Below are 121,451 nucleotides of genomic sequence, written 5' to 3'. Positions count from 1 at the left end.
ACGTCGACCTCCTAGAGGAGCAAAGGGAAACTGCTGCAATATCCCTAGCTCGATATCACCAAACCATCCAACGATCTTACAACAAGTAGGTCGTCCCAAGATCTTTCCAAGCTAGCGACCTAGTCCTCAAAAATACCGTAGCACCAGCCAAGCTTGACCCAACATGGGAAGGACCATACATAGTGCATAGAGTCGTTGGAAATGGAGCTTACTAGATTAAAACTCAGCTCGGTGATGTGCTTCCCCGTCCTTGGAATATAGCTCTACTCAAGCATTTTTACCAATAATTTGTCTCCAGATGTATCAATCAATATGAATAAAATTTCATCAACATTTCGCGGATAAATGTTCTCCTTGCATTACATGAGTACCACGCATCTTGTACTCACTGGCCGATCTTGGATATCAAAGTAATCGACCAAGCACCAACGCCACGGTTAAGCATGACTCAACTATAATTATCACGCAAATGTTAATTATCAATCAAATTCAATCCACGATCCCCCAAAAAGACAGCAAATCAACTTAACACCAACGCCAGGGTTAAGAATGATTCAACTATAATTGCCACGCAAAGGCTAATTATCAGTCAAATATAATCCAAGGTACCCCCAAAGGACCACAAGTCAACTTAAGGCCTTTGAAAAGGTTAAGTTTGACTCAACTATAATTACCACTCAAAGGCTAATTATTAGTCAACAATCAATAAGAAGTTCCCCCAAAAGAAACCACTCAATCAATACATACACCTAAGGACACGAAGATACCTAGGTGCCAACTACACGCATCTATCAGGTCATACACAAATACTTATGACCTACGAGCATCAGACGATCTACCAAAGTACGACAAGTCGTCAAGTCTACTACTATGCAGCACAGGTTGTCAAATAACAAAACAAAAAATAGGAGAAGCAATCACATTCATACAAAATTCACAGACAATCTCATTTCAAAACAAGTAAGTAATTTAAATATTTTTACTTATTACAAATTCGGTTAGATACTAGAGGCCCCCAGGTTATCCTGGAAAAACGACCTCAACATCCCCATAAAAAAAATATAAGTTATCAGTATCAACACCAAAAGAAAATATAGTTCAAAAACTTCATCCATCATCAATCAAATTACAAGAAAAACACAATCAGTTGACACGAGGCAGATTCTCCACATTCAAGGGATCCAGTTGGCATCCCTCTTCACCAACAGAGCCACTAGCCGAATCACCACTTATATTAAGCACTTTAGTGGCAAAGCATCTTCAGTGGGCTGAGCAGCTGGAGCAGCACTGATAAAGGCCTAAAATTGTAGTTTTAACCACTTAACAATATTGCTTTTAGACCAATTATGTAATTAATAAGTAAGAGTTAGTATTGTTATCGTGTTCTTGTATATTTCAGGCATCAGAGTCGAATATGTGAAGAAATGCGTCCCTTTTGCAAGATAAAGGAGCAAAAGTTGGTTGCTAAGAAGTTCCATGATTAAAAGCCAAGGTTCAAGGAGAAAAAAAGCCTTTTTAAAGACCGGTCAAAGTTGAAAAGTCAAAGTCAACGCGGGCAGAAATAGCACATAAAGTCAGCAGAATTTTCGAAGGCCATATCTTTGGGCTCAGACCTCAGAATTGGTCCTACCATATGTCAAAACGATCGGCTCGGAATGAGCTTTCTAATGGTCCAAGACTTGACCAAATTGGAGGAGCAAAAGTAGACGAAGAAGCTGTTGAAGTCATTTCCAGTTGAAAACCCTTTGTGGACTAAAGTAATAAGGTTTTGGGCTCGATTTTCCGGCCCAAAACATGGCTCCTAAGCCCATGTACGAAATTGTGGATCTAGCCTCTTCTATATAAAGAGGACTAAGACTTAACTCTTAAGTAATTAGTTTTTAGATAAAGAAATTAGTTTTATATCCAAGTAATTAGTTTTTTAGAACAAGGAATGAGTTTTTAAAATCAGAATTAGTTTTATATTTCAACTTAGTTTCTAATTCATAAACTTAGTTTATAATTCAATACTTAGTTAGCTTTAGTTTGTCTTAAATTGATAATTAGTTATTCATAAACTCAGTTTTAATTAGTTTTAATTCAGTTTTAATCCATTTTGAATCATTAAACTATTGTTCAATTAGATTAATAAAGTAATTATTACTTCTTCCATAATGTCTTGTTTTTATTGTTCTTATTCTAGAAATGATAGTTTAATGACTCAAGGCTAAACCTCCATTAGAGAGGTTTGATGAAGCCTTGATGAAAACTTGATTTTTGTTCACATAGATGTAGTTGTAATGTTTTATTCTACTCTAGAAAGTAATTAGTTCACCATGAGAATGGGTTTGATTGCTTCACAAACTAGTTATTAGTTGGTAGAGATTACTATGAATAATTAGGGATTAGAAATACCCAACATTTACGTGAAAACATAAAGATTAGGATTACAACGTATTCTATGCTAGTTTATTAAGTCGAATCAAAGTGGAATCAAATTCCCTAATTCCTCTCATATTGTCAATTTAGTAGTGAATTGTCGTAGTTGATTTATAATATCTTGATTAGTTAATTCACCATCGTAGTTAAATTTCAAATCCATTACTCTCATGATTTTGTTAGAATACATAAACTAGGAAGATGTTCACATCTAAATGAGCTAAGAGTGGAATGAATTCTCTACTCCAAATATTGCATTGCTAACGAGAGTAGAATCTTTGATAAATTAGAGTAAGAAATTCATTTAGTTTTACTTACATTTGAGTTTAATTACTTATTCATAGGTAAAACTATCGTTTTTCCTTTTATCAAATGGCGTCGCTACCATCTTAGTTGTGTTTAGTTTCATTTCCTTTAGTAGTGTTAATCCTACCAAAATCCCATTAAACCCACCCACCCACCCTTGTTTGGTTCTAACTGTGGTTGTTTGCTTCAGAACTGATTTTTTTTCGCAGAAATACACTAAGCGTGCCCCACGCCTCATTGGCCTATTTTTACAGCGTGCCCCGCGCTAAAGTGCCTGGACATCATCCAAGGCAAGAGCGCGCCCCACGCCCTTGTTAGGCAAATTTGAAGCGCACCTCGTGCTAAAGTGCCAGGACTTCGAGTCAGGCAAGAGCACGACACGTTCCCTTGTAAGGCAAATTCCGAGCACACCTCGTGCCCTTTTCTGAACAGCCCAATTTTTATAGGTTAGTACAAACTTCCATTTCTTCAAGTTATTTACTGTTTCTAACTTGTTAAATACACTAAGCTCGCGTATACAAGACGTTATTCATAAGCGAAGCAAGGACGCATTCAGGTACTTCTTTCTTCCACGCCTCGCATCTCCTATTAGAGGATTTATACTAGCATATCAGGGTTGTTTTGACTATTGTCGTGTTTCTTTAATATTGGACTTAGCCTTGTATGAGATTAAGGTCAGGTAGAAAAAAAACGACTAACATAATCTATCGTGAACCTCAACACACACACATCTCTAGTATACCACGCACTACACCTGAAATAATGGCTGAAGAAAGAGAGACTCCTCTCTCTGACTTTTACAAAGCCCTGAACGATAGCCCAAAATCTTGCATCGTTTTTGCAAACCCAGTAGGGGATTTCCGAATCCCCCCGAATGTATTTAATTTGTTACCAGTTTTTCATGGGTTAGACCATGAAAAACCTTATCAGCATATGCGTAGGATTGAACAAGTTCTTACCATATTCCATCATCCTACGATAAGTGCGGAACAAATTAAACTGAGGGTGTTTCCTTTCACCCTAGCCGATAAGGCGGCGTCTTGGTTAACTGCCTAAGAGCCTAATTCTGTGGACTCATGGGCCAAACTTGTTCAATTGTTTATGGAACATTTTTACCCACCACTGAAGACAGATGAAATGCTTTCCAAGATTCATTTTTTCCGTCAGAATCCTCATGAATCCTTTTCAGAGGCCTGGAATCATTTCACTGATCTTCTTATAAAGTGTCCACACCATAACCTTATGAAAGACACGTTAGTTCGTGCCTTTTTCAAGGGGCTTTTACACCATCACAAAGTGGTCCTTGATATAATGAATGGGGGCAGTTTCCTCAGTAAAGGAGCCTCAGAGGCTTATAGGTTTTTAGAAGATCAAACAAAGCGTAATAATAACTAGGGGGTAGTGATGATATCCCCGCTCCGCTAGTTCTTCTTCAACAGTTAAGGCTGCCGGTATGTTTGAGATTAAACCCGATCCTGAGCTTAAAACTTTAATCGAATCTCTCACTAAAAAGGTAGAAGATATTTCTGTTCAACAAAAGCCTACCCCCATCATGAATGTCAACTCTATTCCATGTAATTTCTGTTTGCGTCCTGAGCATCCTGACTCCTATTGTCCTCTCACCTATGACAACAACCATGACAACTAGATAATGTTTGCTCTATTAATAGCTATCCTATTCCTAACGCCCCTTGGAGACAAAATTCCAACTTCAGTTGGAGAAATAATCAACAAGTTACACCTCCAGGGTATAATAATCAAAATATTAGGCCAGCAAACAATTACAGCCAAGCTCCACCACGACAAGGACAAGGACAAGGTAATTATAATAATTATAATGCTAATAGAGGTATCGTTCTGGTAAATAATAACTATCACAACCCACGTACCCATTAATAATCAACGTGACATAGTTCCTGTCACACAACTTGTAACAAACACTCCTCCACAACCGGATCGTTTCGATGCCTTTATGCAAACCCAACAACAGATTTTACAGTCCATCCAACTTTCCTTACAGTAGTTAACACAAGAGAAAGTACAACCAAAAGGTGTGTTTCCAGGTCAAGCGATACCTAATCCAAAGACAACAAACACAGCATTTGAGATAAATGGTAATACTAGTAATGAAAATGGAAACGTAGGTGAGCTAAATGCCATTACCACTCTCTGTTCTGGCAAAGTGGCTGATAACGCCATAACTATGCCTGTAGTTACCTCACCAATAGTCCCTACACCTAATATTTTACTAGATACCGAAGTAGTAACTGAAGATCCTACCCCTGTAGAGGTGCCAGTTAAACCACAACCTAAGAAACAAAAGACCAAGGTTAAACATTCAGTTGATCTATATGCTCAATATAGAGAGAAACCACTGTTTCCCCAGAGGCCAGCCATGTTAAATAAAGATACAAATTTTGACGAGATTAGGAAAGTTTTTAAAAATCTAACGATAAACTTACCTTTTCTTGAAGCAATTAAAAAGTTACCACAACATGCTAAGTTTCTCAAAGAGTTGTGCACTACTAAGCATAAGACAAGTATTCCCAAAGACGCCTTTTTAACTAAACAGTTTCCAATTTTAACTGAACATAATGGAATCGTTAAGTACAAGGACCCTAGTCGTCCTACTGTACAATGCACCTTAGGAGATTCCCACACGACGACCGCGCTATTAGACATGGGAGCGAGTGTTAACTTACTCCCTTATTATTTATATAAACAAATAGGTCTACAAGAGATGCAACCTACTAAAATGACGTTGTAATTAGCTGATCGGTCTATTAAGTATCCTAAGGGTGTGGTTGAGAACGTGCTTGTTAAGGTTCAGGATTTCTACTATCCTGCTGATTTTGTTATCCTCGATACAGAAGTCGCTAACGACTCTGTGCCAATCATTTTAGAAGCGCCCTTTCGGAGAACTGCCTTATGCGGCTTATAAATTCCCGCAATGGTTCGATGTCCATGTCTTTTGGCCATCTTTCTGTTGAGGTAAATGTTTTTAAAATGATGAAATAGTTACCAGATTCGTCTATAGATAGGGAGGTTAGCATGATCGAGAGCTTAGCTCAAGACTATTTTAATAACACGTTTCTAGAAAACCAGATGCATAAATTCCTTTCTTTCGAAAGTTCAGATTTTGAGGATGACTCCTACGTAGAGGAAGTCAACGCCCTTTTCGAGTCTACACCTACCTTAGATCCTTCTATAGCTCCATCTACCGAGTATGAAGACTTGATACCTAAACATGTCTTCATTATTCATAATGAGGAACCTCCATAAGCCTTTATCGACATTCCTCCCACCCCTGTGCTTAAACCTCTTCTTTTTGAGTTGAAGTATATTCAACTTGATCCGGATGGTAGTCATCCGATAATTATATCTTCTCTGTTGTTTGCGGATGAAGAGGCACATTTGATTAGCGTGATTAGGGAACATCGTTCCACGATTGGTTGGTCCCTAGACGACATTAAGGGGATTGACCCTAATGTATGCACACATCGTATCCATTTGGAGGATAATGCAAAGACTTCTAGTGAACCTCAGCGTCGCTTGAACCCTGCCATAAAAGAGGTGGTCAGGGAAGAAGTCTTACGATTACTCAATACAGGTATCATATATCCCATTTCTGATAGCGAATGGGTAAGTCTCATTCATGTAGTTCTTAAGAAATCGGGGGTTACTATGGTATGTAATGCTAAGGGTGAATATGTTTCCAAATGAGTCCTTATAAAATGGAGAATCTGTATTGATTACAGACATTTAAATGCCATGATATGAAAGGATCATTTTCCTTTATGCTCGAACGTCAAGCTGGTCATGCTTATTATTATTTTTTAGATGGCTACTCTGGCTATTTTCAGATTATTATTGATAATGATGACCAAGAAAAGACTACTTTCACATGTCCTTTTGGAATGTATGCCTATAAACGAATGCCTTTTGGCCTTTGTAATGCTTCTGGTACCTTCCAGCGGTGTATGCTTCATATATTTAGTGACATGGTAGAGCGCTTCATGGAAGTTTTTATGAATGATTTTTCTATCTATAGACACTCTTTCACTGATTGTCTGTCTAACCTGTCTAAGGTTTTGACATGGTGTGAGGAGAAGAGTCTAGTTTTAAATTAGGAAAAATGTCATTTCATAGTTAAAAAAGGAATAGTGCTAGGGCATATTGTATCTAGTGATGGCGTCGAAGTAGATAAGGCCAAATTAGATAAGATAGCATCTCTACCTATACCACGGCCTATCCGTGACATTAAAGCATTTTTAGGCCATGCAGATTTTTATAGATGTTTTATCAAAGATTTTTCAAAAATAGATAGGACTTTAACTAATCTGCTTTTAAAGGATGCCATTTTTTATTTCAATTATAACTGTAAACAGGCTTTTGAAACTTTAAAATCCGCTTTAACATCTGCACCGATTATACAGCCTCCTGATTGGTCTAAACCTTTCGAACTAATGTGTGATGCTAGTGATTATGATATTGGTGCTGTGTTGGGACAGAAACTAGATAATAAGTCCAATGTTATTTATTATATTAGTAAAACTTTAAACGATGCTCAACGAAATTATACAACAATGGAAAAAGAATTTTTAGCTATTGTTTATGCTTTAAATAAGTTTCGTCCTTATTTGGTTGGTACTAAGACTTTAATTTACACAGACCATGCAGCCCTTAGGTACCTTCTTGCGAAGAAAGATGCTAAACATAGATTGATCCGATGGATTCTTCTCCTACAATAGTTCACCTTAGAAATTAAGGACAAAGAGGGGTCAAAAATGTAGTTGCCGACCACTTATCTAGAATAACAAATGACGATGATAGTGATTCTGAGTCCATACCTGACTCTTTTCCTAATGAGCATCTTTATGCTATTTTTTCTGCACCATGGTATGCTGACATTGTGAATTATTTAGCTTCTGATATTATTCCTGATGTTTAGTCAAGAAATGACCGTAAAAAGTTCTTGGCCAGAGTTAAGCTATACTACTAGGATGAGCCCTACCTTTTTAAGTATTGTGTGGATCAGATTATTCATTGTCGTATTCCCCAGTGGGAATATAATGAGGTTCTATCGTTCAGCCATGACAAAGAGTGTGGTGGCCATTTTAGTGGTATGAAAATAGCTGCTAAAGTTCTTCAATGTGGGTTTTATTGGCCTACCATTTTTAAAGATGCCCAAGTGCATTGCAAGACGTGTGTTCATTGCCAACAACTGGGGCGAATCACAAAACGTAATATGATGCCTCTAAATCCCATTATGGTAGTAGAAATTTTTGATGTATGGGGCATTAATTTCATGGGTCCTTTCCTGTTTCCCACGGTTTTATTTATATTCTTGTTGCCATGGACTACGTGTTTAAATGGATAGAGGCCATGGCTTGCCATAGCAATGACCATAAGACAGTTGTATTTTTTGTTAAGGAATACATTTTCTGTCGGTTTGGCATTCCTAAAGCCATCATTAGTGATGGTGGAACACATTTTTGCAACAGAGTTATTGTGTCTCTAGTTAAAAAGTATAAAGTTACACATAAGGTGGCAACTCCTTATCATCCACAAACTAGCGGCCAAGTAGAAGTTTCTAATAAGAAAATCAAAAAAATCTTAGAAACAACTGTAAATCCTGATAGGAAAGATTGGTCTAAGCGTCTAATTGATGCCTTATGGGCATATAGGACTACTTTTAAAACTCCTATAGGTATGTCTCCCTTCAAACTTGTATTTGGAAAACCTTATCATTTTCCCGTTGAATTGGAGCACCGTCCTATGTGGGCTATAAAAAGCCTTAACTTCAATTTTGATGAGGCGGGTGTCAGGCGCAAATTGCAATTAAATGAGCTTGAAGAAATCCATAGCGATTCTTATGATCTCGCAAAGGATTATAAAGCTAACATGAAACGTGTTCATGATAAGCAAATCTTGCACAAAAAGTTTGTAGTTGGTCAAAAGGTCTTGCTTTACAACTCCCGTTTGCATATTTTCCCAGGGAAATTAAAAACCCGTTAGTCTGGTCCTTTTCTGGTTACTGAAGTCACCCCTTACGGGGCAATCACCTTGGTAAATCCCAAAGACAACAGTACCTTTTAAGTCAATGGCCAACGGTTAAAACATTTTCACAAGTTAATGTCCCCTGATGTGGAGGAAGTCCTTTTACAGGACCCTGTCTATGAGGACTGACCTTTGTTGCTTGGTGTACTTCCTTTCACTTCCATATATTGGTAAGTGCACCATTCAGGTAACCGGGCCCTCCTATTAGAGTGTGTGGCTGTAAGTACCGGATCCTAAGTTCACATTTAATGTAATTCACTCTTTTCACTCTCTCATGTTTTCTCAGTTTTTGAGTCATGTTTCTCTATGGTGTGAATTATGTCTTTATTGCTTTATTGTTTTCCCTTAGATTAATCTGTATTCATAAAAAAGTAAAAAAATATTAAAACCATAAAAATAGTAATCTAGAAGTCTCAGGAATCTGACTTTAAAAGACCCATGTTTTAAAACAAATTTTCAAACTTCGTTGTCAAAAATTTGTTTGGGGATGGAGTGTTTAGTCTTTCCTTTTCTTGATCTCTCAACTTCCTATTCTTGTTATTTATGCCGTTTAATAGTATTTTGATTCGGGTTGACACCATCTATAACTTTAGATTTCATTTGTTCACATAACTTATGTCATGCACGCACTTTAAGGCGTTTTCCATCTTGTTATACATCAAGCATGGTTAGAATAGAGTGTTTTATGTATCATTGGATTGGAAATTCTCTCCTGATCACTCTCATAGCTCATTTGCAAAAATCGGACAGGTAACGAGTTGAGAATTTCAGTTTTAAGGTTGCGCACATAGGGACAGAATGGGCATTTTCTGAAATTATTTGGGCTTGGGCCCAAAATATCGTAGTCACGTGCCTCGCACGTGAGTCCACAGTAAAACCCAAAAATGCATTGCGTTCTTCTCCACTCCACCTCCAGGTCTCCATTAACGAACCAAGAAAAAAAAAACCCCCCACTCTAATTTAAAAGTCACCACCGATTCTTCCACTCAATTCTAACAACACCCACTCCAATTTCGCCCCATCCAATTCATCTTCTCCACTCCACCTCCATTAAACCACCGAACTTTTTAATTTTTTAGCGAGTTTCCATCCAAAATCCATTGCGCCCAACTCCAAATTTTTGAGTGAGTTTCAATTCAAACTCGTTCCCCACCTTACCCTAAACCCAATTTTCGATTTTAAACATCAATGGCCCAAAAATGCAAAATCCTCCCTAAACAAGTTTTCAAATCGGAGCATTTTGCACTGTTTTACAATGATGAGATGAAACATAGGAATTGGCAAAAGTTGTGGTATACGGAAGATGATTTTTACCATTCGAATTTGGTTTTGAATTTTTACAAGAAGCGGGAAATCGAGGGTAGGAAGATTTTTGTGAAGGTGAATGGTGCGAAGAGAGAAGTGAGTGCTTCGATGCTAACTCATGTTCTGGCCATTCAGCCAAACCGCCACCTTGTAGCCACAGCGTAGGAATCCCAGTATGGTGGGATCGAGGCGTTGATAAGAGAGACTGTGTTGGAGGGACAGTACAATACGAAATCGCATTGCGTCCAACAGTCGTCTCTGAGAACCAACCAGCTGGCTGTAGCTCAGTAGGTTGGTAAGAATGTCATTGGGAAAGAGAAGTTTAGTGACATCAGTATGAACTATCTGCACGTACTCTAGATATTACAGCAAAAGAGGTATGATTTTTGCATCATTGACTTCTTGTTAACTATGATTATAGGAGTTGGAGTAAGTACCGCACCCTTTCCTGTTTTAATTACTAAGATGATGTTGTCTTTTGGTGAGAAACCAAAAACTGAGCGGATTATGTTGAAGTTGCATGCAAATGCAATTGCTTATACAGAATATATCCAGAAGACGTGGAGATTGCCTAGAGATAGGGTTGTGGAAGATGTTAATTCGGATGATGAGGAGGAGGACATGGCATGTTTTGATGTTAACGCCTTAGAGAAGTGTAATTCTGATATAGAACGCATGGCATTGATTCATCGTGGCCAGCGTTCTATTAACACCATTTGTGAAGACATCCGGACATGGCAGACTACCATGCATCAAAATTATGAAGAACTCAGGACTACCGTGGAGACCCTAGTCCAGCGTGATAAGGAGCGCGAGAAATCCATTAACGCATATCTCGAGAGTCAGCGGAAGTTCCAAGTGGAAGTGCTACGATGCTTGCCACCCTATCAGAGTTCTACTTCTGACGAGTCTAAGAGGCATGAGCGTCGTCGATGCAGGATTGATGACTTGGAACCATCCTCGTCTCGTGGCTCGTAGTCTAGTTGTGATGTGTTTAGGAAATTTCCCTATTTTCGTAGAATTTTATTTCGAGTTGTTTAGTTTATTAGTTAGATTTGGATTATGTAATCGTTTTCGACTATTTGATTGTTAGTTGAATTTTTAATTTAATTTGGTTTTTGTCCAAGCATGCGATGATTTTTTCCATGAATCCCACCTTCCCGAATTGTTTGGGGATGGTATTAGTATTTTTTTGCATTGCTTTTATCTTATCCACCATTTTAGAAGTTAAATTTTGCAAACTGTGAAAATATGAGTTGTTGAAAATGTTGCCAATATTGGTGTGGCTAAGATTATATATTGTTGTGGTGATGGAATTTCAATGAATAGAATTAGGAAGTTGCTATTTTAAATTCAACCAAAAAGCTATTGGTTTATATTTGGAATATGCACCTAACTTGTTTCCATTCTGGTTTTAGAAATTTATGTTTCCATCATCCTGCCTTAACAATTTTGGCAACTTGTGGATGTTGGTTTTAGAAACTAAACCTCTATAAATACTTGATTCACTCTACACTTACAAACCACACCTCTCACCTTTCACTTCTCATTTTTCTTAGTTTTTCCTGTAGAGCACTCAAGGTATACGAAGCGCACCTTGCGCCCTTCACTGCCCAATTGTGAGCGCACCATGCACTGTAGTGCATGGACCTCGAGCAAGACAGGAGTGCACCCCATGCCATTGATAGCCCAATTGTGGCACCTCGTGCTATGGCGCTGGACCTCGAAGCAAGACAGAGGGCGCACCCCACCCCCTTCACAGCCCAATTGTGAGCGATCCTACTGCTGTAGTGCCTGGACCTCGAAAAGACAGGAGTGCACCCCATGCCCTTGATAGCCCAATTGTGAGCGCACCTTATGTTGTAGTGCCTGGACCTCGAGCAAGACAGGAGCGCACCCCGCGCCTTGACCTTCGTAGTCACTTAAATTTTTGATTTTTTGTGAGTTTTTCCTAGGTTGTTTACAGCACTTCTAGAGTGTAATTGTTGTGATGCCATCCCCTCATATCATACTGGAACAGTCTTTTAAAAATTTGTTCCAAAGTGACACCTATGGAGGATGGTTCCGTGATAGAATCGTGCAGTCAAAATGGACACATCTACTGGTAAGTCCTGATGACTCATATTCACCTTAACTTACTGAATATTTCTATAATAATTCAAGGTTCTTTTGTCGACCAGATGGAGAACAAATGTTCTCTGTCGTAGTTAATGATACGACTATGGATTTCAGTAAGTTTTTGGTTGCTTTTGTTGTGGGACTACCTGATAAGCACCCAAAAGTGTATTATGAAACCCCGTTGAGACATATAAATTGGGTTAACTATGTGTTTAATAATCATGAAATAAATATGTTTTCATACTTTTGCAGGTATTCGCAGTAAACATGGAAATATGGTTTAAACCTGCAATAAAGCACGAGGAACGACATGTATATGAATTCTTCCAAATCCCATACGTAAGCATCAAACTTCCGAAGCTCCTACCTCTTGAACCAAGACTCGAATCGCGACAAGTGAGCTGCTTTCGGACAATCGTATGCGATGAACTCTACGATAGGCGGGAAGTTGTAAAATTGCCCAAAGACCGGACCGCCATCGACTGCACATAGGACCACTATACGGGCCCGCCTAAGATTGAATGAGTCATCAATCATGGAGCATGTCAAGACAAAATGACAAATTATTGGTGCAAAGTTGACACCTTGCATGTAATTAATTAGATTAGGTGTTAATAGTGAAAAAAAAATGCAAGGTGTCACTTTGTTTTAATGTGGTGGATAAAAATGAAGTAAATGTGGTTTGATGTTTCATATGGGAGGAAATGAGATGTCTCTCAAATGAAGAAGAAAACAAAATAAGGGGGGGACACTCCATTTATTCCCTTGACTTCTTTTCCTTACCTTGTATTATTTTAATTCCTTAGTCATTCTTATTATTTAGTTTTTAGTTTTAGGAAAAAAAAGCTTGTAATAGTTTTAATGGAGGAAACCTTGGTTTTCTTCTAGAAAATAAATAAAAAGCAAGTGAGTTTAGTTAGTTTTTCTTCTTCCTCTTTCTCTCTCTCTTTTGTTCTTCTAGTTTGTAATCCTTTATCCCAAGGATCATGAGTTAACTTCCCTTTTGGGGAGTTAATCCAACTCATGTGAGGGAAAATAATTGTTGTTGGTTTGGTAGATTGTTAGGAAGAACAACTAGACCTACATCCTATCCCAAAATGATAGTTGGTGTAGTGTCTAGTTAGGAATCAAGAAATGGGCTTAGAGATAAGTCATTGCTTGATTCCAATTGCTAACATGTATGAGTTTAGAAATGAGCCATACATGTTAGGGATCAAGTTTTCTTCCATTAGGGCTTGTCTATGAGTCTAGGAAGAATCAAATGAACCTTTTCAAATCAACAACTAAATGTTATTTTCACATGAGGAGGATTAGCTCTCCACCTTTTCTTTAGTAAATTGTATTTTGTCTTAGTTGCATATTTCGAATCTTAATGTTTTTCTTTAATGTTTGTGTAGGAAAGAAACCTAGTATTAATATAAACTTATTCACTAGTTCCCTAAGAGTAACAACCAAGTTGTAGTTGTCCTAACCTTTAGGTTGGTTCGATCCTTACTTAAACTTTACGAACGCGAAGATCGTGAGTAAGGAACTTTGAGTTCGCTTTTGCATCAAATTAGAGAGTCAAATCTCTAACGTAGTAAAAAAAAGCTAATATCACTACCTATGCTTGTTCCTACAAACTCGTGGGGATATCTAACTAATAATGCATACCTTTATAACTATGAGTACTTTCACGAGACCTATGGGGGAGGAGTTTTTCGTGTAATGGACCGAGGGCAGTATAATATAGCCCTTGGTAGCATGTCTCTGAATGTAAGCCTTACCATGTTTTTCATTATGATGAATATTTTAGGGGATTGGCAGTTTACTTCTGCGTATAGTACCACTGGTGACATTTTCCTTGCTTTAGCTGAGGGTCGTCTCCTATATGACATTCCCAAGGTCTTAATGGCTAGTCTAGCTAGAGGTCATAGTATGAGGCATAAGTACCTTCTGATGCCTATTTTGGTGTCGTATCATGTGCTGTTTTTTCCCTGATTTCTGTACCCGCTACACGGATTGGGTTGGGGTTGAAATTATGAGACCCACCAATTGCGTTGTTCGTTTGTTTCGTGTTATAACTTGGCCGGGATGGAGAGTGCAACCTCAATGGGTTGCGCCTTACACTCGATCAGACCGAGTAACACTTAACAGGTTAGCACAGGTTGATGATACATGGAGAGAGGCTTGGCAAGTTATCATGGCGTGGCAAGACGCAAAAGGACCTAGCTTCTATGTAGACGAGGATGATGCCGCCTAAATGCTGGATAGGAGGTAAGTTTTATTTTTGTTCGTGTCTGCTCATGTCCCAAGCAATTTACCTTTTTGTAACTCCATAACGGGTGGAACTCATATAGAGTTGCGTCTGTTTTTATTTATCTATATTAGTATGTTTTAACTTTGTTTTGCTGATGTTCCAAAATCTCACGCGTTTCCATGGTATTTTTCTACCCTTTTTATTTCAATACTTTGAGGACAAAGCATGTTTTTGTTTGGGGGTGGCATAGAAACACGCGTAATTTAAAGCACCTGTTAGGATATAGATATGTACAATATGCATTTGTTTTCTAGTAAAAAATTAAAAAAAATTAAAAAATATAAATAAAAAGTTTATGCTATGCACTTAGGAATATGGGTGTTGTTTCTTTCTCTATGTTCTTAATAATCTAGAAGTTTCACATTAGCTTTTGCATTAGAATAGTCTTTAGAAACTTAGGTTAATATGTAGGTACTAATCTTTGCATCTTTCTATAAATATATTGCATGAGCATCTATGTTTGTATTGACAGTAAGTTTCTGAAATCTAGGCTAGTATACTTATTCTACAAATCTTGTGAGAATATAGCCTAAAGCCTTATATGAGTGAAATATTTGAGAAATGACATAAGGGATAAGTAAATTCCGAATAGAGAAATCACACATCCACTTGCTTGATCATTATACCATATCCTAAGCGAGAATTTAGGCCCTATTTGGATCGATATAGCCAAAAATTCAAACCTATATGAAATTATTTTTCGTTAGTCGCCCCTCTGAGCCTTTCCGTAGCCTTTCATAAACCGCAAATCCTTTACCTTTTTACAAAACAAAATAAAAATAAAAATCAGCCTACCCATCTTTGAATGAGTTTGAGAATAGAGATGAAATAAAGAATAAAGAGAAAGACCTTTGAAACCAAGAATTTGTTAATTGCTTCAAATAAGAAAAGAAAAGAAAGTTTCCATCCAAAGAAAAGAAAAGAAAAATAATAATAATAATAATAAATAAATAAAATAAAATAAAAAGTTAAACTCCAAAAACATAATCAAAGGAGTCAAAAGCCAAAAGAAAAGAAAAAAATGGCTAAGGATGGAAACAAAGTGTAGAAGCAAAGTAAGAACAAGGTTTTCTCTCGATATATAATATGAAGACTCTATTATCTCAGACTGGTTCTTTTTGAATATCCATTTTCTTCATTCTTAAACCATCACCTAATCCCCGCAACACCTAATAAAAACCTCTAGCTCAATTAGGAATAGGTTAGTATGATAGTAAGTGGCAGATGTGTTTGATCGACTTCGACTTCGACTTCCTTGTGTGTCATTAAGATTGTAAGGTAAAGTGTGCCCACTGCACACTGGAGTAGTGAAACTTGAGCAGAAAAATCAAAGTGTTTTGTCTTGACATTTATGTGAGGACCTACTTAAAGACGCTATTCCAAAGCTTCAAAAACGAACCTGTTATTGCATTTCATAGCATAGTTCATTATTTGTAGATGATTGATTATTATGCATATAATAGCTTAGGTTTCGACTTGACTATTCTGTATTCATTGGCAGTGAGATGGATAAGATATCTGAGAATAGGTAAAGGAAACAATAGTTTTATTTCTTAGTCGTTGTAGTATAGATAAAGTCTGTGAGTACCTTCACTAAAAAACTCTCACGAGGCTATAACTCGTCTACAAGGGAATTCCTAGTGGTTTAAGGACTTGTTGCATATGGTCAATGCAATCACACTCGGTGAAACGAGATTAGTTAAAACTCCATTTTTGGTCACTTATTCTAATTTCTCATATTTGTTTAAGGATAAGCAAAATGCTATTTGGGGGAGGTTTGATAAAAGCCCAAAACTGTAACAATATTGCTTTTAGACCAATTATATGATTAATAAGTAAGAGTTAGTACTATTATCGTGTTCTTGTGTATTTCAGGTATTGGAGTTGAATATGTGAAGAAATATGTCCCTTTTGCGAGATGAAGGAGCAAAAGTTGGTTGCTAAGAAGTTCTATGATTAAAGGCCAAGGTTCAAGGAGAAAAAAAACCTTTTTAAAGCCCGGTCAAAGTTGAAAAGTCAAAGTCAATGCAGGCAGAAATAGCGCATAAAAGTTAGTAGAACTTTCGAAGGTCGTATCTTTGGGCTCAGACCTCAGAATTGGGCCTACCATATGTCAAAACAACCGGCTCGAAACGAGCTTTCTAATGGTCTAAGCCTTGACCCATTCAGAGGAGCAAAAGTGGATAAAAAGGCTGTTGAAGTCATTTCCAGCTGAAAACCCCTTGTGGACTGAAGTAATGAGGTTTTGGGCTCGATTTTCCGGCCCAAAACATGGCTCCTAAGCCCATGCACGAAATTGTAGATCTAGCATCTTCTATATAAAGAGGACTAAGACTTAACTCTTAAGTAATTAGTTTTTAGATAAAGAAATTAGTTTTATATCCAAGTAATTAGTTTTTTAGATCAAGGAATGAGTTTTTAGAATCAGAATTAGTTTTATATTTCAACTTAGTTTCTAATTCATAGACTTAGTTTATAATTCAATACTTAGTTAGCTTTAGTTTGTCTTAAATTGATAATTAGTTATTCATAAACTCAGTTTTAATTCAGTTTTAATCCATTTTGAATCATTAGACTATTGTTCAATTAGATTAATAAAGTAATTATTATTTCTTCCATAATGTCTTGTTTTTATTGTTCTTATTCCATAAATGATAGTTTAATGACTCAAGGCTAAACCTCCATTAGAGGGGTTTGAGGTAGCCTTGATGAAAACTTGATTTTTGTTCGCATAGATATAGTCGTAATGTTCTATTCTACTCTAGAAAGTAATTAGTTCACCATGAGAATATGTTTGATTGCTTGACATGCTAGTTATTAGTTGGTAAAGATTACCATGGATAATTAGGGATTAGAAATACCCAATATTTACGTGAAAATGTAAAGATTAGGATTACAACGTATTCTATGCTAGTTTATTAAGTCGAATCAAGGTGGAATCAAATTCCCCTAATTCCTTCTCATATTGTCAATTTAGTAGTGAATTGTTGTAGTTGATTTATAACATCTTGATTAGTTAATTCACCATCGTAGTTAAATTTCAAATTCAGTACTCTCACGATTTTGTTAGAATACATAAACTAGGAAATGTTCACATCTAAACGAGCTAGGAGTGGAACGAATTCTCTACTCCAAATATTGCATTGATAATGGGAGTAGAATCTTTGATAAATTAGAGTAAGAAATTCATTTAGTTTTACTTACATTTGAGTTTAATTACTTATTCGTAGGTAAAACTATCGTTTTTCCTTTTATCAAGCACCCAGGTCGGTTGGTAGATCTGATCGTCTACTAGCATCTACAACAGTACTTTATATAGTTACTGTTGCAACCCCACTTTCAACAGACCTTTTGAGGGTTTTGTACTTACGTTCTAGTTCCATATAATCATCCACCAGAACATAGGCATCACCACTCTTTACCAGATCGACCAGGTCGTTATATTCAGTCTGAGCTCGTTCAACAACGGCCTGCGATTGTTTGCTCTCAGCAATCCAATGCGCTACCTCCACCCTCAAAGCATCAAGAGATGGCTGCAATAAGACCACCTTCCCAGCCAAATCCCTAACCTGAGCCTTCAGCCCGTTCAACCTCTTGCATAGCCAACAACTTGTCATAAGCCTCCTTGGCAGCCTCCTACTCCTTCTTGTACAGGTCCGAGATAGTTAACATCTCTCTCAACTTCCTATACATAGCCAGAACCTGACAAACCAACAAAATAAGTCAAAAAGCAATAACTCAAAGCATAAATAAAAACTCAGATCGAAAGGACACTTACAAAACAGATCGAGTGATCCATGTCTTTCAGATTCACCTCCAGATCCTTCCTAGTCTCCAGCTGATGCCTATCTCCATCTAGGGCAATACTCTCCAGCATCCCATTTACAACCAGTGAAGACTTGAAACTACAGTCCATATTCTTCACCAACCGCATCAACCCACTCACTGGGTCATAGTAGATGACCGTTCTATCCAGAACATCAGACTCACCAGCCTTATCACCTTGGCTCGCACTCTCAGACCCTTTACATTTTTGGGCAGTTGGCTCAGTGTCACTAGCCTTCTTCTTGCCCCTAGCATCAGCCACCCCAACATCCACCGCCAGCTCTTTCAGGTTCATCCTCTTCAAAGGAGCCCGACCTGATGAAGTACGACCTTCCACCATAACAGGTCGTTCCTCATACTCATTTCGGGTCCTCTTTGCCCCTTCAGGCTCGCCGACCTCAACTTCGCCTTTTCAACTGAAGCCTACGAAAGGGAGCGGGAGCATCACCAACTTCCCCAGCACTACCACCTTTTGAACTCCTCCCCCTAGCACTTGACCCTTCATCTTTCCCCATTTCAGTAGATGAATCTGAATCAAAGTCAACACAATTCAGTCGATGAGCCCTTTTCTTCTACTCAGCCTTCTTCAAGTTTATCTTCACACCACCTTGTCTTTTGAAATAATGTGCAACCTCCTCCAATACGGACGTTTTTTCTTCCTAACTTAACCTCGCAAACTCTTCAATAGCCGCCGTAGAAGTAAGACCACGAATTACGATCTTTGCAAAACAAACAAATGCCAGAACGTAATCATATCAACTCGTAACCAAAACAAACGACCTACACATGAAAACGACCCACAAAGATAACGACCTACCATCAGTCCTCACACAACGATTCTCCACAACACATCCAGGAGGACAATAACTCCCCACAATCAACAGAGGCCTACGCCATCATTCCTCCTTACTCACATCAATAATCACTAATGATTTACCCCTCATCACTTGTAAATCAAAGTTCATAGCAGAAGATAATTTCACAGTAAAATACTCTAGCACATCAGACAAACAAATATTGTAACCCCTCTGTCTCAACAAATCCAGAACATGAAACATCCTCTAACTATTACCCACAAATTGCAAAGGTGCCTTCCCACAAAAGTTCAGAACGTCCAAGGTCAGATGTGAGAATGGCAACCTTAACCCCGCCTTCAGTTGGCCATATGTAATTACAACCCCACCATCTCGAGGAACATAGTTTGAACTAAAAACATTCTTCTCATCACTCATGTCGTATATCATCAGGTCGAGACTTTCAATCTCAAACTCCCTTCTCAAATCCCCAAAATTATCAAACACCGATGATAAGAGCCCAAAACTATAGTTTTAACCCTTTAACAATATTGTTGTTAGACTAATTATGTTATTAATAATATAGGTTTATCACTAATTACGTACTTTTGAGTATTTCAGACTTTGGAGTTGAATAAATGTAAATTCGTTACTAATTAGGCGCTAAAAGGAGCTAAAGGGATTGCTATGAAAGTTCTATGAAGAAAGCCCAAGTTTCATGGAGAAAAAGCCCTTAAAAAGCCCAAGTCAAAGCTATTAAGTGAAAGTCAAACCTGATTAGAAAGCTGAAGAAAAGTCAACGGAACTTCAAAAGGCCATATCTTTGAACTCAGACCTCGGATTTGGGCCCATTCTATATCAAAATGACCGGCTCAGAAAGCTCTTCCCAATGGTCTAGACCTTGACTCAATCAGAGTAGTATAAGTAGGTGAAAACTCATATTACATTAACACGACCAGAATTGAAAGTCTTGGATTCAACAAATTGGGTTTTGGGCTCGATTTTTTGGCCCAAAACATGACTCCTCAGCCCATGCACGAATTTGGGGATCTAGCTCTTCTATATCAAGAGACAAAAGCTTAGTTCTTAAGCTATCTAGATCTAAACCTAGTTCTAGTCCATAAAAATTAGCTTTGTAATATATAATTAGTTTTAATTGATTAAATTTGTTTATATAGATTAATATAGTTAGTTGTAAATTTTATTAATTGTGAGAACAAGTTTAATTTTGAATTTTAGAATAAATTACTTAGTTATATTTCAATATTTAAATTCGAATTCAACCTTTCATTCATAGATTTAGTTTTTTTAAATTGATAATTAGTATTCGTAATCTTAGTTCTAAATTAGTTTAAATTTCAATTGTAATCCATGTTTGAATCTTAGACTATTGTTAATTTAGATTAAGAAAGTTTAATTAGTTATTCAATAATGACTTATTTTTACTGTTCTTATGTTAGAAATGATAGTCTAATGAATTCTAGCTGAATCTCCATTAGAGGGGTTTGATGAAGCTTGGATGAAGACTTGATGTGTTAGTTAGAATTATTGCATTTAAGAGTTCACTCTAGTAGGTTAGTTGATTCGCCATGAGAATGGGTTGAACTTCCTCACATGCTAATTATTAGTTGGCAGAGATTGCCATGAATAATTAGGGATCACAATTAATCTTAATTGGTTATAATTGCAATAATCTACACTAGCATATTATGAATTTATTTAAGTGAAATCAAATCCCCCTAATCTCTTCTCCATATTCTTCTCTATATTTTATTCAATTCATATTCAATTGCTTAGTTAAATTAGTATAAGTTAAATTCATATATTTAGTTTCATAGTATAAATTCACCTCTATAAATATTACTCTCACCATTGTTCCCTTGTGTTGATTAATTGATTTCTTTATGTCTTGGTAGTTTAGGAGTGGAACGATTCCGTACTATATATATTGCATAAATCTATATGTGAGAGTAGGAAATAAATAATTGATACCGTAAGAATAAGGTTAGGTCAATCTAGTCATGTTTTACGAAGTTATCAACCGACATAGATACCGCCTCCTCACCATCAGTCTCAATGAGGAGGACGATGACGCTTCACCTCCACTACGCCCTAGCATCACCATCTCCATCACTACAGTTCTCTCTCTCCACTGATCCAAGGCAACTTCCCCACTCAAACTATCACTAATAATCGACATGACAAAAGCAAGAAGGAAAACAAAAAGATCAAATTTTTGAGTTCAAAAGAGATGCACCTGAAGATGAAAAGTTGGAAAGTTTTTGGTTTTTTCTCTGCTTTTTTCTTCCTCTGTGTTGATTGAATGAAGAAATGAAAGACCGCTAAACCCTAAACCTTTCAACTGCACAAACCTCAAAAAAGCCAAAACATTTCGTATTCCCTAACAAAACACAATCATAACCAACTTACCTCGCCCACAAATCCGCCGCAACTTGGGCCTACGAATCAGAAATCCCTTTTTCCCGCATAATTTCCAAAATTTTCAATTTTCAAAAGCCCACCAGCTATGCGACACGTGTTCACTGTTTAAACTTTATTCTTTTCAAACTGTCTCATCTTAACGAGTCAAACAGCCTGTAAAGAATAAAAGGGGTTGTGTAAGTACCCTCCATTCTCAAACATATCACTACAGCACATGTGTCCACACACCAGGTTGTATCTTTATAGCTCGTACATCACCAGGTCGTACCACGCCATCAGGACTCAGGACGTCCCAAACTCAGGTCGTCTCAAATATCAAACACAACCATATATGGAAGCAAATGATCTACCGCGATCCTGAAGCTCAGTCAATGCACCAATGAAGGAGACATTTACTTTTTAACAACATAAGTAATGATTTAATCATCAAGATAACACAAAATATGGATCTACACTTGATAACGGCCTTGAGCAAATAAGGAAGGTCAGTTTTAAACATCTATAAGTAGAGAGAGATGAACTACATAAGGCTTGATTCAAGTTCATCCAAGAAACTTGATCGTAGAGGCAACTTTTATCCCAAGAAAGAATGCAGTCATTCCCTATCAACATCAACATCAAGTCAGATATACAAATCCACACCTCTACAACATTTAATAAATTGCTTAATTAAATGGCTAATTAAATGCATTTATGGTGGAGTACAATTGAAATGATGGGGTGGTTTTGGTTTTTTTAATTCACCCACACATGAAATGACCAATTACTCCTAATTAAATAACTAAGCAATAGTTTCATTTAAGGACAATATGGGTACCATATATTTACAAAAGCAGAAAAAGATAAAATTATCCTTGTAAATTGTATTTGGGTGTTTTGATTTAATTATTCATTCAGGGACATTATGATTAAGAAAAATACCCAAATTTAAGAGATCAAGAATTGATATATATAAAGGGGGTGGCCAGCTCTTTCACCAAATTTGGGGTGTCTCTTTTTGCCGAATTTCCGATTTTGCCGAATTCCAACCCGAAATTGGTCCAACTTTGGGTCTATTTTTCACGGTCCGATTTCCGAAAATTCGAAAAAATAATCGGATCGGATTCGGATATAACTCTCAAATCCAATCCGATACAATATCCGATCCGAAAGTTCCAAAATGTAGCCAATTCGAAATTTCCGACATTCTTTCCATTTTTTGTGAAACCATGTATTTATAATATAACAAAACTCCATTGTCCATTTGATAAGATCATGACCATTCATTCATATGCTAGTTTTCTACACTAGCAAAGCAAAACAAACAACTAAACAAATCTTAGTAGCTACTTCACTCCCTCTCTTTCCCACTCCACTCAAACACTTCTCTCCCTCACCATGGTAAGTAGATTAGCTTTTCATAAGAACATTTCCTATAATCTTTCTTTTTTGAGTTTCTGATATTGATATATAAAGTTTTGGTTTTTTGAAGTTCCAAATTAGTTTAGTCAAATTTTCTTTTCCAAAAATAGTGGAAAGTAAAGAAATCTGTGAAATTTACTAAGAATTCCAAAATTTTCGAATTATTCCGAAATTTCCAAAGTTTTGGGAATTTGGACAAATATTTTTATTTTGATTCCGAAAAAAAATTGGATCGGATTTGGCTCTGTCATGTCCTATTAGGACAGACTTGGAGATCTCTTTAGTTTATGGGTACTTTAGTATTTTACTTATATTAGGTATGGAGTGGCCAAGAGTTGTTAGTAAGAGCCATGTAGGTAGTATAGAGCACCATAAATCTTTTGGATCCGATGTAGAAACCGTATAAAAGCAAAGAGAGGGATAGAAAATGTAAGAAGAAGAAAAATATCAAAAAGAAAAGACGCTCAGATCTCGTTAATCGAGAGGTTGTTTGATTAAGGTAGTCTATTTGGATTAGGTTTCTATTGTTTGCAGTCCTTGTGGGGGGACAATTGGTATCGAAGCATTCTTTCCGGGAAAATAACTTTGTTAGAAGTGGAGAAATGGGCTAAGGGGAACCCGTAAACTGTGTCACCGAGATGCAAAGTTTAGTTAGTCAAATAAATGACAGATTAATCGGGGAAGTCCAAGCAAGGGAAGTTTCGAAAAAAGAAAATGGAAGCTAGATTTGAGCTCTCGAGAAGAAGATGGACAACAAAGATTCGACCAAATTTTCAAGTTGTTAAATGACAAGGGAAAGAGTCACAAGAGTAAATGGGGTTGCCTTCTCGGGTCACAGACTCAATAATAGCAACAACAACCATCGATGTTGAACACTCCACTAATGGCTTGCGACAAAGGACCAAATGAAAATTAGATCGACATGGACGACTTTGGTAAGTTTCTAAAAAAAAACCCAAGGTTAGACTTTCCGCGTTTTGATGGAGTTAATCCAAGAGCTTGGGTTTGCAAGGGTAATCAGTTTTTCTACATTCACCCCATGAAAGAGAGTACAAAGGTTAAGGTAGCTTCTCAGATTTAGAGGGAAAGGCTGATTCATGGTTCCTTGAGTATCAAGAGGGTAAAGAAATTATTGAATGGAATAGAGTGAAGTTAACAGATCCGGAAAACGATTTGAAGAAGTGGGGCAAGATAACTATGTAGGAAATTTTAATAAACTGGTTCAAACCCGACACAATAGAGAGGAGTATTATGAACGTTTTGAGACATTGAAAGCTATCATGGCGAAAGCAAGAATAAAGAGCTAACCGAAGAGTATTTTGTACTCAATTTTTGAGTGGGTTAAAGGATGAAATTAGAACTTCAGTTCAGATGTTTAAACCTACCAATCTACACCACGCTCTTTGGTATTTCGCAAGAATGCGTGGAGTCCATTAAGAGGCTCAATTCAAGAAAACCAAACCAAAGAGTCTTGAAAAACTTTTCCCAAGCTTTATTACTTCTTCATACTTTTCAAGTAATAACAACCCAAATAAACAAATCTCCTCTCCAACCATCACACCCAAGTCACCATCCACATCAAAGCTTACACTTCACACCAATACACCAACAACACAAACTCCTTGCTTACCTCCTATTAAGAGACTCACATCAACTCAAATGAAAATTAGAAGAGAGAAAGGACTTTGCTACAACTGTCAAGAAGAACAATACAGGCATGGACACATATGCAAAAGACACAATCCTTATACATGTTGATGGGTACATAAGAAAAGGACGGGGAAGAGGATCAACATACGAAAACCAAGGACGAAAGCAATCATTGTAAAGCAAATAGAAAACTAATATGGAGATATCCCTCCATGCATTGACTCGGGAATCTAAATTGGGGGCATTTTTTTTTCACGATTAGAATTCAAGGCATGATCAAGAAGTGACCGATTACTATTTTGGTTTCGACAAAACCGTAGTACACATATGGCTTTCTAGACCCGGTTGCTAAATTGTGTCATTTCTCAAAGTGGGTTGGCCCATAGAACCAACCGCTTATATGTTGGTGACAAGAAACCAATTAATAAACATAAAATTGATAGTTTACCTACATTAAATGAACGATGAACTCAAATGCATGAACTTATTTATTTATAAGAATTTTTTAAATTTAAGAAAAAAACTATCTTATCCTTCCGGATGCCTTAATTATGTTTATCCCCTAACAACTTTTTTTCATGTTTCAATCCTCATAAGCATTTAAATAAAGAGGGTAAGGAAAAATACCAAACTTTTTCTATAAGAACATCTGCAAAACAAAGGATTTGTGGAGTAAGAAATTCGTTTTTAACTCTAACGAGAGATTATGGGGTTAAAAGAATCAAATTGCTTGGGACATAAGCGGACACTAACTAAATTAAAACTTACCTTATTTTAAAACTTTACTTAACTTTTTCTATAAAAAGGTTCTAATGCCAGATAATTTTTCTTATCAAATGGCAACTAGAATACGTTGAATGCAACTATGAAACAATGATTAATTTAAGTTATTTAAATTCCATTAATGCTATGGAAATCAACCTCGATTGTTTGATTCTAGATAAAGAAATGGTAGGGAAATCATTAAAAACATTAAATTAAAATGGAAAACATAAACGCAAAAGAATCCGAACTAAATTCAAACTTAAATTTAATAAACCTAGTATAGATTGAAATTATCGATTCTTGAACTATTTTTTATTTTTCAAAAATGAAAGATTAATCGTATGTAAACTCTAATCCCTAATTGTTCATGGCATTCCTAGGGATACTAACTAGCATGTGAATAATCCATGTTCCTCCCAGGCATTCTCATGGTTGAAACACGACCTTCTCCCAGAGTGGAATAGATTCTACTACCAATTCTATACTAACCTTTAAGTTTTCATCAAGGCTTCATCAACCCTCTAATTGAGAAAGGTTTAGCCTTGAGTCATCAACCTAACAATTCCCATTGAATCTAAACTAAACATAATGTAAGAAATTGAGATTTACTTAATTAAACAATAATGAATCTAATTTAAAATGTTTTGGAATGGAATAAGAACTAAAAGAAAATTTAAATGAGATCTAGAATGGAAATGACAAAATTCAAAATTGACAACTAACTATTTTATTTATCTAATCAATCAAGAACAATCATATTCATTCAAAGATTTAATCTAAAACGAGAATTGAAATGGAACTAAAACTTAATTAATTAATAAAACTAGATCTAGAATTCTATATATTACTTTAGGTCTAACTAGCTACCATTAACAAAGAGCTAAGCTTTTGTTTTATACATTCAGATCAAAAATCGTGCATGGGCTTGGAGCCATGTTTTGGGCGAAGAGAATCGGAGGCCCAAAACCCAGTCTTTTTCGATCTTTTTCCAAAAGGCCTCTTCAGCTGCAGTTGTCTTCCACATACTTTTCGTCCACTTCTGCTCCTCTGATTGGGTCAAGGCTTAGACCATTGGAAAGCTCTTTCCGAGCCGGTCGTTTTGACATAAGGTAGGCCCAATTCGAGGTCTGAGTCCAAAGATATGGCATTCGGAAGTTCTCATTTGCTTTTCCTTTATCTCGCTAAAGTGGCACATTTCTCTACCCACATAATGGACTTTGAAGCACGTTTCTAAAAATGCATAAAACACGTAATCAATGTATTAACTCTTACTTATTATTCACATAATTGGTCTAACAGTATGATTCTTAAGGGGTTAAAACTACAGTTTTTGGGCTCTTATCATTCGCCACCATAACAAAAATTCTAGTCCCCTCCACCTCCTTAATGTTTTCATCAAGTTTGTTGTAAAACCGTCGGACTAAGTCTTCATGGTAAAAGGCTTCGGTCGAAGTACCACAAGCTATTCAGTCTCTACTGATCATTTTGTCACCATTTAGAAAAACGTTTAATAAAGTGGTCGCCTTTGGTCTAATAAAAGCTTGCTCCGGCAAAATTCGGCGTTGTTGAGCCATTTTAGTGTTTGGAATGTAGTGGGGTTTAAATGGGATGTGGTGTTGGAATTTGAATCGACCCGACCTGAAGCAAAAAGTGGTGGTGGTGGTGTGGTGGCTGATAGCTTGAATTTGTAAATTTTCGTGGATTTTTGGTGATGTAAGTTGGTGGATTTGGTGGTGGTTTGGTTTTAGAGGAGATTTGAATTGGATTTTTGATGGTTGGCGTGGGTTAATTTGGTTTCTTTTTAATTTTTTTTTTTTTTTTAGGTTTGGAGCTTTGGTGGTCGTTAATGGCGATTTGGAAAGATGAACGCGACTGTTGGGGGAAAGGTAAGGACGCGAGTGCGCTGCTGGTGCGTGCGGGTTGGGCCCAAGGCCAATTCGAAATTTTTAAATTTTTCGATTTTTCGCGAAACTTCAAACTAAAATTGCCGTTCCGTTGGGTCCGATTTTTTTGAATGAGATATGGAAATGATCAGGAGAGAATTTCCAATCCAATGATCCATAAAACACTCTATTCCGACCGTGGATGACATATAAGATAGTGGAAAATGCCTCGAAGTGCGTGCATGACGTACGTTATGCGAACGACTGAACTCTAAATTCATAGATTATGTCAACCTGGATCGAAATACAATTAAACGGCCTAAGCAACTCTAATGGAACATAAAACATTCTAGGATGGAAACACGAACACCCCACCCCCAAACAAATTTTTTACAACAAAGTTTAGAAAATTTGTTTTTTAACAGTGGGTCTTTTAAAGTCAGAATCCGAGACTTCCTAGATTACTATGTTTATTATTTAATATTTTTTCTTTTTTTTTTTTTTCTCTTTTTATAAGGAAAAACAATAAGCAATAAAGACATAATTCACCCCATATAGAGAAACATGAATCAAAAATCCGAGAAAACATGCAAGAGTGGAAAACGTGAATTATGTTAAATGTGGACTTAGGATCCGGTACTTACAGCCACACACTCCATAGGGAGGGCCCGGTTACCTTAATGGTGCATTCACCAATATCTGGAAATGAAAGGAATGCACAAATCGCAAAAAAAAAATTGAGTCATTTATAGTCAGATACTCGAGACTTTATCTAAACATATGTATGAACATGCAGTTTATCATATATCAACAACCGAAATAGTTGTGGATCATTCCATAAAAAAATATCACAGAAAACATATCTAAACACAATCAAGCACCAAGATTTCCTATGACGCAACCTAGTGAAATGAAAGCAAAATTGGATAACCCTATAACGTAACCTAGCATGCACCTTCTTTTCATTTTTTGAGCGAGAGGGTGTTCTAGTGAATAAGTGTGGAAAAGTGAATGGTTGTGGAGAATATGGTGGATATGGATAAGTTGTAGAAGGAAAGCATGTAAACAATGAGGATGTGGGTTTAGCACAAAACTCATTCATGGTGTAGGTAGGGACTGTCTCAAGTCTGAAAATGAAGGTGTCAAATGGTTTGTCCTTCTAAAGTATTTGTTTACTAGGTGGATTTAAAAAGTTATGAAGCACAGGAGAAACAAAATGATCGAGTGCAAACTCGAGATTCCTTTGAAAGGGTGGAAGGAGGGGAGTCGAGGTGGATGTTGTGCAAAGTAGTTCTTGATAAGGTGAATCATCACCTGCTCTAAGAAACTCATCGAATTTCTCATCTAGATTGGTCATATCCACGTTACTATGATAGTCCTCTATATCTTTGAGAAAGTCATCTATGTCATCATCATCCGTAATATGTGTATCGACTAGTGTAGGGATGAAAATGTTGGAGTCTGAACTTCCAAAGGAAAGAAATTTGGGCATATGATTATGAGGGAACGTGTTATTGAAATAATCTCGAGCAAAGCTCTCCATCATGCTAACCTCTCCATCCATAGACGAATCGGGTAAATGTGTCTTTGTTTTAAAAACATTTACTTCAACAGCAAGATGGCCAAAAGACATGGACATTGAACCATCACGGCAATTAATGAGCGCATTGGCAGTTTTAGGGAAAGGGGCGCCCCTAAGATGATCGGGACGAGTCGTTAGCGACTTCGTATCGAGGATTACAAAATCAATTTGGATAGTAGAAATCCTGAACTTTTACCAACACATTTTCGACCACACCCTTGGGATACTTAATAGACCGATCAGCTAATTTCAACGTCATTTTAGTGGGTTGCATCTCGTCTAGACCTATTTGTTTATACAAATAAAACGGGAGTAAGTTAACACTAGCCCCCATGTCTAATAACGCGGTCGTCGTATAGGAATCTCTTAATGTGCATTGTACAGTAGGACGACCATGGTCCTTGTACTTAACAATTCCATTATGTTCAGATAAAGTTAGGAATTGTTCTGTTAAAAAGGCGTCTTTTGGTATATTGGCCTTACGCCTAGTAGTACACAACTCCTTAAGAAACTTAGCATGGTGTGATAGCTTTTTAATAGCTTCGAGGAAGGGAAGGTTTATAGTTAGATTCTTGAAAACGTCCCTAATCTCCTCATAATTTGTATCCCTAGTTAACATGGCTATTTTTTGTGGAAGCGGTGGTTTCGTCTATATTTAGCAATGGTATCACCGGATGTTTAACCGTGGCTTTTACGTTTCTTAGGTTGTGTTGTAACCGGTACCTCTACAAATTGGTAGGCTCTTGGGTTTCTATTTCGGTATCTAGTAAAATAGCGGTGTAGGGGGCTCTTGGTGGGGGTAACTATAGGCATAGTTACTTTGTTATCAACCATTCGCGAAGCGGAGAGTGGTGATGGCATTTAGCTCACCTACATTTTCATATTCATTACTAGTATTATCGGTTACACCTCAAGGTGTGTTTGTTGTTTTAGGATTAGGTATTGCATGACACGGAAACACACCTTTGGGTTGGGCTTTATCTTGAGCCAACTGTTGGGTTAAATTATTAACGGATTGTAGAAGCTGTTGGTTAGATTGAGCCATGGTTTGGAAAAGTTTTTGGCTCACTTGTACGAAGGTGTCAAGACGATCCGGTTGTGTGGGTGTAGTAGTCACGGGTGGTGTGACTAGAACTATTTCACGTGAATTATTTATGGGTGGATTTTGATAATTATTATTTACTGGAACGATACCTCTATTAGCATTATAATTATTATAACTACCTTGACCTTGTGCTTGTCCTTGTCGAGGTTGCACTTGGTTGTTATAATTATTAAAATTACCCGACCACAATCGCCCTTGTCGTGGTGGAGCTTGGTTAAAAACCGTCGTTGGCCTAACATATTGATTATTGTACCTGGAGGTGTGGCGTGTTGGTTATTTCTCCCCGAAGTTGGGATTTTGTCTCCAAGGGCGTTAGGTTCACTATTAATGGAACAAGCTGCATTCATAGGCTATAGGACGATGGAAGTCGGGGATGCTCGTGGCTCCAATGAAACTACATGGATTTGAATTTACATTCATGACGGGATAGGCTTTTGTTGAACGAAATGGCCTCTACCTTTTTAGTGAGTGATTCGATTAGAGTTTTAAGCTCGGGATCGTGTTTAATTTCAAACATACCGGGCGGCCTTAACGTATTTGATGAACTAGCGGAGCGGTGGATATCGTCACTACCCCCAGTTGTTATTTCGCTTTAGTTTGATCCTCTAAAATTTATAAGCCTCCGAGGCTCCTTTACTTAAGAAACTACCCCCATTCATTATGTCTAGGACTTCTTTATGGTGGTGTAGAAGTCCTTTGAAAAAGACACGAACTAACGCGTGTCTTTCGCTAAGTTATGATGTGGACACTCTATAAGGAGATCGGTGAAACGATTCCAAGCCTCGAAAATGATTTATGGGGATTTTTGTCGAAGAAATGAATCTTGGAAAGCATCTCATCCGTCTTTAGGGGTGGGTAAAATGTTCCATAAACAATTTGAACAAGTTTAGCCCACGAGTCCACGTAATTAGGCTTTGGGCAGTTAACCAAGACGCCTTTATCGGCTAAGGTGAAAGGGAATACCCTTAGTTTAATTTGTTCCGCACCAACCGTAGGATGGTGGAATGTTGTTAGGACTTGTTCAATCCTACGAAGCCGATAAGGTTTTTCATGGTCTAATCCATGAAAAACGGGTAACAAATTAAAATATTTGGGGGATTCGAAATCCCCATCGGGTTTGCTAGAACGATGCAAGATTTGGGGCTATCGCCAAGGCTTTGTAGAAGTCGAGAGAGGAGTCTCTTCTTCTTCGTGCATTATATCGGGTTATTGTGTGTGAAATAGTAGCTAGAGGTGTAGTGGGTGGTATACTAGATAGACTTGTTTGTTGACGTTGTTGTGTAATTACGTTCGGGTGTTTTTGTTCGCCGGACCTTAATCTCATACAAGGCTAAGATCAAACTTAGCTAAACACGCCAACACTCCAAACAATTCTCGATATACTAGTATAAACCTCTAACAGGAGATCGCGAGGTGTGGAAGAAAGGAATACCCGACAAGGTCCTTGCTTCGCTTTTATGAATAGCGTCTTGTTTACGGCGTGTTCGTGTATATAACAAGTTAGAACACGAAAAACTTGAAAAATCAAAGTTCGAATCAAAACCGTAGAAACCGGAAAAATCTAGCTTAGCGGGTGCTCGCTTAGAAGCGCTGATCGCGGTCGCGTGTAACTTCAAGTTATAGTGATTTAAAGCGGTCGCTGGCTCACACTAGGGCGGTCAGCTCCACGTCTAGGGGCGGGTCGATTTTGATCTTTTTGGAAGCAGGCCCGTTTAAAAGTTTTCGATTGTACTTTTTTCGGAACTTTTCAACGGAATCGGAAAACCACATGATGAATCAAACAAGGGTGGGTGGGTGAAATGGGACTTTAAGAAAAGTACTTTACACTACAAAAACAATGCGAAAGTGAAACTAAGGCGAAAAATGCACTATTTGATAAACATAAAATTGATAGTTTACCTACTTAAATGAAGCGATTTAACTCAAACGTAAGTAAAAACTAAAACTATCTTACGTGCCTATATTTATCAAAGTTTCTACTCTCAATCCTATAAGATATAGTGGAGTAGGAAATTCGTTCCACTCCTAGTCCTTCCAAGATGTTGTGTTTCTCTACGATAAGTAAACTTAACTCTAAAGTCTAATGAGAGATTTCTTAAATGGCAACTAGACTACGATGCAACTACCCACAAGATGCAACTAGTCGATTATTTAAACACTATGGGAATGCTACGTTGATTCTATGATAATGAGTTAGAGGGGATTGATTCCACCTTAACTCAACTTAATCCTACTAATCCAATTTAATCGTCGTTATCCGAGAATGAACTGCCTTCAAAAACAATGCGGTTACTCCTAATCCCTAATTACACATGGCATTTCTACCAATTCATAACTAGCATGTGAACAATTACACCCATTCTCATGGTGAACTAATCGTTTCTAGAGTGGAAAGGAAATTACAACGATTTCTACGATAATCGAATCAAGCCTTCATCAAGGCTTCTCACCCCCTAATGGAGGTTTAGCTGAGAATCATTGTAATCATTTCGATTAAATTAAAACTAAACATAATATAAAGAATTGAATTTTACTAATCTAAATTAAACAATACTTAAATTCTAATTAATAACTAAGAATTGAATAACAAGTAATAAATGAAATTGGATCTAACAATTGTAAATGACAAGAATTGAAATTGACAAATAGCTATTTTATTTATCAAACTAATTAAGAACAATGATTCTAAGAGTTTAATCTAAAATAAGAATTGAATATAAACTAAACTTAATTTAATTAAATAAAAACTAGATCTATAATTATCTATTGTTTTAGGTCTAACTAGCTACCATTAACAAAGAGTCAAGCTCTTGTTTTTATACTTTCAGATCCAAAAATCGTGCATGGGCTTGGAGCCATGTTTTGGGCCCAAAACCCAATTCTTTCAGTCCAAAAAGGCCTCTTCAGCTGCAGTTGACTTCAACAGACGTTTCGTCCACTTCTGCTCCTCTGATTGGGTCAAGGCTTAGACCATTGGAAAGCTCTTTCCGATCCGGTCGTTTTGACATAAGGTAGGCCCAATTCCGAAGTCTGAGTCCAAAGATACGGCCTTTGGAAATTCTGCTGATTTTGTGTCCTATTTCTGCCCGCGTCGACTTTTCAGCTTTTGACCAGGCTTTAGAAAGGCTTTGTCTTCTTGAATCTTAGCCTTTAATCACAGAACTCCTTAGAAACCGACCTTTGCTCCTTTATCTCGCTAAAGTGGCACATTTCTGCACATAATGGACTTTGAAGCCCGAAATGTATAAAACACGAATGTCGACTAACTCTTAATTATTACTCACATAATTGGTCTAAAAGTATGATGGTTAAAGGGTTAAAACTACAGTTTTGGGCTCTTATCACCAATGGAGATAGAACTGTGTGCAGAGCCATATGTAATAAGTTAAAATGGGAAATGCAAGGTCACATGTTCGAAGACAATATAAGACTTTTACCATTAGGAGGCTGTGATATGGTGCTTGGCGGGGATTGGCTTAAGCAATGTGGTGATGTTTTGATTAACCTTCAGAAATTGCAACTGTCATTCAAAAAAGGGGGGGAAAAGATAACTCTAAAAGGGGGAGAAGAGGTCACTTCTGTGAAAATGATTTCTGTTAAGGCCTTAACCAAGTTTTTGAGGAAGAATACACATGCCTTAGTAGGACAAATCTTTTCAATCACGGCTACAGAATTTCAGCTAGACAGCCCAGAATCAGTCACTTCACTGTTACACGAATTCGCTGATGTTTTTAAGGAACCCAAAAGCTTACCACCCTCCAGAAACTTAGACCATCATATCCCTCTTAAGCCAAATGCAGAACCCACCAACCAAAGACCCTATAAACACCCATATATTCAAAAGGCTGTGTTGGAAACACTCATGAAGGAAATGTTACACTCAGGCCTCATCCAACCTAGTCATAGTCCGTTTGCTTCTCCAGTTCTACTCATTAAAAAGAAAGATGGCTCATGGCGATTTTGTGTCGACTACAGAAAACTCAACGAGATGACCATCAAGGACAAATTTCCTATGCTAATTATTGATGAACTTCTCGATGAGTTACATGGGGCTCGAATATTTTCCAAGATTGATCTCAGGTCCGGATACCATCAGATAAGGGTACATGATGCTGACATATACAAGACTGCCTTCCGAACTCACCAAGGCCACTATGAGTTTAAGGTAATGCCGTTTGGACTTACTAATGCCCCTGTGACATTTCAAGCTTTAATGAATGACATCTTCAACCCTTACCTCAGGAAATTTGTGTTAGTCTTCTTCGATGACATTCTCGTGTACAGCACTTCACTTGAAGAACACCTTATACACTTAAGACAGGTGTTGGACATTCTTAGAACACACACCCTATATGCCAAGCTCTCCAAATGCTCCTTTGCTCAGCCTCAATTAGAATATCTAGGCCACCTCATTACACCAACGGGAGTTGCTGATGATCCTTCTAAGATTGAGGCCATGGTCAATTGGCCTAAACCAAAAACAATTAAAGGTCTACGAGGTTTTTTGGGACTTACTGGCTATTACAAGAGATATGTTCAAGGTTATGGAAATATTAGCAAACCTCTCATTGAAATGTTGAAGAAGAACAACTTCAAATGGTCCAAAGTGGCAGAAGATGCATTTATGCAACTTAAAATGGCTATGACCACCACTCCAGTTCTTGCCTTACCTGATTTCACAAGGCCATTTGTTATAGAAACTGATGCTTGCGCAAGGGGAGTTGGGGCAGTACTTATACAAGAAGGCAAACCTATTGCTTTTTTCAGCAAAGCATTAAGTCCTAAAGCCCTGGGCTTCTCCACTTATGAGAAAGAGTTGTTGGCCATTGTCATGGCCGTGAACCCGATGGAGAGCTTACCTAACAGGACATCACTTCATCATTCACACAGATCAACATAGCATCAAATTTTTCATGGAGCAGAAGAGAACTACTCTACTACAACAAAGATGGCTCACAAAGCTCCTAGGATTCGATTATGAAATAAAATACAAAAGAGGAAAGGAAAATTCTGCTGCTGATGCTCTCTCTCGAGTAATGGAGGAACAAGGGTCATGCCATATAATATCTACAGTGCAGCCACAGTGGATGAAAGAAGTAATTCTCAGTTATGAACAAGACCAAGTCATACAACAACTCATTTCATAGTTGTTAGTGACACCAGATATCATTAAAAACTATTCATATGTGGCTGGGATGGTGCGATATAAAGGCAGGTTATATATTGGCAACAACAAGGACTTGAGGAAGCGACTATTGGCTACGGTGCACTCTTCTTCTGTTGGAGGTTACTCAGGTATTCAAGATAGTTACCTCAGAGCAAAATCACATTTCTATTGGCCTGGCATGAAGAAGGAGGTCTTAGGCACTATTAGTACATGTGATGTTTGTCAAAGATGCAAGGGAGAACACATTTTTCCAGCTGGCATGGTTTACTGCAACCACTACCTGTACCACATCATGCCTGGCAACACATCAGCATGGACTTCATAGAAGGACTACCCAAAGCTGAAGGTAAAGACCCCAATATAGTCACTTCATTAGCCTTAGTCACCCATACACAGCTACTACAATTGTCAAGGTCTTCATGGACAACATATACAAGTTGCATGGCCTTCCCCAATCCATTACATCAGACTGAGACAAAATCTTTATCAGCTATTTCTGGCAGAATCTCTTCAAAGCACTTGGAACTGAACTCCACCTAAGCACCTCTTATCATCCCCAAACAGATGGACAAACGGAGAGAACTAATGTTTGCCTCGAGACCTACTTGAGATGCATGACAGGACACAAACCTCAGAGTTGGGTCAAGTGGTTGCCACTTGCTGAGTGGTGGTTTAATACTAACTACCACACCAGCCTTAAAATGGCTCCATTTACTGCCTTGTATGGCTACTCTCCACCCCATTTGGCTATCCCAGCTAATGTCACTCATTCCATAGCAGCAGTGGATGATTATTTGAAAGAAAGACAGGCCATGGTTGAAGTGATTAAAGATGATCTGTACAAGGCCCAAGAGCGGATGAAATTCTATGCTGACAAGAAAAGAACAGAGAGGTCATTTGTCGTTGGTGATTGGGTATACTTGAAGCTCCAACCATACCGACAAACATCAGTAGCTCTCCGCAAAAACTTGAAGTTATCCGCCAAGTTCTATGGTCCTTTTCAAGTCCTAGCTCGAATTGGGGTGGTCGCATACAAGTTACAACTACCAATCGGCTCCAAAATCCATCCAGTGTTCCATGTTTCACAGCTGAAACTGAAGTTAGGGATTACAATAACACCAGTACCTCAACTACCATTGGTGGACCAAGAAGGCCAGTTTTTAGTGGAACCAGTAGCTATTCTGTCAAGAAGAATTGTCCCTCGGAACAACAAAGCAGTGACACAGGTGCTTGGTCAATGGTCTAACACAGTACCTGAAGACTCCACATGGGAAGACTGGTCGAGCATTACTGCTCATTTCAATCCTTGAGGACAAGGATTTTAAAGGGGAAGGCATTGTCATGTCCTATTAGGACAGACTTGGAGATCTCTTTAGTTTATAGGTACTTTAGTATTTTACTTATATTAGGTATGGAGTGGCCAAGAGTTGTTAGTAAGAGCCACGTGTAGGTAGTATAGAGCACCATAAATCTCTTGGATCTGATGTAGAAAAACTGGTATAAAAGCAAACAGAGAGATAGAAAATATAAGAAGAAAAATATCAAAAAAGAAAAGAGGCTATGTATTATGTTAATCAGAGAGATTGTTTGATTAAGGTAGTCTGATTAAGGTAGTCTATTTGGATTAGGTTTCTATTGTTGCAGTACTAGGCTCGAATATTGGGTTCGAAAATATTTGGAAAAATATCAAGGTCGATCCGATCCGATCCGAAGTCACCACTACACCAATGGTAGTCTGTTTTGGTTGACTAGAAAATATGAAATCACGAATAAGATTGTGGTGTCCATATGCGCCCGTTATTTGATTCTAGTTGCAGACAAAGACAGCTAAATGCATAGCCTCAAATTCAACGGATGCCACCTGATTATGAGTGCATTTATTTGTCAACTTTTGAGGATAAGTCCATGTTGACAACTCCAACGTTCCAGTTCTCTTGTCTTCCATATAAATAGCAAACACTGTTCTCAGTCTCTCATTACAAACACACCATATACTCTGTTTGACATTTTTTAGATGAAAGAGAGAAGTGTAAACATGTCTACTGAAGAAGTTTTTATTGGGTCTCTTGATCAAGGTACAACTAGTACACGATTTATAATCTATGATCGACTGGCTAAGGCTATTGCGACTTACCAAGTTGAGTTCACTCAAATTTATCCAGAGGCAGGGTAAGCTTAGTTTAACATAACATCAGAACTTATTTATTTCTTTTTTTTTTTTATTTGTTGTTTCTTGTTTGATCAGATGGGTAGAACATGATCCAATGGAGATATTGGAGAGTGTAAGAGTGTGCATGGAGAGAGCAGTTGAGAAGGCAACTGGAGATGGGTATAAGGTGGCTAAAGGGATTAAAGCTATTGGTCTAACTAACCAAAGAGAGACCACTGTTGTTTGGAGTAAATCTACTGGTTCTCCTCTCTACAATGCCATTGTTTGGATGGATGGTAGAACTACTTCTGTCTGCAGGTCTCATTTTCTTTCTGTACTTTTTTTGTTTATGAATTTAAGATTAGATCAGAATTTGAACTTTTCTTATTTACAGAAATTACAGATTTAAGATGACCATAGACAAATTGGTTTCATTGTATGAATTGATGCTTTGATGCCTTGAATTGCTTATGCTTAAATGATTGTTTATAATTAACACAACCCATTACTTGGAGTTTCATATTAGGAGTTGGGTTTTGTTATTTGGTAATTTGGAGAAGGAAAACCCCATTGCATATCTAATAAGCTCATTTAAGATGTGGGTTTTTGTTATATTTTGATTAGTTGAGAAGTTATAATCCTTGACTTGGTTTTCTTAATGTGTTGTAGGAGATTAGAGAGTGAATTACCAGGTGGGAGAACCCATTTTGTGGAGACTTGCGGTCTACCAATTAGTACCTACTTCAGTGCACTCAAGCTTCTCTGGTTGTTAGAAAAAGTGGCAGAAGTCAAGTCAGCAGTAGAAACAGGGGATGCTTTGTTTGGAACCATTGACACTTGGTTGATTTGGAATCTTACTGGAGGTTGTGATGGTGGGTTACATGTAACTGATGTTTCCAATGCCTCTCGGACAATGCTCATGAATCTCAAGACCTTGGATTGGGATTTACCGACTTTACAGACTCTAGGAATTCCTATTGAGATTCTGCCTAAGATCGTTAGTAATTCAGAAATCATCGGTAAAGTCATGAGTAACTGGCCACTTGTTGATATCCCAATTGCAGGATGTCTTGGTGATCAACATGCTGCAATGGTGGGGCAGGCATGTAAAAAAGGAGAAGCAAAGAGCACATACGGCACTGGCGCATTTATATTGCTAAACACTGGTGAAGAGGTGATCAACTCATCGCATGGTCTACTGAGCACACTTGCTTACAAGCTTGGACCAAATGCTCCAACTAATTATGCTTTGGAAGGTTCTATAGCTATTGCTGGAGCTGCAGTTCAGTGGCTTAGGGACAGCCTTGGCATAATTAAGACTGCTGCTGATGTTGAAGGGTTAGCTAAGAAAGTAGACAATACAGGTGGATTGTATTTTGTTCCAGCTTTCAGTGGACTGTTGTCACCGTGGTGGCGTGATGACGCGCGTGGGTCGTTAATGGGAATTTCTAGGTTCACCAACAATTCACACATAGCAAGGTCTGTGCTTGAGAGTATATGTTTTCAGGTGAATGATGTGTTGAAGTCAATGCACAAGGATGCAGGGGAGAAAGGAGAAGTCAAAAATGAGAAGGGAGAGTTCTTGCTTAGAGTGGATGGTGGAGCAACTGTTAACAACCTTTTGATGCAGATTCAGGTTTGAGTTCTTTATACAAGTGATTTTTTCAATTTAGTAGCAGCTTTTCATAGTTTTGAACTTGTTAGTGTTTACTAGCACACCATCTTACAACTTATAAGCAATTTGCTAGAACGAGCACAAACAAATCTCTTACTGTTTTAGATTATAGTATTTTTATACATCCTATACTAGTCTTGTTCAGTGTTTTATGAATTACATCTGCGGGATTATTGAACTCAAGTGCCTATTTCGTTTGTTAAGTTTCTCAATGCTGTTGCTCATGTGCAGATCAGTAGCTTAATGTTGATCATAAATTGATTCCATTTTACATTCCTCTTACAGGCAGATTTGTTGGGAAGTCCTGTCGTGAGACCAGCCGACATTGAAACAACAGCCCTTGGTGCAGCTTATGCTGCTGGACTGGCTGTTGGAGTCTGGACAGAAAAGGATATTTTCTCCAGCGAAGGGAAGCTGAAGGGAGACACCACTTTCCTACCCAAATTAGATGATGTAAAGAGGAAGAATAGAGTGGAGTCTTGGTGCAAGGTTGTTCCAAGGACATTTGGTTTGGCCGATCTTTCCCTTTGACTGTTGTCCACCCACTTTCTGTGTGCTGTCTTTTACATATTTTCCCATTCTAAACCGTGCAACGCCATATAATAAAAGGTTGGTGCTTCTGTAGATTTTATGCTCTCGTCTCTCTTATTAGATGTCAACTATACTTTTTGTGTTATTCAGTTTTGTTAAAAGAATGAACTGCTGATTGCATATGAAGAATGTTTCTTTCATAATTCCTCAAATCTGTAAATCATTTCTTGGATGATACAGTAGCATTCAAGGTGTAGACTGTTTTGTGGTAATTGAGAGAGAAATGAATTGGATAGGGGTTAACAAAGAGCCTACTCAAAAAATCCCTCTGTAAGTGCAACTCTTCTGATCATTCATCGACGCGTCATTTATTTTGATCCTTCCATGTGCCTTCAAACTCGTCGATCAGGTTACCTTCACATAAACGTAGTAAGTAACATGTTAGTAATACCACAGGCATGCAACAAGTTCAATTCTCGGACGGGACTCGTTAAGAAAGCTCCATTTATATATGCTTGCGAGCTCTACGTATAATAAGCGCCATGAAATCTAATTTTTGTCCTTTACTTGACAAGCTTTCACTTTCTGCAATGCCCCGAAGCCTACCTCCAAATTTACAGTTCGTAGAATTGAATCCCGTGGCATATCTTAGCAAAACCCCTGTGCCTCATGCAATTGTTTTAGGAGTGGAAGCGGCTATGGTGAGAGGTTGGTTAAAGATTTGGGTGGAATCTGATTCTTTGGCAGCAGTGGCATTTTTCACTAATGGAGACATCATTTGGGAGCTACAGGCAAGATGGAAAGAATGTCAGCAGAAGCTTCAGTCCATATCCATAACTCACACATAGAGAGGCGAACATCTCAGCTGATATTTTGTCTAAAACTGGAGCAAGTTTGCAAGGGGACTGTTTCCATTAGGGGTGGAAAACCCAATTTTTCCAAATTCGACAATGATATTTGTGTTTCCATATCCGTTTCGATATCTGATTTTTCCAAAAAAATAATTGGATCGGAATTAGATATGTTTTCAAAATCCAATCCGATCCGATTTCCGATTAATTTCCAAATTGTTAACGTCTATTTCATATAGTTACTAAATTAAAACTACATATAGTTTGTTACAAACCAAATAAAACCCTAAATTAAAACTACATATAGTTTACAAACCAAATAAAACCCCTAAAAAAGTAGAACATTGTCATTCACAATTTCAAGAAATCAATATTGTCATTCTAGTACTTATCTCAATTTCTCTTATCTTCTTATTTACTGAATTAATGCATTAACACGAAGAAAAAACTTGTTGAATAAACGTGTTAAAAGGTCTAAGTTGTTTACTGAATTAATACATTTCAAAATGATTGTTAAATGAAACTGGATGAACAAATGGTTATCCTAAAAAAGATTCCGATTATATAACTCAAATTTCCAATTTACTTCCGTATTTTACGGATTCATAAATATTTCTGAAAATTTTCTGATTTTCCGAACTTTCCAAATTTGAAAAAACAATTGTCATCCGAAAAATAATTGAATCGGATTTGAAAAGGATATTGTCATCCAAAAAAAAATTGAATTTTTTTCCGAAAGCCTTTTATCCGATCCGAAATCACTCCTAGTTTCGATCAGAAAAATCCTTATAGCAAGTTTGTGAGATTAGGCTAGTCTATGTGAACCCAACATGTTGGAGTTCACCTAGCATCTTGGTTAGAAACTGAGTCAACCCAGACTCAAACAATTCTTTTGTATTTTTCTTCTTTATTAATATATATTTTTTCTTACCTAGCAAAAAAAAAAAAATGCCCGAGTATAGTTCGTGATTCCGAACGAAACTTCGGAATTCCGCCTAGAATTTTGGTTTTTCAAAAAAACAGAATTCCGAATATAGAGTCGAAATATCCAAAATCCCGAATGTAATAGAGATCGAAATTTAATAAATTTCGAATTTTGAATTTATCGAATTCTGAAAATTCTGAAATTCCGAACTATGTCCCCGAGGCATATCTTCTACACCGCTATGAATTTACATTTGAGTATATGCAGCTGGTTCTGGATTTCTGGTATACAACTGGCTCTGCAGCTTCTTAATTATATCAATGTGTCATTTTAGGCTGTGCTTGGTTAGGAAAGCATTCATCTTCTTAACTCCACACGGTGAGGAAATTATATTCCGATTAACTGTGTTCAGTGCCTTTATTTGGATCTTTTCTAGACAGATGCCAACGCAATGAATTGTGTACATTTTGATATCTAATGCAGCGAACTCACATATCTGAAATCTATTTTCAGTATTTAGTGCTCAGGTTTTTACTGGAAGTGAGACTTGACATCTGTGAATATATATAACCCACAAATTCAGCTCAAACAAAATCGAGTCGCCAGGCCCAGTTTTGGGTTGTATATAAAAGTATAAACCAACTTACAAATACAATATAAACCAACTTACCAATACAATGCGACTCCACGGAAACGTTTGCAATTAAGTTTGGAGTTCGTCTATCCGTGGATATTCTCATAGAGACGAGTGTGATCCAACGGTCCAAAAATCAAAAACAAAAACTATTGGATCACACATCCAACGGTCTCGGAACCTTCATCCCTATGAAGATATTCTCGTGGTAGCCCAGGCTTTAAATTTGACATTCAAACAAACATAGCTCAAAGAGTTTATTTTTATTTTATTTTTTGTTTGAAATTGAAAAAGGAGAAAGAAAAACCCCACAATTGATGCATGCCTATGATCCAGGAAATAAAAAACTATTAATAATTGAATTACAATGAACCTACCACTAACCGGCCAATTGTACAACTTTCTATCGCATATCGACTATCACATACCATATCAGGTAATAGCTTGATACTTCAAGTTGGTGTTAAAATTTGGCAATTACAGGACTGCGGCAATTAATCAGTACCACCATAGTTCGGGATTTTGAAATTCGGATAAATCCAAAAACCGAAATTGACCATATTTCGACCCATGTTAATTTTTGATTTCGACAAAATTTCAAAATGCTTAATATTTCGACCCTATGTTGTATTTTCCGGTTTTTTTAAAAACTGAAATATCCAACAGAATTCCAAGATTCCGTTCGGAATCTTGAACACTGAGTACCACCCATGAACCAGCTTACGTTGTCCTCCAAATGGACCCTAGTTCTACTACAAGAAGGAGTCAAGACCAATGACAGACCCAATAGGTGAGTGGTGTGAGTGGGGATCACATGTCACTGTACCGAGATCTTATCCATGTATCTAGGGTTAATTTGTTAAAACCCCCTATTTTTAGACATGCATTTGAGTTTACCCCTCAAATTTTGAATCATCACAAAAGACCCCCCATTCCATCCCGCCCCGTTCAGAAATCATCCATATTTACTCTATTACCTAAAGTATCTTTCAGGGATAAACACAAATGTATGTCACCAAACTCTCAAAGCTAAAAGCTAATTATGTTGGGACAACCAAGCTTTTAGATGTTTGTTTAGCTTTGAGAGTTTGGTGAATTCATATCATCTTCTTCTGATCTCAGATCTTCTCCTTCTGCCGATTCTTCCCAACCAATCAAATTTACATCTTCTTCCAAAAGTTATTCGATTGCATTCAAATCGAAATCAAATGGTGATGATGAGAAATTGAAAAATAAGTTATAGCAAAGCTTTTGATTCATTTACGAACCACTTATAATAAAGAAGAAGATGGGTCTGCAGTTGAGAATAGTGTGCAAAAAGGACAGAAAACTGGCCGAAAAACACAACCATCTTTTTTCACACCATTTAACATGTTTTGCACTATCTTCACTAGTGGGCCTTTCAAAAAGCCTCTTATCAACAGATGATGTGTCCAAAATCACGACTAATACACTATCGATCTATTTTCGTGGTTACATTTTCAAACCTACCTCTCATAAAAGATGTCAAGTAAACTTTTGAAGACGAGATTAATACACATTCAACGAGGAACTGATTGTCAGGCAGCCCAACGATTTTGTACATAGCAAACAACACAAGTGGAGCCTCTTGTCCATGACAATATTGGAAGATAAACATAATGTCCCACCGTTATCCATCATGGCCTTTTGTGGAACTCTTAGATTGGTGTACTCAAATTTGTTGTGATCTACCCTGGTCTTTATTTGATGGAAATTACAGTAGATACATATAAGGTTCCTGACGAAATTGTTGAAACTAAAAAGGAAAACGTCTTTTTATTTTTATTTTTGTTTTGGTGAGTATTTTTTTTGTTTTTATGATTTTTTATATGGTTAGCTTATATGTGTGTTATTGGTTTTGCAGAGATAGAGATGAATCAGAGTTTGGGACGATCGAGCTTTTAGATGTCTGTTACTCACCATTGCTTTGAGAGTTTGGTGACATATATTTGTGTTTACTCCCGAGGGGTACTTTAGGTAATAGAGTAAATATGGATGATTTCTGGATGGGTCCGGAAGGGAATGGGGGTCTTTTGTGATGATTCAAAATTTGGGGGGTAAACACAAATGCATGTCTAAAAATGGGGGGTTTTAAAAAAAAATCCCATGTATCTAAGCCGAATTTTTGTGGGTATGTCACCTCAATCAGACCCGCTTGAAATTCAGTTTCAAAATGGTCTATAGGCATAAAATCCTACCTCCGAATTTGGAAGAAGCCTACTAGATGTGATGGAAGAGGCGTACTAGTGCTAGAAAACATTGAAAATCAACTAAGTAAAGCTTAAGAAGCTAAAAATTGTAAAAGAAAGTTATGAATGTTTATACGAATTTGGGAATTAAGAAGTAGCACCAACTGCGCGCCGAGCTAATTTGTGCCGGACGGCACTAGCACACCCTAGTAGTCCTATACTATAAGTGATGGAAGAAGTGTACTAGTGCTAGAAAACATTGACAATTGTTGAAGTATACATGCATGTGCCTATCAGTTCGGTTTGTTTGAACGGACTGTGTTTAGTGTTTCCTATTTTAGTGTATTAGAATATTTATATATAATTTAGCGTACTGTAACAGTTTGAATAAGAACCATAATTCTCTAGCCTCCATTAAACTTCTTCTTTATCAAATACATGAAGACCTTTAGTACTATGATGTTGTTATGATTCTCCTAACATCTCACAACAACAATCAACTAAGCAAAGCTTAGGAAGCTAAAAACTAAAGGAAAGATATGATATGATCCCCCCACACACACACATACAAAACTCTCAACATCCCAATTTTATCGTTTCAAAATTTGCAAATTTGTTACAATTAATTGCTTCATAGAACAGTTGATGTCATAATTTGCGCCTATGTCTGATGTCATAGAAATTCAGTTGGAAATCATAGAATAGAAAAGAAATTCAACATGATATATATTCAATTGAAAAAGATGACATCAATGTGTTTGTTATAGAAATTCATGACAACATAATCACAAGTTTAATCACTAGTTTTGACTTTATCTTTTTTAGGTCCAAACTAGCGATTATTAGGTTTTCATTATTCTTAGTGGTCTATTGACTATTCTTCAAAGTTTTGTCAATAGCTCTTGGTAAAGTGGTTGTTTGCAAACATTTTGTCAACCTGCAACTCCTTAGAAGCGGTATATTTGGAAACCAAAGCTCTTGACTTTCAAAGTGTGACACAGGATGAATAATAAAATCCAAAATAATAATTTTTACTCTGTAAAGAAAACTCTTCATGTAACAGTAACGTTTGAGTCGGTTAGATTTTTATTTTTCCAATTTTATCCTCATTGCTTTTTTATATTTTACAGCCTCCTATACTGCGTCTAAAATGTAAAATCTGATATTTAATAAAGGTACAAATGTCATTAAAATTTAATTCTTTAAGTTTCAAGTTAACAATTTCTACTCGGCTTTTTATGGATAGCACACGCACACGCACACGCGCACGCGGAGCGTGTACATGTACGCCAGTAATAATAATACGTATAACACAAGTGTTTACTAGTTACACGTGAAACATGAGACGTGGGGAAAGCATGACTTTTTTTTTACAAACCGTTATTTGGGTGAAGCGCAAAGAGTGTAGAAAGCAAATGTGATATTATAAGTTTTTGAAAGAAGTTGGAGGCATGCTATATGCATGACTCCAGTTTTAGGCAGGCGTTGCGAAATTGTGATAAAACAAATATAAACATTTATCAGAGCCACAGTGCATGCGAAAAAAAAGGTGTCATTGGTACAAAGCTCACAGAATTAAAGCACATCAAGACATGTCAAAATATATATAGTTAGTAGCAAATACCAATGTTAACTAGTAGAAAAAGGATTATGTTTTTTCGTAACTAGTAGAAAAAGGATTATGTTTTTTCGTGACGAATACCAAATTTTAAGATGTACGAAAGCATTTAAACACGCATTGAATTGGAGGCCCACCTGTAAAGATTGTAACAACTATTTGGCAATTCTTAGAAGCAATTTTTTTCTAATTTTCAAGCAAGTGGGAAAAAACAAAGTAGTTCTTAAAAGTTTTTTGCTAGTTTTTTTAAAAATATATATAAATGAAGTTGCTTATTAAATCTTAATATACTTAAGCAGTTTTGTGGAAATAAATGCTTCTTGCTAAATATTTATTCATTCAAAAGAAACTGAAATGTCAAATGGGGCATGGAAGTTTGGCCAGTAGTGTAGACATTAAAACATACATGACCACTTAAAAAGTATATTCTGTTATTCAAAAGAAATATATCGAAATATAAAACGGGCCAAGGAAATTTGGCATGTAGTATAGACATGGCTACACATACATATTTATATATATTTCTCATTTGTCAATAGCAATGTTATGCTGAATTATAGTAAGCAGGTAGTATTTATAACAAATTCATTTTTTTTTATCGATAATTCTTATAACAAATTCATTTTGTAATCTAAAAACAATATGTGTATATAAGAAAAAGCAAAAACATGGAACACCATAAACTACTTAATTATTCAAAGAAAAATGAGTGCACAATGGGGCAAAGATAGGACCAACCAATTCACACCAAAACTTTAGTCATAGTCAAGGTCCAAGGTAAAAACAAGTAAAAAGTTTATCAAAGTTGAACAATAAGAACGGTTCATTGATTTATATATATACGTCCATAACTCCATTAATTCTATCTACCAGAATTTTTTTCATTTCTAGCCCTACCAAACTTAGCAACCTCCAACCTCTCTACTCTTAACACCCAAAATTTATTGCAACAAACAAGCACGTGCACAAATAGTTTGATAAAGAAATCTCTGTGGTGATCAACAAAAAAAAAATATAGTATCTAAATAAGTGCACGTGTCAGATTCTAAATCGGTGATAGTAGAATTTTTGTCTTAATAAGAATTTTTTTACTCTAACTAAATTAATATAAACAGTAAATAAACAATTATTAATGTGTGTACGTGAGTCTTAGAATTTTTTTTAAAAAAAAGGTGAACCCTTTTCATATTGTGGGCAATCTTATTTTCTGTAAAGTAATAATAAAAAAAAAGATCCCCAAAATTTCACCACTTCCTATCCAAATTTAGATCGATTAGATTACAAAGATCGAATATTTACTTGATTTTCATAAAAGGGTCTATTTATTATACACAATTTGATACTTTTTGGGTTTAATTTGGTGCAAATTTGATCATTTTTTTTTTTGGCTATTTATGTATTGAGATATTGATCAGAAGTGGGCTTGTTGTAATTGAGTTAGATTGATTGAATGTTGTTGGTTTGTTGAGAAGGGGGTGGTGAGAATTGTTGTTTGGAGTTGTGAAATTTTGGTCTTTTTGAGTGAAATTATCGATGCCGGAGAATCGGCAGGTTCAGAGCAATGGGATTTCTGTTTCTTCTAATGCATCAGCTGATAATCTTGAAGGTGATATATGATCTCAATTACTCACCTTGTTTTTTTGGTTGATACTTAATTGTTAAATGATCAAGTTGTGTTACTTTTATTAATTTGATGCTTTATTTTACGCCAATTTATATGATCTTTGATTGGAAACTTGATGAGACCAGTAGTTCCAATATCATTCCAAGTGGTTAAATTCCTTAGTTGGTAAAAAAAAATTCGTTGGCGGTATGTGTAAGCTTTGGTGGATTTAGCATGGGATTGCTATGTTATATACTTGTTGATAATTATTGCCGGAGCTGATATGTATTGCTTGTTAAAATGGAAATTGCATGAATGTGGTATGTAATGCATGTTTTTTTTTTCACGCTCTTTTGTAGATGCGATGTGGAGATTGAAAATTCAGACTCAGGATGTCCAGAATGGAGTTGCTGGCCACTCTAGCCCTTATCCGGATCGTCCCGGTGAACCTGATTGTATCTATTATTTAAGAACAGGATTGTGTGGTTATGGAAGTAATTGCCGCTTTAATCATCCTCCTTATTCTGGACAGGTATAACCGCGTTGAGATTTTTCTTCCTTAGTTTAATCAATTGAATCTTGCAAGTATTGCTTGGATGAATTCCTATTCCTCATTGTTTCTTTATGTGGTTGCATTTATTGATATGAGCTTAGAAGTTGAGGTGCAGGGTGTCTCAGTAGTGATCCTCCTTACCCTTAGTTCTCCAACTTACCGTTTTCATTACCAATTTAATTGTTACTGCTTCTCTTTGAAACAGGCTGTTCAGTACAGAGGCGAACTTCCTGAAAGAGTTGGACAGCCTGATTGCCAGGTTTGTGATAATTTGAATATACATGTTTCACTGCCTTAACCCATACCAAACTGTCACAATGTTTTCAAAGAGGGTGCCCAGGCAAAGTAGGCGCTAGGCCGATTTTATTTTTAAATACATAGAATAATGTATTACTACAAGAAATGAAGAATTCAAGTTTTCTTCTTACAAATGCATAAGTTGTGACAGTTCTCCAACCGAATGAATCCAATAATTTGAAGTTCAAACAAAATAGTATACTTGTTGTTAAGACATAAAAGTTTCCCAAACTCTCTCACAATTCAAACACAAGCAAATATAGTGTAAGATGTTATGAACTAGTCAACTAGGTCTCTAACTCTTCTTCTCCACATCCCTTTAAGACTCTCTCTCTCCATAAGACTCAAACTAGTACAGATCATGAGTTGTCAGATGTGTTATTTATTTAACAGACCATTCACTGTAAAAAACCATTCACTGCTGCTGAAGAGAGAATGGTTTTTTATTAAGCGAGGCCGTGAAGAAGGGAGAGAAATTGCTGATGCTACTATTAAGTTTAAGTCCTTGCGGCTTTTAATTTCTGTTCTTGGGCTTTCGGTGTTTTAGTTCATCTTGAGCATCTTTTTTGCTTTGGGCTTTTGTCCTTTATTTTTGAGAAAACTTCTTGATCCAGCACTCTAGCCTGATTAGTCTACACACTACCTAGCACCTAGGCGGCCGCGTAGACCGCTTTTAGAACACCGAGCTGTCATTTCTCTTGTTGATGTATACCTTTTAATATTTGTTTTAATCTGTGAAATGGGTTCTCTTACTAAAGTTAGAGATTTAGTATCATTGAGATGAAAACAGCTCAATGCAGCCAAAAGAAGAACCAGTTGAGAAAACTGTTAGAATGGGTGGGAACTAAAAGATAGGAAGACCCGAATTTATGGTTTTTGAATTATACGGTTTCGTTGAGGTTAATCTTGAGTTTGACAACAATTGGGAAGGGAGATTTAGTATCATTGAGATGAAAACAGCTCAATGCAGCCAAAAGAAGAACCAGTTGAGTAGAATGGGTAATAGGAAGACCCTTTTGAATTATACTTTCGGAGGTTAATCTTGAGTTTGACAACAATTGAAGGGAGTAGTAATTGTGGTGTTTCCATGTATTAATAGTATTTCCCGTATTATAGTTTGTTACCTCTTGTCCCTTTTATTTTGTGTGTTTGGACATGTCTTTTGTTATATTTTAGGAAAGTAGTATTTTCTTTTTCAGTTACTAATTGTGTGCTTTTATTTAATTCCACATGAGAAATTTTATGCCTTTCGCTCTAGAAGTATCTCCACCATTGTGTATAATCTAGTCTATGATTAATGATGTCATGTTCCCTTATATAATTAGATGAAAGTCGATGTCCGTGTCAACTTTGTCAATTCATACAACTAGCTAGAAAGTTCTTTACCTCTAGCATCGTCGCTTAGTATGTGTTGCAGTGCAATTTTGATAATTACCACATTTCCCTGTGATTTTTTTTCAAGAAAAAAAAATTGTTTTTCTTTAGAAATTCACGATTGAACAAACGGAAAACAGTTCTACACTATCTATTCTCGTAGGACAAAACTTTTCAGTTTATAGGATGCTCTGCTCTAATCAATTTATAATCAGTGTCTGCGTGTTTCTCGACTGCAGTATTTCCTCAAGACAGGAACCTGCAGATTTGGATCAACTTGTAAATATAATCATCCACGAGACAAGCACATTGCGGGGCAGGTTCCATTGAACGTTTTAGGTTTACCTATGCGACAGGTACCTGCTTTCCTTGGATTTTCTTTTGTTTTAATGTTATATAATCTTTCCTCGCTGGGTTTGCACTAAAAATTCCATGGTTTACATAAATATTTAATCAGTATTGCCTGTTACTTGAAATGAGACTTAAACAAGGTCAACAGGCTATTCCAATTCTCATATGAACTTCTTTGTCAGGAAGAGAAGCCATGTCCATATTACATGCGAAACTGGTCGTGTAAGTTTGGGATTGCCTGCAAATTTCATCATCCGCAGCCACTGGGAGCTGTTGTACCTGTAACTGGAACGGGTGCATATGGATCTACAAGCTCATCAGTGGCACCTCAATCTGGTTTAGCTTATGCTGGTGGACTCCCAGCATGGTCTTTACCAAGAGCACCTTACGCATCAGGTTCAAGACTGCAAGGTCCCCAGGCTTACATGCCTGTAGTTATTTCACCTTCCCAAGGCATTTTACATGGACAGCAAGGCTGGAACACTTATACTGTCAGTAACTGATCTCTTAAGATGAAAACCCTTTTTAATGGTTTTAGTTGCATTATGCTGATAACTTCATGACTATTAATGACTTCTACATGAACATGTATGTCGTAGTTCTGTTCCATTTGCATATATCATGATTACTACTGTTTGCTATCTGATTGTGACTAGTATATGCACGCTTGTGTCTCTGTTTGGAAAAACTTTTGAAACCAGTATGTTTAACCACATGTGAATTATTTAGTGTGTTTTTTTTTTTCCTGCATATGGATTAATTTTACTGTGTGTTATGCAAGTATATTCTTTCTGCTATGCAATAGAAGTTCTCTTCTTAAATTCTCATTATAGATGATTATGCTAGCCCGATATAGGCAAATTGGCTATAGAAAAAATTCATCTCTTGTTGATCCAGAATAATATCTGTTCATCATGTGTCCCCAAATGGCAGTGGGAAAGGGATCATGTAGGAAACTGAGTAACGAAATCCACATTAAATCATCTTTTATTTTCATTTTGTCATTAATTACAATTTTTTTCCTGGATAGATGTGAAGATGGTCACACCTGATACCTTTGGATTGTAGGACACATTTTTTTTCTTTTCCAACCACAGGAGAACTGAAAGATAATGTAAGAGATGTAGATATGATTTAAAAAGAATGTAAATGAACTTCTGTTATCTTGATCTTAATGATCTGACCACTGATGCTGGAGGTGTATAAAGGCCTATCATGCTTGCTTCCTATTCTAGTGCTCATCTTCAAGGCCTTAATAATCTCTCAAACCAGATATGGTCACATAGGGAAGACAAAGAGTCAAGGTAACTTGATAAAGTGGAACAGAGAGAGGTTAGATGGTTGTCGCATATAAGGTTTTCCCCAATGATACCTATTCTTAAACTGTTTAAACCTTCATGGCTTCATGCTATAATATAATTGTACTGGAAGCAAACATCATTGCATTTAAAGTCCAAGTCACAACTCTTAAGATTTTGGGCAATGAATTCTCAGGGAAAATTGGGTTTATACATGCTGATTGCGTTAGTGCAACAGCGAATACTAAATAAGGTTATCCATGAATTCTCAATTTACAACCTTCAGATTGTTTGCCCAATTTGGATGACTGGCAGTAGTCTAACAATACAAGTGCTAAAGGTACAGAGGCCGGGGGCTTTACCTATATCTGACGAATCTAAGGTTTTCCATGAATTTCCTTCATCTGAACTGATGGATAGTGTGACTATAACTCTATAATTTTTGAATTTTGAGGTACTAAAACATGTTGTGAACTGGTGAAAATTAAGTAAACTGTGAATTATTATGATCTTATCTTACTTCTTTGGTGACGGAGTTTTAAGCTTTGTAGTGGTAAAGCCTTATGTGCCGACCATATTCTGAAAATTTTCATGTGTAATGCGTCATGCATGTGAAGTGTACAATGCATAGACTATTCTACATTCACTAGATCTGTTATTTTACCATTCAGGGAACCATGACTCAGGTTTCGTCTAACAATGCTCTTGGATCAAATCTTGTCTACAACTCTAAGAATCAAGGTGACTTAGGTGCGAGTGGGCAAATGCCCTTTTTGTCAACATCTGTCGTTCATTTCCCAGAGAGACCTGACCAACCAGAATGTCAATATTACATGAAGACTGGAAGCTGCAAATATGGACCTACTTGCAAGTACCATCATCCTAAAGAGAGGCTTACTTCTTTGGCCACAGGCTCTTTGGGGCCGTACGGACTGCCTCTCAGACCTGTAAGTTACACTAATAACAAAATTCTTTCTCATCTTGGGGTAACATGAATGCTAGCATATTATTGACTGTGGCTTTGTTGGTGACCCTGTTTTCTTTTTATTTCTTATGTTTAGGGTCAGGCCATATGCACATTCTACAGTATGTATGGAATCTGCAAATTTGGCTCAACGTGCAAATTTGATCACCCAATGGCAGGATTCTATAACTATGGTGTGAATGTACCGGCACTCACCATGCCAGAGCCACCTTCTTATCCTTACCATAGGAGCTCAGTCGTATCCCATTCATCAGAAACTTCTCCCAAATCATCAAGGTTACCTGATAGGAGCTTTAAACCTGAAACAGCAAGTCCAAAACATCAGAACCTGGATACAAAAGAATCTGAGGATTTGTCGCAACAAGTTTCCTCTCCAACACAAACTTCACCGACCTCTTTAGAACCATCTCATGATCAATCTGATTAAGCGTCTTCATGTTTTGTTCCCTTTTGCCCTCTCATTTTATTTTATTTTTTCAAGTTATTTTTCAAGGGAATTTTTTTTTCGCACATGTGCCTCCTCTTCCCCATTTTCACCTGTGGTTCTGTGGAGTTGGATACGCTATCTGATGTTTGAAGAGGTCGATGAAGACAGGAGGCATTGAGGGTTTTTTGTGGTGAATAAAATGCAGGTGGAAATGTAAGCTCCTTTTTGGGTCAGTTATTGTTTAAATTTCACAACAGTCAATATAAACTATTGCTGTAAGGGTTTGTGACTGCTTGTGTGGGAGGAATGCTGAAGGATGATAAATCTTCGCCTGTTGGCACTGCCACCATTTTTTCCTTCTTCTTTTTGGCATTTTTAAAGATACTGGAACAATTGGTCAAACTTATTTATGTAAGTGGGCACTTCAATAACACTACAGATGTATTTAGAAAAAGAAAATGCGAAATCTTTACCAGTCTGGTAGATTTCAATAAACTGTTTGGTAAAATATATGCAGTTGCAAAGAGGAGTGATTTGTACTGTCATGTGCCGTGTTGCAATACTGACATTATAACTGAAATGCCTTTGAAAGCGTCACAGCAATTGCAATTGATTCAACGAATTTTGCTTTGCACAAGTTGCAGCAATTTTATTAATGAAAACTGATTGCATGGGCTAATAATATTAAGCCCAAAGAATTAGGATCGAATCTTGGGCCTCAATATATTCCACGTGGACTCAAAATCTGAAAAGAAACAAGTTAAAAAGATTCCTAGATGCAGCCGTCAAAAAAGGCTTCTAGAATGAATGACAACAACCTTGTTTTCTGCTAAAAATGTAGTTTTCCTTGTTATTATGATCTTTGGGTGAAATGAATCGGTTCAGAAAAGCTGAAATATTAGTAGGGGTACCAAATTTGAAAAGAAAAGCTTTAAATTCATGGTCTGCTGTTCAAGACACTTATTTTTCAACCAAGGTACCTTCTTTATACTCTTATTTTCTAGATGGGTATTGCTTTGTTGAGTTTTATTAATTTTTGGGTTTTGTTTGATTATTATAATGAAGGATGTTTTTGAGAGACATAAGGTGGTGTTTACTATTGCAACTTCTGTTGGCTCTGTTTTAACTGCTTGGGCAGGTCAGTTTTTCTTCTTTTCTGGAATTATGTTTTTATCTTCAATGAATGTGGGGTGGGGGAATCAGCTATTTTCCCTCACGATGAACGTAAGTTTTTTTTTAACAAGTATGGGATGTGTACTGTTCGAGAGCATTGTTCTTTAGTGGTCCAAGGATACCAAGTAAATAACTTTGTTCTGAGAGAGAGAGAAACTTCCATCTTTTCCATTCCAACTCCCATGTCAAAACCATGATATAACCATATGAAACCTGAGTAATTTTGAACTACAAGAAAAAAGAAAAAAATATATGGGGGATACCATATATTAGTGTACCTGTATCATTGACATAACCATGGTGCCTTTTTCACCTTTAGAACTTGAAATTGTGTTGCAGGCTACTCACTACGGTATCTTCATCAAACAAAAGTTGAGGAACGGCTGGAGTCTATTGAAAAGGCTGTAAGTGTTTATTGTCTTTGTATCAGTATTCTTATTTCCAGACAAACTGCCTTATGTTTTTTTTACCGGACCACATTAATTTCAAATAATAGCTTGTAAGCAACTTTTTCCTGAGGGCTTGAATGTTAGAGATATCATGCTTCATATACTTTCTATAATAATTTCTATACACAGGCTTGCAATTTGTGAAAACTGATTTATATCGTCACGATTCACATGTACATAAACAAAACAAAAAAGGGTACGAAAATACTTGTTTCTGAATGGTTTTGAATCGAAAGATGCAGTGTAACATATGTCTCAATGGCCCAATGTATCCTTTGTCATTGCATTTTCCTCTAAATTCTAACTGGTTGGAATCCACTGGGTCCTCAACTGATGTAAACATTTGGAAAGGAATACATATACCACCCCTGAAGTGTGTTTGAATGAATAATTGTAGTATGGATCCTTTTGTTTCAACTTTTTATTTGTGCTCCTCAACAATATCTAGCGTCATCTTCTGTCATGGACATCTAACAGCTTACCGTGCATGTTGAAAGTAGGTTGACCACATTTCATTTTGACTCAAGCAAAATGTGATTTGTTTGTTGTGGAAGGATTATCTTCCTTCTCAGCATTAAATTTTCTATTTCACACAGCATTTATTGTCTTCTATTGGCTCGCTTGTCTGTTTTTAGCTCCTTTTGGTGCACTGTTTTTCGAACGTAGATAGAAAAGTAAAAAGGGTCTCCTTTGTCTTTCAATGTACAATACCATAGAAATGTAGAAAGTTTGTATATTTTGTGGAGGATTTCTTGAAAGAAACCTGTTAATGTATTGTGCAATTCATCTCTTCTCATTAACTTATTTCTGCAATTTATTAAGAGGGAGAGTGTATTTTTTAAAAAATTCTATGTTGCAAGTGAAACATTTTTTTATTGTTAGAAGTGGAATGTACTATATATCCAATCAAAAAAGATTTTAGTAAGAGATATATCCTATGGTACAACAATAATAACACAGAGTGTCCCTCAAATGGAAGGCAAGCAAAACTGAATCAATGCAGAAGGTGTAGCAAAACTCTGTAGCTCAAAAGTAAGACCTGCTTACCAAAGTATCCAATCTTAAGGGTAAATCTATATTATTCTTAAACAAATGAGACAGAAAGCTTAGTTTGAACCTTTAGTTGGAGTCTGGGTGTTTGATAGACTTATGTTATACCCCATAACATTATTGGGTCTTCCTTTCTGGGAAAACAGTCGTTGTAAGAGCAGCTATATTTATTGGCTTTTATCGTTTAACATAGTTGTTCTTAAGGGAGCAAGATGAGTGGGCTAAGGGGTGCCAAACTAGTTAGGATGTCTAGTTACAATGTAGATGCGTTTTCACCCTCTCTTTGTTGTCATTAAGTTGCATTCACATTGATGAAATTCAATTGACCAATAAAACAAAATAAAAGGGACCTTTTTTTTATTGGAATACTGCCTACTTTTGCTCATTGTAACATGTAAATTCTTCTTTCTTCTTTCATTTTCTTCATCTGGAGTGGTAACATAACTCTTCTGTTTTATCAGATGAAAGAAACTCAACACATTCAACATGATGAGGTCAAGAAGATTGTAACCACAGGAAGAGTCAGTACTGCAGCTTGTATTGCCACTGCTGGAACCTCTTTAGTAATCGGGTTTGTCCTCACACAGCTATTTTCTTTGGAAACTATTTTTTATTGTTAAAACTGTAGATTAACTAGATTTATTAGTTATTTCATAGAGTTGTTTCTTGTCATTGTGTATGTTTCTTAACTTATGACATATACATGTACACATATAAGATTTTTTGCTTTTTTATTAGAGATGAAGGTCCTGATGATAAATCATAAATGTCTGATAATAACAATCTTCTTTGGCAGCTTTATTTTCAGTTGGCTTGTAGTCTTGGATCTGTTAGGGTCTTTTTTTTCGAGGATATCTCATCCTACTTTTTCCTTATTGACTTGTATATATTCACTTCAAAACAATACCAGTGAAAATGGCAAGGGGAATGAAATAGGCCCTTTTATGCTTTTAAGCTTATATATGTCAGTAATGTGCGGAAGTTTTCTTGATACATCTCATATTACCAAAAGTGGTATATCTGCTATCGTTTTAGTTCTGAAGGAAGCATTTATTTTCTTTTAGAGGGTGGGGAAAGAGAAATGTTGCTATTTCTAATTGTACTAAACGAGACAGAAGTAAAGTGCTCGGGACAATATATATATATATATATATATATATATGGGGATGGTTATATGAACTCCACTAAAACGAACTCCAAATGAACTCCACCACTTAACTCAATGAACTAGAAGCTGATTTTTGGTGGAGATGTTTTCCACACAATAGAGATCATCCTCACAAAAAATCAGCTCATTTGAAGATGTACAACCTCATCAAAAATCATTTATAAAGTTATGAAATTATCCAACGGTCCAGATTTTTTTAATTTCGATACAATTTTTGACAAGGTTAGACATATTCAATTGAGCTGATTTTTGGTGGGGGTGTTCTCCATCATGAGATGTACACATCCACAAAAAATTAGTCCTCAGTTCATTTTGTAAGTTCATTTTTATGAGTGGAGTAACTTTGGAGTCGCTATAAGGTGGAGTTCATATAACCATCCCTATATATATATATATATATATATATATATATTTGAAATATTTAGAGGGTTAAGGCAAACCCACACCGGTTACATTGAATTGAAGGACCCTAGCCCGAAGGCTTACATTGCCCGAAGGGCTCATCAACCCCGAATGGAACCTAGCTCGAAGGCTCTCGCCGATGCGCCACTTTGAGTAGACCCAACTGCCTCCATCTTGTCATGAAGACTTGCTTTCGCTCCTCGGCCCACCGATCGTGGCAGCACCATGTCTCTAGCCCGAAGGCTCACCTGGCCCAAAGGCCCATTACATAATTACACAAGAAAGAAATCCCAACCAACAGTTGGTGAGATTCGAACTTGCAACCTCTCCCATGAGGAGAGGGGTACACAACCAATTGAGCTAGAATCATATTTACTTTATCTTTTTATGAAAAAGTAATGTGATTTTCTTTCAGAAGAGTTCAATTTCAGATGGACTGGGGCGGTGGGTAAATGCAAGCGTAGTTTCTTTTCAGAATGGAGTACGAGCGTTTAGTACTTTAGCTTAGTAGTTGGAGAAAGCATATGATGTACTCCATGTCATTCTTCATATCATCTATCTGCTGGCATGCTCCTTCCACTTCTTTATTGTATACCAAGTTTTTATAAGAAAAATGAAGTACAAGACCAACACGGAACACGAGAAAAGGGTACAATCAGCAACGTCTTACTGTGGCTCCAAGATGGAAGCAAACACCCGCTTCCTAGTGAGAGCAGCAAGCGGAAATAAAGCTTACAGTTTTGATGTCCGTTAGCATAGATTTCCTTGAGGTCCACGTTAAAAATTCTGGAGTCTATGTCATAATTTAATACATATCCTGCTCAGTGAAATTTGAAGTTTCCTTGGTACTCTCCTTCCAAACAGTCCACATAAATCCCAAAAGGAGGTTTAACCGCCTTTAGATGAAAAAACCTTGTGAGCATTTGAGGAGAGGCCGGCCTCTATTACCTTATTGTAGATCTTGAATTAAATGGACGTAATCTGCTGTATACTGTGTTTCTCAAGTGAATTTATCTGTAATTATGTACTAAGGTGTATTTTTATCTCAGTATGCAATTTTTCACAACTTCAACACATACGTGAATGCCTGTGACATTTCCCTTTTCATCCTCTGTGAGCGAACAAATTTTGACTGGTGCCCATGCTGGAGGCAGGGTTCACACAATCAAACATCACGTGCTGTTGATTCCTAATTTTGTTGAATCTTCGTATAATGTCACTTAGAAGATCTCCATGACGCTTTCAGAAAATATAAATTCTGTTAAACTGATTTGTGAACCACTGAACCTAAAGTCATTTCACTCTTACATGTTCTTGCATGCTGCATTTCTGTTTCTTTTTCTTTTTGCTGCCTTCACCTTGCTTTGTATGTAGCGACCTGATATAAATCCCCCTCCAACATCAAAGCCATCACTTTAATGATGAGAAAATCTGTACGCATACCATATATCTTTCTTTGCGCTTTATTATATGTTGATCTGCTGACCACTTGCACTGAATATATAGGTATGGCTTGGGATTGCGAGGTGGGATATGGTATGCAAACAGAAGATTCAGAAAAGACCAGCAAAAATTATTAGGCCATATAAAACCTCGAAGATGGAGATTTCAATTTCTTAAAAGACCGTTCTCAAGATTAAGAGGGCCAAATGGTGCAATCAAAAGTTCTGAAACCTTGCAGAAGAATGCAACTTCTCTCCCTGTCAACAATACCAGTGTCGTCAATGGTTAATTGTGCAGCTTCGTTCAGTTTATTGTAATAGTTTATTGATAAAGAATGTAAGGAAAAAGTATGTTTGGTATAGCTCTTATATTGTACAGCCTTTGTGCTCGTTTAATTTATCAGGAAAGCAAGCTCTTTCTGTTTTCGCATATTTTGTTTGAAGTCGTTTATTTATATATATACTATGGTCCTATAGTATCACATCTTTGAATTCAGTTAGTATATAGAAATCTCTGTAAAGTCCAACCTTGACAGAGATTTTCTATTCATCAGCGACAAACCCTAATTTGATACTAGACTTCGATCAGATGTTGCGCTGAAAAGTGTCCAATGTAGGTCCAATAAAAAACAAAATTGTAATTTGCAATTGTTTAGCTAAACTAGCAGAACTTTTGATTTCTCCTTGAATGGTGGACGGATGTATGAAAACAGTAAATACCTAATGTCCCTTAGCAATGTTGTGGGGAAACTGACGTTTAATAGGAGTCCAGGTCGCCTAACCCAACACAATTTAACCTTTTAGAGGGTTTCCAATACTTTTTAGTGGACTCAAGACAGAAAAGATGTATATTAGCCGGAGGGGCAGTGTATGAACTTCATTCAAATTGATTGCTATTCTTGTATGGTGTATCTTACGTTCTTAGATCAGTATGAAAGCTAGTACCGTTCATTGTGGATAAAACTTGGCGTTGATGGATCGCAGGGACTATATGCAAAACTAGGACTACCAAAGCCAATGTTGCAATGAAAGATCAGACTAGCACTACCGAAGCCAGTGTTGCTTTTGAAGGGCCGTAAACTGCCCCATTGTAACGGATGTACAATTGTAATAGTTATGTAATGAGTGAAAACATGTCAACCATATGTCCAGACTAGGGTCCGAACCACTCCAGATGACATTAGGCAGATATATGCCACTTTGGAAGTCCAAACCTTCTCGCATCCTCCCAATTCCCTTCTTAACTTGTAGAAGGTTTTAAGACACCCCAAATCAAGCTAAAGAACACCTCAACCAGAGCATCGAGTTGGGAGTTATGGCTGGTTGAAGTTTCAACTTGGTTTAATGTTCCCTTTTGATTGCTTTGGAAAATAGTTTTGACATATATGTGGGGGAACTGCAAGCATCCTCTGGGGACTATTGTCTTCGCTTGCAGCAATTGTATTGTTGATTATTCGAATGAAAGTTAATTTATATCTTCTTATGAACTGTTGCCCTTCTTATGAATTGCTTACTTACTGCTTCTGCTCACTATTATATACGTACAATTGTGATTTGATTAATGTTTACTCAAAACATTGCTAGCTCGCACTGCTCACTCAAATAACAGGCTTACTTGGGACTAGTTACGCTTAAGTGCCGCAAGACACACTATGTCCAAGCGTGTCCATGACAGTTGGTATCATAGCCAAATTTAACTCCCTTGCTAGTTGCCAAACATGACAAAAGAAAAAGGTCCCGCTGCTCCTGAGATCGACGAAAGTGACGATCTTGATCTAAACACCACGCGACCAAACAAAGAACGCCTCATGGCATTGGAAAGACAAATGGCTGCAATTGCCAAACTTCCAAATGGAATTAGCAGACCGGACGAACAAGTCTACGACATGATGAACGATCATGAAGAAGTGAGAGGGACGGTTACCTCCCTCCAACAACAAGTGGAGGATCTCACCTCCAAGTTGAACCTAGTTATGAAAGTTGTTAGTTCACATGACCACACATCATCCTCATTCTTGGGTGACCGCCCCAAGATCAAAATTCCAAAACCTCGAGTATACAAAGGTGTTTGCGATGCCAAAAAACTGGAGAACTTCATCTTTGACATCCAGCAATACTTTCTGGTAGTAAAACCGGAACTAAAGCGGACAAAGTCACGATGGTCGCAATATACTTGTCCGATGACGCCAAACTATGGTGGCGTACTAAATACACTGAGATCGAACAGGACAGACTGTGATCCCTTCATGGGAAGACCTCAAGCGAGAACTAAAGAGGCAATTCCTCCCATAGAATGAAGAAAGTTGTGCAACCTGTCGCAAACTGGATCAATCCCTGAGTATGTCAAGCAATTCTCTGCTTGCATGCTTGACATCCAGGGCATGAGCGAAGAAGACAAGCTGTTTTATTTCACTGAGGGACTCAAACACTGGGCTCAGATGGAACTCCAAAGACACCAGGTTAAGGACCTGGCATCTATTGTTGCTACCACAGAACGACTGACGGATTATGCTCCTGTCTGGACAGAACACTCCAAGAAGTATGTTCCACCTAAGATCAGGGACTCAACAAACCACCCCAACAAAGCCAAAAGTGGGGGAGAGAGTTCTAAAGCAAGTACCAACACCAATCAGAATGCAAACTATGGTAATAACTCCAACTACAGGAGGGATAACGACAGGTTCCAACCTCATCGAGAAAATGGGAATAACAGCTACAACAACTACAACAATCGTCCTCCCCGTTGCCTACTACGCAGCGAGAGTCATCCCACGTTCAAATGTCCTCAGAGGGCAGCACTGAATGCCTTCTGTGTTGCCTCCCAGCAACCTGCCACCCAACCTAAATAGGAGGATGGGGAAGAAGATGTTCACATGAGGGTAATGCACATGCTGAATGCTATCAAGGGCCAAGCTGTCCAACATCAGGCCGACAGGCCACAAGGACAAGGTGCTTCCTCGAACAAGGAACTTATGTATGTGGATATGATGATCCAAGGGACTCCTACCAAAGCTATGATTGATACCGGTGTTTCACACAGTTTTATTTCCTAACCAGAAGCAAGACGCATTAGTCTCGAGTTACAAGTCAAAGATGTTGGCCATATGAAGACTGTCAATGCCAAATTAAGCTATGCCCATCCAGGGTACATCCAAGTCAGTACCAATTTAGAATGGTCCATGCATGGGAAGATACCATTGACCTTCTCGCTATCACCATGGATGACTTCAAAGTAGTCATTGGACTGGATTTCCTAATCGCAAACATAGTTGTACCCATGCCCTTCATGAAACTTTATAGCATGTTTGGTGACCAACCGTGCTTCCTACCTGTTACCACGAAGAAACCGAAAGGTAACAACAAGTTGTTATCTGCTATGCAATTAAAACTAGGACTTCGGAAAAAAATGCCCCACATATTTAATCACCATCCGAGCTATGGACAAGGACACGACCAATACTGGCGAAGAATCACCCCAGATGGCAGAAATCCTCACAGAATTTCAAGATGTAATGCCTATGGAACTGCCAAAGGTATTACCGCCGAGAAGGTCTATCGATCATCAGATTGAACTGGAACCAGGGGCCAAACCTCCTGCGAAAGCACCATATCGCATGAGTCCCCCTTAACTTGCACAACTACAGAACCAAATTGAGGAACTCTTGGAGGCCGGATTTATCCGACCATCAAAATCCCCATATGGTGCTCCAATACTATTCTAGAAGAAACATGATGGCTCTTTGCAGTTATGTGTGGATTATAGAGCACTCAACAAGGTGACGATCAAGAACAAGTACCTCATACTGTTTGATAGCAGATCTTTTTGACCAACTTCAACCAGCTCTGTACTTCACAAAATTAGATCTCAGATCGGGGTATCATCAAGTCTGTGTTGCAATGGAGGATGTACGCAAGACTACATTACTACCGCAAGTACCTCGACAAGTTCGTGGTGATATACTTGGACGACATCGTTATTTATAGTTTCTCCATGGAGGAGCACATCCAGCATGTTGGTTTAGTACTCCAGATCCTCAGGGAGAATCAACTATATGTCAAGAAGGAGAAATGCTCTTTCGCTCAAAAGGAAATCAAGTTCCTCGACTATGTCATTGGTGGAGGAAATATCAGTATGGACAAAGACAAGGTCCGGCCATAGAAGAATGGAAACCTCGCACTTCAACATCTCAGCTGAGATCTTTCCTTAGTCTGGTGAATTACTACCGCAAGTTCATCAAGAATTATTCCAAGCACACAGCGTCAATCTACTGAAGAAAGACCGGTCATGGTCTTGGCCAGAACTTTGCCAGAAGGCCTTTGAAGACCTCAAGCATACAATGATGACTGACCCAATTCTAGCACTGCCAAATGTTAACTAGCCATTTGAAATTCAGACGAAAGCCTCAAATTTTGCTCTTGGAGGTGTACTACTCCAAGAAGAACATCTGATTGCTTATGAGAGTCGGAAACTTAACGACACAGAACGTTGTTACACTACACAGGAAAAGGAGTTTCTCGCCATTATACATTGTCTTCAGGTTTGGCGACACTATGTATTGCCAGTCCTGGTCAAGACTGATAACTCTGTTGCCAATCACTTTATGACCCAGAAAGTTTTATCTCCAAAGCAAGCTCGATTGCAAGAATACTTGGGTGAATATCACCTAGTACTAGAGTACAATCATGGTCGAATCAACAATTTTGATGATGCTATTAGCCGCAAAGCAGAGTTTGCAGCCATATAAGTTGACCGCTAGAATTCAACATTTTCTGTCAACAATGATCTCATCTGCCAAATAAAGGAGGGGCATGTCAAAGATTTTGAAGCAAAAATACTCTTTAATCTAGTAAAGAGTGGCAAGACCTGTCATTTCTGGATAACGGATGACTTATTATATACCACAGGGACTCGTCTCTATGTCCCCAACAATGGTGGTCTACGCAAAGACCTCATCAAGGAATGTCATGATACTCTATGAGCGTGCCATCCTATTTGGCGCCGCACCTTAGCACTTCTAGAACATGATTATATTACTTCTGGCCCAAGATGCAAGACATTATCCAGGACTATGTTTGCACATATCTGATATGTCAGCAGGACAAAGTGGAGAAACACAAGCAAATTGGCCTCTTACAACCTCTACCCATGCCTACTCATCCTTAGGAGAGTGTATCTATGGATTACATCACCGGCCTTTTTTTCGTAGACAACTATGGCCCCATTCTAGTTGTTATTGACAGGTTTTCCAAGTATGTAATCTTAATGCCAGCATCTAAGAACTATACCGCTGAAGAGACCGCACAGCTATTTATCAAGCACATTGTCAAGTACTAGAGTGTGTGATAAGAGTCCAAAACTGTAATTTTAACCCCTTAATATTATTACATTTAAGACCAATTATGTTTACAATAAATAAGAGTTAGTACTGTTTACGTGTTTTCGTGTATTTCAGGTCTTGGAATCAATTGTGTGAAGAAGTACGTCACTTTTATAAGAGAAAAGAGTCAAATTGCTTGTTAGAGAAGTTCTATAATTAAAGCCCAAGTTTCAAGGAGAAAAAGCATTTTTTAAGCTTAGTCAAAACTGGAAAGTCAAAGTCAACTCGGGCAGAAAAAGAACATAAAAGTCAATAGAACTTCAGCAGACTGTATTTTTGAACTCAAACCTCGGAATTGGGTCTATTATATGTCAAAACGACCGGCTCGGAAAGAATTTTCTAATAATATAAGTCTTAACCCAATAAAAGTAGTAAAAATTGACAAAAATGATGTTACATTAAATTTCAGCATAGAAACCATTTTTAGACGTAAGTAATTAGGTTTTGGGCTTGATTTAGTGACCCAAAACACAGCTCGAAAGCCCAATCTCCTATATAAATAGGATTAAAGCTAAACTCTCCAATCTCTCCCCCATAGTTTAGAATAATTTAGGTTTTATGTTTATAGCCTCAAACTCCATTAAAACACTTCAAGTTCTTATTTTAACACAATTTTTTATTATACTATGTCTTCTTCTTATTCTTTATTTCATGATAGTTTAATTAATCATAGCTAAACCTCCATTAGAGGGATTTTACGAAGCTTTGATGAAGACTTGATATATTAGTGTAGAGTAGTTATTTAAAGAGCTTCAAGCCTAGGTTTCTCTATTTAGACCTAAGTAGAATTAACTTAGGCTAGAGGATAGTTCATTGAGAATGGGTTTAAACTTCCTCTCATGTTAATTATTATATGACTAGAGATATCATAAGTAATTAAGGATCATAAAATCCTAACATTTATATTTGAACCTTGTGTTTGAACGTAAAAATTAGGGTTTGTGACAAACTCTATGCTAGCATGTTAGGTTTTAATCAAGGTGGAATCGAATCTCTCTAATTCCTTCTTCATATTCACAAGTTCATATTTATTTGTCTTAGTTTAATTTAGAATAGATTCAAATTAGTTTTCACCGTATTAGTTCTATTTAGAAATCATTACTCTCACACTATTTTAATTGTTTATCATTAGTTGAATTAGTTGAACATCTAAGCAATTAGGAGTGGAACAAATTTTTTACTCTAGTTATATTACATGATTAATTTATAGTAGAACTTTGATATAATCATAGGAATAGTTTAGTTTACTTCTATCTAGTGTTCTTTAGCTCTAAGTAGGAGTAAATTAAACTAACAGTTTTCTCTATTATTAGTGTGCCAAACAACATTGTCAGTGACAAAGATGGCAGATTCACTGGAAAATTCTGGACTGAAATGTTCAAACTACTAGGTTCTCAGCTCAACTTCTCCACCAACAACCATCCTCAAAGTGATGGTCAGACAGAAAGATTTAATTCTATGCTAGAAGAGTACTTACGGGACTTCGTTAGTACCAACAAGTTAGTGTGGGTACAACTACTGGATGTTGCACAGTTCTGCTTCAATCTCCAAAAGAGGTCATCCACCAACAAGAGCCCTTCTAAACTCATCACTAGACAACAACCACTAGCACCCCACGTGGTCGTTAGTGGGTACAAAGGCACCAACCTTAGAGCCTTCCAGCTTGGCAAGGAGTGGCAAACCAATACAGAACTAGCCAAATTAAGCCTATCTAGATAAAACCACACACAGAATGAAGAAGTTTGTAGATCATAACCGCCACCCAGATCCTTTTCATGTTGGTGACTAGGTCCTCCTCAAGACAGATCAAATTCGTCACTTCAACAGTGCTCACAATATAATGCTATGTTGGACCAATCACCATTCTGGAACGCATTGGCCAAGTCTCTTACAAGCTCCAACTACCACATTGGCTCAGAAAAATGCACCCAGTATTCCATGCCAGTTGTTTGAAAGAGTACCATACAGATAAGGACAATGCAGGTCAAAGCATCACCACCAGAAGATTCAAGCATGCCACCATCAACCCAGACAGAAAAATCGAGGAGATCCTAGCCAACAGAACAATCACTCAAGCATCAGGAGATCAGCCGCAGTTGGAGTGTCTTGTCCAGTGGAAAGATTTGCCACTTTCATAAGCCAATTGGGAAAGCTTCCACCCTCACCTCATTGAAACAAAAGATTGAAGAGTTCAAGGACAACAACGCAACGAGGACGTCTGCGCATTAAGTGGGGGAGAGTGTAACGGATGTACAATTGTAATAGTTATCTAATAAGTAAAAACATGTCAACCATATGTCCAAACTAAGGTCCGAACCACTCCAAATGACATATATATGCCATTTTGGAGGTCCAAACCTTCTCGCATGATCCCAATTCCCTTCTTAAATTGTAGATATAGGGTTTTGAGACACCCCAAATCAAGCTAAAGAACACCTCAATCAGAGCATCGAGCTGAGAGCTATGTCTGGTTTAAGTTTCTACCTGGTTCAATGTTCCCTTTTAATTGTATTGGACAAATAGTTTTGACATATATGTAGTAGAATTACAAGCATCATCTACAACCAAGACTGTTGCATTCGCTTGCCATAATTGTATTGTTGATTATTTAAATGAAAGTTATTCGATTCCTTCTTATCAACTATTGCATTCTTACTTACTGCTTCCGCTCACTACGTACAATTGTGATTTGATTGTGATTTGATTACTGCTTACTCAAAACACTGCTAGCTCGCACTGCTCACTCAAATAACAGGTTTACTTGGGACAAATTACGCCCAAGTGCCGCACGTCACACACTATGTCCAATTGTCCGTGACACATGCGCACAAGACATCACTGATTTCCATGACCAGCCAACACCCTCCAAGGTTTCTTTGTGACGCATACATTGTGAGTATTTAAATGCCTGCAAAATTTGAGTGCTGGCTCCACATTTACCGTCAGAACTATCTTTACAGCACCACTCAAACCGTAAGACGTAACCGCACTCTCGTATGCATCTCATAATCGACCATTTGTTACTCTCATTGATCTGATTGGGTTACTCGTTTGAGGAACAATGGAAATGTTGAGAGAATATTGTGTTTGAGGTTTGGTGCACCAGAAACTTGTTGGAAGCATCAATGCCCAGCCCAAATTGTGACACTTCACATATATTATATGCATAATAAAAATGGATCTGCATCCCTGTGGGGCCAAAAAGTCGAAACTGTTCTGATGTTGAAATTATACATTTGCACTCGTATTCAAATATTCAACATTAAATGTCCGAAAAATCACCGTCGAAGGACGTTGAGCTGAGTGGTACATAATGGAGAAGCGTGACAAACAACTGCAACAATCTTAAAATCATTCCCTCCTGATTTACGTTGGCTAATACAGTCTAAAACAAAAGTAACCCCATTTTTCTCGAGCATCTTGTTCAGAAACACACAAGGGATAAATGAACACACTGACATGCTCTCTGTCATGAACAAAATGTCAGTATTCCTTGAATAGCTAAGCAAGTTCTTGAGCCAGCCATGTTTCAAAACTTCGCCATTTGTTTATCAAATACAAGAAAAAGTACCACATAAAATTGCACTGCTAAACAAAAACGTGTATTATATTACACTATATGTATCTATACACCTAGTTATATACGTCATTCCAGTGAAAATTGCCTCTAGCTTCTATTCTGCTTTGATTTCAATTTGGCTAACAGATTTTTTTAAACCATCCACAATTCCAATACAATCTGATTGATCTACAACGCTCCCTGAGTCATCTTCAAGAGAAGCATCCGGGTATGAATGAGGAGAACGAAGATTACCAGGAGTTTGACATGCCTTCATTGTCTTGCAGTGTTCTGCTTCGTCGTCCCTGATGTTCAGAAACACATCGTACAAGTTTTCTGGAAGATCAAAGGCACATCAAATTTGAGTTCAAAACAAGATGATGGTTCCCTACATTAGTGTCAAGGCTCTCTTGTCACAGGACACAGGTAACTCTGACATAGTGCTTGCAGGTTTTCAACCCAGGTCTATGGTAGCAGGTGGCAACTCTCACAAACTTCACCGACGGGGGGTAAATGTTTAAGTGCTAACAATATTACTATATTAGCATTGGCCATTATGGTAATTTCATATTAGTCTTGGATAAACTGGGAGTTTGGAGGGATGAACTTGAGGTCACTCAGGTGACTCTTTGAGCTTGTTGGTTAATTTGCATGCTGTGACATGAATACTAAACTAGGACCAAGCAATCTAAAGCATAGATAGAAAAACATCACAGACAGAAGAACGTTACCAATTTTTGGTCTTCGAGAATTAGGAGGCCTAGCAGTTTGGAATTCATCTGGATGAAAACCCAACAGCTGAGTTACATAAATAAAACTTCGTAAAATCACAGAAAAAATCTAGTCTCGAGTCTGAGGTGATATCTTACCAAACAAGTACAAGTCACCCGATGTATAGTATTTGACAGCAACCTCAGGGGCTGGTAAAGTTTTCAACTTATCTACGACAGTACAAAGACAAAGAACACACTTATCAGCATGGTATACTGGTATCTGAAGTAGCTTCCAAGGAAGGAAAAATAAAAAATTCTATTCGTGAAACAGTTGGGATCAGTTCACTAGATTGAAAATAAACATCACCGATGGCATAAATATAATTTATTGGTAATTTTATATTTATTTGGACAAGAAGAATTTCATCAACTAAAGTTTGTTGGATGAAGTTAGCAAACTTACCACCCTCTAGTTTGATAAACTTGTCATAAGTTGAAAATGCATGGTGCTCCACACATTCAGAAAAATGATCTGCACAAGTTGTGAAAACGACTCCGATAAATATCCAAATATTGATGCTTTCAAGCACAATGTGTGAGAAAACTTCTAAAAGAGGTAGACTCCAACTATGCGAAGAGAAGCAAGAAGAATTTTGGAGAGCTTCTGCATCTTCGGAATTAATTTTATAACAAAGGAACACACATATACCAGCTGTATCAGAAAACTGAATTTCTGATCCACAGAAGTTAGCTATAGGTGCTGAGACCATGTTGAGAACAACAATAATAGATACATATTACATGTTTGATTTTGATAGGCACACGTATAAACGGTTTAATGTTCAAGTTAATTATGCACGCTTTCCGCAAAAGCGTCTTGGATGGTCAGACATGTTTGATTGCCCATCGTCTTGCCTTTTACTTATTGGTACATCTTTTGGACCTTTTTCTAATTGGTACACTATTTGAGCGTTTTCGAAAGAACAGGGAAAACATTCTAATCAAAGTCAAATAAATCTCATCTGGTTGGCTTAAGGGAATACTCAAACATTGTGACACCATAGGATTTTTCAGCAAGGGTATGCTGGACGCTGCGCACAGCATAAATGGGAGAAGGTTTATGCCAGGAATCTAGTGCCAAACCTGTTAGGTTCCATCCAAGACCTAGGGTCCCTATGTGATATTCACACTCTACTTAGCACCAAGGCCTTTTCAGATAACCTTGCAACTCTTATGGCGAGGAGGGTAAGTGGGGACAACATATCATCACAAATATTCTTTTCAGCATTTTGAGATTCCACGATTTTGTACTCAATGAAGACTAAACAATTCATTGCCAATTCAAATGAGAGTATGATTTGTGACTTTTAGCAGCTTGGTCATAGGACAGACTACAACCCCAACTCAAACTAAATCCTAGGTAAGGATTGTTATTGGAAAAGAAGGGTGAGGTACCGTAGGATGGAGGTGGCATCCCAGGTTCTCAAATTTCGCTTTGGGAAGCCATTTCCATCCTACGATACCTCACCTTCTTTTCCAATAGCAATCCATACCTAAGCCCTAGCTTGAATCAGGGTCTTAGTCTGTACTATGACCAAGCTGCTAAAAGTCACAAATCACTCCCATGCATTTCATTGGTTAATATGCCATATTTTTAGCAGACTAACACGAGTCTCCTTTTCAAGATTGAATGGTGTAAACTAGGCGAATACAGAGAAGAGATAGGTGAGCCCAATTTAGCCCATGGGGTGACCAGATGTAGCATTATGCATATAGTGAAAAAGGTGAAAATCGCTATAGTTTGGGAACAAGCAGAACCATACGCTTCTCCTTGTTCTTAGGAAACTAGTGGAGTAGTGGGCCCAGCTCATCACATACTGTAGCAGTGGTTTTCCAAGATCCACCCACGGTGTAGCTTACATTTAAGACTTAAAGCAGCCTATGCTGATTTCAAAAGCACAAAGGTATATACCATAGCCTACAACTTGTATGCCGAAGTTACTTAGTAAACCTTCACAAACATGTAAGCCTACTAGTATTTCAAGGATAGATATAGACTTTAGCATTATCAGGAGTGGATCATACTTACATGCCATTCTAGGGCTCACCAAATACATGAAGGCTGTCATGAAGTAATAGAATACTGCAATATGCTGAGCAAGAAACCTATCAAACCACCACGCATTCCCCCCGAGTTCCTGGAGAAATGGAAACACAAATCGAATTAGACATGAGACAATTAGGCAAGCGATAACTGGAACTGCCTTGTGTTAGATATAGATGAATCTATGAGGACTTCCAGAAAAATACGGAGGAAAAGATATACGAGAACAGAGAGCTTTCTGTCATCCCAGTGATACAGATCAAATGCTACCAATAACATGAGATGAAGTTTAAAGTTTATGATGCATAAGTAGTTGCACCACTCAGAAGATAGTTAGAAGCATATAAAAATTTAAATCAAATGGAAGTGAGAGTGAAATGCCGACCTCCATGATAAGAAGATGATGCATTTCATTCCAGCTTTCAGCAAAATGCACTTTCAAATAATCTGCTCTTCTCCACCAACCAAAACTTTCATACATGTGAAGCACAGACATAAAGGCTGACAGAAGATACAGAAATGTGAGAGTTAGTAAGGTGTAGTACGTATTCAGTATTCTAAAAGGAGCAAAAGGCAAACCCACCAAAGTAAGGAACTCTTGCAATAGTCTCCAGAACAAAAAACCTTGGATAATCACGTTCATTGTATAAAACATCAAGTATCTTTATAACTGAGTCCTGAAATGTCAATAGTCTGAAGCATTAAAACAGTTGAAGTTATTAATCTTTAGAAACAAAAAAGTTAGAATAATAATAATATACTTACAGTGAGAGCAATATTAATAGTCTGTTCAACCTTAATGGCCCATCTCTCCAAAGTACCACCAGGGGACGAACTCTCCGACTTCTCCTCATTAGCAGGAAAAGTGTGCGGTTGAAACGTCTCCTCTACTACAACTTTCTCCTCATTTTCTTCCAAAACAGTTGCTTGGACTCGACTCAACTTCCTGCTTCGAATATAAAACGCAAATCCATTGTAAGTCAGTGATGGGTATGAATAATTGTATATAATAAAGAATTAATACCTGGAAGCCGAGTGACGCAAAGAAGAAAAGAGAGGCTTTTGTGAATGAAGAGAAACAAGTGCTTTTATGGGAATTGGTCTAGAGGATGAGCTTGTTGGAAATGTAATGATGGAAGAAGAAGAGAGAGGCAAGGCCATTTTTATTTTCGTTTAATTGAATTGTTCTAATAATAATAAATAAGGCCGACCAAAGTGTTCGTAGGCATATTCCTCGTTTTGTCTTTCAACAGGTGGCAAGGCCTGTAGCCAAACAATGTAAGCCTATACTTAGTTGATGACTTGATGTTGCTAGCCGTGTATGTTTTGTTTTAACTCACTTTCTTTACGAGGTCGGCAGAGCATCTTTTAATGACCAATTGACTGAACAGATTGCATTTCGTTTACTTTCAAGAAAAAATAACAATCTCACAATATCCTGAGTGAAAATATCAGCATGTACGTCTATTAGTATTATCTAGAGTTCGTATCACCATGATGCACGCACACGGGCATTCCCCAGTCAACATATCGTATTATTACAGTAAAAAGAAAGTCAAAACAGAGATCGAACAAAGATGCATGGAGTAGCAAAAAACAAAGGATTGGCGAAATCAATATTATATTAGCAACGGAAGATAGGTTTTGGGTTACAACTGCTGTAGCATTGATTCTATCGAATGACTGCCTACGCAAACGACAGCTTCTTGAGATCTTCTCCGGGTCATATATTACACCCCATCCAATGCATCTAGTTTTCTATACACTTCTTACAACGCCGACAATCCCTTTTTGTTTTTCAGACATGGCTGTAAGTTATCATCTCGTTCTTGTTCATTTCTTTGGGGTTTATTACTTCCTTCTTTTTTCCCAGCAAAAGTTTATGTAGTTTTGGTTTTAGTCCACTTTTTTAATTTGCTTTGTTACTTGATGGCGTTTGTATTTTCAGTTGTTTTCGATATGGCTGCTATGTCAGTATATATATGTCAATGATGAAATTTGTGGAAAAGAGATGGAAGTATAGCCAGGGACCTTTTTTTTTTTTTTTTTTTTTATCGTAGTGGTTGAATCAATTACACGGGGAATTAGGCATATTAAGATCAGTATACATAGATTTAGATGACCTTGCTCAACTGATGTACGAATGGATCACTAGGTTTCTACTTAGTCGTTACGCCGAACTTCATATGCAATATGCGCTTTTAATATATGGTGATTTCTCACCTTTATATTGATGGCCATGGATATTTTCCTCGTTCACCCCTGCAACCCTTAACAAAGTTGACGCATTTGTCTGTCGTACATCAAATGAAATGAGCCCTCAAAATGAATATCGAGGGATCACATATGTTTTTCTGGTTTATGTCCTCAGACAGACAGTAGGATATGTTGCAGTTACACCTTGCAACCTTGGTGACCGGAGGGCATACCAGGCATGGAAAAAAAATGTTTAGATTCGCCATTTGGATGTAGGAACTGATTGTTAGTCTAGGAATGGTCATTGTCTGATGGAGAATTGCTCCTATGTTTTGATATCATTGTTCTTACTTGGTTAGTTGGTTCCATGCAGCCATGCTTGATTGTTACTGTTTATAAGCTTCTTTTCTAACCAGTGGATGGTGGTTACTATAATTATCGTCTACATCCTCTTTTCAAGCATGATTTTTCAGATAGCATGGTAATAGTAAGCTCTTGCATGGATGCATGTATTAGCGTGTAATTCGAAGTACAAGTTAGGTTTCTTAAGTTCATACAATTCAAACAGTGTCGAATCCATGGTTGTACATAGTCCAGTGGGCGTACACGCACTTAAAATAAAAAGAATGCACACTTCCAGTTTTGAGAGTATCAGTAGAAGTTATGGAAATATAACAGAAACACAGACATAAGACAATTATGGATTTATGGTGTTGCTTACTGAAAACTGTTCCAGGACTTACTTTAGTATACCTTGCTTTTTGTGGGTTTTTTCAGCAGCATTCCCACGTTCCAAAGTTTGGCAACTGGGATACTGAAAATGTACCTTACACAACATACTTTGAAAATGCTCGTAACGAGAGGGACAAAGGTGCAAAGAAGATAAATCCCAACGATCCTGAAGAGAATCCTGATGCCTTCTCACACAGGATTATGGGGCTTGAAAACGATGGCAACCATCATGTAGTTCGAGCTCCACCATCCCAGGTCAATCCAGGAACAATGATGCCTGTTGGGAAGAGGAAGGAAGACCGTCATGACAGGGAAGAACGTCACAGACAACGTAGTTCTAGTATTGAGAAAATCAATCTGGGTCAGCCAAAAAGTGGCAGTCGGGACAGGGAAGGACACAGACAGCGTAGTACTAGTATTGAGAAAATCAGTCTGGGTCAGCCAAAAAGTGGAGGTCGTACGAGTACTACCACAGAATCGGGGAGTGACATTAGCAGTTCTGATTGTTCACTTCTTCAATCAAATAACCATCGCACAAGATCCACCCAGAAGAAAAGTTTGGGTGAAGGAAGTAATAGTAATAGTTTTCCTTCATCATCTCCACCTACTCAACCGAAAGGTGGAAGTCACCGATCTGATGATACTGTAAGTAAATTATTCTTGCTTGCAAGTTGGCTTTGATATGTTGTTTGGAGTTGACAATAGTTCTAGATCTTAGATCAACTCCCACTGATTATTAGTACACAACACTTTAGTAAATAACCAATAACGAAAACCCTTACAGAGCTTGAAAGAAAGATTGCCAAGAGCAAAAGGGAAGCACCAAGTTACCTCTTACAAAGCAAGCTCCTCAGCTGCACAAGCTAAAAGTTGGGAGTTTAAAATTTTTTGTCTTGGTAATCCACAAGGACCTTATGGTTCAAAAGGGTATCTCGGTGGTTCTCTTTAAAGGATTGTTCCTTGGCATTTCTGCAAACTCTCAATCTAAAAGCACAAAAGAATCTATTGGAATGAAATGCAAGGTTATCCTCTTTTCTTAATTGAATGACAAATCATATACACCTTAAGCTTTCTGAGCTCTGAATAGTTTGTCTCGCCCTTTGGTAAGATGTGCAGCAGTGTTGCAACTTGCTTTTATGTTTTGTATTCTGGGAAACTGGCATCTTAAGGTGTATTTTTTTTTAAGGTTTCAGAGTTCAGAATTAGTCATGGCTGAGTGTGCTGTGGTTGATTCTCTGTCAAGAGTTTAGAATCCTATTTTCTCTTTTCTTTCTAAAGTCTTGTACTTGGTTGGTTGTGAACCGTGATGTAAATATATCAATACTACTTTTATAAGGTTCAGACTGCTGTTTTCGTGTCTGTGCATTTCTGTGTGTGTTTGTGTAGATGAATGAAGAGGTCTCTAAATATTACTAACAGTAACAGATATTACCTAAATTTGTCAATGGTATGGTAGCAGCAATCTCAGAAGGTGGCATCAGTACCCAAATTCGGAGCTTGGGATGAAACAGATCCTAGATCAGGGGAGGGGTTTACTATCATTTTCAATAAAATGAAAGAAGAGAAACAGATTGGAGCAGCTAAGTTTCCACCAGGGACCTCTCCGTTGAACATCTATTCCAATCATCAACGAAATCATGCAAAATCTTCATCAACGCCAAAGGTATGATTGTGCTCACTCGATTAGTACTTTGTTGTGATTCATGCAACTTAGCTTCTCTTTTCGTTTCCTAGGTTCATGCATCGTAGTTTGATTAACCATTGCTGGATGAAATCATTGCAATAGTCGTAGGATGATTAAACATTAGTTAACGAAATCTAAAGGAACACTCATATGCAGTTTTGTTTATATCGTTGTTTGATTTCCTTGTTTTTCTTCTTTGGTGTGTTATGCAGATCTGTTGCTGCCTTTTTTCGAGATCTAAGAAGTGATCTACCTAAGTTATTGCTGCTCCAAGGAGAATTCTGATATCGAAAACATATAGTGTTTTCTTTTCTTGCATTTTTAGTGTAATTAACGGATGTTTATTGTTTACCATATTCTTTATTTACACGTATTGTTGTTTATCATATAGTTGTCTTTTATTTGTTCAGCCTCTTACAGAGATACAAGCGTAGAGTCTTTCTTCGTTTTGCTTTTTTCCATTTGTGCAATATACTGTCACCATTTGAATATCGCAATGTGGATTGAAACTTTTAAGTTGCTAATCCGATTGAAAGTCCTAACAATGTAAAAAAAAATGAATCCTGGCATCTAAGCATCTAACTGCAGTTCCGTTGAAAAGAGTAAGCACATTAGGACACTATCTGAATTACTTGCTCAAGGTACTTCTGGACGTTATATTGTCACCCAATCAGTTCAGTGAACCTGCTACTGCCTATATAGTTTGACAACCATACCAGAGACCACTTTTGCAACAAGATGTCTAGGAGTCTAGGACAGATGTAGAACCATTGCTACATTTTCTAAAGCAACCAAGTGATGTATGTATAAGTAGGTTACTCCAAATAATTTGTTGACATGTGTGCTTGTTTTTTATGGTTGCCTTCAGCATTTGAATAACCTTAAAAAGTTAACCACCTTAAATCACGATGATTGCCATCTTTTTGCTTATTTAGCAACGGACATTATTGAGTATTGTGCATCTTAAGAAACAAGCCTTTTATGTTTTATGCTAAACTGTGTTCTAATTGTTTATTTTGTTTTGATTGGCATTCTATTGTTTATTGTTCAAATTTGAATTCCAAAAGTACCCAAGATACTTTTCATAAAAACACGACCCATTACAACAACAAACAAAACCAGTATTTCCCCAACCCAATGCTTTATCACGAACAAAGTTATAGAATCAATTAAATTATAGATGAGGAAACTCACCAAGAGAAAACTTAGGTTCTCTTGGCATCTTTCATTTTGTTTCTCATTTATATTCTTGAAAGTTGGCATGACCAGTTGTCTGTGCATGTTCAATAGCCTCCTGCACGTTTTCAATCAAGATTTCACCGGAAATTAGACATCCATTTAACGCATTGGATATGTGCAAACATTTTGGCGAGCTGCAGAAAAGAGTGACAAAGAAATCTGGAATAACTATACCTTCTGCCCACTGACACCAATTTGGCATACACTGCATCTCAAAGTAAAGTTAGCTGTATCTGTATAGCTTCTCTTCCTGATTACAATAGAGCCACATAAAACAACATTGGTTCAGATGTCATACATGGTGTTATTTCCTTGCCACTTACCATAAAATCTAAAAAGCTACAGGATAAAAATTGCAGCTTAGTGATATATGTATGAACTCCGCACATCGTTCCTAATATATCAATAAAATTCACAACTTACAAGAAAGAAAAAATACAGGAAAAAAAATTGAGATCCCCATACATTATGAAAGGTCCTTTTTTAAAAACATAATGTGTGTACTGTGTAGTGGTGGTATCTAGAGCTCCTCAAGAAAACCTAAATAATCACATGGTGCTAGTTGGAGGAAGTGGTTGAATGCATAACAAGAAAGCACTCTCAAGTTTAGAGTACAACAACCATATGCCGGCCAGGAAGCAGTTTGATATTCCTTATGAATTAATGTGATTTTCTGTCTTCCTCCTTTCATATTATTTATAATAAACATACTGTGAGTTACGGAGTACAAGACAGATCTATCCTAATATCAATAAAATTCACAACTTCCAAAAAAGATAAATACAGGAAAAAATTGACGTCCCTATAAATTATGAAAGTCTTTTTTAAAAAAATATAATGTGTGGTGGTAGTATCTGGACTCTAGAGCTCATGAAAACCTAATAGTCACCAATTTTCCATCACACACTTCTAGTTGGAGGAAATTGATGATTGCATTAAACTTGCTCACTCAGTACGCAAATAAAAATCACGTAGTTCAAAGATAGATATATAGATAGCTAGCATAAATTCGGGGGAGGAGATGAAGAGGAAAGACCAAGTGGGCATACAACAAACTGATGGAGAAAGGACTCTAAGCCCATATCCATACAATATCTATGACCAACCAGGAAGCAGTTTGATCTTCCGCTTATGAATTAATGCTATCATCTTCCTCCTTTCTTATTTAACCCCTTGTAATTGATCTCCCCACCTTGTGAAGCTATCAAACAATGTTCCTTGACCAAAGCTTGCTAAACAACCATACTAAGAACTCCTCCTTGGCTTCCTTGGCTTCCGAAATCTATCTTCTTTCTATCAATCTCTCCAAAGGGTTTTCCTTCTTGATAGATAATCAGCATAAGAGATTCATAGTTTTCAATCTCCAAATCATTTAACCCCCTCCTTAATGTCACATTCCAAACTACTCTTAGCCCTCTCTCTCCATATAATCCGAAACCTCCGTATTTCGGTTAGAAGCCAACATGTATGTATCACTAACTTTCTCCTTTAGTAGCATGTCTCCCACCCACATATCCTCCCATGATTCGCCGATACTGGGTTTGAAGTTTCTAGCTTTGACAAAATTGTTCCACCCACTAACAATTCCCCTCCAAAGTATAATTCCAACACAGGGTTTGTAGGTTATTTCACAATCCAACTACCAGCCATACTTTGCTACCACAACCTCCCCTATCGTATAAAACTGATGCATCTAGAATGGGAAATTCTAAACTACAGTTCTAACAAATATTAATGGCTGTATAGTACCGACTCTCAGATGGAATCAAACCCAAAACGCCAGTTCAATGGTAGAGCAAAAGACCTCGTATTGGAAAAACCACAACCTTTATTTACAATTTTAAACAATTTCATAAAATAGTAACCTAAGATGAAAGCAATTTATACTAAATCAGAGAGAGAACTTCATAATAAAAATTACTTTAAAATTAGAAAAAAATTAAATAACCCTTTTATACATCAAGCCTTATTTCCAAAATCCCATAAGTTGTACAAATATAGTTGCTGTTTTGGGCCTCAAAGATACGGTTTGGGAACCCTAGAAGGCCTATATTGCATTATAATTCAACAACTCTATCTTTCCTTTTTTGAACCTCATAATCTCTTTTTTGCAAAGTGCATAGATATATTTCTTTCACAACATTGAGAAGTTTTACAAATATTGTGATAAAGTAATTAAATAAAGAATATATTTCTATTAAACATAGATTACTTTGATTAACTAATTGCAATGTCAGAAACTATAAGACTTTGACGGAAAAACTAACTATCATGTACAAGTCAACAGAACAATCCTTAACAAAATCAAAGGTTTACCTCTGAGCATCTTTAACAAGATTAAGTGCAAGTGCCTCAATGGGTCCAATGGTCATCCCAGTAAAAATTGTTTGATCAAACTCTTCTGGTGAACCTTCAAAGGGACACATCTGTTGATAGAGTATAGATTAATTAATTAACATATTAGTTTGTGTAGAGACTAAGAGTAAAGATATTTTGGAAAGTACAACTTAAATTATACTTTACCATTACTCCCTCCCCCAACACACACACAAACCAATATCCCACAAAAAGCCTATTCAGTTCTCAAGTGTGAAAAGCTAGAGATACAAGCAGAGGAGATAGCTGAACACAACTAAATATCATAGGCAAAAGCTTATGCTATTATTGAAAATATTTTTCTCCAAAAATTCAGTTTCTAAGGTTGTTGTGGAGATCTAAATGAGGGGGGAGGCGTTAACTAGTCCATTCCATACTTGTGGAAGTGTTAACAGAGTCCACTCCATGTTTGTGCTACTATCCACGCCTACCATAGATGGACCATTGATATACAATGCTAAAACCTCCCTTTACAAGTTCAAGCATTTAAAGCAAGCGGTTCAAACGGTTTGCGTATGCAATGTCGCAGGTTCGAGTCAGCGAAATTAAGAAGAAAAGAATTCACATTTTTGCATCTTACCCCATGCAGTTCAGATAACCTTGTCAAAAAATTATTTTGTACAACTCGCCACTCGAGGCGTATTCTAAAAGTTTCTCACATCTTTTAACTATGTACTTGTTCCATAAAAATATCTTGTTAAACTTTAGCAATTTTGCAGAAGCCCAGTCAACTTCAAAGATCTCCTAAACTACTCAGAACTTGGGGGCGTGAAGGAAACCGATCTCAGTCACACTACACTACTACGTCCGCTACCATGTCTTACTCAGCAACCAAGCCAACAGTCCCAATACGGCACGGGGGGATTCATACACAGGTTGCAAGCCCAAGTCAGACTTGGCATCTACAGAAGAAAAGAGATATGTTGCAGCAAATACTATGACTCTCCGCCTTCAGAACTTGGCAGCACTTCATACTCAAATATTTAAGCAACACATCCTTACATTTTTCTATGCCGCGCGTCATTAACACAAAAAGGGGGAGATGTTTGGAACCCACCTTAGTAGGCCCCGAATGGGTACATCTCATTACCTAGTCTAGGTCCACATGCCCAGCGGTTTAGATCATTTAAGCCCAATGGCTCAACTCTATTAAAAGCCCATATTAAGTCCAAGCCCATGGTTTGGCGTTTCTTGGTAAACAACGGCGGCTCGACTTGTTGAACTCCTCCTTGCAAAGACTTAATCCCCCATTCGATCTGGTTAAGTAAGCAGCCCTCAGGGGTCTAGTCTTTCCCTTTTCCAATCTTCTTGTTCATTAACAAGGCATTTATGGTAGAATCTTATAATTGCCCAAACAATAAAAATTGGCGCCATTTGTGGGTCTCAAACCCACGATCATGCCTCCATGTTGATCTTTCACACACGGAAAAATCATCATCTCTACTGTCTAAGAGTCTTCCAAATCACTAAACTATTAGGAAAAGTCACACCTTTTGGAACTAAATTTATTTCAATTAGAAATAATCTACCGTTTCTTATGTCAATAATCATCACGAGATCTCTTCCGAATAAATGATCTTTACTAAGATAAGTTTTCTTTATTTTAATTTCATACGTTTCCAATCTATCTGTTTAATCAAGACAATCACATGTATTGTCTGTCGTTTATTTCTTTGTGTTAATATTTAGAATAGCGCATTCCTTAGCATGATTAATGTTTATACATGCTCATGGTACATGCAGTATTCTATTTCAAAGAATGCATCTTTTTGTTTTCTAATTCATTATTATTGTGTGGATCCTACTTAAGTTTGATTCAATGTCACTTAACTTTCAGCAAACAAACTCACGAACAAACTCATGCATAGGGTATGGACCCACCATGTGCTTTTTGTTTTTACAAATTCACAACTAAAATAACTCATATATTTGGGTCACCAATACAAGATTATACATGAGTTAGTTTAGTTGTGAATTTGTGAAAACAAAAAACACATGGTGAGTCCGTATGCATGAATTTGTTTGTAGGAAGTTAAGTGTGGTATAAACAAGTGATATGAAACAAACTTAAATAGGGTTCACATAATATTAATGAACTAGAAAACACAAAAACAAAAAGATGCATTCTTTTTTGAAAGAGAATACGGCTCATATCAGGCGCATGTATCAATAGTAATCATACTAAGCAATGTGCCATATTCCGAATAATAACACAAAGATATATTGACGACAACGCATGGCCTTTATTAACCAGATTGATTGAACGGAAATGTATGAAATTAACAAAAATAAAAAACTTATTTTAGTAAAGTTCATTAATTTTGAAGAGATCTCATGCTGATTTTTTACTTTAAAAACGATAGACTATTCTGATTGGGATAATTTTGTCTTGTTCTGAAAGCTGTGATTTTTCCAGATAGTTAGATGATTAAAAACACTCTTAGATAGTAGAAAGTGTGGCTTTTCCACGTGTAAAAGGTCTTCACGCAGACGGCGGCATTGTTTTGTCATAATCGAAAGATTCTATCATAAACGCTTTGTTAATGAAAATAGAGATCAGGAAAGACTAGATCCCTAAGGACAATCTATGTACCCAGATCTAATGAGGGATCAAGTCTTAGCAAGGAGAAGAATTCTCCAAGCCATTGTAGTTCTGGTTGTGAGAGTTGTATCTCAATTTGTAGACATCCCTTGATTAGGGCTTTGCCTTGTGTTGCCAAGAAAAGTTAACTATGGGCTTGGACTTAATCCAGTACCCGTTTTCAATAGAGTTGAGCCTTTGAATGGAGCTAAGCCATTGGGCTTAAATAGAGCCGATTCAGTAGGCTTGGACCGTGTCCATTACGGACAAGGCCTTTGGACCTAGACTGGACTAGGTAATGAGCATGTACCCGTTGGGGGCCTACAAAGGAGGGTCCCAAACATGAAGACTTCACGATCATAGCCAAATTTTAAATTGTCATAATAATAATAACGCGCAAAAGAATCTAAGTGACATCGAATCTGGCATGGGTATCAAGCTAAGTTACATTGACACGGACACACGTGTGTCTGTATCCGACACGGATACCGGATACCGAGTGTCTAACACGGAAAAATATCAAAAACTGAGGTATATCACACACAATATGTGTTTGTGTGTGTCACGTGGATACGTATCTGACATGGATTATTTTTGAAATATGGCGTGTCCATGTAATATAGGTATCTAGTGTCCAACTCGGCATCTTTAAAGCCCTTTCACAAGAGATACTTCTATGTCATTTAATTAGAATATCAAACGATTAAGATCAATTTTTATCAACTGTTGCCCAGAGATAGAAGTGTAGAACTATCAAATGCCAAAATATGACTATTGACCTTCAAATCTTTTTTACATTCTTCGGAGCAAGAAAAAAAAATTAAAAATAATAATAATAATAAATAAATAAACAAAAAGAAACATACAGCTAATGCATCGTAATGGAGTCCATCATAAATCAACATGACTCTTTCTGGATAATTCATTGCCTGTAAGAATTTTCAACAAATGTTAATCACGAAAGTTAGTCATGACTAGATTTGTGTGTTTTTGTTTAGAGACACACAAAATACAATAGTCATTATACATATAAAGATAGGACCATAGGAGAGAACTAGTAGGACTGACTTGACCATACAAATCACAACGAGAAGTTTGTATGTCATGTGCTGCAATTTCACGTCCATAATATTCTGCTAATATTGAAAGCTCAATGGCACCTATAAAGCCACAAAAAGGATAACCATGATCAAATTTCATAAAGAACCATAGCCTCCTCTTTCAGAATATGCTGATGATGCAAGAAAACTTTGTGATTGCAAAGAAAGCAAACGAGCTAGTGAGCTAGTCATATCTATCATCTTCCAACACAGAAAAGTTACCTTGCAACGAAATACGCTTCTGAACTAATTGAAAATGCAAATTCAATGGAAGACTGAAGACATAACAATCGACTAATGATTAGTACTCCTGTTTTCTTTGATTGGTGTCATCTGTATGTACGTAAAGTTGATAACTGAAACTACATACTAAGAAATGCAAAACAATTAATTATTTAAGGTGTCCAGTGTCCTACTTGTCAAGCCTTGGAGGTTTTGCTCGGAGGTCTTGGGAACAATTCCCACCTTCACCCGCGATAGGGGGATCTCAGGGATCACAGGAGTGTTTTAGAAACTCAACATATAAGTAGGAGTTTTTTTTTTCGATAAAATATATAAGAATTGCTTCTGAAGCATGGTGTTGATATTCCCATTTATAGGGTACCCTTCATTTGTTAGAAACTCAAACAAATATAAACAAATCTCTTGTTCAGAAGTGAACGCCATAGATGTCAAGGACCATAGTGGAATTTTATCAGCAAAGAGGGATCTGTAGATGGAGACCCGATGGGGTTAAACGGCCAAATCTGGAAAGGGAAGACGCAAATGGTGCATCTGAGAGCATATTTTAGCAAATTCAAACTACTAACTTAAGCAAATTGCTGCTGGAAGTAACTGAGGACAAAAAATGGAGGAAAAGAACTGCAAGAACAAACCCAAACCTAAAGCTGACGACTGTACAAGAGGGGTTAGAGCTATGAAGATTAAAATGATAGAAGGGAAATCCACATTTCCATATATGGCAGAGAATAAGGTTTGTGCTCAATACTTGACATAAAATCCCATTAGAGTAAGTTCAATGCATGTGCAAAAAGAGGTGGCATATGCATTTCACGCCCAATGTGCCAAAACGCAACCATTTTACCAGGTGCTATATTCTCTGGTATATATGGAAGGTAGAAAGCATTAGAACAAGTCCAATGCATGTGCTAAAATATGTGTTATACGCATAAATTGCTTTCAATTTCTCATAATGCTAGAAATAACAAAGTGCAGAAGATTGTGCCTACCCCATTTCTTTTCCCTTAGCTATTATTTTTGGTTTAAATTGTGTCATCTGTGACTTATTTGGCAGCCAAAAATAACAGATGCATTATAATAAAACTTGCTTACGAAAGTAGATTAAATCAACAAGCCTTCTAAGGCCCTATCTGGTCCCCGTTGGATATGCCAAAACAGCATGTTGCATTGGACTTGCTCTTATTGTTGTACATGTGTCTATGATTGTAGCTCAATATCCCTAATTCTAATAATATACATAGAACCGCTAAAATAAGACATACAATAAACTGTGCAAATGAATTCGGATATTATATTCTCTAGTGAAAATAAGAGCACTTCTTGCAACCACTTTCTAGTTTTGCACAAAACTTGTTACTGAAAATGACGGTCACCTTCTAAACTAGAGAGAAGGATCTTAGTAATAATTACATACAGAAGTTACTAGCATCCAACACACACCTTGTAATGAAATGTAAAATCTTCTTCCAAGTTCCAAGAGGAATGAATAGTAGATTGTATGTTAAGAGGCAAAGACGGTAGTGAAGCAATTTTACATTTTGTGTCCAATAATGTAAATTTGTAAATTGTATGTTAAGACGATGCTGTGCAGATTGTTTGTAAAAAGTACTCTCACTAGAAAATAGTGTTCTCCCACAATGAGTTGATCATATCATCATACGAATAGATTGAAGCCCACAAAAATTATGCATGCAAGCCAGTCTCAAACAGTAGCTAACTAACCGAAATATTGCTACGGGGAGATTTTCTAAATATAGTTCAAGAATTTTCATGGAATGCAAAATAGAAATGTTTTACAAGGAGGCCCTTTTCTGATGTTTGTTTCCCCTTAGGTTTGGTTGTTATGTGAGGATCGGTGAAATTTCTTTTCCATCCTTTTTCTTTATTCTTTCACTCTGTTAAGTGATACAGATATGCATGTAAAGGAAAGGATGGACACAACATGTTGGGAGTAACTCCACTTTGAAAAGTTTACCTTCACTATGTAAGGTCTGGTTTTTTGTGGAGATGACCATAAAAAGAGAGAGCTCATTTAATTACTGACAATACATGTCTTAACAAGGTTAGACATATTCAAACAAGCTGTTCTTTTATAATGTAGTAGAAAGTCCATTCATCTAGATTAGACATTTTGTTCCCCCTATTTTCCTCAAGATAGAGAGTGCGATGGGGTTCCGGTCATGTGCTTATAAGTAAACATGAGACGAAAATAAAACAAAATCTCAAGTCTTTATGTAGTAAAGAAAATATGATAGTTTCCTACCTCCCCACTTCTCAGGGTCAAGAATCCAAGCACAGTATTCCTCATTACTTTTCCCAAGAAATGCTTCAGTGTACTTTACAGGGTCGCTTGCCACTGTTGCAGCTATAACCTTAAGGCAAAAAACATATACATGGAGGAAACATATTGTCTCAATGCAACCACAGATCATTTATTACAAGATTGAATGAGAGGCAATTAAAAAAGTTAAAATAAATAAATAAATAAACCTGTCTCAACTCGGGTGCTTTGAGTTTGTCATGTTCCATAACATATCTGTATAATAATATAATAAATAAATAAATAGTTGGAATAATGAATAATTAAATATTGAGGGAGCATAAGTAATTACCCAACAGCATTGAAGAGGCAGCTATTGTCGGCGGGAATCACCCGTCTCACAACAATACCTTCCATGCTCTCTCTCTCTTCTACTATTACTAGTATTTGTATTTGTGCAAGCTCGAATTCAAGATTGAAAAACAAAAGTAGGAATGAAATGACAGATATGGAGAGAGATAAAGGGGACGCTTTTTCCTGTTTTCAAATTACCAAACCCCAATGTGCGACACGTGTACTGTATTCCTTTTTATTATTAATTTTACCATCTTTGTTTAGTTACTAATTTTATGTGCAAATATGTTAATGAGCAGCGATTATGGTGCATAAGTATTTGGAAACTAAGGGATCAAATTAAAATAGCCTCTTCACTTTGTGGTTTAGGATATTAATCCGTAATTTTCAAATATAATTATCTTAAACTCGATTTAGCTTGTATAATAGTTTTCTTAGATTTATGGTGATTTAGCGGTAAATTTTTGAATCAGAATATATTTTATTGAAAATAAACCGAAATACGTTAATGAGCCGCGATTATGGTGCATAAGTACTTGGAAACTAAGGGATCAAATTGAGATAGCCTCTTCACTTTGTGGTTTAGAATATTAATCCGTAATTTTCAAATAGAATTATCTGAAACTCAATCTAGCTTGTATAATAGTTTTATTAGATTTATGGTGATTTAGCGGTAAATCATCACCGCTCAGCTTACGTACTAATGTGTACAAATCACTAAAACAAATTGATTGTTTCCATATCCTCAAATAATAAACTACTCAAACTTGAAAAGATTTATCACATGAACGTGTCCCATGAACGGGTGTCGTTATATTAAATTATTCTAAAAAATATTAACAACTATGCATAGCTGTGAGATATGAAAATTATATCAATTACTCATTTAAATTTTTTGCACCACTCTCTATAAAAAGGAAGCATCAAACCTTGATAAAACTCATCGACTTCTTTTTATTGTTAGGTTTAACAATAGAAGTTTGATTGAAATTTTGTGAGAATGCCCATATGGCGAAAATAATATTGAAGCTACTTGAATAGTAGGGCATTCCCAATCAAAGTAAAAGAATTATGATAAACACTACTTAAAATGCAAAACTATATTTATTGAGACATTTATTCCCCCTACATATAATACAAATATGTATTAGGGTTATTAGTTAAATTTAATACATTTGCTTCAAGTTTCTGATTTTCCATTAATTATTTTTTGAAGTTAGTTTAATGTAGTACGTTGCATCCAGTTTTCAAATTCTCATTAATTATTCTTTGAGGTTAGTTCAATGCAGTTACATCAAGTTTCCGATTTTTCGTTAATTATTATTTGAAGTTAGTTCAGTGCAATTGCATCCACTTTATGATTTCTCGTTAGTTATTCATTAAGGTTAATTTAGTACAGTTGTATCCAGTTTTCAATGTTTCGTTAACTAGTATTTGAGATTAGTTTATTGTATTTTCATCCAAGTTCCAATCTCTCGTTAATTACTCTTTGAGGTTAGTTATTCTAATTTCCCGTTAATTGTTTTTCTAGGTTAGTTCGATAGTTTATAATTTCTATACAGTTTGTATACATATAAGAGTCTATTTTTATAAACTCACTTTCGTTTTGGGTTCCTAATTACTCGTAATTACTCATGTGAGAAGGCTAAAAAAGCGGACATTTATGTTTTGAGGTCAGTGCGATGTAGTTATATCCGACTTCCAATTTCCAGTTAACTATTTTTTGAGGTTATTTCAATGCATTTGCATCAATTTTTTATTTCCCCTTAGTTAATCTCTTATTTTAGTTTAATGCAGTTGCATCGAGTTTTTGATTTTCTGTTAATTATTTTTTAGGTTAGTTCAATGCAATTGCATCCAATTTTCAATTTGATGTGAATTGTTCTTTGAGGTTAGTTCAATGCATTTGCATCAAGTTTCCGATTTCCCGTTAATTATTTTTTAAGGTTAGTTCAATACAGTTACATCAAATTTATAATTTTTTTAATTATTTATTTAGGTTAGTTCAATGCAGTTTCATCCATTTTTCAATATTTTGTTAATTAGTCTTTGAGATTAGTTCATTGCATTTGGATTAAGTTTCCGATTTTCCGTTAATAATTCTTTAAGGTTAGTTCAATACATTTGCATCTAGTTTCTGATTATTTATGCTTTGAGGTTAGCTCGATGCAATTATATCCGGTTTCTGATTTCCTGTTAATTATTCTTTGAGATTATTTCAATGCATTTGCATTTAGTTTCTGATTTCCCACCAATTTTTCTATGAGGTTAGTTCAATGCAGTTGTATTTGATTTTTGATTTTATGTTAATTATTTTTCGAGTTTAGTTCAATGTATTTGCATCCAGTTTCCGGTTTCCCATTAATTATTATCTGAGGTTTGTTTGATGTATTTGCATATCGTTTCCGATTTCCCATTAAATATTTTTCAAGGATTTGCATCCAATTTCTAATTTCCCATTAGTTATTATCTGACGTTAGCTTAATGCAATTGTACCCAATTTTCGATTTTTACTTAATTACTTTTTGAGTTTAGTTTATTGCATTTGCATAAAGTTTTCGATTTCCTGTTAATTACTCTTTGAGTTTAGTTATGTATTTGAATCTAGTTTCCGATTTCTTTTTAATTATCCAATATGGTGTATAATACCAACTTCTACTGATCCACCTGTAGTGTCCTTGCAAACATGACATAAAAAGTAAATTATACTTGATTTACTATGTGGGATCATAGAAGATTATCCAGTTCCCAATTTCCCATTAATTATTATTTAAATTATGCATGACTCACTATGTTGAATCTTCAAAGATTATCTACAAACGGGTGTTGTTATATTAATTATTCTGAAAAATATTTGCAAATATTTGCAAATATTCATAACTATTATATATTAATATTTTATTGATCACTCAACCAAATTTCTTATAATGTGAAAACTTCACTCTCTATTAAATAAAAAACTCACCTTTGATAAAACCCTTCAACTTCATTTTGTTGTTTAATAATAGAAGTTTGATTGAAGTTTTGTGAGATTGCCTAATAAGGTGAAGTTCATATATATTGAAGCTACTTGAATAGCAAGGAGTTCCCAATCATACGGAAAGAGATAAAATAAACACCATTTTAAATACTAAACTATACTTATCGAGACATTCCTACAACATATAACCCAACTATGTTTTGAGGTTAGTTCAATGCATTTCCATCCAGTTTATGATTTTCCATTATTTATATTTTGAGGTTAGTTCAATGCAGTTGCATCCAATTTCAAATTCCCGTTATTTATTTTTTGATATCAGTTCAATACAGTTGCATCCAATTTCTGATTTCTCATTAATTATTCTGTTCGATTAGTTCAATACATTTGCATCCAATTTTCAATTTCCTGTTAATTATTCTTTGATGTCAGTTCAATGTATTTACATCTAGTTTCTGATTTCCTGTTAATTATTTTGTGAGATTAGTTTAATACATTTGCATCCAGTTTCCGATTTCTCGTTTATTATTTGATAAAGTTGCATTTACATCTAGTTTCTAATTTCCGTTAATTATTGTTTGAGGTTAGTTCAATGAATTTGCATCTAATTTCCGATTTTCCATTATTTATTTCTTGAGGTTAGTTCAATGCATTTGCATCTAGTTTCTTTTTTGAGATTAGTTCAGTGCAGTTGCATCCGGTTTCCGATTTCCCGTTAATTATTTTTTAAAATTAGTTCCACGCATTTGCATCATGTTTCCAATTTATAATTAATTTTTCTTTGAGGTTAGTTCAATGCAGTTGCATCTAGTTTCAGATTTCCCGTTAATTTAATCTTTGAGGGTTAGCTCAATGCATTTGCATCCAGTTTCCGATTTTCCGACAATTAATTTTTTATGTTAGTTTGATGTATATTTGTATCCAAGTTTTGATTTTCCGTTAATTATTATTTGAAGTTAGTTTAATGCAATTGTATTCATATTCTAATTTTATATTAATTACTTTTTAAGATTAGTTTAATGCTTGCATTTGCATCCAGTTTCCGATTTCCCGTTAAATATTATTTGTGGTTAGTTCGATGTATTTGCATCTAGTTTTTGGTTCCCCATTAATTGTTTTTTGACATTAGTTTCATTTAGTATTATATCTTTTTTAAAATATTTGTCATTATTGCTTTGCGGTTATTTTTTTTTTTTTCATTTTCTATTATAAATTTTGTGATGTTATTTTTTGTATAATTGTTTTTTAACTGTGTTTTGAGTCCGTGTTAAGGATATATTCGAAATAAGTCGGTGCTTTATCATAAACACTAAAATGTATGATTTGTAATAGGGAATTAGTTTATACAAATCACCTATTTTTTAGCAATTATTTTTATTTGATCAAATATATAAGAATTGGAATACTAAAAGTGTTTGATTCGTAATAGGAAATTACATTTTATAAATCACCTATCTTTTAGCAATTTTTTTTATTTGATTAAATATATAAGAATTAGAAATACGTACACTCAAACTCTCCAATTGTAAGCTATTAGAAAAGACTATTTTTCATATTAGAGTGCCACATAGAAGAGAGAAAATCTTCCATTAGAGGTCTCTACTTTAGTATATAGATAGTAGATTTCTACCCGCAGTCCCACACATGCTTCAGTGTACATCTTTATTCTTTAGGATCACTTGCACCACGTGTAGCCCACCGAACAAGCGGATTACAAATGGGTGAAACTGATGTGGAAGTCTATAGGGCCAATGGTATGTTCATGTTTTAATGGTAGAAAAGTAGGATTTTCTGATTTACAGGTAGGACTTAAACCTAATTTTCTTTAATTTATAGATTTGTCAAATTTTGTGAGGTTTGTTTTCGACCTATTCCTCGATCTTCAAATTTAAGCAACATTTGTTTGTATTCAACAATCTTTGGCAACAACAATCATTCATATATCGTCTTCTTCCCGCTTCCAAGAGGTAGCATTCACTTTACTTGGTAAATATTTAAGAAAATGGAGATTGTGTGGGAGGTGGAGATAAGATTCAGATGAGTAAAGTGAAAGAGATGAACGAAATAAAACCGTACTTAGATTCATCAATTTCTTTTGTTTGTGTTAGATTTCTCACGACAAGATAATAAAACACTACAAGCATGACACATGTGGGACCAAAGACTAATTCTAAATGCTCACGTGTAGCGCACACTAAAAGGTAGTTAGTATCGTTTTTTATATCAAGTTTTGAATGTTGTGAGGTTAAGATTATGCAAGCGAGCAATTTAATTGTGATTTCTAAAAACACAAAGAAAGTTAAAAGCACATTAAGATTTCAAGCATACCAATCTCATACATTTTGGTATTCCAGAAGTGCAACTTTTACCAAGTGAAATAAGATAGTATCAGAAGATCAAAAACCGCAAACCATCTTCAAACTTTATTGAAACATCTTTATAATGGCCTCCCTTATAAAGTGATTATTAGTGATGCATGCTTGTGGTGATGGAGCTTGGGTTCATTTTATAATGCATAATCGGGATTGGGTTCATTACATGGCTATGTGTTCATTTTTTTATATTTAAATTAGTAGCTAGGTTGACTTTGTTAAAAAAAAATTATACTGTCTAAGAATATACATAAATACCTTTTCTACATAATTAATTAGCCTATAGTTAACACCCCTACTCAAACTCACCATGTTAAGCATTGAGAGTTTGCTAACAACAAAAGACACTGCAATAATTTGCTATATATATAGCATGCGGTGGCGTTCTATGTTCTCCCAATGCGAGGTCGGCTTAATAGGCATTCCATTATCACGAATGAAGTTTGAGACATTTTGATTGTCAATTCCAATAAGTAACATTGGCACCTAATCGATTCCTAAGAACCCGATCATTATAAAATCCCAATTCACTGCAACGCTTTCAACTTAACAACGGCAAACTCTGCCACATTACTATTTATTTCTTGGTGGTTTTCGGCGATTATTCCAATCCTTTCAAACCACCTGTTGAAAATTACAGCAGGTGTCCCTCCCCCACAGGGTGGAATAAGTAAATAACTAGCATATGTGAAAGCCAAACAGTCAAATGCCCCCTTCGCTTTCTTCTCATTGCTCTTCACAAACTGCCTAATTTTCTTCTCGAAGCCTGTACTCGAATAAACACGTCCTTACCAATAAGACCACATATTCAAAACCAAAAACATAATATCACATATTAAAAAACCAACACATCGAAATCATCTAAACTGGAACAAATGTACTTCAACTTCCATCAATAATTCTAAAACAAAATAACACCATAATAGATCTATGGAAACTCATACATTTCAATTAGTAAAAACAAATCACAAGAACTAATAATTCACAAATTAATTTAGTGTTGTCTTACCACCAAAGAGGACTTCTTGTTCATTCGCACATCAGATTGGGGAAAAACAAAAAATCGGAGTGAGGGAGAACTATTGACGTGGGAGATAAAATTGTTCATATATTTGTTGTTGTTTTTGAGGGTTTTTGTTTGTGTATGTTTCTTGGGGGGGAAGGTTCGTAAGCATGTTCCTTCTTAGTCCACAAATCTGGCATGTTGTTTCTCAAAGTAAAGAAAGTAAGCATTATGTGAAGGTTCGATCCTGATCAAGCAGTCCAACAAAGAAATTTTCTAACAACTTGAGTGCTAACATTCCATTGGATGTTCGTAAAGCAGCCATCATGCATGTCCCAACAAGTTAGATCCGTAAAGGAGCATGGTTTCTCAACACTTTTTTTTTTTTTTTTTTGAGAAACCATGCAAAATAAGATTAGCAAAGGCACCAAATTATGCTAAATGAGAATAAACACCATTAATAGTATTATTATTTTTTTGATGGGCAAGCGGGGTTTTTTAATTAAGAGGTCCCCTACCCCTTTCTCATAGAGAAAAAAACTTGAGTTATTACAATCTTACATGCTCTACCCCATTAGCATCTTCAAACACACTTTTCTTTATATCTTCAAAAAATAAGCTTGGGATGAGTTTAATAAAGCTAACAGTAGGTACATTTTATGCTAATTTATCCGCTAACCTATTACATTATCTAAAAACATGAGCAATTGCAAAAAATTATAATTTATTTATCTCTATCTTTATGTCTTCTATCACCTTCTTTATTCTCCATGGTTTCTGTTTGTTCTTTATAAACGATACCACACTTATAGAGTCGGTTTGGGCCTTAATCCTCTTTATGTTGTGCATGCTGGCTAGTCTCAATCCTTGCTGCAGTCCTTCAAGCTCGATGAAAGCTATTGATTTGAGCTTTGAACTCCCCTTTGCTGCTGCTATTACCTGCCCTTGTTCATCCCGTATGCTAGCTGCCCATCCTCCTATTAATAGTAATTAACATAACTTCAAATCACAAACACACACAGTAGATAGAAAATATGTTGTTACCCATGTTCCTATAGTCTAAATAATCTGACATCTACAGGCCATGGTCAAAACTCATAGATTAAAAAAAAAAAAAAAAAAAAAAAAAAAAAGGTTCATCGAAACATGAAAATGATGAAATTCCAACTAAGCAAAGATCCACCATCGATCATGGTAATATAAGGACTCATAGCTTCCTACCCATTATGTTATAACCTTTTTATGGCGTACAGTTGGTAGTAATAGAAGTAACATACTCAATGTGACCAATATTTTCAACCCAGACCTAGCAAGGGGTTCATTTTATATTGCTTGACTTTATTCAACAATTTCCACGAAGTACTTAAAGTGGTTAAAGGCGTTTGGGAATGATAGACTTTTAGTTTACGTACGGTGAGTATTTCTTCTATGATATTTGGTTTCAATCACAATTCATATCAGTTTTATTCTATATAATCTCGATTTTATTTAGAAAACTGAGATAATATATTTAGATAAGATGTCACATATCTGAGATAATTTAGTAGCTTATTATCTCGGTTTTAGATAACTTTATTATCTCGGTGGATATTACCTCGGTTTTTTGTATATTAGAAAACTGAGGTAAAAACTCTAACATCTCATCTTTTTAGTTGAGCTTATAAACCATTTTTTTAGTAGTGTGTGTTAGTTGTTTTCTCTCTTGGATTGTTAAGGAATCAAAATTTAGCATATTAGTTACTGATGAGACCGACTCTTTTGACTCATGTTCATCTCCTTCATCACCATTAATGACTCGGCATTCACTACTATAAGCCATTTTATGGAAAACTAAATGCACAATGAACACCTGTTTACACATGTTTCACCAAAAAAATTAACGAATAAGAAAATAAGAAAGAATAATGGGGAGTATTTTTTTCAAAATGAGAGAAAGAATTGGTGGGTGTAGGAAAACGATGGTTTATGGTAGGAGAGAGAGAGAGAGAGAGAGAGAGAGAGAGAGAGAGAGAGAGAGAGAGAGAGAGAGAGAGAGAGAGAGAGAGAGAGAGAGAGAGAGAGAGAGAGAGAGAGAGAGAGTTGTTGGTTTATTAATGGTAATAATTAAGTCGGTATGAATGATAATTAAGGCTGCCTCGCATACAATTCAATTTGGGCGTGGATTTGCATTGGTTTTGGATTTTGAATTACACAAAAGTCCCATGTGAATGTGTATCAACTTAGGGTATAAACGGGAGTAAAAACTGAAATGACGAAGTAGTTCATTTTAAAAGTCATTGAATAACTTGTTTGAATATTTGATCAAGGCTATTTAGGGTGTGTTTGTTAACTGACAAACTTCTAGTGGGAAAATATAAGATTTGTCAGTGTTTTCCCACTATAGATTTGTCTGAAAAATTTCAATGTGCCAGTGTTTGTTTGTAAAAATTTATGGTAGGAAAATATAAGATTTGTCAGTTTTGCCAATGTTTGTTTACATGTTTTTTCTCCAGTGGCAAAATGATATTTCAATTTTTTGGAGATATTTTTTTTGGTTTTCAAACTCAATGAAGTATAACAAAAAATTTAATTAAATTAAAGACAATACAGCTCAACTTTAATAGTATCCATAGGATGTCTTCTTAAACAATCATGAAATAAAGTGAAAGTGCAATGAACCATCATAACAACTATTGTTATCCAAACACATATAAAATGTCATTGTGCCTTGGAAAAATTATATTTCTGTACTTTCCCATACTCGGATTCCGTGATATTGCTTGATCCCAAACATCATTGCTAGCTATGATTTTCTGTTATTCAGAACTCCATTCAAACCCCTCTTGCATAGTTACATTAGCAATATTGTGTGCTATCCATCGTAAGGTCTTCATTCGTTGAGTTACATGACTAATAATCAAGTCAATACCAAATGTAAATGTGGTTTGGAGTATTTTCCTTGCACGCTCTTTTGATATTGGAGGAAATTCATTCTCATTCTTATGACCTAGAAGTAACTCACTAGCTATGAAATGTATCGATAAGAACAGTGTCCATCGCATTTGTCCATTTGCATGCCATATCTAATTAATAAGCATACAAGTCGAGTTAATATACGTAAGCATACAAATCAATCATAGCCGTTGCTTCAATAATTCCACAACTCAAAGTGCAGAAAAATAGCATACAATACTAAATTATAGAACAAACCTGTATACTTTATCCAAACTGACTTGTAACTGTAAATACGAGATTTTATGAATGTATTATTTTGAAAGGAAATAGCAAAGAATGTTCATTTCCTGGCTATTATATCAAAGTAGATACTGATGCAAGGTTCTGTTTCTCAAGAACTTTTCAATGTTTTCGTACGAATTACTTGAGAAATTTACTGATCATACACACTAGGGAAAAGCAAGATAACGTGACATATTGATGACAATAATAAGTTAGCAAACATAAAAATAGTAGTAATAATGTTTTAGCATAACTATTATTTTACACACACCAGCACACACACACACACACTACACATAGCAGCACACACTAAATTAGCACCACAACAGCAGCTCAGCAACACACCACCAGCAGCAACACACGGCAGCACCAGCAGCCCCGCATCATCGCAGCAGCAGCAGCATCACACCACCACAACTCCACCACACCCACATGATTGCACACACTACACACTACATACTACAGTCCACCACTACCACACACACTAGCCCACTACACGTACACAGAATATTCTAGCTTTCTGATAAGCACCCAAAAGTGTATTATGAAACCCCATTGAGACATATAAATTTGGTTAATTATGTGTTTAATAACCATGAAATAAATATGTTTTCATACTTTTGCAGGTATTTGCAGTAAACATGGAAATATTGGTTAAACCTGCGATAAATCACGAGGAACGGCGTATATATGAATTCTTCCAAATCCGCACAGAAGCATCAAACTTCCAAAGCTCATACCTCTCGAACCAGGACTCGAATGCGACAAGAGAGCTGCTCAGACAATCAGGGTGATGAACTCTACGCATAGGCGGGGAGTTGTAAAACTGCCCAAATATCGGACCGCCACTGGACTGCACATAGACCCACTATGCGGGGCCACAAGATTGGATGAGTCATCAATCATGGAGCATGTCAAGACAAAAATAACAAATTATTGGTGCAAAGTTGACACCTTGCATGTAATAAATTAGATTAGGTGTTAATAGTGAAAAAAAGGCAAGGTGTCACTTTGTTTTAATGTGGTGGATAAAAATGAATTAATGTGGTTTGATGATTCACGTGGGAGGAAATGAGATTTCTCTCAAATGGAGAAGAAATTAGACAAGGGTGGGGGACACTCCATTTACTCCCTTGACTTATTTTCCTTACATGGCATTATTTTAGTTCCTTAGTGAAAAAAATCATAAGTTAGTTTTTAGTTTTGGTAAGAAGCTTGTAATAGTTTTAATGGAGGAAACACTTGTTTTCTTCTATAAAATAAATAGAAGTGAGTTTGATTGTTTATCTTCTTCCTTTTTCTCTCTTTCTTTGTTTCTCTAGTTTAAATTTCTTGTCTCAAGGATCATGAGCTAACTTTTCTTTTGGAGAGTTAATCCAACTCATGTTAGGAAAAACAATTGTTGTTGGTTTGGTAGGTTTTTAGAAAGAACAACTAACTCTACATCCTATCCCAAAATGATAGTTGGTGTAGAGTCTAGTTAGGAATCAAAGCAATGAGCTTAGAGATAAGTCATTGCTTGGTTTCACTTGCTAGCATGTATGAGCTCTTAAGTTAGTCATATATCCTAGGGATCAAGTTTTCTTCCATTAGGGACTTGTCTATGAGTCTAGGAAGAATAAATAAACTTTTCAAATCAACAACTAAACGTTAGTATCACATGAGGAGGATTAGCTCTCCACTTTTCTTTCTTTAGTAAATTGTCTTTTGTATTAAGTGCATGATTCAAACTTTAATGTTTTTCTTAATGTTGTGTAGGAAAAAAAACCTAGCATTAGTATTATAACTTTACTCCTTAGTTCCCTTTATTGTAACAACCAATTTGTAATTGTCCTAGACTTTAGGTTGGTTCGAATCCTTATTCCAACTCTACGAAATCGAAGATCGTGAGTAAGGACCTTGAGTTGCTTTTGCATCAATTTAGAGAGTTCAAACCTCTAAGTAGTAGTAAAGAAGTATACATCAAATGGCGCCGCTGCTATTTTAAAGCCATAGGACTTGTGCTACGGATCGGAAGTTGCATCAATGGGGAACCCCCATTCTCTTTCTTCCTTTCCTTTTCGTTCGTTTTTACGTTTTTGTTGTTTTTTCGTATTTTTGCCTCGGAATAGACCTGTAAGCTCACGGATTTTTCATTCCACTTTCAGGTACCAAAAGTTAGGACTGGGAAAGATAAATACAGGCGATTATAAGACTTCTGAAAAAATTTGAAAGTATTATGAATTACTGGACAAGCGTCTTATTTGGTGTGGAGTGGCGTCTTGTGAGTGGGACCAGCGTCTCAGCGGGTGAATTTCTTCGAGTTGTTGCTCTGTTCAACCACCAAAGCATCTCCTCGATCTACCTTGATCCATTTCAGGCGTAAATATCTCGGCCTGTGACTGAAAAATTCAATAATCCTTTGGGATTAATCGCGTAATTTAATTGAAAGCGTTTGTTTTGATTACCGCGGAAAAGCGGGGAAGCTTCGAGGTTCCAAAATTTGATATTATTGTTTTTTTTTTTTTTATGTTTTTTTCTGCATGTATGCCATGTATATAGTATTAGGAAAAATTTATGGATTATTATTTAAGTTTTAGCCTAAAATTATGCATGAATCAAGTTCGTACACCGGTAAATATTTATATACGATTACACGGACATAAATTGCATATTAATGTATATTTACATATTAATGGTACTGTTTTGCATGGGTATATGTCTTTCTCATTATATAAATGTTTCTTGTTACATGTTTAATATTTTCACATTATCATTACCGGTATTGTCTAATAAGTTGATTTTGTCAAGAAAGAGGAGAACATTCAACGAGGGTTAAAATCTGAGTTGGGTAAGTTTTTCTAAACCCTACGGGGTAAAGTTGCTCTCTATATGACATTCGCAATCTCAATGAGTATTGTCGAAATCAATTATTATGCAATACAAGAGTCATATTTTAGTTTATGTATAATACCTTGCATGTTTAGTTTTGTCGTATTTATCTATGTATGTATACTATATCAAGATGCTTATGTATTTAGATCATTATGAGTGATTCAAATTTGCACTTTATTGTTGATATATCGTTTACGTAATATCGATTTACAAATTAAGCGTAGATATCACGTATTCTTGATGTATATGTATGCATGCGTATGGAAATATTTATCGATGACACAAGCTTGCCTATTCGTATAGCTATACGTATGAGTAGAGTACCTTCACATGCTACTGCACCTAGTATTGTATGAGTAGATTGTATTTGCATGTTTGTATTTTCATCCTTGCATAAATCTTAAAAAAATAAAAATAAAAATAAAAATAAAAACATATTAAATTAAAATTAATACCGCCTTTGCATAAATTTTAATTCCATAAATCTTAAATCATATTCCAATGGTATCTAGGAAACTTGAAAGATTGAGGTTACTTAATTAGAACCGTGCTTGCACGAAAAGCCTCCCTCATATCTCTCTTGTGACCTGGCTGTTGGTTTATGCACACGTATTCCTAGCTTCATTGCTATGTTAGCAGCAGCTTAGGCATATGTTGTTAAACTCTAATGCTTAAGATAATAATAAAATTCGAGTCCTACTAAATTCCTTACGTAAGTTAGATCTAATTTTATGCTTGCATGAGATTAAGGTCCGGTTCCACTAAAGAAATTGAACATACCTATCGTCGAAAAAAATACGATAAGCAATTGCGTAAGCTCTCACCTAAAAATTGTTCTTCTTCTGCTAATTACCTTCATCACAATCCTTCGTCGCCATCAACTTCTGTCATTATGGCCGACGATCCTCCACCAGCAGAGAAGCCCCTCTCGGATTTCTATACTGCATTACAGGAATGACCTTCTTCTTGCATCAAACTTGAGGACATTATCGGTGATTTTCATATCCCACCAAACGTTTTCAGTTTGTTACCTATATATCATGGTTTGGAGCACGAAAAACCTTACAATCATCTTCGTGAAGCTTAAACAAGTGGCAACAACATTTCACCATCCATCGAGTCTCTAAGGAACAACTCTTTGCTTATTTGTTTCCATTCACTTTAGCGGAAAAGCGTCAATCGGCTAGCGGGACAAATGACCCACGATCCATAGATACATGGAATAAACTAGTTCAAGCTTTCATGCTTCAATTTTACACTCAGAAGAAAACAACTGAAATGCTTCAGAAAATTCAATTCTTTCGTCAAAATCCTCATGAATCCTTTACAGAAGCATGGAGTCGTTTTACTGATCTTCTATTAGAATGTCCTCATCACTAACTGGACAAAGCTGTCCTTGTTCGTTCATTCTTTAATGGTCTTTTCGATCATCAAAAGAAACTCTTGATATAATGAGCGGCGGTTGCTTCATGGACAAAGGAGCTACTAAAGCTTATACTTTTCTTGAAAACAAAGCGAAAAAAGGTACACCTTTGGGGTAACACCGAAGTCGTCTCGGTCATCAAAGGACAATGTTACAAAGGCCACATCTATTTTTTAGGTAAAACCCGATCCCGAAATAAAAAATTTGATAGAATCCCTAACTAAAAAAGTAGATGCCCTTGCAGTTCAAGTAAACGATCAACTACCAAAACCGGTCATGAAGCGTTGACACCGCCGCTTGTGTCCTTTGTCTTAGTCGACCATCCTGATGCATATTGTCCCTTGTTGTATGCTTCCCTTACTCAACAATCGGAGGAGGCATGTGCATTCAACATTCCCAATGCACCGTGGAGACAACATCCGAATTTCGCTTGGCCAAAATAACCAACAAATGGGGGCTCCTCCGGGTTTAAGCTAATCCACTGTTCGACCTACCAACAATTTTATTCCATACCGCCAAGGAAATAATAAACAATACCAACAAGGTCAATTTCAAAATAATTCCAATGCTAACTATCAAACCAACCGCGACCTTGTTCCCAAATTTTAATCCGGATCCCAACTATAATCAACAACTTCTAAGCAATAATCGAGAACTACTACATTTGCACAACTGCGCCAACCATTACGGATAGGACAAATGAGACTTTCTTAGCTTACATGAACCAACAGTCTCAAATTTTAACGTCTATCCAACAATCACTTCAACAATTGGCAAGAAAAGAAAGAGTCGAAAAGGCGTTTTTTCGCGCGACAAGCGGTTCCAAACCCTAAACTAGCAAACACAGCCTTTGAACTCACCAATGCCCCTGGTACAAGCACCCCCAACTAAGGTGAGGTGCATGCAATCACTACTCTACAATCTGGAAAAAGCGTAGACAATCGGGGATATGTATGCGGATGATCAACCAAAGGAAAAAGAGGGTTCAAGGAATCTATTTCTAATAATGAACCTACGGAAGATTCCCCGGATCCAACAAAGTCAACACCTCCAAATGTAGGAAACAAGCAAGTAGACCCCCTTTGCCAAATTCCCCTAAGGCACCGATTTCTGCATGCTTGGCAAAGAATAAACCCGATGAGAATTTTTTTGAAATTCGAGAGACTTTTCAAAATTTAACAATCAACTTACCTTTTCTCGATGCCTTAAAACTATTACCAAAACATGCAAAATTTTCAAAGATATGTGCACCACAAAAAGGATAACTAATGTTCCTCAACAAGCGTTCCTCCGAACGGTTTCCTCCATCACCGAACACAATGGTATAGTAAAATACAAGGACCCCCGGTAAACCAACAGGTTCCATGCACCTTAGGTGACAAATACACGGCTCTTGCACTACTACTAGACCTAGGAGCTAGTGTGAACTTACTTCCATATTATTTATTTAAACAACTAGGTCTTCATGAGCTCAAACCTACCACCATGACTCTACGGTTAGCGATCGTTCCATAAAGTATCCAAAAGGAATTGTGGAAAACGTCCTTATAAAAGTCCAAGATTTCTTCTATCCCGTAGACTTTGTTATTTTGGATCGAAGTTGCATGTGATTCCATTCCTATCATCTTAGGACGTCCGTTCGCCATCTGCTAATGTTCTTATTAAGCTGTAAAGATGGTTCCATGACCATGTCCTTCGGAAATCTTTCGGTCGAGGTGAATGTGTTCAAGTTGATGAAACAACTTCGAGCGACATTGATGGTGAGGTCAAGAGGGTTAATGACAGATTCGCAAGAGTATTTCACAAACTCTTTTCCGAAGATGAAGTGTACCAATTTCTTTCCTTTAAGCGAATCGAGTTTGAGGGCGATGATTATACACACGAAGTAAATTAGTTATTAGAGTCGATTACCATTATTTGACCCTACAACGGTGATGTCAAGTAACTTGGATGATCATCAATCATTTCTTTGCATGGATGATGACCTTCCTCAAGAATCTTTAATACCCACTCCGCCCACCCCTGAATTAAAACCTCTTCCTTCGGAATTAAAATACGTACATCTTGATGCAGATGGTCGTCATCCAGTTATTATTTCTTCACGCAATCGACGATCATGAAGCTCATTTAATTAATGTCATTCAACAACATCGTTCTACTATTGGATGGTCCCTCGATGACATTAAAGGCATTGAACCTAATGTGTGCACCCATCGCATACACCTGGAAGAAAATGCTAAGACGTCGCGTGAACCACAGCGTCGCCTAAACCCTACCATGAAAGATGTGGTCCGAGAGGAAGTGTTAAAATTACTAGATGCGAGCATTATTTACCCTATCTATGATAGTGTTTGGGTGAGTCCTGTACACGTAGTTCCAAAGAAATCTGGCATTACGGTTAAAGCGAAATGATAAAGATGAATGCATTTCCGCTCGTATCCCAATAAAATGGCGAATATGCATGACTATCGCGAAACTTAATGTCACTTTCGTAAGGATCACTTTCCACTTCCATTCATCGATCGGATGCTCGAAGCGTTTACCGGTCATGCCTATTACTTATTTTTTCTTGATGGTTATTCGAGGTTATTTTCGGATAGTCATAGACCCTGCTGATCAAGAAAAGACAACGTTCACCTGTCCCTTTGGTACATTTGCATATAGACGAATGCCTTTCGGCCTTTGCAATGCACCTGGTACTTTCCAACGCTGCATGCTTCATATTTTCAGTGATATGGTTGAACGGTTTATGGAAGTATTCATGGACGACTTCTCAATATATGGGGATTCTTTCGATAGCTGTCTATCAAATCTTGAAAAGGTCTTTACACGTTGTGAAGAGAAAAACCTTGTTCTTAATTGGGAAAAATGTCATTTCATGGTTACTAAAGGAATAGTTTTAGGACACATCGTTTCAAAGGACGGAATCGAAGTCGACAAAGCTAAGATAGAAAAAATTGCTTCACTTCCCATACCAAAAACAGTTCGAGACATTCGCGCATTCTTAGGACACGCAGGTTTCTATAGGAGATTTATTCAAGATTTCTCAAAGGTTGCTAGACCTTTAACCAATCTCCTGCTTAAAGATGCCGTTTTTTATTTCGGTTTGAGTTCAAACAAGCCTTTGAGATATTAAAACAAGCATTAACTACCGCTCCCATAATTCAACCACCGATTGGTCTAAACCTTTTGAATTAATGTGTGACTCGGCGACTATGCTATAGGAGTCTGTACTAGGCAACGCCCGAGAAGATAAGCCGGTTGTCATTTACTATCGCGAGTAAAACCCTTAATGAAGCTCAACGTAACTATACCACCACCGAGAAAGAGTTTTCGCCATTGTATATCGTTGGATAAGTTTCGATCCTTACCTAGTGGGTTTTCCAACTATTGTCTACACCGACCATGCGGCGCCGTTATCTATTAGCGAAAAAAGATGCAAAACAAAGGTTGATCCGATGGATTCTCCTTTTGCAAGAGTTTACTCTCGAAATTAGAGATAAAAAAGGTAGCGAAAATGTGGTTGCAAACCATTTATCAAGACTTGTCAGTGATGTTGATACTGATACCGAACCTATCTGTGATTCCTTTCCGGATGAACACTTGTACTCTATTTTTTCGTCCCCTTGGTACGCAGACATAGTAAATTACTTAGTTACCGAGGAAGTGCCTTTATCTTGGTCTCGTAATGACCGGAAAAAGTTTTTATCTTTATCTTAGTTACATGAGCATTGCAAAGCATGCAATCGCTGCCAGCAGTTAGGTCGCATTACTCAACGCAATATGATGCCCTTAAATCCCATTCTAATTGTGGAAATCTTTGATGTATAGGGCATCGACTTCATGGGTCCATTTCCAAATTCTCATGGCTTCCTATACATACTTGTAGCAATTGACTATGTGTCAAAATGGATTGAGGCATTGGCATGTCGCGGTTAACGATCATAAAGCGGTCGTTTTGTTAAGTAAAAGAAAATATTTTTCTCGATTTGGTGTTCCAAAAGCTATAATTAGTGACGGGGAAAACATTTCTGCAATAAAATTTTTGAATCATTAGTAAAGAAATATGGAGTCACGTACAAAGTGGCAACTCCGTATCATCTTCAAACCAGTGGTCAAGTAGAAGTCTCTAATCGAGAAATCAAATCCATTTTGGACAAAACTGTCAATCCATCAAGGAAAGACTGGTCTCTACGATTATCTGATGCCTTGTGGGCATACAGAATAGCTTTTAAGACACCTATAGGGATGTCTCCGTATCGCTCGTTTTTGGAAAACCTTGTCATCTGCCGGTTGAACTTGAGCACCGCGCTCTATGGGCCATAAAAAGCCTCAATTATAACACTAACGTGGTAGGCTTAAAAAGAGAAAATTTAGGTTAAATGAGCTTGAGGAAATTGAGTGATGCCTATGATCTCTCGAAATCCTATAAAGCCAACATGAAAAGAGTGCATGACAAGCACATATTGAGAAAAGAGTTCAAAGTCGGTCAAAAGTTTTGATGTACAACTCAAGATTACACATTTTTCGGAAAATTAAAAACTTCGATGGTCGGTCCTTTCAATTGTCTCTGCTGTCACCCCTTATGGGGCTATCTCTCGTGAAAAACGTAAATGATGGTAGCGAATTTCAAGTAAATGGCGGTACGCCTTAAACATTATCATGAGTTGACTCCGGATGTCGAAGAGACTCTTCTCAATGATCCATCTATCTGGACTAATAGATTATTTGGTGTACTTCTTTCCATGTATTTAAACAGAAAAGTATGCCATTAGGGTAGCCGGGCCCTCTTCTTTTTCTTTTCTAAAATCCCTAGAGTGTGTGGTTGCAAAGCGGAACCTTAGTCTACAAAACTCTACTTCCGGAACCGAGTATAAATGTCTTCGATAATCGAGCAAAGCGCGTGCCTTCGGAAAACAATGGGTACCAAAAATTTCAAATCCTTCTTTTTCTTCCCTTTTCTATTCTCTTCCTCGCGAACTCCAACTCATCATTTGGTGTAAATCTCACCCATCTCGAATTGGTAATGGTCGTAGTACTTTTTGCTCGAAAGTGGCGTCGCGAAAAGGATGGGGTGGTGTATGAACTATCAAACTCCTTTCGTCCGTGTCTTGATCTTCTATCCGAGATGAGCGGTATAAGGTATATTATTGTCCGACACCAGCTCGCCGGGATAAACTTCGTCGTCGTCCGTTATTCCCACGGGTTGGGAATCGTCTTGAGGATCGGCGTTAAAAGACTCACATTCGTCTTGAGGATCGGCGTAAAAGACTCAACATGTATATACTCGCTTTTTTTTTATTATTAGCAAAGATGGTGCCCAAAGAGAGTCGTGATATGCACCATCGGACATTTCCTAGTTTTATACGGGCAATGGATTCCACCAGCCAACCCCGATCAGGTTTTCTATGTGATCTGTTCGGGCGGTTTGAGGCTATACCATATGTACTAAGGGTAATATTATTATTAGACCACTGCACATTGGTCAGGGATGGTACCGTCTTGAACCCTAGGCCCCCAAAACATAAAGGATAAGCCACAGTCTGGCTGGATTGGGTTCGCCCAGAGCCGACATGAAAGTTGCCTGAGTTAAGTTGTTTTTATGTGTTGTTTTATTTGGACTTCCGGTGTTGTTGAAACGTTCTTCTCGACTTGTACATTTGTATATAAAAGTGTAAATAAATAAAAACCAAAGTTAGTAAAATATATATATATATATATATATATATATATATATATATATATATATATATATATATATATATATATATATATATATATATATATTTGAATGTGATTTTTTTTTCATATTCTAGTGGATGGAATTTTTAATGCCGATCGTTTTGATATCTCATCCGTTCAATTTGGAGTTGAAACGAATCGAATTTTCACGTTTGAAATTTCGGAACATTTCGGGACATAAAGGGAATTTCTGATATTTATTTGGGCTTGGGCCAGAATTTTGACCCGACCCAAAAATCAAAAATCCGGGTACAAATCCCACGCGCGAGGCACCCACGCGTCCACCTCTCTCATTTCTTCTCCAACAAAAATCGGATCTTGTCCCCCGTACACATCATTCGCGCGCGCGACAAGGCAGGTGTGAATTCGACCCGCGCACGCGGGCCAAAGTACACCAAACTCAACCCCCTTCCTCCAGCACCATCTCCCCTACCTCCTCTTGCTATTTGCACCCTTAAAAGATCATCTACACCACGCTATGGCAACACGAAGGAGAATCACAGTTGAGCAAAATTTCGGAAATCTCTACAATTCCGGGATGTTTCACCCATTTTTCGATGAAGAAATTGCTAGTAGAGAGTGGGAATATCTATTGCACCGAATTCCAGCTCAGTACTCCGAAGATTTAGTGTTGAAATTTTACAACAATGGAGGTTTCCGGGGTGACGAATTTTGGATTACGGCGGATGGGTTGGAACGTGAACTCACGCTGGAGTTGATTTCGAATACCGCATAGATTTCGATAAATTCTGATAGTCCGACCCTGTTATTGTCAGAATATCCGACCACGAGGGATTTGATGTTTGACACGCTTCTCGAGGGAGAGTACAACACTGGCTCGAACTGCGTGTAAAGATTCGCTTCGGGCGTAGCCAATTAGGCGTCACTAATGGTCGGGCGTACAAACGTCATTGGAACTTCAAAGACGCGTCGACGTGAACAAGACTTTCTTACACCTGGCGTGGATCCTATAGGAGAGGAAGAACACTTTCTGTATGGTCCATTTCCGGGCCATATTCTTACGACAGCGTCAAACAAAGTGTCACTCCTCTTCTTTGTACTTGTTACTCAAATTTTATGCTGCTTAACTTAGGGTTCAAATCCGCTACTCCTTTCATTGAAACAAGGTCTTTCGAAAATTTTGGAATTTTTGAGACTTGTGTTTTAGACCACTCGGGACCCGGTAGCTAGAGATGACATTGAGCATGATAACGCATACCTCCTCCTCCTCCTTCACCACCCATTTGTTTTAATGAAGATACCATCTACCGAATCAATACTCCTATGGGCTTTGAGGCACATGAATACTAGTATGCGCAGGATGTTTCTTCGCCGGGGAAGAGATGCTTACTTTCAGATTGACTTCCAAGAAGAAATGAGAAATCGCCAAGGCCGTTTCCAGAGAATGATGATGGCAACTCAACAAAGAATTCAAGATCGATTTCTTCTGATCTATAGGCCACATTCCGCAATCATTTCAACTCGAAGTTCGTCGTGGGCGTAAGGCGTAGAAACCGGGTTCATCTTTCGCTAACGGGAGGATTCCCAGTAGCTATTTATTTCCCTTAGTTTAGAAATGACTATGTCATTTATTTCCCTTATGCATTGCATTTTTATTTTTTTAGTGCTAAATTATAATATATCGGTTGATTTCTCATAATTTTGTATCTCCAGACGGTTTGAATGAGAAATTATTTATGTTATGCGAATATAGTACTTTCAAAAATATGAGTTTGCTCCTTGATTCATTGGGCCTACTCTCAAAGCCCAACGGTCAAAACCCAACGGACTGATCCAAACGGTCAGAACCCAACGGACTGATCCAAACGGTCAGATGCCCAACGGTCAGAAATCAAGTTATAAATACAACTCTCCTTTCCACTTTCACTCATTCCCTTCTCTCACTCTTCACAAATTCTTCTTCACAAATTTTCAATTCCTTGAACATAATGAATCAAATAGACCGATGGGAAAAGGAGCAACGCGAATGGGCTATCACATTAATCGTGATAACAGTGTTTATCATTATTCTCTTGTCACTCATGCATAACATGATCCAGAACATCTAGATCTATGTAATCGTTTTTATTTTTTTTTTCCGATTTTCATTTTGTATATTAGTATGGTGTGTTAAATAATTCTCACACATTTGTACGGGTTATGTATTAAATGGAGAAGTTCCGTATTAAATATTTGTGTATATTAGTTGTCTTTTCCTCTCTAAAAAAAAATAAAAAAAATAAAATATAATAATATAATAATATAATAATAATAAAAAATAAAAAATAAAAATATATAAAAAATAAAGATAATAACAAAAATAATAATAAGTAAATAAATAAACAAACCATAACAAAGAAAGGCCATCCAAAACTCACCAAAATAATTAATGGATACACATGGTGTTCGAGAGAAAATTAGCATGACGCTACAAGGTACACATAACACTTGTCACACATGCAGCTCGATTATTCTATCCATATTCTATTACTGAGTTATGATCATCATTTCTGGAATTACGTGTAAGTCTAACTACCCTGTGAAACTTTCCTCCGTATTTTCTAACATTAAACCATCTCGTTAATTATATTTGGATATCTGACATGACAAAGACTTACTGTGGATCCCCTATGATACTGTTCATAATCACATGGGTCATTAACTACAGTTGGACTCCAGATTGGTATAGACTCATAGATTGGCTATAAATCTCTTCTTTTTCAGCCATTCTTATTCAAACAATTTTCACTATCCTTCCTACAGTAATGGCTCAACCAAGAAAAATAATGGCAGAGAAAGACTACCTGAAAACTTTCGAAGAGGGCCGATTTTCTCCTTATTTTGACACCGAAATCATACGTCGCGGATGGACGCCTCTTCTATATCATTCAGCAGCTGGTTATTCCCGAGAATTGGTTTTGATGTTCTACCAATTTAGCGGATATGAAGATGGAAAATTCTACTTCAATGCATATGGACAACGATTGGAATTGAATAAGGAAATGATCTCCGACATACTTCAAATCCCAATAAATACCCAGGAGTCCCTTTATCAAGAGTCATCATTTGATTCCGTAAAAACCTTATGATAAGAGCCCAAAACTGTAGTTTTAACCCTGTAACAGTCATACTTTTAGACCAATTATGTGAGTAATAATTAAGAGTTAACACTGATTACGTGTTTTTATGCATTTTAGGTTTCAAAGTCCATTATGTGCAGAAATGTGCCACTTTAGCGAGATAAATGAGCAAAGGTCGGTTACTAAGTAGTTTCGTGATTAAAGGCCAAGATTCAAGAAGACAAAGTCTTCCTAAAGCCCGGTCAAAAGCTGAAAAGTCGACACGGGAAGAAACAGCACACAAGTCAGCAGAACTTCCGAAGGCCGTATCTTTGGACTCAGACCTCATAATGGGGCCTACCTTATGCTAAAACGACCGGCTCGGAAAGAACTTTCCAATGGTCTAAGCCTTGACCCAATCAGAGGAGCAGAAAAGCACGAAAAGTCTGTTGAAGCCAACTGCAGCTGAAGAGACCTTTTTGGACTGAAAGAATTGGGTTTTGGGCCTGATTCTCTGGCCCGAAACATGGCTCCAAGCCCATGCACGATTTTTGGATCTGAATGTATAAAAACCAAAGCTTCACTCTTTGTTAATGGTAGATAGTTAAGGTAGCTAGTTAGACCTAAACAATATAGATAATTCTAGATCTAGTTTCCAGTATTTTAATTAAGTTTTAGTTCCATTTTCAATTCTTGTTTTAGATTAAGTCTTTGAATCATTGTTCTTGATTGATTAGATAAATAAAATAGTTATTTTGTCAATTTCTATTCTTGTCATTTACATTGTGTTAGATTTGATTTCATTTATTACTTGGTATTCAATTCTTAGTTATTAATTCGATTTTAATTATTGTTTAATTTAGATTAGTAAATTTCAATTCTTTATATCATGTTTAGTTTTAATTTAATCGGAAATGATTGCGTAATGATTCTCGGCTAAACCTCCATTAGAGGGGGTTGAGAAGCCTTGATGAAAGCTTGATTCCGATTATCGTAGAGTCGTCGTAATTTCCTTTCCACTCTAGAAACGATTAGTTCACCATGAGAATGGGTTTAATCGTTCACATGCTAATTATGAATTGGTAGAAATGCCATGTGTAATTAGGGATTAGGAAGAACCAATTGTTTTGCGAAGCAGTTCAAGTGGGATTTCGACGATTCGTCGTTAATAGGATTAAGTGGAGTTAAGGTGGAATCAATCCCCCTCTAACTCCTTATCATCGAATCAAAGTAGCATAACCATAGTTATTTTGATAACCGACTAGTTGCATCTTGTGGGTAGTTGCATCGTAGTCTAGTTGCCACTTCGTAAATATCTCATTAGACTTAGAGTAGAGTAATTAGACTAGAAAACACAGCATGCGGAAGGATTAGGAGTGGAACGAATCACTCTACTCCACTATATCTCATAGGATTAAGAGAAGAATCTTTGATAAATCATAGGCAACATAAGATAGTTTTAGTTTACTTACGTTTTGAATTCATCGTTCATTTCGTAGGTAGAATATTCATTTTTATGGTTTATCAAATGGCGCCGCTGCCATCTTAGTTTCACTTTCGCATTATTTTCGTAGTGTAAGTACTTTTCTTAAAGTCTCATTTTCACCCACCCACCCTGGTTTGATTCATACTATGGTTTTCCGATTCATCGTTGGAAAGTTCCGGACAAAAATACACTGAGCGCGACCGCGCCTATAAGGAGCGCACCTGCCTATATACCTCTGGAACACGAGCGAGCCCCCTAAAAACAACGTAATTTGAAAATTACCGGAGCTGCGATCAGCTTCTATATGAGCGCCAGCGCCGCTTTGCTAATTTTTCGAATTCTACGGTTTTGACTCGAACTTTGATTTTTCAAGTTTTTCAGTGTTCTAACTTATTATATACATCGAACACTTGGCGTAAACAAGACGCTTATTCATAAAGCGAAGCAAGGACGAATCAGGTATTCCTTTCTTCCACACCTCGATCTCATGTTAGAGGTTTATACTAGTATATCGTAATTGTTTGGAGTGTTGATGTGTTTAGCTAAGTTTGGTTTTAGCCTTGTATGAGATTAAGGTGCGGCGAACAAAACACCGAACGTAATTACACAACAATGTCAACAAACCAAGTCTATCTAGTATACCACCCACTACACCTCTAGCTACTATTTCACACACATCACCGACACAATGCCCCGGCGAAGAAGAGACTCCTCTCTCGACTTCTACAAAGCCTTGGCGATAGCCCCAAATCTTGCATCGTTCTAGCGGACCGATGGGGATTTCAAATCCCCAAATATTTTTAATTTGTTACCCGTTTTTCATGGATTAGACCATGAAAAACCTTATCGGATACGCGTAGGATTGAACAAGTCCTAACAACATTCCACCATCCTACGGTTGGTGGAGAACAAATTAAACTCGAGGGGTATTCCCTTTCACCTTAGCCGATAAATAATGATTGGTTAAGCGCCCAAACGCTTAATTACGTGGACTCGTGGGCTAAACTTTTTCATTTGTTTATGGAACGTTTTTACCCACCCCTAAAGACGGATGAGATGCTTTCTAAGATTTATTTCTTTCGACAAAATCCTCATGAATCATTTTCAGAGGCTTGGAATCGTTTCACCGATCTCTTTATAGAGTGTCCACATCATAACTTAGCGAAAGACACGTTAGTTCGTGCCTTTTTCAAATGACTTCTACACCACCAAAAAGAAGTCCTAGATATAATGAATGGGGGTAGTTTCTTAAGCAAAGGAGCCACCGGAGGCTTATAAATTTTAGAGGATCAAACTAAAGTTTAAATAACAGGGGGGTAGTGATGATATCCACCGCTCCGCTAGTTCATCAAATACAGTTAAGGCCGCCGGGATGTTTGAAATTAAACACGATTCGAGCTTAAAACTCTAATCGAATCACTCACTAAAAAGATAGAGGCCATTTTCGTTTCAACAAAAGCCTATCCCCGTCATGAGCGTAAATTCAAATCCATGTAGTTTTCATTTAGAGCCCCGAGCATCCCGACTTTTTCGTCCTATTGCCTATGAACGGGCTTGTTCCATTAATAGTGAACCTTGTTCCATTGGAGACAAAATCCCAACTTCGGTTGGAGAAATAACCAACACGCCACACCTCCGTGGTACAATAATCAATATGTTAGGCCAACACAAAGTTTTAACCAAGCTCCACCACGACAAGGGCGTGGTCGTGGTAATTTTAATAATTATAACAACCAAATGCAACCTAGACAAGGTCAAGCACAAAGTCAAGGTATTTATAATAATTATAATGCTAATAGAGGTATCGTTCCGGTAAATAATAACTATCAAAATCCACCCATAAATAATTCACGCGAAATAGTTCCAATCACACCACCCGTGACTACTACACCCACACAACCGGATCGTCTTGACACCTTCATACAAGTGAGCCAAAAACTTTTCCAAACCATGGCTCAATCTAACCAACAACTTCTACAATCCGTTAATAATTTAACCCAACAGTTGGCTCAAGATAAAGCCCAACCCAAAGGTGTGTTTCCAGGTCACGCAATACCTAATCCTAAAATAACAAACACAGCCTTTGAGGTAACCGATAATACTAGTAATGAATATGGAAATGTAGGTGAGCTAAAGGCCATCACCACTCTCCGTTCTGGCAGAGTGGTTGATAACAAAGTAACTATGCCTATAGTTACCCCACCAAGAGTCCCCTTACACCGCTATTTTACTAGATCTTGAAATAGAAACCGAAGAGCCTACCATCGTAGAGGTACCCGCCATAACACAACCTAAGAAACGTAAAGCCACGGTTAAACATCCGGTGATACCATTGCTAAATATAGACGAAACCACCGTTTCCACAAAAATTAGCCGTGTTAACAAGGGATACAAATTATGAGGAGATAATAGGGATGTTTTCAAGAATCTAACTATAAACCTTCCCTTTCTCGAAGCTATTAAAAAGCTACCACACCATGCTAAGTTTCTTAAGGAATTGTGTACTACTAGGTAGTAAGACCAATATACCAAAAGGCGCTTTTTAACGTAACAATTCCCAACTTTATCCGAACATAATGGAATTGTTAAGTACAAGGACCCCGGTCGCCCCATCGCACAATGCACCTTAGGAGATTCTTATACGACGACCGCGCGTTATTAGACTTGGGGGCTAGTGTTAACTTACTCCCGTTTTATTTGTATAGACAAATAGGTCTAGACGAGATGCAACCCACTAAAATGACGTTGCAATTAGCTAATCAGTCTATTAAGTATCCTAAGGGTGTCGTCGAAAATGTTCTGGTAAAAGTTCAGGATTTTTACTATCCGACTGATTTTGTCATCCTCGACACAGAAGTCGTTAATGACTCTGTCCCGATCATCTTAGGGCGTCCTTTCCTGGCAACTGCCAATGCGCTCATTAATTGCCGTGATGGTTCAATGTCCATGTCTTTTGGCCATCTTACTGTTGAAGTCAATGTTTTTAAAACAAAGACACAGTTACCCGATTCGTTTATGGATGGAGAGGTTAGCATGATCGAGAGCTTTGCTCGAGATTATTTCAACAACACGTTCCCTGATAATCATATGCCCAAATTTCTTTCCTTTGGAAGTTTAGACTCCAATATTTCCATCCCTACACTAGTCGATACACATATTACGGATGAAGATGAGATAGATGACTTTCTCAAAGATGTAGAGGACTATCATAGTAACGAGGATATGACCAATCTAGATAAGCAATTCGATGAGTTTCTTAGAGCAGGTCATGATTCACCCTATCAAGAACTACTTTCCACAACATCCAACTCGACTTCCCTCCTTCCACCCTTTCAAAGGAATCTCGAGTTTGCACTCGATCCGGTTGTTTCTTCTGTGCTTCATAATTTTTTAAATTCACCTAGAAAACAAATACTTCAAAAGACAAAAGCGTTTGACACCTTCATTTTCAGACTTGAGACAGTCCCTACCTACACTATGAATGAGTTTTGTGCTAAACCCACATCCTCATTTTTTCCATGCTTTCCTTCTACAACTTACCCATATCCACCATATTCTACACAACCATTCACTTTTCCACACTTATTCACTAGGACACCCTCTCGTTCAAAAATGGAAAAGAAGGTGCATGCTAGGTTAAATAATAGGGTTATCCGACTTCGCTTTCATTTTACTAGGTTGCGTCATAGGAAATCTTGGTGCTTGATTGTGTTTGGATATGTTTTCTGTGATATTTATTTATGGAATGATCCACAACTATTTCGGTTGTTGATATATGATAAACTGCATGTTCATACATATGTTTAGATAAAGTCTCGAAAGTATCGACTATAAAGCGACTCAACTTTTGTGTTTGGTGCATTTCCTTTCATTTCCATATATTGGTGAGTGCACCATTAAGGTAACCGGCCCTCCCTACGAGTGTGTGTGCTGTAAGTACCGGATCCTAAGTCCACGATTAACATAATTCACGTTTTCCACTCTTGCATGTTTTTCTCGGATTTTTTGAGTCATGTTTCTCACGGGGTGAATTATGTCTTTCTTGCTCATTGTTTTTCCTTATAAAAAAAAAAAAATATTAAATAATAAACATAGTATTCTAGGAAGTCTCGAATCGACTTTAAAAGACCATCGCTAAAAACAAATTTTCTAAGCTTCATTGTAAAAATTTGTTTGGGGGTAAGTGTTAAATGTTTCGATCCTAAAATGTTTTATGTCACATTAGAATTGCTTAGGCCGTTTAATTGTATTCTGATTCGGGTTGACATAATCTATGAATTTAGAGTTGATCGTTAAGATAGCATAACGTATGTCATGCACGCACTTCGAGGCGTTTTACACTATCTTATATGTCATCCATGGTCGGAATAGAGTGTTTTATGGATCATTGGATTGGAAATTCTCTCCTGATCATTTCCATATCTCATTCGCAAAAATCAGACCCGGTACGGCGGCAATTTTGATTTGAAGTTTTCAAAAAATCGAAAAATTCACAAATTTCGATTTGGGCTTGGGCCCAACCCGCGCCCACCGACAGCGCACCCGCGCCCTTACCTTCAACAGTCGCGTTCATCTTCTCCAAACCGCCATTAACGCCACCAAAGCTCCATAAACCTAAAACAAAATAAAATTAAAAAGAAAACTAAATTTACCCAGCCCACAATCAAGACCCAACCCAAATCGACTCAACCGCGACCGCCCCACACCCTACAACCGATTTACATCAACAAAACCACCGGAAAATCAAATTAAATTAAAAATTTTGGTCCTGTCGCGCCACCGTCGTGGCCACCACCACCACCTTGTTTGCGGGATTCGTCGGTCGATACAAATTCCACCACCACATCCCATTTAAACCCCCACTACATTCCAAACACTAAAATGGCTCAACAACGCCGAATTTTGTCGAGACAAGTTTTTTCTTGGCGACCACTTCGCTACCGTTTTACGGTGACGAAATGATCGATGAGAGATGGAATAGCTTGTGGTACTCGACTGAAGCCTATTACCACGAGGACTTAGTCCGACGGTTCTACAATACGAGGGAGTTGGAAGGGACTAGGATTTTTGTTGTGGTGGCGAAGAGGAGGAAGGAGTTGACTACTGGGTTGTTGGCTGAGATTCTAGGCATTCCGCCTAGAATCCATCTGGATGTCACGTTGCAGGAGTCCCAATATAATGGGGTAGAGCCATTGATGAACGTGACGGTTACAGAAGGGAACTACAATGCGAGATCACATTGTGTTCGTCAGGCATCCCTTAGGACCAACCAGCTGGCTGCAGCTCAGTGGATTGGTCGGAACATCCTGGGGAAAGAGAAGGTCAGCGACATCGGCCTGAACTGTCTCCACATCTTATGGATACTCGGGGGCGAAGTACCCGGTTCAGTATCTTGGAGTTTTACTTAGCATGATTAGGGGAGTAGGGAAGTCCTTTGCACCTCTCCCCGTGTTGATAACCAAGATCATCTTTGAAGTTGAGTGCGGCTTCCAAAGGCGTCGATAAGACATACATCACCCTACACCAAACCCTCGCGATCTATAAGGAGTGTGTCCAACGAGTTTGGAGGTTGGTGAGGATAGAGAAGAAGACGAGGAGGATGGGGAAACGAGAATGCCGAGGGAGTATGATGGGGAAATGAGAATGCCTCGGAGGATGAGGAGGACTTGGCGTGTTTTGATGCGGATGCCTTGGAGAGTCTTTGGTCAGATGCGTAACGCATGGCTGTGATTCATCGTGGCATCGCGTTAAGCTTCAACATTATCTGCGAAGACTTCCGGACTCGACGAGCAACGATGTATCATAACCGAGATCCCATTACCAGAGAGAGGATGAGAGGTGGGAACAGATGAGGGCGAGCTAGAAGCTCAGCGCCAGTTCCAGGCCGAGATGCTTACACGATTCCCACCACACGGGGATTCTCCGTCTAAGGACACACCATCGAGGCACGAGCGTCGTCACCGAAGGACGGATGGTGCTGGCCCATCGAGAGCTTCGGGGAGCCATCTGGGACCGTGTGCCCTCCGCTACCCGATCATGGGAGTGATTATTAGGATAGTATAGTTTGATATTCTATTTTTATTTGTAGTTTCATTATTGTCATTTATTTTCATGTAAGTTTTATTTCCGTAATTTTAATTTTGTAGTGAAATGTACTTCGAATGAAAATTTTAATATAATATGGTTATTTTCATTATGCGTGGTTGTTTAATATTGATCCCACCTTCCCAAATTGTTTGGGGGGTGGTTTTATCTATTCTAGCATTATTTTTATATGACCATCGTCTTAGAATTTATTGTGGAGTCAAGGTGAAAATATGGTCGTTTAGGCATATCTATGAATAAGTATCATGGTAGGATAAAATATCGATTAAATAGGTAGATTCTATCATAAATTCAACCTAAAAGATACTAGGTTTGATTTAGAATCAAGAAAATGATTTGTTTCCGTTTTTGGGTTTGGAAATTTTAGGATTTCCGGAAACTGCCGTAAATACTTTTTGGCAATTTCCCAATCCGTTTTAGCAACTTAAAACCTATATAAACTTTATACATTCTACACTCACAACTCACACTACACCTAACCTCCATCACTCACCTTTCACTCCCGCGATTCCCTCGTTTCGGCTCATTTTCCGAGTTTCAAGAACTCCGAAGCTTTTCGCTCTGCAATTTTTTTTCGTTTTTTTTGTCGAGCGCCTTTTCGCTACCGACTTCCGTGGACCTGAAAAATTCCAGTTTTCTCTTGGGGTAGTTTCGGATCATTCGCAGCTATTCCAGAGCGTAATTTTGAGATGACATCTCCAACATTGATATCGGAACAGTCTTTCGAAGATTTGTTCCAAAGCACTACTTATGGTGCTTGGTTTCGCGAAGCGATCACATACGTTGGTTGGGAGCCGCTTTATGGTAAGACCTGATGCACTTTATTCTCCAACACTAGCATCTTATTTTTACGATAACTGCATTTTCTTTGGAAGACCAGATGGAGAACAAGTGTTCTCCATCAACATTGATAATGAACCAATGGAAATTACCAGGTTCTTGCTAGCATTTGTTCTTGGACTTGCTATGCCTGCTGAAATACAAGACCCATCACTTCTTTATGGAAGAAGAGGATGAGGAAGATGATGAGTAATGCGGGAGATAAGGTAAGTTTTCATTCTAGTTAGTGTCTGTTTATGTCCCAACCAATTTCATTCTTGTTAACCCCATAATGGGTAGAACTTCATTATAGAGTTCCAGTTTTTATTTTATATATTAGTATGCGTTCTAACTTTGTTTTATAGATGTTCTGAATTTCACACGCGTTTCAATGGTATTTTTCCTACCCTTTTTATTTACAATACTTTGAGGACAAAGCATGCTTCTTGTTTGTGGGGGGCATAGAAACACGTGTAATTAAGGCATCTGTTAGGATATAGATATGTATAATATGCATTTGTCTTCTAGTTAAAATTTCAAAAATTCAAAAATATAAAAAAATAAGTTATGTTATACACTTAGGAATAGTGGTATTGTTTTCTTTCTCTATGCTCTTAACAATCTAGAAGTCTCACGTAGCTTTTGCATTAGAATAATTGTTAGAAACTTAGGTTAATATGTAGGTAATAATCTTTGCATCTATCTATAAATATATTACATGAGTATCTATGATTGTTAGCTGTAAGTTTCTGAAATCTAGGCTAGAGTACTTATTCTACAAATCCTGTGAGAATATAGCCTAAAGACTTATATGAGCGAAACATTTGAGAAATGACACAAGGGAGAAGTAAAATCCGGATAGAGAAATCACACGTCCACTTGCTTGATCACTAAACCATATCCTAAGCGAGAATTTAGGCCCTCTTTGGATCGATATAGCCAGAAATTCAACCCTATGAATTATTTTCCGCTAGTCGCCCCTCTGAGCCTTTCTTTAGCCTTCCATAAACCACAAATCCTTTACCCTGTTACAAAAACAAAACAAAATAAAAAAATTCAACTTACCCAATCTAGAATAAGTCTGAGAATAGAATGAGTGAAGAAAGAAGAAGAGAAAAACCTGTGTAAACAAAAATTAGTTAGTTGCTTTAGAAAAAGAAAAGAAGTTTCCATCCAAGGAAAAGAAAAAAAAAAATAAATAAATAAAAACTCCAAAAATAGAATAAAAGGGAGTCAAAAGCCAAAGAAAAGAAAAAGAAAAATATGGCTAAGGATGGAAACAAAGTATAGAAGCAAAAGAAAATAACAAGTTTTTCTAAGTTACATAATATGAAAACTCTATTATCTCGGACTTGTCCTTTTTGAATATCCATTTCCTTCCTTCTTAAACCATCTCATAATCCCCATGAACACCTAATAAAGACCTCTAGCTCAATTAGGAATAGGTTAGTGTAATAGTAAGTGGCAGATGTGTTTTGATCGACTCCGGCTTCCTTGTTGTCATTGAGATTATAAGGTAAAGTGTGCCCTTTCGCATTAATGGAGTAAATGGAACTTGAGTGGAAAAATCGAGTGTTGTATCTTGACTATTATTGTGAGAACCTACTGGGGACGCTTATTCGAAGTTTCAGAAACGGACCTGCTAGGCATTTCATAGTATTACTCATTGTATATATGTTTATTGTAGATGATTGATTATTATGCATATATTAGCTTAGGTTTCGACTTGATTACTCTATATGCATTGCTAGTGAGAGGTATAGTTAATTTAGAGCATGGATAAGAAAATAATAGTTTTATTTCTTAGTCGTTGTAGTATAGATGAAGTTTGTGAGTACCTTCACTGGAAAACTCTCATGAGGCTATAACTCATCCACTAGGGATATCCTAGTGGTTTAAGGCCTTGTTGCATATGGTCAATGCAATCGCACTCAGCGAAACGAGAGTAGTTAGAACTCCATTTTTTGTCACTTATTCTAATTTCTCATCTTTGCTTGAGGACAAGCAAAATGCTGTTTGGGGGTGGTTTGATAAGAGCCCAAAACTGTAGTTTTAACCCCGTGAATCATATTTTTAGACCAATTATGTGAGTAATAATTAAGAGTTAACACTGATTACGTGTTTTTATGCATTTCAGGTTTCAAAGTCCATTATGTGTAGAAATGTGCCACTTTAGCGAGATAAAGGAGAAAAGGTCGGTTACTAAGTAGTTCCGTGATTAAAGGCCAAGATTCAAGAAGACAAAGCCTTCCTAAAGCCCGGTCAAAAGCTGAAAAGTCGACACGGGCAGAAACAGCACACAAGTCAGCAGAACTTCCGAAGGCCGTATCTTTGGACTCAGGCCTCATAATGGGGCCTACCTTATGCCAAAACGACCGGCTCGGAAAGAAATTTCCAATGGTCTAAGTCTTGACTCAATCAGAGGAGCAGAAGTAGACAAAAAGTCTGTTGAAGCCAACTGCAGTTGAAAAGGCCTTTTTGGACTGAAAGAATTGGGTTTTGGGCCTGATTCTCTGGCCCGAAACATGGCTCCAAGCCCATGCACGACTTTTGGATCTGAATGTATAAAAACCAAAGCTTCACTCTTTGTTAATGGTAGATAGTTAAGGTAGCTAGTTAGACCTAAACAATATAGATAATTCTAGATCTAGTTTCTAGTATTTTAATTAAGTTTTAGTTCCATTTTCAATTCTTGTTTTAGATTAAGTCTTTGAATCATTGTTCTTGATTGATTAGATAAATAAAATAGTTATTTTGTCAATTTCTATTCTTGTCATTTACATTGTGTTAGATTTGATTTCATTTATTACTTGGTATTCAATTATTAGTTATTAATTCGATTTTAATTATTGTTAAATTTAGATTAGTAAATTTCAATTCTTTATATCATGTTTAGTTTTAATTTAATCAGAAATGATGCGTAATGATTCTCGGCTAAACCTCCATTAGAGGGGGTTGAGAAGCCTTGATGAAAGCTTGATTCCGATTATCGTAGAGTCGTCGTAATTTCCTTTCCACTCTAGAAACGATTAGTTCACCATGAGAATGGGTTTAATCGTTCACATGCTAATTATGAATTGGTAGAAATGCCATGTGTAATTAGGGATTAGGAAGAACCAATTGTTCTCGCGAAAGGCATTCGGATTTTCGACGATTCGTTAATAGGATTAAGTGGAGTTAAGGTGGAATCAATCCTCCTCTAACTCCTTATCATCGAATCAACGTAGCATAACCATAGTTATTTTGATAACCGACTAGTTGCATCTTGTGGGTAGTTGCATCGTAGTCTAGTTGTCACCGTAAAATCTCTTATTAGACTTAGAGTAGAGTAATTAGACTAGAAAACACAGCATGCGGAAGGACTAGGAGTGGAACGAATCACTCTACTCCACTATATCTCATAGGATTGAGAGTAGAATCTTTGATAAATCATAGGCAACATAAGATAGTTTTAGTTTACTTACGTTTTGAGTTCATCGTTCATTTCGTAGGTAGACTATTCATTTTTTGTTTTATCACCTTACTACGAGCTACCGTATCTCATCCCGACGTCGAAAATACACATCACATTGTTCTTCAACGCTCTTTGAAACAGAATCAACGTGTTGTGCTCCACTGGTTTGGACATAATATGGTAGGTACATCACACCAATCAGAAGTCACAAAGCCTCAACTTCACCTACTTTGGATTTTGCAAACTCAAAGAGATGATTTTTGTCTAATCCAACACCTCCTCGAGGCGTAATCACCAAGAAAAAACAAGAAGGTCAAGACCCTACCCACTTTAGTAACTTAGATTATGATCGTTGGGGTTATCAATAATTTCTCAGAGACACCCTTTTCAAAGAGCATATATAAAGGTACTCCAAACAGACTACTCCGTTGGTTTTGGACCCACGATACTCGATAGATGAAGCGAGAACAACCCAAGCTCAAATTCGACCATTTATTTGATGAAAATGTCATCAATATTATTAAATCCCATGGAAGGCATTAAACTTCTTCATCGGGGTTTGAGGGAACTACACGTTTCGTCGAATATCATCATCACAACTCTGAGGATTTCCAAGATCGTCAAGCAACGCATGATGTTGAACAGGAGGAGATATTGGAAAATCATTCTCAATCCTTGCAAAATCACGCTCTCCTAATGGAAAATCAAAGCGTACTCTCTGCCCTGCCAAAGGGACATTGGATGCAGCATTTCGGCCAACAAATAGAAGACCTAAAATGATGCGGTGCAAAATATGCATCTCCAAGATCAATATAAGAATCCATGATATTACTAAGTCAATAAGTATATAATCATATATGTTATTACGTTTTTCCGTCACACTATGTATTTTGTCTTATCTTTTTGTCTTCTTTTGTATGAAATGCTTAGTAGGATTGTCAATATTTCTGTTGTGACTAATATAATTTTAACATGTGCTACAGGAGGGTCTATTTTCTTACATACTCATTTTTCCATCCAGTTGCCGGTATTGTTACCCATTTCTTTACTTCATCCACCATGGCATCTTCATCAAACATTGCATCTTCATCATCCATGGTACCTCCCAAACTCATTCCTGAGCAATCCTTTCAGTCTATGATGGATTCTAATGCCTATGGCCATCTCTTCCATGATTACATCACAAACATTGGGTGGTCTTCCCTAATTCTTCAACCTGACCAAACTTATTCTCCGAGTTTGGTTGCATACTTTTATGCTAATATGGAAGACACACCAGCATTCAACCATGCGCATGGTTTCTACTTAGACGGGTTCACAATCCGAGTTGGTGACATACCTCATATCTTTTCTGAACAACAACTTGCCCTAACTTTGGACCTTCCATACCACAAACCTGCTGCATATTGGCATTACATCTATCATAATTCTTACCATTCCTTTCAGTGGCAAGCGTTTCGCGACTTTTATGGTGATGGTCTTGAGATCAAACGAGAAGGAAATGGCCATGTGCCATGGCGCAACATCACCATTCCATTAGCAAGCATGACCATGAACATGGGGACTGCAATGTTATTTGTACTCCTGAACATTATGGGAGATTGGCATTTTTTCTATCGCCAATGAGGCGCTGCGTTGTATTCAGATTGCACTAGCTTCGAGGGTCATGCATTATTTAACATTTTAGGTTGTGTTATCTCCGGCTGAAACGAGCTCGCGACTTTTCGGGATCGGTATATACTTTTACCGATCCGCTTGTCGGATCATGAAGACACATTTCCACGGTTTGCGGCTACTTTTCATGATCGGGTCAAGGTGGATTCCATGTGCCCAAAGAAACGAATCATTAAGCTCATTGAGGTTTTCGTCAAATGGAAGCATCCATTTCGATACGAGGCATGTTCGATGTTACCCAAATGACCTAAAAGATGAAGACCAATTTGAGGGAATCAGGAGACAAAGAATGGGCGAAATTTGGCGGACTATTATCTATTGGTAGCGATGCTAAGGAAATGCATTTCCTTAAAGAGGGCCTTGACTTTCACATCCTATTTGGATGGTAAACTTAAGTTTGCCATTGTACATATATCTAGCTAAACCTTATGTTTGGTGTGCTATTG

The 121,451-nt window shown here is 37.0% G+C and overlaps 7 protein-coding genes and 1 non-coding gene across 12 annotated transcripts; 5 read left to right on the top strand and 3 right to left on the bottom strand.

Annotated features, from left to right (window-relative positions):
• The first annotated feature begins 35,586 nt into the window (after window positions 1–35,586).
• LOC147503630 (glycerol kinase-like) lies at window positions 35,587–39,678 on the top strand. The gene is made up of 4 exons (XM_086556898.1): window positions 35,587–37,289; window positions 37,366–37,587; window positions 37,939–38,905; window positions 39,230–39,678. Exons 1-4 carry the CDS (start codon window positions 37,135–37,137, stop codon window positions 39,473–39,475), a joined length of 1,590 nt encoding a protein of 529 aa, XP_086413024.1. The 5' UTR covers window positions 35,587–37,134; the 3' UTR covers window positions 39,476–39,678.
• Window positions 35,822–36,430, top strand: LOC147503631 (uncharacterized). Its single transcript, XM_086604908.1, has one exon. The coding sequence runs from the start codon at window positions 35,822–35,824 to the stop codon at window positions 36,428–36,430; it is 609 nt and encodes a 202-aa protein (XP_086461034.1).
• A 6,901-nt stretch (window positions 39,679–46,579) lies between the features above and the next one.
• On the top strand, window positions 46,580–53,111 carry LOC147503629 (Zinc finger C-x8-C-x5-C-x3-H type family protein). The gene is made up of 7 exons (XM_086556896.1): window positions 46,580–47,319; window positions 47,676–47,848; window positions 48,075–48,128; window positions 49,780–49,896; window positions 50,074–50,382; window positions 51,861–52,136; window positions 52,251–53,111. Exons 1-7 carry the CDS (start codon window positions 47,247–47,249, stop codon window positions 52,599–52,601), a joined length of 1,353 nt encoding a protein of 450 aa, XP_086413022.1. The 5' UTR covers window positions 46,580–47,246; the 3' UTR covers window positions 52,602–53,111.
• A 242-nt stretch (window positions 53,112–53,353) lies between these two features.
• On the top strand, window positions 53,354–58,715 carry LOC147503628 (triacylglycerol lipase-like protein). Its single transcript, XM_086556897.1, has 5 exons — window positions 53,354–53,577; window positions 53,667–53,739; window positions 54,114–54,178; window positions 55,735–55,844; window positions 58,350–58,715. The coding sequence occupies exons 1-5, from the start codon at window positions 53,473–53,475 to the stop codon at window positions 58,573–58,575; spliced, it is 579 nt and encodes a 192-aa protein (XP_086413023.1). The 5' UTR covers window positions 53,354–53,472; the 3' UTR covers window positions 58,576–58,715.
• Window positions 58,716–67,190: 8,475 nt separating this feature from the next.
• IM (Alternative oxidase family protein) lies at window positions 67,191–71,305 on the bottom strand. Its single transcript, XM_086556889.1, has 9 exons — window positions 71,064–71,305; window positions 70,805–70,985; window positions 70,623–70,716; window positions 70,425–70,540; window positions 70,025–70,133; window positions 68,399–68,467; window positions 68,092–68,163; window positions 67,954–68,001; window positions 67,191–67,558 (listed from the first exon to the last, which is right to left on the bottom strand). Exons 1-9 carry the CDS (start codon window positions 71,198–71,200, stop codon window positions 67,338–67,340), a joined length of 1,047 nt encoding a protein of 348 aa, XP_086413015.1. The 5' UTR covers window positions 71,201–71,305; the 3' UTR covers window positions 67,191–67,337.
• A 41-nt stretch (window positions 71,306–71,346) lies between these two features.
• Window positions 71,347–75,054, top strand: LOC147503626 (RPM1-interacting protein 4-like). Of its 5 annotated transcripts, none has more exons than XM_086556892.1 (4): window positions 71,347–71,849; window positions 73,013–73,612; window positions 74,427–74,630; window positions 74,864–75,054. In XM_086556892.1, exons 1-4 carry the CDS (start codon window positions 71,784–71,786, stop codon window positions 74,897–74,899), a joined length of 906 nt encoding a protein of 301 aa, XP_086413018.1. In that variant the 5' UTR covers window positions 71,347–71,783; the 3' UTR covers window positions 74,900–75,054. The 5 variants fall into 5 exon arrangements, with proteins under 5 accessions (XP_086413018.1, XP_086413019.1, XP_086413020.1 ...); XM_086556893.1 differs by having other exon boundaries at window positions 71,526–71,849; window positions 73,016–73,612; window positions 74,424–74,630; XM_086556891.1 differs by having other exon boundaries at window positions 71,628–71,849; window positions 73,016–73,612.
• Window positions 75,055–75,703: 649 nt separating this feature from the next.
• Window positions 75,704–85,044, bottom strand: LOC147503625 (OTU-like cysteine protease family protein). Its single transcript, XM_086556895.1, has 8 exons — window positions 84,800–85,044; window positions 84,678–84,723; window positions 84,451–84,559; window positions 81,916–82,007; window positions 81,714–81,776; window positions 78,207–78,316; window positions 76,065–76,140; window positions 75,704–75,945 (listed from the first exon to the last, which is right to left on the bottom strand). The coding sequence occupies exons 1-8, from the start codon at window positions 84,862–84,864 to the stop codon at window positions 75,889–75,891; spliced, it is 618 nt and encodes a 205-aa protein (XP_086413021.1). The 5' UTR covers window positions 84,865–85,044; the 3' UTR covers window positions 75,704–75,888.
• Window positions 85,045–110,009: 24,965 nt separating this feature from the next.
• LOC147503624 (small nucleolar RNA R71) lies at window positions 110,010–110,113 on the bottom strand. Its single transcript, XR_015194128.1, has one exon. It is a non-coding gene; the product is annotated as a small nucleolar RNA R71 (small nucleolar RNA).
• Between the last annotated feature and the right edge of the window lie 11,338 nt (window positions 110,114–121,451).

The sequence above is a fragment of the Coptis chinensis genome, chromosome 4, assembly GCF_015680905.1.
Source record: "Coptis chinensis isolate HL-2020 chromosome 4, ASM1568090v1, whole genome shotgun sequence".
In the NCBI taxonomy this organism is placed as follows: Eukaryota; Viridiplantae; Streptophyta; class Magnoliopsida; order Ranunculales; family Ranunculaceae; genus Coptis; species Coptis chinensis.
The sequence above is the reverse complement of the archived record's forward strand: the minus strand, read 5'-3'. Positions and strand labels throughout refer to the sequence as shown.

What these genes read in the sequence shown, in the direction of transcription:
- LOC147503625 (XM_086556895.1), bottom strand. Translation starts at nt 84,864, where the DNA reads ATGGAAGGTATTGTTGTGAGACGGGTGATTCCCGCCGACAATAGCTGC. An exon ending in TGACCCTGAGAAGTGGGGAG is followed by an intron (nt 82,008 to 84,450) that starts GTAGGAAACTAT and finishes GTGGCTTTATAG; the next exon opens with GTGCCATTGAGCTTTCAATA. An exon ending in TCCATTACGATGCATTAGCT is followed by an intron (nt 78,317 to 81,713) that starts GTATGTTTCTTT and finishes CTCTATCAACAG; the next exon opens with ATGTGTCCCTTTGAAGGTTC.
- LOC147503628 (XM_086556897.1), top strand. Translation starts at nt 53,473, where the DNA reads ATGAATCGGTTCAGAAAAGCTGAAATATTAGTAGGGGTACCAAATTTG. An exon ending in TGTTTTAACTGCTTGGGCAG is followed by an intron (nt 53,740 to 54,113) that starts GTCAGTTTTTCT and finishes ATTGTGTTGCAG; the next exon opens with GCTACTCACTACGGTATCTT. An exon ending in GGAACCTCTTTAGTAATCGG is followed by an intron (nt 55,845 to 58,349) that starts GTTTGTCCTCAC and finishes CTGAATATATAG; the next exon opens with GTATGGCTTGGGATTGCGAG.
- LOC147503626 (XM_086556890.1), top strand. Translation starts at nt 71,784, where the DNA reads ATGCATCTAGTTTTCTATACACTTCTTACAACGCCGACAATCCCTTTT. An exon ending in TTTGTTTTTCAGACATGGCT is followed by an intron (nt 71,850 to 73,012) that starts GTAAGTTATCAT and finishes GGGTTTTTTCAG; the next exon opens with CAGCATTCCCACGTTCCAAA. An exon ending in GTCACCGATCTGATGATACT is followed by an intron (nt 73,613 to 74,423) that starts GTAAGTAAATTA and finishes ATGGTATGGTAG; the next exon opens with CAGCAATCTCAGAAGGTGGC.
- IM (XM_086556889.1), bottom strand. Translation starts at nt 71,200, where the DNA reads ATGGCCTTGCCTCTCTCTTCTTCTTCCATCATTACATTTCCAACAAGC. An exon ending in CTATTAATATTGCTCTCACT is followed by an intron (nt 70,717 to 70,804) that starts GTAAGTATATTA and finishes TTGACATTTCAG; the next exon opens with GACTCAGTTATAAAGATACT. An exon ending in TTCTCGAAGACCAAAAATTG is followed by an intron (nt 67,559 to 67,953) that starts GTAACGTTCTTC and finishes TTGATCTTCCAG; the next exon opens with AAAACTTGTACGATGTGTTT.
- LOC147503631 (XM_086604908.1), top strand. Translation starts at nt 35,822, where the DNA reads ATGGCTCCATTTACTGCCTTGTATGGCTACTCTCCACCCCATTTGGCT.
- LOC147503630 (XM_086556898.1), top strand. Translation starts at nt 37,135, where the DNA reads ATGAAAGAGAGAAGTGTAAACATGTCTACTGAAGAAGTTTTTATTGGG. An exon ending in CAAATTTATCCAGAGGCAGG is followed by an intron (nt 37,290 to 37,365) that starts GTAAGCTTAGTT and finishes TTGTTTGATCAG; the next exon opens with ATGGGTAGAACATGATCCAA. An exon ending in ACCTTTTGATGCAGATTCAG is followed by an intron (nt 38,906 to 39,229) that starts GTTTGAGTTCTT and finishes TTCCTCTTACAG; the next exon opens with GCAGATTTGTTGGGAAGTCC.
- LOC147503629 (XM_086556896.1), top strand. Translation starts at nt 47,247, where the DNA reads ATGCCGGAGAATCGGCAGGTTCAGAGCAATGGGATTTCTGTTTCTTCT. An exon ending in ATCAGCTGATAATCTTGAAG is followed by an intron (nt 47,320 to 47,675) that starts GTGATATATGAT and finishes GCTCTTTTGTAG; the next exon opens with ATGCGATGTGGAGATTGAAA. An exon ending in ATCCTCCTTATTCTGGACAG is followed by an intron (nt 47,849 to 48,074) that starts GTATAACCGCGT and finishes TCTTTGAAACAG; the next exon opens with GCTGTTCAGTACAGAGGCGA.